At 42.0% G+C, this 144,179-nt stretch overlaps 2 protein-coding genes across 4 annotated transcripts; one reads left to right on the top strand and one right to left on the bottom strand.

Annotated features, from left to right (window-relative positions):
* Positions 1–1,263: 1,263 nt before the first annotated feature.
* On the bottom strand, positions 1,264–65,278 carry otc (ornithine transcarbamylase). The gene is made up of 10 exons (XM_078559762.1): positions 65,072–65,278; positions 60,681–60,819; positions 57,905–57,986; positions 38,133–38,220; positions 24,827–24,980; positions 14,041–14,163; positions 12,255–12,308; positions 11,985–12,134; positions 4,984–5,121; positions 1,264–1,532 (listed from the first exon to the last, which is right to left on the bottom strand). Exons 1-10 carry the CDS (start codon positions 65,146–65,148, stop codon positions 1,473–1,475), a joined length of 1,065 nt encoding a protein of 354 aa, XP_078415888.1. The 5' UTR covers positions 65,149–65,278; the 3' UTR covers positions 1,264–1,472.
* Positions 65,279–78,074: 12,796 nt separating this feature from the next.
* rpgra (retinitis pigmentosa GTPase regulator a) lies at positions 78,075–138,868 on the top strand. 3 transcript variants are annotated; one of them, XM_078559765.1, is made up of 15 exons: positions 78,079–78,138; positions 79,177–79,269; positions 104,974–105,099; positions 107,255–107,347; positions 112,807–112,869; positions 116,280–116,438; positions 121,664–121,813; positions 124,866–125,024; positions 125,754–125,909; positions 128,546–128,670; positions 130,538–130,729; positions 132,216–132,405; positions 133,434–133,540; positions 134,445–134,510; positions 135,308–138,868. In XM_078559765.1, the coding sequence occupies exons 4-15, from the start codon at positions 107,272–107,274 to the stop codon at positions 138,275–138,277; spliced, it is 4,413 nt and encodes a 1,470-aa protein (XP_078415891.1). In that variant the 5' UTR covers positions 78,079–78,138; positions 79,177–79,269; positions 104,974–105,099; positions 107,255–107,271; the 3' UTR covers positions 138,278–138,868. The 3 variants fall into 3 exon arrangements, with proteins under 3 accessions (XP_078415889.1, XP_078415891.1, XP_078415890.1); XM_078559764.1 differs by lacking the exon at positions 79,177–79,269 and adding an exon at positions 78,568–78,652 and having other exon boundaries at positions 78,086–78,138; XM_078559763.1 differs by lacking the exon at positions 79,177–79,269 and having other exon boundaries at positions 78,075–78,138.
* Positions 138,869–144,179: the final 5,311 nt, after the last annotated feature.

A 144,179-nucleotide genomic window follows, 5' to 3' on the forward strand; every position in this document is an offset into this window, starting at 1 on the left:
TTCCCCTGTCACCTCCTTCCAAAAGCATTAACTGCTTTCTGTGAATATATCTTTCCCCCCTCCAGAAAGCTCTTCTCTTTCCCACTCTTCATCCATTAACCAATAAAGCATTGAGATGCTTTTGTGTGTGTAATAACTATGGAAATGCAAGTTGCTTCTATTGTTGTTCATGCTAAAGCTGGCTAGAAATCCCTCCTACTAATATGAATTAGCAATTGGAACCAATAGCTTAGTACGTTCCTAGTAATATTTTTAAATTCTTGTCCAGAGCCATCATATCAAACTTGGGACACTCACTACCATCAGCCCATTGACTAAGGTGGTGAATGCAGTGCTCTATATTATTTTGGTCAATGCCTGAGGATCTAATCTATTAGAAGAAAATCCAAAGCTTATTCTGACTCCTTCATCTAATGCAAAGGAGGTTGCAATAAGTGAAAAAGATAGTGATGAGAAATTGAATCCCTAATTCAACAAAAGTTTCAGAACAGGTACTGCAGCAGCCAACATCCTAGATGCTGCAACCAGGTTGAATGGGTATGGTGTATCAGTGGCTGATTTACTGAAAACTATTTCTTCTTCATGCATTTTTGGTAAATAGAACACAGGTAGATTTTCTGATTCCCAGCCTTTGAAAACTGTATGATATTTCATCCACTAAAATTACTGAATGGAAAATCATGGATTGTGCGTGCAATTTTTGATCTGTGACACTGGTAGGCAAGGCTCTAAGCTTGGACTTTGCAATTGGAAAATTAATCCTCTTAAGTCGATGCGAAAGTAGCTGGAGCTGTGCTTATTAACTGACACTGACTGAGAAGACTTAGCCTGAGTTTAACCTCTCAGGTTCTATGGTTGAGCAATGTCTGTGGCCTTCTAACAATCTGATGGCCAGTAAATATCAGGAATCAGACTTTACTGGGTCAGAATCCAATATCTCCAGTCACATTACGATAGAGAAAGTTCTGCACAAAATGTATGCTTCCAGTCTGCCTCTAATTAGCAATTCTCAAGAATAAATGAGAGCAACAAGATGGAGAGATAGAGAACGTGTACCAGTATTTCAATAAGATGGATGGATGGAACAGTTCAATATGTTGTTCCTTTACTCAGCAAATAATATGCGCCTACAACATATAGCCTAGAAAATCAAAGAATTATACAGTACAATTTTTTAGGTGTTTTTAAATTTATCCTTATGCTTGCATTGTGGGTGTTGGATTGTAGCATGGAATTCAGGATGATTAGATGAGATGTTTGTACATCATATTTACATTGCTTCATTGATCAAAGGATCACTTGTGAACTGCCAGTTTCTTTTTGATTACCATTAATAAGTCATATCAGCATCATTGTGTAGTGATATTTAAATACACTACTTAATTTCAAAGAATTGTACAATTAAAAAGTTTCTTGGATTTTTTCATGTTATCCTTCCACCGCATTGTAGACATTGGGCTGTAGGACAGAATTCAGAATTTTGGTTTGGTGCTTGTTGGAGAATAATCTGTTAGCATGCTCACCATTGCGGCCTGTAAAAAGAAAAGGACACAAATTAGAGGCAGTTCATATTTTAACAATGCTAATTCCTTAGCAGTACAATGCTGGGCTTCTGCTTGGAGGGCTTCTATGTGAATTCTGTTTTTGATATTCAGAGTAAGCTAACTTCTGCAGATAGGACAGCAGATAGAATGCTTCATTGTAGTGGATCCTACCAATGCTTCATTGTAATGGATCCTATTCAGTGTATAAAAAAAGTAGCTAGATCCATTTCACACCTCAAGATATCCCAATTAGTGGTCAATGGTTAAGTTCACATGAAGATGTCAAAAGCTTTAACAAGGACTATCACTGGGGCACATATTAAAAAAATATAAACAGGTTCAGTTTATGACTTTCACTTTACCTCTAATGCTTGATACATAGGGGATAGTATACAAACAAATGATTAAACCCAGAGATTATTCAGCTTGGATATATTTAAACCTCTGTCCTTAACCAAAGCAGTATTGTATTTGGTGGCCTGATGACAGATTAGTTCAACAGCTCCCAGTTAAACTGGTCTGCCTCCTTTAGAAGTCAAACTTATGCTTCCCACTTCAGCACTACTTAAAAGTATAATCCATTTCTTCATCATCATCACTAACAGCTTGCATTTATATGTCACCTGTAACATTGCTACATTTATAGGTTCTATAGCATTACAAAATGTCCCAAGGTGCCTCACAGGAACATTATCCGAAAAAAATGACACCAAGCCACACATGGGGCAGAATTTTGCCCTTGATGGGCGGGTGGGTAGCCAATCACCGCAGTGGAAGCGGGCCCCACTGCCATTTTAAGTGGGCGGGCCAATTAAGGCCCACCCAGCGGGTTGCCTGATGGGAAGCACTATGTGGGGGGTATTCCCCAATTGTCAAAGTGCACTCTTTCGTGCATGCGCGTGAAAGAGCGCACATCTCTCTGAGACTAAGTGCTGTCTCAGGGAGATCAGTGAAAGCTTTATAAACATCAAAAATAGAAAAATAAAAAAAAATGACTAAAACGTTATTAAACTTTTTAAAAACAGACATGAAACCTCATCTCGCCAGTGGATGAGGTTTCATGTTTTTTCAAAAGCCCGCTGGGGATCCTGGCCCACCTGCCAGCCTTAATGTTGGATGGGCAGGGCCTTTAATTGGGTTAACTACCCTGTCAATGGCCTGAATTGGCCATTGACAGGTCAGCAGGCGGACAGCTGATTTCGCTGTCCGCCTGCATTCCTAAATATTTAAATACGTCGGGATGACGTCAGGGGTTTCCCCCGACATCATCCCGTGTCATTTTGGTGTCGGCGAGCGGGCCCCGCCCCCAACTTGCCGATGGAAAAATTCTGGCCAAGGAGATATTAGGACAGATGACCAAAATCTTTGTCAATGAGGTAGGTTCTCAGGGATGTTTGAAAAGAGGAGGGAGGTATTGAAGCCGAGGTTTAGAGAGGAAATTCCACAGCTCAGAGCCAGGCCAGAACTGGAGAAACACAGGAGTTTTCAGAGGGTTGTAGTGCAGAAGGAAGTTACAGAGATAGCATGGAGATGGCATGGAGAAAGAGGGAACAAAATTGAGACAGTTTTTTGCATGACATGGTACCATTATAATACTCCATTAAATGCTAAAAGTCCTGTTTGTGAGCACAACTCGAGTAATCACAAGTTGTTCATAAATAACCTTTCTCAATGAGGTTTTAGTGTTTCTTTCAATTCAATGAAGAAAATTTAAATGAAATTATTTGCACAAAGTGCAAGCACAATAGATTTGGAAAGGACAAACATTAGAATGTTAAAAGGAATTGGCAGACATCATTTGCTCCAGGATCTCCACTTCCATGGAAATTCATTGAACTGTTGTTTGTGGCAAAAGTCACTAAAGGTGCATTAAATGCTGATAATGCTTGTTGGTACAAGATTGGATGATGTGCTCCCTAGATCAATGCAGAAAACAATTGCATGTATCACAAAACATTTCCGTGTACCAACATTCACGCCATCAGGTTTAACTTCAATTTTGTAATTAATTTTCTTTCTGTAATTAACAGGTTTAACCATAAAATCAGAAGGAATATGAAAACTTAAAGCTTAATAGGATTTGAACATATATTTTTCCTTACATAAATAGCTCTTGAAGTTTTCAGCGTCGCAAAAATTGGCTAAATTTTATGTTGAGTCGAGTGAGGAACATGAAACGTGTTGATTTTCTTGACGTTAACTTTAATTGAAATATTTATGTGACCACTATAAATTACACTTGAAGCTGTTGAATCAAATGCGATTTCAGCACTATGATTCTAAAAATGGCATGTCAATAAAGATTGCTAAATTAAAATTCCACTGTGACTTCCGCAAATGTAATTCTCTTAAGCTTCCTTTTTACAGAAAATCATGGTTTGACTCTTGTATCTGCTTTAGTGCTTTGAACCACTAGTGTTGAATAACACAGGCAGCTCTGTTGGCCTGTTCTTGTGATCTTTGTGCATGTGTACTTATTAGCACAATCAAACACCTGCTCGCTAGTTAAAAGCAAAATACTATGGATGTTGGAAATCTGAAATAACAACAGAGAATGCTGGAAGAACTCAGCAGGTCTGACAGCACCCTGCAGAAGGGTCACATGGACTCAAAACGTTAACTCTGTTTCTCTCTCCACAGATGCTGTCAGAGCTGCTGGGTTTTTCCGGCATTTTCTGTTTTTGTTTCAGATTTCCAGCATCCGCAGTATTTTGCTTTTATTTTCTGTTTTTATATCTGCTCTCAAGTGTTGGAATGCTGCTTTAACGTTTAATGTTATTAAACAGCTAACTGTCCCGTTGTGTAATTCCTAACTTTAGAAGTGGAAAAGGAGGTCCAACAAATAACTTGGGCTATTTTAAAACTATAAAATTAAAATTTAACAAGATTGTATTAAGTGGTTGCAGTTCTATTGCAACTGGTGCAAAGCCCATGATCTGCAAGTCTAATTCTTAGATGTGATCTTGCACCACCTGCCAAATATTGAATCACTCCCAAATCAACAACTTCAAAGCAGTTAAGGAATACCTTGTGTAAAGCACATTGAGTTAATCCAGAAACTGCAATATAAATAATCCATTAAATAAAACTTGGATTCTTAATCAAATGGAACACATTTGGCTCATTAAGTATTATGACAATATATCAGCTAGTAATATATGCTATCAACACAGAGACTTATAGGCAGGTAGATGGTAGCAGTTAGTCCCTAATGGTCTCATTTTAAAAAAAAATCACAAATAACATTGTTATAGCTCATTACATGATATTCTATCTCTGAAATTTAATGATGTGCAATTTATCCAGTGACTTAAAGTTCATGTTTTCATGTGGGCTATAAATATTTCAAGAATGTTTACTGTTTGCCCTGCTTCCTTTTGTTCTTATTACAGCTGCAGCTTTCACAAATTATGAAGTCCAATATTCTCAGTTTTCTTACCATTATTGTCCATTTCCTATTTTCAGCTTCTTGGAAGACCAGTGATCTTGGGGAATAAAATACTTCATCATCAACTTCCTCCGGTTTTCGTGGCAAACAATGCAAGAATACCCAGTTGGGTGCAGCTGACTGTCCAGTCTGTGAGACATGTAAAAGGCATCAGTTATTGAATACAACTGTACAATTTTAAGGCAGGGTCTGGTGTTGATTTTTGTCTACTTACCATGGGCAGCCTCGGATACCAGGCAAATGGCACTAACCACTTGTCATCTCCACTGAAGTCAGTTATAAAAGGTACTGCTGAAAGCATATTAAGCTATTTTGGGCAGCAGGTCAGAATTGTCATATTACATAGCATATGAAATAACTAACTGCAAATGCCAGAGGAGGTTTTGGATGACATCCTACTGCTTACAACAGTGATGGGGACTGTACTAAAGTGTTGGTATCCACAGTGCTCCTATCCTCAAGCGCTTAAATAACCAAGTAGAAAAAGAATTGAGTAGACTTGCCACCTCCAGTTTCTCCATATCTTTTTTGAGGTTGATAACTCATAATTACTTATGGTTCTACAGGCACGGCTAGTTTTCCAATACCAAATGGCCATTTTTCATTTGTAAACCTAGACAGTTAGCATAGGTATGCTATTTGGTCATGAGCCTTTTCCGCATTTTAATTACACACTGTTTGAAATACCAGAGCAATATTCATCCTTACGACTGTAAATTGCCATGTGAAAACAAGAAAGATGTATGCAAGATTAATGAAGGAAAATGGCAGCCCTTACTGTAAAACCAACCAGTACATGAGCAAAATGCAGCCAAGGGCATTAACAAAGAAATACAAAAGCACTTAAGAGGCCTGCTAAAGCAGGTAAATTCCCAAATACTTCAGTGCGCCCATTGTTTATTGCTGATGTCGTCAGCATCTTGCCTGACTTGCAATATTTGACATGGGAATCCCCCAATTGTTAATTTAAATTAAGTTAAAATTTATAAAGGATACCAGCACATGCTGGTAACTTAGTGTGCCTGAAATTGTTCACATTGTGTAGTTCAAGGCCCTGCTCACAACATAGGCATCGCAAAACATACCCTTAAATACACTGCAGACAAGCATGGATAGGTAAACAAAATAAAATGCTCAACAGTACTATCATCTGTCTTTCTTTAAAATGTAATTTTTTTAAGACTAGTCTAATTTGGTATAAGAAAAAGATACTCAAAATAGCCAGGCAAACTTACCCTAAAATATATTCAGAACATTCTGAATTTGGTGTTTCTATTTACAAAAAGGGCCATATGCAACCTTCAAGGGAAAAAGCCATAGGTGATTGCCCACAACACCTTAGTGATTTTGGATAGCGGCTTCTGTCTACAAGGGAGAGGGGTCACCTGCCACTCCTTTAACCTCCATTTGTTGCGGTCTGGCTTGTTGCTGCTTCCCACTTGGAAGCATGAGTATACTTTTTTACCAATCACAAAGTTGTGCTGCATTTATGCTTAATTGTTTTGCAAGCTCGATCCAGGCATCTTGGAAGGCATGATCAGAGCAGTCCAAAAATGAAAAATGTTTTTTTAATAGGTCAAATGCCTGCTTTGTTATATTTTGCCTCAAATGTGCATTGCTGTAAACCCTTTCTTGAGAAGTTTAAGAATTCTGCAAAGATGTCACCAGCTATGTTTGGAAACCAACCTTGCATTATATTTTCCCTCAACAATTTGGCATCTTTTGTATCTATCAATATGTTTGTAAAGTGAGCACTCCTTGAAATATTGGTATTCACTTGCGTTGTTCTTTGCCAGTGATCACGTTCTGGAGCAGTAACCCTTTCTATTGATTAATGGCATGATATGTCCAAAGGACAAATGCAGCTTCTATGTAGGTGCTGTATTTTACCATGGAAATGACACATAAATTAATAATAAAATTGTTCTGCCTTACCAGCCAGTGCTGCATGTCAATGTTGAATAATATTTATCCTGAAATGATTTTATTTATGTTGCAGTAGTGAGTTACATATTGGCTGATCCTACTAATGTTTCCTGTTGCTATCTAGTGGTGCAGACATGTAATTTAGTGCACATTTTCATTTGCATGTGCTCTGTGGATGCTGCTCCTTTGACGCTGTCTGGTTTTAGGAGCTGAAACAATAGATTGTGTCCCTGGAGGTGCACTTTTGCTTGCTATGTGATGTAAACGATTCTGAAATTGAATTAATAGACACCCGTAATGGTTGGTTGAAAATTACTGGAGGGATCTGTGGGAGCAAGTTGAATGTGTTTGTAAAATCCAGGGCAGGGAAGGAAGAAGAATAAATGATGGGATAAAGGAAAGAAAACTGAGCTACAAAATTCTGCATTTTCTGTGCTAACAACTGCATGCAGGAAAATACAAACAAGCCACACACCGAATGTGGACTTATGACAGTGAAACAATGCAGATGCATCTTTCTCTTCATTCAGCCATTACCCCCATGCACCCAACCCCCACCACTGACATACGCCTGCAAAGGAGCTTACTTTTTAATGGAGCAGACAGAACAACGTTACATCAATAGATTTCAGATATAACATTATCACCTCAATGTGCTTGCAATCATACAAGAGCTAAAAATCGTTAATGCTTGGGCTCCAAAATGACTTTTTTTTCATCTTTTGTAAGCGCATCTTACTGAACAGTTCAAATCACATGACAATCCATCCATGTCCAACCTTTGTCTCTCGTTCCCACTATTATATTGAAAAATCCCACTATTGTATTGCAAAATGTGAAGCCTCAGGGTCACAATCTGGTGAGCACATCACACTGTCTGATCCGAAGTAAGCGGTGGCAGGGACTTCCCAGGTTTCCGGCACTCGGAGGACTGCTGAAGGCCAGGAACCTGCTGAGTCCGAGTCAGATGAAGAGTCTCTGGACTCGGTCATACCTCAACTTCTGGAGCTGCAAAGGCAAGCTCGGGAACATCAGGAAGGGATGTCCGCTGCACTCCTCAGATTGCGAGGCACGATGGAGCAGTCCGTCAGCTTCAGTCTGAGGTGATAGCGCTGGCATGCCAACGTACCGAGATCAACACTGGTAGGGGAGCCCTTGATCCAGGACATCGCTCCTGCTGCACGGGCTGAACTCCATCACTGACACCATAGTTGGCCTCCAACAGTGTCAACAGGAGAGGGGTGTGGGGCAGCTCGATCTCACTCCAGCTTTCCCTTCTACTTAAGGAGTCAGCCAGGGTCCATCAGACACCCATTGGGAGGAGGATCAGCAGGTGCACACCCCGGGACATCCACCCAGGTGATTTCGGGACCGTCCGCCCCATCAGAATCCCCTCTTCCTGTGACTGAAGCAGCTCCAGTTCCACACGCCAAGGAGGGTGCCACTGCCACACAACAGGGCCCCAAAGCAGGCCGGGACCCTCCAGGTCTCAACCCTCCAGAGGATGCCTGCCGAGGTCATCACAGACAGGGTGTCACAGTCAGCAGGCTGCCTCCTCCTCCACTGTGGATGGTCAGGGAGCACCAAGACATAGCGCAGGGTTAGGATGGCTAAGATGATGTAACTCTTTCGAGTACATTCACAGTTCTTGACTTTTTTTTTTCCGGGAGTGGGACATGAACCCACAACCTTCTTACTCAAAGGTGAGGGTGCTATGAACTGAGCCACAGATGACACCTCGTTAAGATGATGTAGTTGCATAGTCTGGGCATGGGCGTTAATCACTTGTACATAATGTTCACTATTGTAAATAAACTCACAAGAATGTCTCCTTGCCTATGGCTCCTTACTGTGATGTCACTCAGATGTGAAACCTTGGATCCTGCACAAGATAAAGGCAGGTGTCTCAGGCCAAGGCCTCTCTCCTGTGCAGTGTGTAACCTTCAGAGCAAAGTGCTAGTCTGGCTTCACACTCACTGGACATGAGAGATGCCTGCATCTCGATGGTGCTTGTTATTGCTCCCAGAATGTCATGGGCAGCCGTCACAAAATTTCCATCATTCTGTCTGTGTGCTCTCAGCACCTTTGAGGTGGGGCTGGCCCCCATCTCTTCAGCATCTGTGACTGGTGACACTGTGCTCCTGAAGGGGTCAGGTGCTGAAGGCTGACAAAGGATCAGGTGCATTTAAAGTTTCATGGTTGTGTCTCCATGATATGACCCTGATCACAGAGCGCAAACGAGCTGCCTTCGGCCAGACAGGAGTCAGACGTTCACAGAGGCTACGTGAAGATCCAGGGAGTGTCCTCACTGCAAGTTGTCATCATCCTCCTGGAATCTAGCGACAATTAGGGCCTTTGCTGTGTCTCCATGACATAAATCTGAGCACTGAGGGTATGTGTGCTGCCATTAGCCACACAGGAGTGAAACGTTCACAGAGGCAAGGTAAGGATGTCATGACTGTCTTCAAGGTATCTGGTCATCATCATCCTCCATGGATCTTGCAGCTATGAGGGCCTCCCGAGCACACCTGCCTTGTCTGGCCAGTGTGATGGCCTCATCACCGGCATCCTCACCATCGAGGACCTCATCATTGTCATCCCCTTCGATGTTCTCCTCATCAGAGGAGTCATGCAGCTCCTTCACCTCTTCCTCCTCAGCCAGGTCCGTTCACGCACCCCCCCACCCCACCCCCCCACCCCCCTCTCTAGACCTTGGAAGATGTCAGGGATCTGAGACCTGCTGAGGATGTAGGAGCTGTGCACGCTCCCTGGGAATCGTGCACAGACCTGTAGGGTGCATTTGTGGTGGTTGCACACCAGCTGAACATTCAACGAATGGAAGCCCTTGCAGTTGGCATAGCTGATTGCTTGTTGCCATGAAGATCTAAACACCATGTGAGTGCAGTCGATGGCACCCTGCATCTGTGGAAAACCAGAGATCTGCGCAAATCCCAGCGGTCTTGCTTGCTGGCTTTCCTGATCCTGGGCGAAATGCACAAAGTTCTGTGCCTTCACGAAGATAGTGTCCGTGACTTCCTGGATGTACTTGTGCGTGGAGGCTTGCGAGATCCCGCACAGGTCACCTATGGAGCCCTGGAAGGAGCCAATAGCATTAAAAATGAGCGCCATGGTCACTTTCATGGCCACTGACAGTAGATACCCTCCATTGCCCAGTGGTGCCAAATCCTGCAGCGGGTGGTCTATGTGACTGACCAGTTCCCTAGACATGCACAGACTTTGGTGACACCGGTCCTCGGTCATCTGCAGGAATGACAGGCGCTGTCCGAGACCCTGGGTCTATGAATGACAGCTCGCTGTGGATCTTGAGCTGCATGCGCAGCAGGCCCTGCTGCCCCTTCATCTTGAGGGAGGTGCTCCTCGCTTTGTCAAGCCAGGCACCTCCACCGCTCTCCTCCTTCTTCTCTGGTCTCTGTAAGCCATGAAGCAAACAGCTAAATCACCAGGCTCCACGATCCTGATGTTCTCCTCCTGCAGGTTCAAAGAGAGAGATGCATGTGTTAGCATGGTTGTACTAAGAACCTCTCCTGGTGGCCACCACTTTGATCAGTCCACTGGACTGATTGATGGCATTTTTGGCCATTGGACTGTATGCTGTGCTTTCAGCCCAGGCATTCTCCTAACCCACACTGCAAGGCTGCACTGTTAGCTTGAGCCATGATGGATACTGGTCCACACCTTAATAATGACATTGCAAGGGGCTGTGAGCACCTCCATCAGTGACTGCACCATGGCCACCTTTCGCAACTTTCCCAGTCAGCCAATTGTTCTGCTGCCCCCTAAAACGCACATTCATTTGCAATCTGTGCCCGAGGGGTTAAAAAGTTCTGGAGCATATGGTGGCACTTTCATGCTTTTGCATTGCTTGAGTGGGCAGAAAAGCTTCAGAGGCCCAAGTCCACACATGTCAATGGAGCTGCAGCTGAACAGTCTCAGCTGTGGAAGATTGCTCACTTTTGACAAGAGTTTCCAAGTGCCTGGCCGCTTCCCTCACCCCCTTGGCATGTGCTCGAGTACTTCCTTCAGTCTGTGCTGCCTTGCCCCCAACCCCCCCAACCCTGGCCTGACCCGCACAGGAGCCCTTGGCTCCAGCACCAAACTGAAAGCTAGCCAGAAAAAGTTACTTACCTGTGCCCCCTGCGAATGTGCTCTTCCCTGATGTCCTACAGGCGATGCTCACGAGCGCTGCGCAAGGTTGTGTGCACTCACCTCCGAGTTCCCCTCAAAGTTCAGGTTGTCAGGTGCACGCCCTTTAAAGGCAGCCATGAAGCACGCCGATGTGGGTGGTAAATTTGACATGGCGGGGGGGATGATTCCGGCAAGCAGGGCAAATGTATTAGATGCAAATATATTAAAATGATGTTCCTGATGCATGGCGGCAGGAAGCGCGGCCCTCCATTGACGGGTGGAGCGGACGATCGCAAGCTGGTTTCATGGTGGTGTAAAACCAATTTCTGGCCTTCTCATCATATTGTACCCCCGTCCTGCCTGCCATGATGCCTGATGCCAATGGGGCTGGAAAACTCCGGCTTATGTCTGTTACATTACTGGACAAGTGCAATAGTGCATTACATCAAGAGGGGTAACTAATGTTCAAGGCCTTGGTGAAATTAGATAAAATCTAGTTGATTTAGGAATTGGAAAACCATTTAGCGTGGAGGTGAAGAGCTGGGATGCATGTGCCAAGGAAAGAGGTTACTGAGGCAGGATACACCATCAAAAGAATAATTACAATTTCTGGACATTAAATGATCAGATATGAGGACCAAAGCATAAATAAAAACAGAATTACCTGGAAAACCTCAGCAGGTCTGGCAGCATCGGCGGAGAAGAAAAGAGTTGACGTTTCGAGTCCTCACGACCCTTCAACAGAAGGGTCGTGAGGACTCGAAATGTCAACTCTTCTCTTCTCCGCCGATGCTGCCAGACCTGCTGAGTTTTTCCAGGTAATTCTGTTTTTGTTTTGGATTTCCAGCATCTGCAGTAGTTTTTTGTTTTTACCAAAGCATAAATACCTATTTTCAGTGTTGAAATTTCACACGTCCTACCTTCATGGTGATTTGATAACCTTGAAATGCTTTCAGCCTCTCTGCTTTCTCTTCTTCTTGCCCCATGCTGATCCACGTATCTGTTACTAGAACATTGGCTCCACTTGCTGCCTCCAAAGGATCATTTGTGAAAAACATTTTGGTTCCATGCTAATTTCAATAATAATTCAAAAAGGAAAATCTCTTAGGAATATATAACTTCATCAACAATATAAAAAGACCACCAAAACCTGAAATCCTCTCAAGTAAAAATATAACAAAAGAAATTACCTTTTCAGTCAATGACTTAGCAAATGTGGTTATGGTGGCATCAGGTTCAAAGCCCTATGAAGAAAAAATAATTTATACATCTTTTCTGCTGAAGCTGCGGACTGGTTATAGAACAAGTTTACACAAGGTATTAAATAGAGCCCCTCATAGCAATGCTCAAACATTCACAATCCACCATGCAGAAGGGCTGATAGTAAACTTTTATTAATAGAATTATAGAAAACTGGTATCTCAAACTAAATAATCCTAAATTGAAAAATTAGGAGTTTGTCTCTTGGTTGCCGACACTTAAGATTTGTCTGCCTCAGTAAGCTGAATGTTATCAATTCCTATAGGGAGTGAACAGGGTGTTGAATAGACTGCGCATAGGCAGCGTCCAACATCAGTGTTACTGAAGTAGAAATGATCAATCTCTGTCTTTTTGTTAGTGTTCTACACAATTCCATGCGGGAAAGTAAAACAGATGCTTAGACACATAATGACAACAGAGCTTACATCATTGACCGGTAGGTGGGAGCTTTAATCTATTTTTCTATGGTCAGGAGTAGCAGTGGTTCTCCAGGCACCACAAAAAGCTGGGCCATTACTGCACCAGAATCCCTACCTTCTGAAAAAGGATTCCAATACCCTCTGCCACATCCCAATAAATATACTGGTCTGGAATATTGTTTACTTATGTCTAACTTCTTGCTAACTTTATTAAAGAAAATAGGATTCAATAGGTCCCTTAGGGACACCACTGCAATCACCATTTCTTTTTTCTTAACAATTGGCAGCATGATGAGCTGTTTGTCTCACTGTGGGAATTAAGCAGGCTGCCCCAGGGTACTGGATTTCAAACACTGATCTGCCCTTCAAATAATCCTGGCCTTCTGTTTGGACTATGGAGTGGGCTTATTCCATCAATTGGCCACCCTAGCACCAGTTGGAGAGGAACATTTACCCTAATGTGTCTGGTAATGTTTGAACTGCAGAATAACTTTGAAGACTGACTTGCACTGAATGGAAGTTCAAATAAAACGATCGTGTCAAGGTAAATTTCCCATGATAGGATATATAAAATCTGAAGCACATAAATGCACCTGCAAAATGAACATAACATTATTTTATTACAAAATTTGTATATGTAAAATCAGTTTCACCAGCTGAGTCAAGATAAGCATGATGCCTTGTCTATGAAATTAGCAATAGCTATTCTAGGTCAAGAGCACGGTGAGGCAAACAGCTGATCATGCTGCCAAATGTTAAGAAAAAAGAGACGGTGACTGCAGAAGTGTCCCTAAAGGACATATTGAATTTATTTTCTTTGATAAAGTTAGCAAGTTAGACATGAGTAAACAATGGCAGAAAGTTCTAACAGACTGTTTATTATGATATTCCCAGGAAGAACATATTTGTTTTGAAACTTATGCATTAGCGTCATTCTGTTAACTAGTCAATAAATTGTTATGAAAGGTTTGGGCGTGATTATTGACCACTCAGTATTATTGATCTGTTAGCAAGCTTAATAATGTGTGTGCACACACTTCCACGTATCTGTATGTGCACTTCACAGTCGATTGTATTTTTGGTGAACTTTAGGATAATGCTTGGAGTGAGTTTACTCTCCTGGTTATTCTGTAGCAGCCACACTCTTTCAAGGGTTCATATGTTCTCCAAATGTATCTGCAGGAATTAATACAGTACCATACAATACCAAAAATGTACAAATGATCATCTTTTAACCAGTGTAGATTTATAAAAATAAAATCCCATGTGGTTATCAATCATATACCAGAGAGATTACCTTAGGTGTAGCAGCACGAAGATGCATTCCAAGCTTAGGAGCACTCAACATGAAAGAATGTAACATATTGTTTCCATCTCCTATCCAAGACACAGTTAGACCAGACAGTGAGCCAAAATGTTCCTACAAAGGATAAATGTTAAAACAGACAGAAAAATGAGTATTTTCTGAACAGCCTTTTGGACTTGAAGCTTTTAGCACAGAAATAAGGCTAAATTGTCCTTGGGGTTGAGGTTCCCGATAGAAGTACGTTGGAACGGCACTTTGATCTGCTGGGGTGAGCCAACTCTAACCCTGTCACATTTTTCTGAACCAGCTTTACGTTTTAACATTGAGTGAAGGCTTCCAGCACTATATGAATGATCTATTGGAAGTTTGCTCATATGATGTGGGGTGGGGGTGGCAGAGCGGGGGGTGCAGGAAGGAAGAGAGTCTCCTCGGGCTGCAGCTGCTGAAAGGAGCAGGCCAAAAACAACCTAGGAGCAAAGAATGAAACATGATGCTGACAACACTCAGGAGATAAGGCGGCACTTGTAAAGAGAAACATGGGGTTAACATTTTAGGTCCAAGACTTCTCATCATACCTAGAAGCAAAGATTAAATTTAGAGTAAAGAAAGCAGATCTGGGGGGCACTATTCAAACAAAGTTGCAGAGATGTAATTTTGACATGCATATGATTTCCTGACATTTGTGCATGAATTACTCAGATTAATCTACCCATCATTGTAAATAGATGTTTAAGGTCCATAGGGGCTGATCTATATATACAAATTCATTTGAAGAGTCCAATAAAAAGGATCATTGAACAATTTTTCAGACTATTAATCCATTACCTCTTCTGTTGGCACTTGGGTTTTCAGAAGCCCTTTTGGCAATCCTTGAGTTGATGCCTTTTTCCCTTACGAGCTCCCACTAGTGCTACAATAAGTACGGGACTCCTTCTGTATTTGTGCTTTTTGAAGGATGAGAGCTAACAGGGAGATGATCTGCATTCACCCACTGATGCTACCAAGCCATCATCTAGAGTGAGGCACAACATAATGCAGCAGTTGGTGGAGATTGCAATTTACATGGGACATCATGAGATATATACTGTATATATACTGTAAGCCACAGCCAAACTCCTCTGTAGGCACAATGCCATCGGTAGAAGTGAAGACTTTTTATTCTTTCATGTGGTGTGAGCATTGCTGGTAAGGCCAGCAGTTGTTGCCCATCCTTAATTGCCCTTGAGAAGGTGGTGGTGAGCCACCTTACTGAATCACGGCAGTCCATGTGGTGTAGATACACCTACTATGCTGTTAGGAAGGAAGTTCCAGGGTTTTTACCTAGTGAAAATGAAGGTACAGCGATATAGTTCCAGGTCAGGACTGTGTGTGGCTTGGAGCGGAACCTGCAGGCGTTGGTATTTCCATGCCTCTGTTGCCCTTGTCCTTCTAGGTGGTAGAGGTCGTGGGTTTGGAAGATGCTGTCGAAGGAGCGTTTGCTACAATGCATCTTGCAGATGGTACACACTGCTGCCACTATGCGTCAGTGGTGAAGGGAGTGAATGTTTAAGGTGGTGAATGGGGTACCAATTAAGCAGGCTGCTTGTCCTGGATGGTGTTGAGTTTCTTGAGTATTATTGGAGCTGCACTCATCCAGGCAAGTGCAGGGTTTTCCATCACGTTCCTGACTCGTGCCTTGTACGTATGAACATATGGAATATGAGTAGGAGTAGGCCATTTGGCCCCTTGAGCCTGCTCCGCCATTAAGATTATGGCTGATCTGATTGTGACCTCAACTCCATATTCCCACCTACCCCCAATAACCTTTGACTCCCTTGTTAGTCAAGAATCTATTCATCCCTGCCTTAAAAATATTGAATGACCACGCCTCCACTGCTCTCTGGGAAAGAGAGTTCTAAAGATTCTCTTGTAGATGGTAGACAGGCTTTGGGGAGTCAGGAGGTGAGTTGCTCTCTGCAGGATTCCTAGCCTCTGACCTGCTCTTGTAGCCACAGTATTTATATGGTTAGTCCAGTCAGTTTCTGGTCAATGGTAACCCCCAGGATGTTGATAGTGGGGGATTCAGCAATGGTAATGCCATTGAATGTCAAGGGGCTATGATTAGATTCTGTCTTGTTGGAGGTGGCCATTGCCTGGCACTTGTGTGGCATGACTGTTACTTGCCACTTATCAGCCCAAGCCTGAATGTTGTCAAGTCTTGCTGCATATGGACACTGCTTCAGTATCTGAGGAATTGTGAATAGTACTGAACATTAGTGAACTTCCCCACTTCTGACCTTATGATGGAGGGAATGTCATTGATGAAGCAGCTGAAGATGGTTGGGCCTAAGACACTACCCTAGAGGAACTCCTACAGCAAAGTCCTGGATCAGAGCCGGTTGGCCTCCTCTAACCACAACCATCTTCCTCTGTGCTAGCTATGACTCCAACCAGTAGAGAGTTTTCCCCAATTCCCATTGACTTCAATTTTGCTAGGGCTCCTTGATACCACACTCAGTCAAATGCTGCCTTGATGTGAAGAACAGTCACTCTCACTTCACCTTGCATTCAGCTCTTTTGTCCATGTTTGGACCAAGGCTGTAATGAAGTCAGGGGCCAAGTGGCCCTGGCAGAACCCAAATTGAGGATCGGTGAGTAGGTTATTGCTGTGCAAGTGCCACTTGATATTGGACTGTTGATAACACCTTCCATTGCTTTGCTGATGATTGAGATTAGACTGATGGGTGGTAATAAGCTGGATTTGATTTGTCCTGCTTTTTGCGGACAGGATATACCTGAGAAATTTTCCACATTGTTGGGTAGATGCCAGTGTTGTAGCTGTACTGGAACAGCTTCCCTAAGGGCACAGCAAGTTCTGGAGCACAAGTCTTCAGTACTACTGCCGGAGATGTTGTATCCCATGCCTTCTACTGTTTCTTGATTTTGCATGGTGTGAATCAAATTGGCTGAAGACTGGCATTGGTAATGTTGGGTTCTCAGGAAGAGGCCAAGATGGATCATTCACTCTGGCTGAATGGTTGCAAATGCTTCAGCCTTGTCCTTTGCACTGATGTGCTGCGTTCCCCCATCATTGAAGACAGAGATATTTGGGGAGCCTTCTCCTCCAGTTAGTTGTTTAATTGTCCACCACAATTCATGACTGGATGTGACAGGATTGCAGAGCTTTGATTTGATCCCTTTGTTGTGGAATTATTTAGCTCTGTCTATTTCATGCTAGTTCTGTTGTCTGGCATGCAAATAGTCCAGTGTTGTAGCCTCACCAGGTCGACACCTCATTTTTAGATATGTCGGGTTGTACTTCTGTTCCATGATTATACTGTCACCATCTAAATGAATTTTTAAAAAATCCATCTTCCCAAGTTCAATAACAGATTATGAAAGTCAATTCTCACTTTCCAGGCAGTTGTCACAATACATTATTTTAAAACAGGCACTGTCCCATTAATATTTCACCCACAAAAGCCAGTTATGGTGCTTCCTGGTCACCATGGCTCATGACACCAGGAATAGTGGAACAGGGATCAACCATTTAACCTTTTGAGCCTGTTCTGCTGTTTAATGCGATCATGGCTGAGCTGTAGCATACCTCCATAAATGGGCCTTTGCCCCACTCCCTTTAATACCTTTTGGTTAACAGAAATCTCAGTCTCAGAGTCAAAATTAACAATTGTCCCAGTAGCAACTGTTTGCAGAATAGAGTTCCAAACTTCTACCACTTCATGTAGAAGTGCTCCCAACTTCACTCCTGAAAGGCTTTATTCTAATTATTTCACCATGTCCTCTAGTCCTAGAATCCCCAACCAAAAGAAGTAGTTTCTCTCTATCTCTTGAAAACTTTGATCAAATCATTCCTCAAATCTACTAAATTCCAGGGAATACAACCAGAGTTTGTGGAATCTCTCCTGGTAATGTAATCCTTGGAATCCAGGCATCATTCTAATAAATTGTACCCTGCACTCCCTCCAAGACCAATATACCCTTCCTAAATTGTTGTGTCCTGGACTAAATACGGTTCTCCTGGAGTGATCTAACCTGGATTTTGTATCCTGGGACATCAGCCAAGCATGCATATAATAAGGTGCTGAAATCCAGCACAGCAACTGTTGAAAACTTTATTGGCATACTGAGGTCACACTTCAGCAGGTGGATAGTTTAGGGGCATTTGAAATACATCCTAGGCAAGGTTCTGAGGACTATTGCAGTGTAGTTTATGCTGCACAACTTTACCCAGCAATGCAGGATCATCGTGGACAATGAAGATACCCAAGCACAAGGGGCTCATGGTGAAGATAAAGCAGATCCTTTAGAGAACTGATGCCAGCTCAGGTCATTCAATAAGCCTATTGCAGGACACTTATTAATTTACAAATATGGACACCACGTTAACAGTCTTGTCTACATCTTCCTACACATTCCACATATACACCTTCACTTAAATTACTTCAGTTTTGTAGGCACCTCCCAAGCATCACCAGATGAAATGTGTCCACAAATCTTGGCAAGAACATTCCCTGTACACGATTCATTGCAATTATGCTTTTAACATCAAACCACATTGCATGTGCAAATGCTTAATGCTTGCTTCCACAATGTGTCCCTTTAGAGATGTACAATGCATACACACTTAATTCAAGCCCTGTGCTACAGCTAGTCCTACTTTAATTAGAGGGTTACATGAAATAACTGCTTGCTGTGTGTGCATGGAGTCCTTTGGGACTGAACCAGGTCTGGCTTCTTACCAGCTGAGTCCAGAAATGTACCTTCTGCCAGACTTCACTACTACTGGTACATCCTGATCTTCCATGCTTTCTGGCACCAACCTAGGCATTGAAGAAAAGCACCCACTGTCCTAAGAGCCTTTTGCCTCAGGAGAGGTGGGTGGATGGGTGGAAGTGGGAAGCTCCTCTGCAGAAGTACCTGGAATTGGTTCAAGTTTCATTAAAAAAGTCCAAAACTACAAACCTTTATGTACATGTAGTTGGTGGTCTTCACTACCCAAGCCACCATCTACAGAATGCAGCGTGGCATAGTCTCCAATGTTTGCACAAAGATTGCTGCAGGAAACAACTTTTAATAAACAGATTCAATGGAGGTCCAGATCCCCAGGCTCAGTAGTTGAAATGGGAAACATGCTACCTCTGGACAGCATGATGTTCCTCCTCCTATTCTGTTACCACCACCTTCCCTTTCTTACTCAGAAAATGTTTCCCACTCTTTGGATCACCCTCCAAATCCATTGGGATGAGTTTTTCTCTAAAGAGTATGTGATGATGTACAGTGAGAAATGCCAGTATGGTTGAATACAGTGGGACTCTAGTTTGTGTTACGGACAGGAGAGGGGTTAATTTAAACAGCACTAATTTCTCCTCTCACCATCGGTCCATACACAGAAAGGTGTTTTGATTTGCTTCCCCCTTTATATGCAGTGGCGCATCCCCCAACCCCTCCTTTTGGTGTGATCCAATTTATATTAATAACCCCAGAGCAAACTTGAGATAGGATGAACTCAAAGGGCTAGTTTATTTGCACACACTCAAAATGTGGGAGGAGGATCACAATGTTGCCTCCTTTGCATTTATACAGTAAAAGAGGGATAGAGAAAATGAGATTTACAGTGCAGGGACCACAGAGAAAAGAAATATTGTTTCACATGGGTCCAGAACAGAATCAAGTCAAATGAGGTATTCCTTCATAAAGATCAGCGGGTTGAAAATCAATGCTGTATAATTCACTTTTTAAGTGGTGTTGCCTTCACATGATGAGATGGGCACACAGAGATGCATCAGCCTTATAGGTGAGGGTACAGAAGTTCCAGCTGAAGCAGTGTAGATGGAGCCAGAGGTTCAATGTGAGCAGAGCTAATTTTTCTTGAGGCTGCTTGTAGCATGATAAACAGCAGACTGAGTTTGCAGTACAGCAAGGCAATATAACTGGTTCCACAAGCTAGGGGTCTATGTCACATGACTTCCACTTCTCCATATTGTCTTTGACAAGAGATGAATATGCCTTGTCTGGATCCCAACCATTAAGACTTGAAAGGAAGGTTGTGAGACCCTTTGTCCTGGCAGACAAGTAGACTCTAGTTGGCTAACCTGGGTTATGAAATACAGATGGCCTTTGTATCATGATCTTCAGGCATAATGAGGCACAAGTTCCATTGATACTGCCAGATAGCTCCTTTCGTTCTCAAGATTCAGCTGTTTTAGAAGGTCTTTGTCCAGTTTTTAAAGTTTTAGAAATAGCCATGAGGATATCTACGTATATTTTAGATATTTTAGAAAAATATACAGTGTGAGGTCTTAGTCCCCTCACATTAGCTTTTCTGTGGCACAGCTGGAGATGAGAAGATAAAGACAAGTTACAATAGTGTCCTGACGAGTAGCATTCACCTACACTTTTGACAGAATAAATTCAGGTTTTGCTGGCAGTAAATTAAGTAGAAAATAGGACGAGAAGGAGGAGCAGCACATGCTGGTGGCAACCTCTCCTACATCTGCCTCTTGAGCCTCTCTTCTAGGGATTTTGATGGTTTATAATTTTCTTTTAAATGTCATTCATGGGATTTGGGCATCCCTAATTGCCCATGTTCAGAGGGCTTTTAAGAGTCAACCACATTGCTGAGAGTCTGGAGTCACATGTAGGCCAGACCAGGTAAGGACAGCAGATTTCCTTCCTTAAAGGACGTTAGTGAACCAGATGGGTTTTTACAACAACTGACAATGGTTTTATGGTCATCATTAGACTTTTAATTCCATTGAATTCAAATTCCACCATGGCAGGATTTGAACCCAGGTCCCCAGAGCATTACCCTGGGTTTCTGGATTACAAGTCCAGCGACAATACCACTACACCATTGCCTTCCCTTCTCAGGTGAGATTAGATAAGGGATCTTCCTTCTGCAAGTGGATCTCAAATGGTTGTTTTGGACTGTTTTCTCCTGCATGTAAAAAGTGATAAATTCCTATTAGGATAGGATGCTGTAATATCAGGTATTAGCATGCAGCCTGCTCTTTTTTGTACTGAATGCATGTCAAAATAATTAGAGGGAGATTTCTGACTGAAGGCAGGGTGTCTAAAGAGCACCCTATAGCATCACAGCATTTGTGCTTGGGTTGAAAATATAGCGGGGGAGTTGGTGGGGGTGGGGGGTGGGGGGCGGGCGGAGGAGGTGGTTGTAATTGTAACCACCATACATACTTAATATATTCATGAAGATTCATAACGGGTTCTCCTAATTTGGCTAATGTGATAGTGTAGGAGTTAAGAGTTTAGTGTAGTTATGATATATGTGTACTTTTTGTATTAGGTTTAACTTCTGTTAGTGGGTGATTACCTTTGGAACTCTGCAATCCCTTTTGACTTTTATCACTTGCAACTGTAACAACTGAATGTCTAAGAATATTTTAGCTAGCCCCCCTTGTAAATACTGACAATTGCTATCCACTTACGTTACACACACTCGGTGTAGATTTTTAGGATTACTTATGTATTAGTTTGATATTGCTTTGTTTAAAGTCATAAATAACTTTGCAATCTGTTTTTAAAAAGTAAAATAGCCATTCCAAACACAACAGCCACAGTAAAACATACACCCAGCAGGAGGCCTCCAAAAAATAGTCGTCATTTAACAGTACAAAAACAGAATTACCTGGAAAAACTCAGCAGGTCTGGCAGCATCGGCGGAGAAGAAAAAAGTTGACATTTCGAGTCCTCATGACCCTTCAACAGAACTGAGTAATATTAGGAGAGGGGTGAAATATAAGCTGGTTTAAGGTGGGTGGGGGGGAGAGAGAGAAATGGGGTGGGGGGGAGGTGTGGTTGTAGGGACAAACAAGCAGGGATAGGAGCAGATAATCAAAAGATGTCACAGACAAAAGAACAAAGGGGTGTTGAAGGTGGTGGGATTATCTAAATGAATGTGCTAATTAAGAATGGATGGCAGGACACACAAGGTACAGCTCTAGTGGGAGTGGGGTGGAAAGACTAACAGGGCATAAAAGGTATAGATTTAAAAATAATGGAAATAGGTGGGAAAAGGAAAATCTATATAAATTATTGGAAAAAACAAAAGGAAGGGGGAAGAAACGGAAAGGGGGTGGGGATGGAGGAGGGAGTTCAAGATCTAAAGTTGTTGAATTCAATATTCAGTCCGGAAGGCTGTAAAGTGCCTAGTCGGAAGATGAGGTGCTGTTCCTCCAGTTTGCGTTGGGCTTCACTGGAACAATGCAGCAAGCCAAGGACAGATATGTGGGCAAGAGAGCAGGGTGGAGTGTTAAAATGGCAAGCGACAGGGAGGTTTGGGTCTTTCTTACGGACAGACCGCAGGTGTTCTGCAAAGCGGTCGCCTAGTTTACGTTTGGTCTCTCCAATGTAGAGGAGACCGCATTGGGAGCAACGAATGCAGTAGACTAAGTTAGGGGAAATGCAAGTGAAATGCTGCTTCACTTGAAAGCGGTGTTTGGGCCCTTGGACGGTGAGGAGAGGAAGTGAAGGGGCAGGTGTTGCATCTTTTGCGTTTGCATGGGGAGGTGCCGTAGGTGGGGGTTGAGGAGTAGGGGGTGATGGAGGAGTGGACCAGGGTGTCCCGGAGGGAACGATCCCTACGGAATGCCGCCGGGGGGGTGAAGGGAAGATGTGTTTGGTGGTGGCATCATGCTGGAATTGGCGGAAATGGCGGAGGATGGTCCTTTGAATGCGGAGGCTGGTGGGGTGATAAGTGAGGACAAGGGGGACCCTATCATGTTTCTGGGAGGGAGGAGAAGGCATGAGGGCGGATGCGCGGGAGATGGGCCGGACACGGTTGAGGGCCCTGTCAACCACCATGGGTGGAAAACCTCGGTTAAGGAAGAAGGAGGACATGTCAGAGGAGCTGTTTTTGAAGGTAGCATCATCAGAACAGATGCGACGGAAGCGAAGGAACTGAGAGAATGGGATGGAGTCCTTGCAGGAAGTGGGGTGTGAGGAGCTGTAGTCGAGGTAGCTGTGGGAGTCGGTAGGCTTGTAATGGATATTGGTGGACAGTCTATCACCAGAAATTGAGACAGAGAGGTTAAGGAAGGGAAGGGAAGTGTCAGAGATGGACCATGTGAAAATGATGGAGGGGTGGAGATTGGAAGCAAAATTAATAAATATTTCCGGGTCCCGACGAGAGCATGAAGCAGCACCGAAGTAATCATCGATGTACCGGAGAAAGAGTTGTGGGAGGGGGCCGGAGTAGGACTGGAACAAGGAATGTTCCACATACCCCATAAAGAGACAGGCATAGCTGGGGCCCATGTGGGTACCCATAGCCACACCTTTTATTTGGAGGAAGTGAGAGGAGTTAAAGGAGAAATTGTTCAGTGTGAGAACAAGTTCAGCCAGCATCCGCAGTTTTTTGTTTTTGTCAGTCATTTAACAGTGACTGATCTAATCAACACACATAGATGCAGTAAGATAAGTGCCTGATTTAATTAGGAATTCACACTAAATAAACAAAATCTGAGACAATGAGCTAATCATGCTTCCTTTCCTGGAAGAATAGACATCAGGAGGTGACCATGCACTGTACATGCTTCACCTAGCCAATCAGAATCTAATCATGGACTGCCTGGACCAATCAGAGCTCAGGGATACCATTGGTCAGGCTGTGGCCGTGATTTGGAAAGGGTTAATAAGGCCTGTTTTTCAGTGGTACAGTTTGCAAAAAGCAGAAAGAAAACAGAAGAAGAATTTCAGAAGAGGCAGCACCCCAGCCAACTGAGGACCAGTATTCCATGGTGAATCGACTGAGTCTACTGCCTTTGTCACTTCTGTTGTACTTGTTTTGATAACTTCATAAATTTGTGAACCTTGTCTAAACACACTCATACCTGGAGTGGTTTCATTTTTGGTCAGACCCCGAGTCTTACAATTAATGTTAAATTGGATTTCAGAATCGTATAATAAAGCTATTAAACATTTTTTTTGCTTTTGACATGGCTTCCAGTGTATTCATACCAACAACCAGCTTCTTCTGGACTACCCTTCTTGGGGACCTGCAACACTCACTACCAATCAGAGCGTGCCTCCACCACTCTCTACTGTTTCATATCCTCCAGAGAAAATCTCTGTGGACCCATCAGAGAAATATTCAGCTCTCTGGCCTCCTTCCAACTGTTGTATTTGCACAGGAAATTACTAATGTCTAAAGTTCTGAAAATAGCATTTCAAATTGTGCAGCAAATCACAGTTTTCTTCCCACTGAGGAGAGAGTTTCCAGTCATTTTCCTACAATTAGAACCCACTATTATATTATCATCTCGGGATTATGCAGTGGGCAGGTTCCAGCAGATACAAATTGGACACCAGCTCACTTCCAGTCAAGCTTACGCCTAATCTGAAAAATCAGTCCTCGAGTGTCAGCAGGCCTCCCATCTGTAGTGGGCATCACAGCTGAGTTGAGCCCTGTCCTCCAATTTCCATATTTTCCAGCAAGAGTGATCAGGGTTGACTGTTGCCTTTCTCCTCTCTCTTGAGGGCAGAGATAGCATTGAAAAGGGAAATGGATAGCAGTGAAGAGGGATGTAATGGAGGAAGGGTGACGCAGGTCATACCGAACGGGGAGATTTGTGAAAAGCTTCGTGGAAAAAAGCTCCAAAATAACCAAGATCATGAATCTGCACTGCACCAGAACCAGAATGGCATGACCACTCACCATACATGTTAAACTATAATCATGAATTAAATGCTATATTATGAAGCATATTTCTCCTTGGGCGATTGTTAAATTCAACCATCTGAAATGCTTTGTAGATACCTGAAGAGTAAGGTAATCAGCCAGGATCTGGATAGGATGATATAGCTCTGACAACCCATTGATCACAGGGACTGAGCCATCTTCTGCTAACTGCTCGAGATCAGAGTGTTTATAGACCCTGGCCAGGATCAAATCAGTCATCCCAGATAAAACCCTGGAACATGAACAGATCCAAATATCAGCAAAGAATCTCCAATTCAGGAAACCAAAACTAGTAAGAATCAAATGTAAATATAATACATTTTGCAAATGCTTATTTATTCTTTTTATATGCATCAACCACCATCATGTTTGACAATATCTGAACTCACATTCATAGCTACCTTTGCTGAGAACATCTAGTTAATCTCGCTTCACTCGTAACCCTTTCCTAGGTCAAATCGGAGCATTCTAGTTGATCTGTTTGACTCAACTCGAAAGCAAATCACAGACATGAACAGATATTTCAATGCATTGTGACATCCAGCTCACCAATTATATTCAAGGATAGCAGCTTCTGTGCTAAGATATGTAGTCTGAAATATCTTCTTTATGGCACGGGTGACCATGGCAAGTTATAATTTACAAGGGACCTGTGGAAATGCTCAGGAGTTTCTTGATCGATCAACTGCCAGCACAAAATCAATTGCACGAGATGTCAACATGGATTGTTTTCAGGTCAACTTAACCAATTACATAGATTACTGACATTAAAAGAAAAACTTTGCAAAACAAAAAAAATAAAATATCACCAAGGATTCTAAAATATGCACATCTTTATATCTTCTGTGTTTTCTCCCAGTTTTATTCACCTGAAGGTGGTGCTCTTGCTGATGTATGGGGTAGGATGGGGGGAGGGGGGCAGGTGGGGGGGGATGCAGTCAGTTGCTTAAACCTGCCTCTGGGGTTAAGGGTGTTGGATTTTCCCAATGTGGATCTAGCACGGTCCAAGTTTATAAAGGCTCCGCCTAGAGCCTCTAGGGCTAACCCATCCCGACATCACTAAATGGCCAGTTAAGCTATTTAATGAGCTTGTTTTCAGCTTGTAAAGGGCTAGTCTTCAATTTTTGATCAGCGGCACGGGATCCTAGCAATGTCTGAAAAACGTCAGGGAAGAGGCGGTGCAAACAAAGTACACAGCCAGTTAGAACATCGGGACAGCAGCAGGAGACTCCATCAAAGAGGGAAGGCTTGGGAAAGGTCCTCAGCCAGAGGCAAGCAGCTGTACAGATCTGGAGAATTATCTGTCATTTCTCCACACTCTTGATAAACAGTAGGGAAGGTTAGACAGTCCGTCTGCTTATAGGCCTCACATTTCATGAGAGGAGAGCTCAGAAAGACTGCGCACTCCATTGAAAAGAAAGAAGGACATTTTAAAAAATGGGATATTAAACTAGTTTGAGATAGGATCGACTAGCAATGAAGAGCAGCATCTCCAGCAGCAGAGGCAGATCCATGGGAATCAGGGATGTAAGAGTCAGGAACAAGGAGCAGGAAGGCACCAAGGGTGATACCCTCTGCAGTCGGTCTACTGACAATGGAGAGCTACCTGGTTATTTTAGAGTGTCAGTGCTGCAGAAGGCTGCACCTGTCCAGGCAGATGGTTGCTGACCTGTATGCCCTCACTGAGGGTTACCTGGGGGTTGGTAGCAGCCATTGCCATGGTGAAATGAAGAGACAAAAGTCTGCCTTAGTACAACAACATGGTCAATGCTTTATCAAAGTTAGTGGTGTGTCTCTTGTAAATAATATCCCAAGTGACATTACCAACATGGTAGCCTCTGCTTATGGTCACTCCAACAAGTTGCTCCCCCTACGGCTCTCTGCCTGTCTGGGCCTGGGATGCCCGTGGCTCTCACCCTAGTTGTGGAGGTGCTGGAGACGCATCTCCAAAGGTTGCTGCCACCAGTGTCACTATACTGCTGGCAGTCTGTCACAGGGCATGAATCCACAAATGCTTTGCGCATCGGAGGGGCCATGGAGGTGGATAATGATGGAGCCCCGTGAAGTGTGGCTCCCTCATTGCCATTTGTTGCCACCTCAGCTCTTTCATGGAACCCTTGAACACTGGAGGGAACCACTAGCTGGGGCACAACTGCCATCGACTCCATTCCATGTTGCATCATTTGTGCCACTGACCAGTCAATACTACAGACTGTGGCATGCATTCTGTGCTCCCAATGAAGGAGCTCATGCACTCAAAGCACTGAGAAAGTGGAGCACATGAGATGAATGGACTCCTTCATTTTCATCCCATGTCTCCGCAGTACCTCAGGTAAGTGCGACATGTGGGCACACACCCCATGCTAGTTCTCCAGGTAGAGCTGCCTGATTCGTGATTCCCTAGGGTTCTACATCTCCACTTTGCAGAGCAGGGCTGCACTGTTCTCCATCCTCCATGGTGGCTGGCCACAGCTGACTCTGCCTTCTCCATATCCCCCAGTTCTGATGTGATGTGAACTTCACCCCGTGCCACCTTCTCTAATATTGTGGGAGGACCCACTGAGGTGCAAGTATCTGCGCCGATGGAAGGTGCGCAAAGATGTGACGGTGCAGACTCGGAGGTGTCTTTCTCCTCTGAGACTTTGGCAACCTGTCTTTGTGTGGACTCCTGCCCCTCTCAGCTGGCCCTGTGGGAGATATATAAGAGGATGGTGAAGAGAGATTGGAACTGTCAACAGATGCTCACTTTGCTTAAAATAATGAGATGACAGCTCGAGTTTTGACAGTTTGTTGCACAGGGGGCATTGCTATTAACCTGGAGATGTGGAGATGTTTTAATCTTGTCTACAGTGGACCCCCATTTCTCCACCTGCAGCACCCGTGTTTGAACACTGGCCATATCAGCGCCATAAGCTAGGGCAACCCACCGTCCAGGCATGCCCTCTCATTCTCCCAGGCCTCCCTCGTTTGGCCTGCAAGATGAGTAAAGATGCACTTAGGACAATGCTTATCGCCCTCACCACTTGTAGCTTTTCAGTCACGCAAGATGTTGTGATCTGGACTCCAACCTCCTGTCCAGCAGCACCAGGGTTCTGACTTTTGCTTGTGACTCAGTGCTGCTGAGCACACATCTCTCCAATTGTCAGGAGACCTCTATGCCCCCTCAGGATGTTTCTCTCCTTTTTTCCTCTGGTGACTGTTGACCATGAGGCATGCCATCGGGATCTATCTTTGGACTCACGTTTCCTGACCCGAGAAGGTAATTGAAATGTTTCTAACACTGCGCTACTCCTCTGTTGCTGACCTCGGGAAACTCCCCTAGATCTCTTGGTGAGTCTTGCAGGCTTTTTGGCCAGTGACACGAGACAGGATGTTTCTTCCGTCAGTCACCATCTCCAGCACAACCCCCAGTAACATGAGGAGGGAGTGCTGCTGACCTGGGAATTGTGTCGGGGCGGGCGGGGGGGGGGTGCCGTGTCAGGCGTGGGGGAGAATTTCTCTTCTTACTTCCCTTTGCTCAGCTCCTTCTTCTGTTCTTTGGGGGAATGGCAACCACAGCAATGGCTGCTGCCCGGCCTTTAAATCAGACCTTCTGCTGTCCAAGTCCCAACTCATTACTGTGTCTGCCACCATTAATTGGATGGCAAATGCAACTCCAGGCCAATTAGCTATTTTCCATATTGAAATTACAACGCATGGGCAGGTTTTTGACCCTGGGGTTTTGACCCCGGAATGGAAATCCTGCCCACAGTTCCCTTGAGGTCTGAAATCCTTCAGTACCTCTCCCAGACACCATTCTTCATTTTTGAACCAAGATACTGTCAGCAGGATACTTGGCCAGTCAGTAGCATATAGTCAAGTCTACTCTGGCATTATCTACACGGGTGTACTTTTCAGCAGGGTTGGGGGGGCTCACTGGACAGTAACTAGGAGCAGGAATCCTGGCTGATCATTACCCGCCCCAATCTGGTGCTGTTGAGACCAACTGGCACACCACCTCAATTCACCTTAGGTGAGATTATAGTTAACTCAGCACATACCAAGGTTTAAATCTGGTGCCTTCCTGGTCTATATGGTTGAGTACCATTTTGTTTGCAAACCATACCAAGGGAACCTAAGAACTTCTAAAATTTTGGTTAATTTTTCTTTAATCTCCTAAGGGACAAAATAAGTAAATGTTACAATGCATTCTATTAGCATCTTACACAAAATTGCTGCAATGTTTTCTAGGGATCATAGATGTAAACTGCTTTGTTTGTATTTAAGGGCATTAGGGCAGATTTTGCTGGTCTAAGTGCCTAAGTTGCACTTGGAAAACTGGCATTATGCATAACAAAATTGGACATTAATCCTTTAGCTTCTCTCCTTCTTCTATAAATAGGAGTGCCCCTAAATTTCCAGAATGGCTCTTCAGATGGTTGCACTTGTACAGAGCATAGCTATGTAAATTAAATGCAAATAAATGTGTGTTGTAACTACACACAGATTTCCTGCATTAGTGCTGGTGTAGTCTAGGGCAGACTGATCCTAGAGAAACCTGGTGCTACAACTTCTGGAGATGTCCTTTTCATTGTTGGCAGTCTTAAAAAGGGTCAGATTGGTATGATTCATAAAGGTTTTGATTTTTGGTTTTTTAAAAATAATACACAATGATAGCTTAGCTGCGTTGGTACTTGGTGCAGAATGCAGTTGGGTCTTTTACTCCTACTGACAGAAATCATGGTTGTTGGTCATCATTGTGCCCATTTTGTGGATGAAAAATGGGGACAAAAACAATTAATTTTGCAGGGTTAGGTCTTGCACCCAAGAACACCTGAAAAACATATAAATTTGTCATATTGGTCTTAGATGATTTTCAAGCTTCCAGCACAGCTGCCTAAAACAAACTCCTGCCCTACGCCACTGATGGGCCTAATGGTTGTTTCAGAACCCCTCAGGCAAATTAGGTTGTCATAGGTGGGCCTGCACCAGGCTGGTAGTAAGGGGACACCGCCAAAAAAGTATATTTATACTTCTGTTCAAAAAAAAAGTGAAGCAGGAATGCTTCTCAACTCCATTTCACTCCTGGCAGCTGGCGCTGGCCTTTTATCATTTACCCCACCTACCCTCTCCCCCTCCTCTTCTGAGCTATAGGTCGGAATTTTCCAGCCACCCCCTCCCCTCCACCGCGGCCGGTTTCCTGCGGCCGGGCCAGTGAGCTTTGAAATCTCCATTCACATCGGCGGGACCAGAAGATCTCGCCAGTGTGAGGAGCTGGAAAGTTCTCGCCTTAGCCAAAGCCGATGATGGAGAGGCATGTAGTTCAAAATTCACTCCTCCTAAAGGGGAACCTGCCTGTGGAGATGGAGTGCCAGCAGCTTGCCCTGAAAGTACAGGTGAGGACCAGTTTGGGCTGGCTATGACCATTTGGTCAATTGTGTACTATTTGCAAATTGCTCAGTTCATAGCACCCTCGCCTTTGAGTCAGAAGGTTGTGGGTTGATGTCCCACTCCCGGAAAAAAAAAAGTCAAGAACTGTGAATGTACTGAGATGTCAACTGTGGCTCAGTTCATAGCACCCTCGCCTTTGAATCAGAGGGTTGTGGGTTCATGTCCCACTCCCGGAAACCAAGAACTGTGATTGTACTCGAAAGAGTTGCTGAGCAAAAGCTAATTTCTACTCACATTTTCAAGATCACAGATCTCATCTTTTACAATATGGCTGATTTGGAGGCAGAGGAGGAGAAACAACCAAAATTCAGCTACTAAGTTCATTTACTTGGCCTTCATAAGCCAGTAATAACAGTTTCCCTCATTAATGATATGGAATTCCTATTTCTCGCTTCATTGCACCTTGAATAAAGAGTCAAGTCAATACCCTCCTCTTTTTCCGATACCATAATTTCCCATATGCACATTTACTTTCCCTCAGATTATTGCTTACTCACCAGCCCCCTCCAATGCAGACTGCAGGGGATCGCTAATGTAACCCCCCTGTTTAAGAAGGGAGTGAGGCAAAAGACGGGAAATTACAGGCCGATTACCTGACCTCGGTCGTTGGTAAGATTTTAGAGTCCATTATTAAGGATGAGATTTCAGAATACTTGGAAGTGCATGGTAAAATTGGGCAAAGTCAGCATGGTTTCATCAAGGGGAGGTCATGCCTGACAAATCTGTTGGAATTCTTTGAGGAGGTAACGAGTAGGTTAGACAAAGGAGAGCCAATGGATGTTATCTACTTGGACTTCCAGAAGGCCTTTGACAAGGTGCCGCACAGGAGGCTGCTCAGTAAGATAAGAGCCCATGGTGTTAAAGGCAAGGTACTAGCATGGATAGAAGATTGGCTGTCTGGCAGGAGGCAGAGAGTGGGGATAAGGGGGTCCTTCTCAGGATGGCGGCAGGTGACTAGTGGAGTTCCGCAGGGGTCAGTGTTGGGACCACAACTTTTCACTTTATACATTAATGATCTAGATGAAGGAACTGAGGGCATTCTGGCTAAGTTTGCAGATGATACAAGAATAGGTAGAGGACAGGTAGTATTGAGGAGGCGGGGAGGCTGCAGAAGTATTTGGACAGGTTAGGTGAATGGGCAAAGAAGTGGCAGATGGAATACAACATGGGGAAGTGAGGGGTCATGCACTTTGGTAGGAAGAATAGAGGCATAGACTATTTTCTAAATGGGGAGAGAATTCAGAAATCTGGAGTGCAAAGGGACTTGGGAGTCCTAGTCCAGGATTTTCTTAAGGTTAACTTGCAGGTTGAGTCGGTAGTTAGGAAGGCAAATGCAATGTTGGCATTTATTTTGAGAGGACTAGAATATAAAAGCAGGGATGTGCTGCTGAGGCTTTATAAGGCTCTGGTCAGACCACGTTTAGAATATTGTGAGCAATTTTGGGCCCCGTATCTCAGGAAGGATGTGCTGGCCCTGGAGAGGGTCCAGAGGAGGTTCACGAGAATGATCCCAGGCTTAACATATGAGGAACGTTTGAGGACTCTGGGTCTATGGAGTTTAGAAGAATGAGGGGGGATCTGATTGAAACTTACAGAATACTGAAAGGCCTGGATAGAGTGGACGTGGGGAAGATGTTTCCATTAGTAGGAGAGTCTAGGACCCGAGGGCACAACCTCAGAGTAAAGGGAAGACCTTTTAGAACAGAGATGAGGAGAAACTTCTTTAGCCAGAGAGTGGTGAATCTATGGAATTCATTGCCACAGAAGGCTGTGGAGGCCAGGTCATTGAGTGTATTTAAGACTGAGATAAATAGGTTCTTGCTTGGTAAGGGGATCAAAGGTTACGGGGAGAAGGCGGAAGAATGGGGTTGAGAAATTTATCAGCCATGATTGAATGGCGGAGCAGACTCGATGGGCCGAATGGCCTAATTTCTGCTCCTATGTCTTATGGTCTTATGGGACAGTGACTGCTGCTGATATTCCAGCTATGGAACATTTTCACTGGGGATGGATCTTTTAGATCAATGTGAAGGCCAAAACCTGCAAATAAAGGCTTCCGTCATACACAAATTACTTTCCCAGCTGTCCTTATATGTAAAAAAATAATTCTCCTTCATTATGTGCAAAAATCAAAGAGCTTTTGGTACACCAACGGAGCTTCGTTTAACCTGCCCTTTAATATTGCCATTGCCTTTAAGGTTCAGTCATTGCTTAGACTTCTTCACCTAATAAAAGGCACTTCACCAATAGCCTTCAGCTGCTCCTAATGTCTGTCCTTCCCATAGTAATGATGGCCAAATTGTGTACTGTTCTGGCCCACAATGTGTCATACTTCAGAACATTATGCTTCCATAGCCCCAGTACTTGTCCAAGAAAATTGGCCCATTTATGTTTATTGCCACGAAAGCCCAACGTAAAAAAATGTGAAACAGCTACTCAAGGTGCTATTTTCTTTCACTGGGTTATTGCTGTACAGGCATGAAAGATTGGTGGTGCAATTTCAGCAGACAACGATCCAAAGATTAAAATGCCTTAGCTGTTCCATCGATATCAGTGTTGAGTGGTCCAAATTAAATGTGAGAATGTTCTTGCTCAAGCAAGTAAAAAGCACCATTAGGTGGCTCCACAAGATGTAGGAGCAGAGGTAGGCTATTCAGCCCATCGAATCTGCTCCACCATTCAATGAGATCATGGCTGATCTGATAATCCTCAACTCCACTTTCCTGCCTTTTCCCCATAACCCTTGATTCCCTTACTGATTAAAAATCTGTCTATCTTACTGATTAAAAATCTGTCTATCTCTGCCTTGAATGTACTTAACAAGCCAGCTTCTACAGCCCTCTGCAGTAAAGAATTCCACAGATTGACTGCCCTCAGAGAAGAAATTCCTCCTCATCTCTGTTTTAAATGGGTGCCCCCTTACTCTGAGATTATGCCCTCTGGTCCTAGACTCTCCCACAAGAGGAAACAACCTCACAGCATCTATCCTGTCAAGCCCCCTAAGAATCTTATATGTTTCAGTAAGGTCACCTCTCATTCTCCTAAATTCCAATGGGTACAGGCCCAACATACTCAACCTCTCCTCATAATAAAATCCCTCCATACCCGGGATCAACCTAGTGAACCTTCTCTGGACTGCCTCCAATGCCAGTATATCTTTCCTTAGATAAGGTGACCAAAATTGTTCACAGTATTCTAGGTGTGGTCTAACTAGTGCCTCGTATAGTTTTAGCAAGATTTCCCTATTTATACTCCATCCCCTTTGAAATAAAGGCCAACATTCCATTGCCTTCCCTATTACCTGTGGAACATGTATGTTAGCTTTTTAGGATTCATGCACAAGGACTCCCAAATCTCTCTGTGCTGCAGCCTTCTGCAGTCTTTCTCCATTTAAATAGTATTCAGCTCCTCTATTCTTCCTGCCAATGTGCACAACCTCACATTTTCCCACATTATATTCCATCTGCCAAGTTTTTGCTCACTCACTTAACCTGTCTATATCCCTCTGTAGACTCTGTGTCATTCTCACCACTTGCCTTCCCAACCATTTTTGTGTCATCTGCAAATTTGGCGATAGCACATTTACTTCCCTTATCGGAGTCATTATTATATATTGTAAATAATTAAGGCCCCGGCACTGATCCCTGTGGCGCTCCACTAGTTACAGGTTGCCATCCCGCAAATGCCCCACATTTCCCAACTCTGTCTTCTATTAGTTAGCCAATCCTCTATCCATGCTAATATACTACCGCCAACACCATGGGCTCTTAACTTATTAAGTGGCATTATGTGCAGTACCTTATTGAACTCCTTTTGGAAATCCAAATATATTACGTTCACTGGCTCCCCTTTATCTATCCTGCCTGTTATCTCCTCAAAGAATTCTAATAAATTGGTTTGGCATGATTTCCCCTTCGTGAATCCATGCTGACATCTGCTGATGAGATTATGTATTTCTAAGTGCTCTGCTATTGCATCCTTTATAATAGACTCCAACATTTTCCCAATGACAGATATTAAGCTAACTGGCCTATAGTTACCTGATTTTTGTCTCCCTCCCTTTTTGAATCCTCTGGGACTTTTCCAGAATCGAAAGATTTTTGGAAGATTACTACAAGTGCATCCACTATCTTTGTAGGCACTTCCTTTAATATCCTAGAATGCAACCCATCAGGTCCAGGGGACTTATTGGTCTTTAGCCCCATCAGTTCCCTAGTATATTTTCTCTAGTGATAGTTATTGTATTTATTTCCTCCCCCCTTTTGCCCCTTGATTATTTAGTATTCTTGGAATGCTATTAGTGTTTTCTACCATGAAGACTGAAGCAAAGTATTTATTCAACTCCTCTGCCATTTCCTGGTTCCCCATTATTATTTTCCCAGCCTCATTCTAAGGGGCCTATGTTCACTTTTGGCCTCTCGCTTTCTTTTTATATATTTAAAGAAGCTCTTACTATCTGTTTTTATATCACCACTTGCTAGTTTACCCTCAAAGTTTATTTTCTGCCTCTTTATTATTATTTTTGGTCATCTTTTGTTGGTTTTTAAAGCTTTCCCAGTCCTCTGGCTTATCACTAATCTTTGCCACATTGTATGCTTTTCTTTCAATTTGATACTGTCCTTAACTTCCTTGGTGAACTATGGTTGGTTTATCTCCTTCCTTGAATCTTTCTTCCTCACTGGGATATATTTTTGTTGAGAGTCATGAACTATCTTCTTAAACGTCAGTCCTAAATGTTCCCTCAAAAACCTTATTTGAGTTAGGAGACGAAACAACACTTTAATGAGGGCTGCTGAGCATCAACTTGAGTTTGGTACGTTAATACTCTGCTCTGGCTTCAACATTGTTATGGAGAATATTTTAGAGTATTTACATCAATGCAAAACCATTATTTAAACAAATTTTTTCAATTGCCTAGGCCCAAAAATAAAGAAGATTTAAAGGGTGATGGTTTTAGCCTAACTTCCTTTTTTAAATATCGTGTGGTTAATTGCTGGAAATACTTGACGACGTTCTCTATATTTAGGTTACTACACTGAATACAATAATAGCATTCAGGTGAGCAAAACCCAATTTAAGGCAATGTTGGTTAATTTGGCAACCATCCAGTGCCTCAGATTATGACAACACTGATTTAGCTACATGCACTAATTTTAGTTGAAATAATCTTACAGAAAGTACAGGTACTTCATATGTACATTTGCAAGCAAACATCTACCATTGGTGGAGAAGAAAAGAGTTGACGTTTCGAGTCCTCATGACCCTTCAACAGGGTCATGAGGACTCGAAACATCAACTCTTTTCTTCTCCGCCGATGCTCCCAGACCTGCTGAGTTTTTCCAGGTAATTCTGTTTTTGTTTTGGATTTCCAGCGTCCGCAGTTTTTTGTTTTTAACATCTACCATTGTTCAGTGCAAAAGTTTGTAGTCTTTGTCTTTTACCAAAGTTTGAAATTTTGACATGAATTTATGAATTTAACAGGCACAGCACATCTTCATGGAGCTCTTACAGTTTTTGTCCAGCAGTACTTTGACTCAGAGTGATGCTGACACACAACGAGACATGCCAGACCCACCCTTGCTCTCCACCCAGAGCATAGTTGGGTCTGGATTGTCCTTTGCCATGATCCACCATGTTGGAGCTGCTCATTATTGGTTGGGCTCACTTTCTTCTGCTGGCCTGGAGCAGTTATTCTGATTGGTCGAACTGACCATAATGACTGCTCCCCATTCCATACAATGAAGCTGGTGTTCCCATGGTGTGTTTTCACCTGAGTTATATATCATTTTAGCAAGTAACCAATAAAACAGTAACTAAAAAAGTAAAGCAACTATCAAAAAGCACTCACACTCTGCTTTTACTAACAAACGCGCATGAAGGATTGAAGTACACAGGTACGGTCTGTGCAAATATGAGCATTGAGGTCACATGCTCAATAACTGCGACTAGTACTCTTAGCTTTTGTTTACGAATCAATCATACAATGAGCCACATCTGGGCTCCAATTCACAAGTGGCTAAGATAATGGGGAACATCTAGAATTCTATCAATCATGTTGCTGTTTCTTTTCCATATACATTTCCTTTGTACTTTTAGATATAGGAACAAAATTAATTAGCAAAGATGTATATTTTACAGTTTACTTACATCATACATCATGCACTTTTATTCTTTCATCCTCCATGGAGCTCTACAGCTTCTCCTTCCAGCAGCATACATGCCTAATACTTTGATGCATGCTTCTTTGAGTAGGTTTCTTTTGTTTCATAATCATAGGCTATGCTACAACTTCATGAAAAGCTTTGTGCAAGTTACAGCTGTGGTTGTACTAATTGTATAGAGGTCCTATACAGTAAACTGGTTAGTACAATGTTTAATTAAGCTCTGTCGCTCCGGAATCACTGTTGATTGCTTTTTGCTTGTTTCACAGCTCAGACCACCAGATGGCCCAGCCTGATTACCCAGAATGCAGTGCAGAAAGCAGGAGAAACAATAAAAAAACTCATCAATAAAATGAAGAAATGCCAAGAGTCACATGGAGTATCAACCACAGGATCATACTACTGAGTAAAGGGTCTGGTATAAAATGCCGCGTCCCTATTGAAAGACTAGTTACTGGTGAAGCATTGCGTTAGAAATAAGCTGCCTTCAAGTTGCAGTTGATTCTCAATCTGATCTATTCCAATTGAATAGAATATTCCAATCTATTCCAATTCAACAAAATTCCTTAAAAAAAAATGACAGCGAAAAGAGTGCTAATTTTAGAATGTTGGATACAAAGAACAGCATTTATTTTAAAAATACATATTAATTTCTTAATTTTGAGAGTACTATATAAACAGACACTCCAATTAGTAATGTAAAAGCTGTGACTTGTGCAAAGCATTTTATAGTCTGTAACTTATCAAGTAAACAAAATAAGGGTAAAGCAGGCAAACATTAAAAACCATTACTTTAACATGAGGATAGATATTCCTATGCAAATCTGTACTGTTTGGTCAGTGCTGATAATTTGTGCGCTGACACCAGTGCCTTGAAAAGGGGACAAAGATGATTCAAATCTCACTCTACTCAAATATAGCTGCATTAAAAGGGAAGGTCCCTAAGTAGAAGCTGCACCATCTCCTTGCATGGGGGCGGGGGGGAAAATGGCACCATCTGGTGGACAATAACAGGGAACATTGGTAACAGGTTTAAAATAGGCATCAGTCATTACCAGAGGATTCAGGCCAGGCGAATGAAAGTGCAAATATATAACTAGAGGATGGAAAGAGAAACAGGAAACTTTATCCTATAATATCCATAAAAGCAGTAAAAAGTGAACATTTATATTTTTTTCAAAGAACTAGATTGAAAGCTTCTTTACTTTGTGCCTTAAAAAAAACTGCATTTATTGTGATGGATACAAGTTCTTTATTAGAGGGTTTGCACTTGTTCAGTAAATTTTGATAGTTTGATGGGAGCTTAATATGAAGTGTTTTGGCAAAACTTAATTTTTAGAATCTTCCGAGCAACTTGTGGGAAAGTATAACTAAGCTGTTGAATTGGCACAAGATAAGTTGTCTAAGTGATGAGTCATTATTTATAACCTACACTTTATTCTTTCTATACAATTAGCCTGCTTTGATTCATTTTTCATTACTGTTTTGCCACCTGGAAAGGAACTATTGCTTCATATTTAACAGACTTCAAGAGGGCTTCAATGTAGTATGTAGAGGTAAGGTGACACACAGTTCAATCTCTTGATATTTACATTCAATTTCTCACTTGTTGGTAGATCGACTGAATTCTTTTATTAAAGACCATAAATTCTGGAGAACATTACATTCTAGCACGCTGTTGCAAATTCATTTTTGTACTGGAGATGGATTTTTCTTTAGTTTCAATTACTGTAACACATTCGGCATCATTTTGTCTTTACCCCTTCACTATCAATTTTTATGCTGCCACTCACCTTGCTGTGTCTTTACGACTCTCATTTACCCCCAGATGAATATCTTGTGTTGTAAGGAAGCATGGGTGCCCTCCAAGCAATGCAAATCCTTTGGAAGAAAAACAGAAGGAATATTAAAAGTAACAGCGAATGATGAAGAAACTATTCATTTAATGTTTCTGCATAACATCTTTATTGAAATCTCCAAAACGTATACAGCCTTTCGCTGAGCATTAATTGTATAATTTGTGACCAGTTGTCCAAGGATTTTTAGCAGTGCTGCAGGAAGAGTGAACGGACATTAATCCGAGGTAGCTCCAAGGTCAAAATCCCTATTGCCCATTGAATAATGCATGTATTCAATTCCCTCCCATGTCTGTAATAAATAAAGCAATTTTAGGTTTTTCATCTGTATTAAAGCTAACACTAAAAAACATACTACAGAGTGGGTGAAATTTGCTGTAAAGATCTAACAGAAATACAAAGCTAAATAACACTATTGTATAGGGAATGGGGAGGAACAAATTTTGCAGGAAGTGGACAGGGACTGGACACATAGCAAGTTGGAAAGGCTTGTTGAGGATTAAGACAGTGGGGCTAATTTTTAACCCAACCTCTCTCTAGGGGATCAGGTCAAACACCAGTTTCACACACCACGTGACCTTAATATTGATGGACTTCAATGGAGAGTAAAATAAAATGGGGTAGAAATCCTGGGTTTACCCTGATTCCTTAATTTTCCCCCATTGGGTGGGTTAGATCAAAATTACTCCCAATACCTTGAAAATAACTTACAGGAAGAAATGCTGGTCATTTACATCTTTTGCTGTAGTTTTGATAGTGATCAGTGTTTATACACAGGGATTTCGAACTTAAGAGTTGACATTTTCTATTATCGCTGCCCCTTTAATTACATTAAAGCAGAGCTCAAGGTGAAAGTGTTGGATTGTGACACCCATATCATTACCCTTTGTCCTATTTGCTTGAACGAGGAAAGTGAAATCTTTTCCACATGACACTAATTTATTTAACCTGAGATGGCTATGAGATTAGGCCTGTCATAGGATAGGAAGATATCTTGGAAAAAAAACTATCATTTGAACCTATTATCTGAATGAATATTGTTCACAATGGATGTAAACATTTTAAAATACTTAACGTGGAGTTTTTGTATCTTCGTTCAGATGCAGTTCCTCCAGTTGCATTTTTATTAGTTATCTTCTTAGCTTTTTTAAAAACATAGGCAGCCCTTTGATGTCTCAACAGAGTCTTTAAGTTTTGGTTGAAAGAATACAAACTAAGAGCCATTGTTTTAACTACAAACAGGAGCTGTAGCTTAAGGAGGATTTGATTTTGTTGATTCAACAGCGAAATAAAGTTTTCATTAAGAACAGTGAAAATAATTTACAGTTCATTATCAAGGTTGATTCTTCAGTGAAATATAACACAGTGATGCTTGCAAGATATCCACATGTATTCTTCTACCCATGACGTTATCTACAGATTACAGAGCCTAGCTTAATAATGGGGAGTGAGCTTTCCTCCCCATTTCGAGCCGCCAACTTCTGCTTTTTATACAGGGTGATCAAGCTTTAGGTTCATATAAGCCTGTGCATTTCCAAATTGAAAACTTCAGTCTGATCTTTGAAATAGCAGTACATTCACTCAGTGCCTTATGACATGGAGACCTTTTCACCCTTGGAAACTACAGAAAACACAAAACCAAGATGCTGACTTTTGACCTGCTCCTAGTCTTCCCTTATCCAACTTTGGACTTGGTAAAAACATTTGTTTAAATGGCAGATGACTACATGCTTCAGCTACCTTTATGTGCTCACAGGACTACATCCAATGCCATATTATGTAGATGAGATTGGATAGCGGTAATCATTTTGATTTCGTTCAGTCGATTCAAAAGCAGTATTAAAAACAACTTCAAATAGCCATTTGTGTCACTCTGGGCATGTTCAAATGGGTATTTTCAGAAACCACTGTGAACATCAGTCTTGCACCCAATGGGAAAGGATTTCACTGTGCCCTTTCCCCAAAAATGTGAACACAGTTGATTCAAACTATTTGCTCTTGACTGGTTGTCTATGCTCGACTTCATGCTTTTAACTGTAAAGCTGTTTTAGCCATTGGAGGTGCATTAAAAACATATTTTTAAACTAGACAATCATAAAATACACAGAGAGCTCCTGACTCATACTAGGGATAAGCTCTTTTTCCACCCTAGGCTCATGCATAGATGATCAGTATTTCCTTTGCCATTTGAGCCTCATGAGTAGCTTGTTATGCTGACTGAATAACGATAGACTATGAAAATATAAATTACATTGCAAATTTTGTCAGCACAGTATTACATTACACTTCCTCTTGATCTCTAAATCATACCCTACATTCATAACGTTAAATTTTCAACCAATTATGACTCTTTTTCTCCTTTTCATTGAGAGTTGGACGACACGTGCAGGCGCCAGTGAGTGACAATTGAATGGATACTCTTTCAGATGGTAGACTGTCTGTCTTCCTCACCAAAATCAATTGCAAACTCGGATCTCAGAACAATTCTGCCACATGAAGGGATCATGTATGCTCCCTGGTCAGCGTGTCAATGCATTAAAATATTTGCCTCTGGCACTGCAGACCATCTGTGCATGTGAAATAGAAACCCTACTAGGATGAGAGGACAGTCTTTTAACAGATATAATAAGGGAAAGAGGAACATGCCTATAGTCAAATGTACCAGCCACATTTAGCATTCCTAACACAGGGAAGAGGAGGACTATATTACATGGTTTTCTACACTAAAAGAAAACAATGCAGAGGTGTGCATGCCTGACTGAATATGTTGATATCTCCCTCATGTCTGAAAGCTACAACTCACGCAAAACGCACAGAACATCATTTATATGCAACTTCAATGACTAAATATAATGTACCCAATGACTGAATGTAATGTATATGTACATCCAAAGAAACCCTACAAATCCCCTGAATAAAAATGTTAACTTTTGTCATTTCCCATGTTGTGGAGCTGGTGCAGTCATTTTTAAGCAGAAAGCTCATTCCTGGCTTTGCTGTTGCAAATGACAAGGTTTCGATTTGTAACTGGGCAATTCCATGATACTGCGTTTACAAAATATGACGTAAAAACTTTCCTCCTCCATAGGTGGTTAACTGGTTCCCCACTCACCCACATCACCTCCCTGGAGCTACAGAGTCCACTAGGATCAGCTAAATATTTGATATGCAACTACTCCTTCCTCTAGGGTTAAACAGTTCTTATCGAAAGGGGTCACGGTAGGTCACAACATTCCTTGTGGGGCTCAAAGGACCATCCTTTTCCTCCTGGCTCCACAAAGAAAACTTGGATTGGAACACATCTTAGGCCTTTGGTAGCAGCTTTCCCACAGAGGCCAGAAGGAACATGTAAATCAGGGTCCCATCAACAAAACAAGACCTTCATTTGCATAAACTTGAGGCTCCCATCTGCTTCTAGCGGGTGTCTTAGCCACTTCAATGCAGTGAACAGTTAAAATGGTGACCCAGCAGGATTTCTGTGAAAACAGGGCGTTAAGGCCATTCTGAAGAAGTCATACAGACTCGAAACGTTAACTCTTTCTCCACAGATGCTGTCAGACCTGCTGAGTTTTTCCAACCTTTACTGTTTTTATTTCACATTTCCAGCATCCAAGGTATTTTTCTTTCATGTTAAGACCCAATGTTCCCTTTTAAAGCCTCTCTACCCTGTTCCTGTTGAGCAGGGTGGGTTAAATTAAGCCCCCAATCCATGCCCTCACATATTGTTAGAGTTTCTATTTGACAAGTGCACAGATGGCTGGCTGCTGGACAGTAACAATGTTCACCACATGGTTTATTGTAATCTAACACTTCCCAGCAATGACTGGCAGGATTGGGTCAAGTGCCGGTTCAGCGCTCCCAACCAATTTTATTCTCCATTGACTTATAGGGCGAATTTTAAAAACTTAGTCCTGCTGATGGGACCATTAGCAGGTTGGGAACCTGTTGGGCTCTCCAATGGGCATTGCTGTGACTCTTTCCCAGAAGAAATGGAAAATGCTCTGACCACTCGGAGAGGGCGGGTGGGCAGGGTGACGCATCTTTCTAATTAAAAGCTATCCTGGTACGGTTTACAATGGTTTAACAAGGCCTGGATTTTTGAGACTGCAGGAATGGAGAGGAGATCTGCAAAGAGTGCGTCCTGGGTCTATCACTCTTACCTGGAGGACCTGAGGGGCAGGAGGAGAGAACAACTTCTCTAACCAAGCAAGTGTGAATTGAGGTGACCGAGGAAGTCAGTAGCAGGTGTGTTCTCCCTCAAACCTGGAAACGGTGCACCAAGAGGATCCAGTGCCTCAGGAGGCCTCGGCAGGTGAATGATTTTCCCTTCAGGTGCCAAGCCCCACACTGACTTTCTTAGCATTCTCCTGCACAACACGCTGCAGGATACCACACCTAGCAGCTGCATCAACTCCTCTTTCTCCAGGCACCTCACATCCCCATTTGAGCAGCCAACACACACCCTTACCCTCATCTTAGAAAGCCCTCTCATACCTATGCCTCACAGGCACCCTTCACAAATATTGTCCTTCCCTTCTACTCACAAAAGCCATTACTAACTTCATATCTCTCTGCTGTCCTTCGTTGCAGAAGAGGGGGCAACTTTGGGGGGGAGACAGAAACCTGGGAAGGGCTGATTGTCCAATGTTAGGCACCTTGATGCCACTGGCAATGTGTGCCCACCTGCTCCATTGGGATGGAGGTCTTCTGCCAGGAAGCTACAGATGCCAGCAATAACCTGCTGTACTTCCTGATGCCCTGGTTTTCAGGTGTGTCGAGAGAGGTGATCCTCTGCCTGGAGATCCTGCATTGGGGGTCTTGCCTCCTTGGAGCTGGAGTTTCCTTCCACTCTGCCTTTTGGAGGAGCACATGTTGCTACTGCTAGCTTTGTTCCTGATGTTGCTGGAGTTGACGGTGTTGGTGTTGCAGCTTCTGTTTCTCTTCAGAAGAAGTGCAAGGTAGAACTGCACAAGCTGCAGCCATGCCTTGGTGAAGGCTGGCAGCATGGAAGTGGAGCTGAAGGTGAGTGAAAAGTGCCTTCAAAGAAATTGGCAAGCACGATAAAGCACTGAGCGGAGATTCTGAGTAGTGTGAGCAGCAGCCTCTCACTTGGTCTTGCCTGCAGCTCTTTCAGTTTCAGTGATCAAAGGCTTCCCAGCCTCAGTCTCACTGAGAAAAGCTCTCCCTGCCATGCACTCACCTGGGTGACCCTGGCGAGTTCCACACAGCTCGAGAAATAGGTGGGTTACCTGTTAAAGTTGGAATTGGTGGTTAAAACAGAACTTAATTGCTTATTAGAATAATTGAATGCCTAACCAATAAATTCTTGGGTGTTCCCCACTCACCTTCAAACCTGCCCAGGTGAAATCCAGAAGAGGGCAGGATGATAATCGAGATTCCTATCCAATGTCTCATTTATGGGATTTAACTTCCCACATAGATCCAAACCCGTCTACCTGTCAGCAAAATAAATCCCCATGTGTTTTCTCTAGTTTAGGAGTTCTTGTGCTGCTACATTCACCATGCAACATAAATCATTGGAAAAATATGCAATATGGCCAAAATCCACAATGGATAATTTTGAATTTGTGAGTTAAAATGAATGATTTCTAATCGGCAGATCGTTTTACATCTCCCCCAATATTTTTAAAATTTCCATTTTAAAATTTACATTTAAGTCATTAAGTGACAAACATCCCAATTTCCCCCCTCAACACTCCAACAATCCAACTCCAGCAATCTAACACTCTTACATGTACAAAAATAAATAAAGCCCTCATTATTTGCACATTTTTGTTACGCTGAAGACTTCAGCAGGTTTGTAGTATCACTTATTAAAAATGCACAATCTTTTTCAGTAAATTAATCCCAACAAGATCTCCTGCTGTCCTTTCCATTTACACTCATTGCTGATATGTCTCAGTGCCCATTCTAAACAGGTTTCTGCATCTGTGCTAATTGGCACATTGACAGCAGAGTTCACTTCAAAGTCCACCCCTAGATAATGAGCTCACAGATGAAATAGGTTCTGATCTCATGCATCGGAATTTTCTTCTTCATTTGGTTCTTAATTTAAGCATTTTATTTGCTAGACAGTACTCCATCTCCACTAATATTTCCTGATCAAAAGGAGCTTCATTTAGCATTGCTCTGCAAACTCCTCCCCTCCTCTTGCAAACGATGAATGATGCAAGTTCTCTACTACTTCCATCATTTTATTGTACTATACCTTGCAAGCCATGGGCACATTTCTCACCAACTTCTGTAGTAGAGACATTTTTAAACTTAGTTTTTGAAACTAAGAATTTTGTATCATCGAATAATTTAACATTTTTGTTTTCACCTTTTTAAAGCAGGTTAGAATAATACACTGTAATTACTCCTCTCAACAGTAAAGCTGCACTTTGGCTGCAATTTTATTTCAACCAGATAAATTCATCGAGAGTAGGCAAAAATGCCAACTACGCACTGGTAATTAATAGAAGCAGGATTTTAAAAGATATGCAAGGCTCTTATTAGCAGCTATCATAGATAAATATGTCCCATAAAGCTCTCCTTACAGTTCTCCCCAACTTCATAATTTCAAGAATTTTTTTTAAAAAGGTATAATTATTTACTTTCATTGTTAGTTTTCCTATTATGTTGTAATTGAATATAAATCAAAGGGAGTACACTGTTATTGCTGTCAAGTGAAATGGATTTTCTTTCTTGTTTGGTGCTATTGCTGTAGAACAATTCCCCATTTTAAAATTATTTTTGACTGTGCCCATAAGAATATTGTACAGCCCACTATGGTGGCTTGAAGTTTTTTTTTTGGCTAATTATTCATAGACCAAAAAAAAGGAAGTTTAAGGAGGTCACATCACAAAATAGTACAGGAATTCTAAAATTACTATAACACTTAAAAATGCCACAAAATATCAAAGCAACTATTAAAAGGTACATGATCAAAATTTGAGCAATCTATAAACACCGCAATGCAAAGTTCTGGGCATCCCTATCTGCTGAATTCACACGAATAAAGCCATTCCAGCATTTTACACAGGATTTTGGCCAGGATTTTCCATTCTGGGCCTAGGTCCCATGGCAGGGGCAGGGCCCAGGAGTGTTTCCCGCTGGGAAGCCTGGTGGGAATTCACGACAAATCCAGTGATGCTGGGCTCATTAATTACACAGTCAGGGGATTCCTGATGTATTTTGTGGCAGGGCAGGCTGGATGATACGCCCCCTGCGGTCATATCCGAGCACCATATTTAAAGGGCACCTGGACATCAACTTCTTTGTCGTAAACCCACCATGGAAGGATGAGGTGGCCTAGCGATTCCAGGGAGCTCCAGCCCCTAGATCCAGCAACAGTTCCATCGATGTGTTGCCCAATGCAACAGAGGCTGGGAGGGGTGTACCGTACCTCGAGGATGGAAGGAGGAGGAGGCTGAACCATGTGACCAACACTGCGTGGAAGTCGACAAGGTGGTCAGTGCCCACGGCTGCCACCAGAGGACTGCCCTGCAGTGCCAGAAAAGGATGAAGGGAACCCTCAACTGCTCACTCACCTCACTGAATGGCAGAGGGGAACATGGGCCTCAGTGGCAAGGGCACCATCCATGCAACCCATACATAAAAGAACTAGTCAACGTGATAAGGTAATGCCTTATAGCCCCACTGCAATCCACCTGGTCTGCAGGTGGCAAGGCTACTGCAGATCCCTGATCCTTCCACACGCACAGCTCGGATGCAGTCTGGGGGGTGGGGATTGGGGAAAGGAGGTTAGGTGTTGAGGGCACCAGCAAGCACTGCCAATGACATGCCTCTGTGAGCCTTAGCCTTCTATCTGCATGGGCTCACCGCTCTGGAGGGTGCTGCCCCAGAACCCTGGCGGACAACCTGCGGTGTATCAATCACATGGCACACAATCCAGCGGGCTATTTATCAGACTGGGTTTTGGGTATCTTGCTCATGCTTCCAATCACCCTCAACCCAATCTTCTCTCCTTTTGCAGGAAAGTTAATGGCACAACAGGAGAGACAGACAGAGAGAGAGAGAAGACTGGAGGGGGCCCGCCTGAACTGAGGAATCTTACAGAAGTGGAGGAGTGGTCAGCTGAGCTGGCAAGAGAGGAACTGGACTGAGCTTGTGCAGATGGAGAAGTCAGCAGGCAGCCTTCATCCAGTAAGAATCCATGCATAATATAGTCACATAGAAACCTAAGGGTCATGTGTTCCTCCATGTTGAAGGCAGCTCAAGCAGTCACTCGCTCTCTCCTCTCTCACTTACAGGTGCCAGCAGGAAAAGGGGAAGGCCAGAAGAGGCAGCCCTGTTCAGCAGTACCTCCAGCCCAGAAGACAAAGGACATTGGGGAGGAGGATGAAAGTGCACCTATAGAGCCAACACCTGCACCCTCCACCAGGACAGGGACACACACCTTGGTGAGTACTAGATCAAGTTTAGGCAGGGTCTCACATTGTGGTGGTCAGAGAGACACATGTCTGCAGCAGGAGGAGGCAGGGTCAGCCAAGCTCACCGGCACTCAGAGGACTGCTGGGAGAAAGGCATCTGCAATGTCAGAGTTGGATGACGACCCTCCGGGATTGGCCCTTCACAAGATGCTGCAGATGCAGCGAGAGGCAGGGGAACATCAGGCAGAGGCCCTCAACAGAATGGCGTATGAGGTGGAGGAGTCCGTCTGCCCACTCTCTGATGAAGTGCCTCCAACCTGTGTGTGCATGGAGGTCTCCGTGGGAAGGATGGTGAATGCCATGGATAACCTCGTCCAGCAGAATGTCCAGTTTCAGTCGATGTGCACAGACCTGCACTCCATCGCTGTAGCCATGGGTGAGATCTTGCTGTGGCTACGCAAGAGGGTGATGGGGCACCTCGATGTTCCTCCAGATGCCCCTTTTCCTCCAGGAGTCAGGCAGGGGCCCCTCAGGCACCCAAAGGGAGGAGGAGCAGAAGTTGTACATCCCTGGGACCTCCACTCAGGACCCTGAAGGTGTCTGGCCCTTTGGAATCTTGCCTGTTACCCCTTCAGCTTCATCCTCTGTGACCACAGAGGGAGCAGCTGCCCCACAGCAGGACAGCCAAAATAAGCCAGGGCCCTCCAGCCTCAGGTCTCCAGAGGACGCCTGCCAAGGACATCCAAGACAACAGGGCAAACTGGTCAACAGGCTACCTCCACCCCAACTGCATCAGGGAAGAACCTAGAAGAACTGGTAGAGAACAAAAGATTAAGAAATTATGATTTCACATGTGGTTGCATGGGTGCACTATAATTTTTAATGTTCTTACACTTTTGTAAATAGACTACACTTGCACTTTAATGAGGTCTGATGTGGTTAAATTGTGATTCGTAGTCATTAAGCCTGTACGCTCCCCTCCACCCCAACTCCACCAACCACCCTCCACCATCTTCGGAGGGACACCTCAGGCTGGGTCCATGCTCCCCAGAATGATGCATGTGCAGGAAAGGCAAGGATCTTTGCCAGGGCCCTTGTGAGCCATGTGCAAGAAGCCTCCCATGCACGCTGAGTCTTTGCCCTTCACGCGCTCATGTGTTGAAATACCCGAGCACTGTCAGTACCATGTGCTGGGGTGCCCCTTCAGTTATTCAGTTGAGCTGACCTGCTGCTCTGCCCACCCGATGACCCAACTCCCATCCAGCATCTCCATCCAGCATCTCGAGATCTCCACCTCGAGGCTCTGGGTGATTGCAAGCAGCCATGGTGCATGTGACTTTTCAGGCTGAGTCCAATAGCTTCCAATCTCGCCCGTGACACACACACCACTCCCCTTCCATAACCATTGACCCTCCTGGTGTGATCTTTGACCTCCTCACAGTCATCCTAGAACTCTTCCCCCACCCATCACCCTCTGTCCCATGCAGGTGAATGCCCACGTCCTCTATGATCCCGAGGAGCCCACCCCCATGACAATAGACATGAACCAGCCCCCACCCCCCATCCTGCCAACCCCCAGAATCCAGTTTTACTTCTGTGTCTCCTCCAACAACCTTTAGCAACCCTTCATTCGTCATCGCAGGACCTTCACCCTCCCATCCTACCGGCTTCCACAGACCCCTTTAACCGTCATCATGCCTTCCTATCAACAAATCCTTCAGCATACCCCCCAGGACACATTTGACATCACAGACTCCTCCCTCTGAGCCCCTTCCCCATCTACCCCCCACATGCCCATTCACACCACCATGGCCCTTCCCACCCACCCAATCCATAAACCTCCTCACCCATTCCGTGACCCCCGCAGCATGGAACATGTTCTAGACCAGTGATATCCCACTGGCGGCGTGGATAATTGGGCACGGGGCAATTCTGGTCGGGGCTTCATCTGCGTCCCATTAACAGGGATGCAAAAAATGGCTTCATGCTGGCCACTTGCGGGAATGGTGACCTGCCATGATGGGCGGGAGCACACGTTCCCAGCATCATTTCACACTGGCGGGAAATCGATTTTTCAGCTCCTTCTGCATTGTGCACCCCAGCCCCTGCCTGCCGAGACTGGAAAATCCCGGCCAATGTCTTCTCCGAAATGTGCGAACAAAACCTTCTTGTCTCAAACTAAGTCATTATGTCAGAGCTACCACCTTGGATAGATGATTTGTCTGCTTGCAATTCACATTCTCAGGGTGTGCACGTTCTGAGAATTTCATTCACTGTGAGCCAGATTTAATTTAGTAGCCCCAAATTCCTTCCAAGTTAAAAATCCAGAAACATGACATTGCTCAAGTGTCAGCCACTTCCTCAGCATTTGTATAGAATTGGACGCCATGCAAAGGTGATGGTGGGCCAGTATATGTGCTGGTTCCTCCTCTTTGATTGACGCATCCAACTTGTGCCTCCTCCTCACTCTCACTCCACCAGCAGCAACATTTGTTCGCAAGTGCCAGCAATTTCCATGTTGATCAGCAATCTGAACATTAGGATTTCCTAATCAATGGCAATGATGGATTCAGAACTCAGATTTTCTGACAGTCACAACAGAGAAGAGTTTTGTGTGTTCTTCAGGAGGATGCTGTTGGTGTCTGTGGGTTCCTTAACTGTGACAGATGCAGTTGTTTCTTCACAGCTGGGGTGAATTTACAGCACTGAAAACAGTTGGCCACAGGTTTGCAAGTTCCACAGTTTACAACCATCAAGACATATTTCTGCCTTGACGCCATTCTTCATTTAAATTGACCTCAGGAACATGGAATATGCTCGGTGAAGGAGCCTTCAGTATTATAACAATATAAAGCTTCAAGAAATTTATAAAATACTCCGTATTGATGCTTTCTTTCTGTGGGAACTGCATTTGTTTCTTCATGGGCAGAATTTTTAGGTCAGCACGAGATGGATAACTTCACAGTTACCAACGTTATACTGCATCTGCCACATATTTGCCCGTTCACTCAACCTGTCTAAATTGCCTCAAAGCCTCTTAACACCCTCCTTACTGCTCATATTCCCAAGTTTTGTGTCATCAGCAAACTTGAAAATATTACATTTGATTCCCTCATCCAAATCATGGATATATACTGTGAATAGCCAGGGCCCAAGCACTGATCCCTGCAGTATCCCTTAGTCACCGCCTGCCCCTCCGGAAAGACCCATTTATTCCTACTCTGTTTCCTGTCTGCTAATCAATTCACAATCCATGCCAATATATTACCCCCAATCCCATGTACTTTAATCTTACACACTAACCTTTTATGTGGGACTTTATCAAAAGCTTTCTGAAAATCCAAATACACCACATCCACTGGTTCTCCCTTTATCTATTCTGCTAGTTACGTCCTCAAAAAGCTCCAGTAAGTTTGTCAAACATGATTTCCTTTTCATAAATCCACGTTAACTTTGTCTAATATGGTTGATATTTTCTAAGTGTCCTGTTATCACATCCTTTATAATAGACTCTAGCATTTTCCCTACTACTGATGTTAGGCTAACTGGTCTGTAATTCACTGTTTTCTCCATCCCTCCTTTTTTAAATAGTGGGGTTACATTTGCCACCCTCCAATCTGCCAGGACTGTTCCAGAATTTTGGAAGATGACAACCAATGCATCCACTATTTCCATGGCCACCTCCTTTAGTAACCTGGGACGTAGATTATCAGGCCCTGGGGATTTATCAGCTTTCAGTCCCATTAATTTCTCCAGCACTGTTTTTTAGTAATACTAATTTCCTTCAATTCCTCCTTCTCACTACACTGTTAGTTCCCCAGCATTTCTGGGAAGTTATTTGTGTCTTCCTCTGTGAAGACAGAACTAAAGTAGTTGTTTAATTGCTCCACCATTTCCTGGTTCTCTATTATGAATTCTCCTGTTTTGGACTGTACATTTATATTCACTAATCTTTTTCTTTTTACATACTTATAGAAGCTTTTACAGTCCACTTTTATGTTCCTTTCAAGTTTACTCATACTCTATTTTTCCCCTCTTAATCAAGCTCTTTGTCCTCCTTTGCTGAATTCTAAGCTGCTCCCAATCCTCAAGTTTGCTACTTTTCCTAGCAACTTTACATGACTGCTCTTTGGATTTAATGCTATAATTAATTTCTTTTGTTAGCCATGGTTGCGCCTCTTTTTTTGTTGTGTATTTGCACCAAAGGAATGTATAAATGTTGAAACGCATACATTTATTCCTTAAGTATTAGCCATTGCCTCTCCACCATCATGCCTTTTAATGAAGTTCCCCAATCAATCTTAGCCAACTCACACCTCATACCTTCGCAGTTTCCTTTGTTTAGATTTAGGACCATAGTTTCAGATCTGACTACTTCGCTTTCCATGCTAATGAAGAATTCTATCATGTTATGGTCACTGTTCCCTAAAGGACCACACACAACAAGATTATCAATTAACCCCTTCTCATTGCACAATACCAAATGTAGGATAGCCCTACACACTCCAGGAATTCACCCGCCACAGTATTATTGCTAATTTGGTTTGCCCAGTCTATAGATAGATTAAAATTACCCATGATTATTGTAGCACCCTTGTTACATGCATCTCTAATTTTCTGTTTAATGCCATCCATTACCTTATCACTACTGTTACCCTAACCCTAACCCTATAGTCAACTCCCACTAATGTTTTCTGCCCCTGTTGCTTCTTAGCTCCAACCAGACGGATCCTACATTTAGATTTTCTGAGCCAACATCTCTCTCACTATTGCACTGATTTCATCCTTAACTAACAATGCCACACCATCAACTTTTCCTTTTTGCCTGTCCATCCTAAATATCGAGCACCCTTGGATATTCAGTTCCCAGCCTTGGTCACCCTGCAGCCATGTCTCCGTAATCGCTATCATATCGTACCCGTTTACATCTATTTACACTGCTAACTCGTCTACCTTATTGTGAATGCTCCGTGCATTCAGACAGAGTGCCTTTTGACTTACCTTTTTAACATTTTCACACATCTTTTTTGTACTAAGGCCCTTTTTGCTGCTAGCCCTTGTTTCCTCTGCTTTCCACTTTTGCTTTCTCCTTTTCTGTCATTCATTCCTATCTTTGTTTCCCTCTCTTGTGCTCAGGTTCCCAACTCCTGCCAGTCTAGTTTAAATCCACCCCCACAGTACTAGCAAATATCCCTGCAAGGATATTGGGCTCGGTCCTGCTGGGGTGCAACCCATCCAGTTTGTACAGGTCCCATCTTCCTCAGAATCAGTCCCAATGCCTCAGGAATCTAAATCCCTCCCTCCTACCCCATTTCACCAGCCATGCATTCATCTGGGCTAATCTCCGGTTCCTGATCTCAATAGCACATGGCACTGGGAGTAATCCTCAAATTACGACCTTTGAGGTCTTGCTTTTTAATCTATTTCCTAGCTCCCTATATTCTGCTTTCAGGACCTCATCCTTCTTTTTACCTATATCGTTGGTACCAATATGACCACAATCTCTGGCTGTTCACCCTCTTTCTTCAGAATGGCCTGCAGCCACTCAGTGACATCCTTGACCTTGGCACCAGGGAGGCAATATGCCATCCTGGTGCCATGTCTGCAGCCGCAGAAATGTGTCACGTCTGCAGCCGCAGAAATGTCTATCTGTTCCCCTTACGATAGAATCTCCTATCAGGATTGCTCTCCCACTCTTTTCCACACACCCTCCCCCATGCCTCTCTGCAGCTGAGCCACTCGCGGTGACTTGCCTCTTGCTGCATTCCCTTGAGAAAACTAGTTAATTTTAGATAGAAATTAAGAGCCCCTCTTTCACCAAACTCCAACTGAGGCAGTCAAGTGCAGCCCAAAGCACCACTCCAGTGCAGTAAATTGGAGAGCTTACACTACTTGATCCATTTGTCTATGTGAAGCAACACCTCTGGTTATATAATGAAGCTGATCTCCTATGACATTGCTGACTTGTAAAAAAGTTATTTCTGCAAGAATGGATTGTCTCTGATTTTCTCTGTCACTCCCTCTGTCTTTTCCCGTCTCCCATTCTTAATATCTTATTTTACTCTTTATGTGCTCTCATTTCCAGGAACTTATGTTCTGTTTCTCACTCTCTCCATTCTGTAAACCTTTCCTTGTCTTCTTGTTTCTATACTCTGTACACCTCTCACACACTAACTCTCTTTATCCATCTATGTTTTTTCTTCTTACACTGTGTATCCCTCCAGAAGAGTTTTTAACATTGAGCTGGACAGAAGCAAATCGAGGGTTCAAGTTCCACTCCAGGGCTTAGGTGTATCATGTAGACCACCACTTTAGTGTAATTCTGAGGGTATGCTATATTGTCTTAGATGTCATCTTTTGGAAAGGTATTAAATGTACACATCATCTGCTTTTTCAGTTAAGCATAGAAGATCCCTTGTCACTATTTGGAGCACAGCAGGAGTGTTCTGACGTCCTCACCAACATTCATCATTTATCCTTCAATCAACAGCACAAATCAGATTAACTTTCATTATCTTATGGCTGTTTGTGGAACTTTGTTGTGCCACCTTGGGTACATAACAATGAACTTAAGAACCTAAAAAATAAGAGGAGTACGTCATATGGCCCCTTCAGCCTATTCCACTATTTAATAAGATCATGGATGATCCTCAACCTCACTTTCCTGACAATACTCATATCCCTATATTCCCTTAGAGGGCAAAAAATCTATTGATCTGAGCCTTAAATATACTCAATGACTGATCTACACTCCACTCCAATTGAAAAAAATTCTCTTCATTTCAGTCCTTAGTCCGAAATGGCTGTCCCCTTATCCTGAGACTATGCCATCAGTTACAGACTCTCCAATTAAAAGAAACAGCCTCTCAGTATCTACCCTCTAAGCTCTCTCAAAATTTTATGTTTCAATGAGATCTCCTCTTATTCTTCTAAACTCCAGTGGATATAGACCACAGAGGAATGTTTTCAACAGAGGAATGAATCTATTGAACTTTTGTTGCACATCCTCTTAAGGCAAGTATATCCTTCCTTAGGTACAGAGATCAAAACAGTACACAGTACACATGGCGTCATCTCACTAAAGCTTCGTACAATTGCAGCAAGACTTCCTTACATGTGTACTCCAAAGTCCCTTGCAATAACACACCATCTTTCTTCCTAAATAAATGCTGTACCTTCATGTTAACTGTTGAGTTTCCTATACAAGAACAGCCAAATCCTTCTCAAATCCTACATTTAATAGTTTCCCACTATTTAAAACTAATGTTTTTTGATTCTTCCTATCAAGATACGTAGCCTCATATTTCACCACATTATACCTTCTTGCCCACTGACTTAACATGTCTGTATCCCTTTGTAGACTCCTTGGGCTGAATTTTCTGGGGATGGCAGAAGTCTCAGTGCCAGAGCTGAAAGCTGCCTTGGCTGGTGTCAGGACCTGGGGAAGCATATTGCCACCGGCAGCCAATTAAGAGGCTGCTGCTGGGAGCACCAAATTAAGACCTGCCCCCAGGAGCTCCCAGCCCAATTCAGCATCCTTGAAGAAAGGTAAGTTGGGTTGGGCGAACACCTGGGCCAGACAAACAGGCCTCGACAATGGGGGTAGTGCCATTATCACAAGGCTGGCCATTGCCACCCTTGGGTCATAGAGTGCCCATAAAACAGGATGCAACCCCCCCACCCTGCCTCAGAACCTACTGGAAGCTACCTGGCAGTCTCTCCACATGGAGGCCCCACAACCTTCTGTGGGCAAAATGTCAGTAGAGGCGAGAAGTGACCTTTAGTTGGTCACTTAAGTGGCTCAATTGGCTTCCCAGTTTGCAGCTGATCCGCCAACTTTCACACCGGTTACAAAATGGCATGGCAGCGGGAAGAATTGATCACCATACCACCCACCCACCACCCACCCCCCCACCCCGGCCAACCCATTCCCACACCATTTTACCTACCTTTCTGCCTCCCAGCCTGTCCAATTCTCCTCACAACTTTATATCATCAGCAAACCTGGGTGTATTTCACTCAGTTATTTCATCTAAGTCACAAATCTATAGATTGTAAATAACTGAGGTCCCAGCATTAATCCTTGCAGCACTTTACCGGTATCCTGAAAATGACGTATTCCTACACTCTGTTTTCTATCCTTTAGCCAATCCTCTATCCATGCTAATATGTTTCCCCATGAGCCTGTTTCTTGTGCAATAACCTCTCCTTTAGCCAATCCTCTATCCATGCTAATATGTTTCCCCATGAGCCTGTTTCTTGTGCAATAACCTCTCCTTATCGAATGACTTTTAAAATCCAAATATACTATATCCATCTTTAACAATTTTTGAGCATCCTTTGCTCTCCCAACCCTTACTACTCTTACTGGCAATAATATAAGCCTCTTATTTTGATCTAATACCACCTTTAACCTCTTTCGGTCACCATAGATAGACCTCTTTTCCCGTGGAGATTTTAATTCTCAACAAATCTATATTGAGAAATATGAAATATTTCTTTAAATATTTGTAATTCCTCATTTACAGTCATGCCTTTTAAACTAAATTTCCCAAAGCATCTTAACTTACCTATCCTTCATACCTATTATTTTCATTTTGCTCTAGTTTTCAATTTATATACGCCACTCTCAAACTCAATGTGAAATTCTATCATATGATCACACTATGAGATTACTAATTAACCCTGTCACATTGCAGAAAATAGGATGTAATGTAATCATTTCCCTGGTTGGTTCCACAATGTGTTGTACTTGGAAACTGTCGTGAGTGCATTCTAACTTGTCTTCCAGACTACTTTCACCAATTTGATCAGTCTACTGAAGATTAAAATCCTGCATGATTATTGCATTCTCATCTTACGGGCTATTCTCCAAAAATAATTTATGAAATGTAAAAATGTTCAGATATGAAAGGCTCTATGAATGAAATTTCTCTTTTCCTTGGAAGTTTGACTTTTTTCTTTATTTTCTACGGATGCCTGTGGGCAAACTTCCAACTTCAGAGTTATAACACTTTCAGACACACACGAGATGCAAGACTTTTGGATGATGGTTGAGATACATTTCAAAATATTTTTACTTCAGTTAATCTAGAAAAACAATTTTAAGCGTGTACATCAGGAGTTTTACTACAATTTTTGAATTGTTTGGTCTTTTACATTTACTGTGCTGTAAGTGTTTGTCATTCTTTTGCTGACTCATTAATTGATAAGAAAGTAAATGATTTAATTGTTTATCCAGAGAGTCATCCACCTTTGTGAAATAGACAAATAATGTTGCAAGGTTTCTATTAGATGGTTTTAGAGTTGCTTTTTAAAATGTAATTATTTTGTTACTGATTACTAACATGTTGAGGACTGTCTTGATGTGGTGATTAAAGTTCTTTCATTTGGAGACTGCACATGTATTGTAGCTTTTAAAGCTTGCAACAAAAAAATGTCCAGAGTTCACTCAACTAAAAATTCTGCAGATTCTAAATATCTGCAGTTTTATTGTTTCTGTAGAAAAAAAATGGTCAGCTGAGCTATTTCTAGAGCTAAAATGAATAACGAAGTGGCAAAACGATGTGCACTGAGCTTTGCAAGGGATTAAATATGTATAATTATTAAGAGGATTCTAAAAAAAGTTTGATGAGACCAAATTTTATCCTTAGACAGGATTTTTTCTTGACGTACTCATGCCACTCATCCTGCTCTATGTGAAATAAGTTATAAACATTTGTAATTATGTTTGCATCTGGTGTTACAGTTCACTCAGCCAGTCCAAGTTGCTGTGGCACCATGCATTTTTACATACATGTTGTAGTTTGGAGTTATGGATAGTGATGGTAGAGGCTCCAACATTCTTTCCATCACACGGCTGAACAAGAATCTCTCTCACTCTTACAGCCTGCCATTGTGTTGGAAGGATTTGCAGATTGATACTTAACCTGCTTGGCTGCATTATGAAAATTCCTACCTTGGCCATTGAGTCCAGGGGTGGGACTCAAACCTGGAGCTTCTGGCTCAGAGACAGGGACACTACACACAGCGCCACAGGACCACCTTGTAATTATGTTTATGTTATCAATTTGCCCACTTACATATTTTGTCCAACTCATTTTGTAGCCCCCAAGTTGTCTCCTCAGATTCAATTGTCCTATCTGGTTTGATATTATCTAAAAACAGTAGTGGCCCTTCTGTGTGCCCAACTCAGTAGTTGATCCAACTTTGATGCAGCTTCTCTAAACAAGTACTGCCTGCTTCCCATCCTTCAACAAATTTCTTATTTATTGTCAGGTTTTAGCGAGTCCATACTGTTTTAAGCTTAACTAGTAGCCTTTTGCAAGGAATTGCTGATAATGGATCTGCAGTGCCTGGATCAGTTTGTCAACCTCTTTAAAAAGGGCGCCATGTTAGCTTTTTCCAATCTACTTATACCATCTAGTATTCATTGATTCTGTTGTAACAAGTTAAATGGTTCATAATCTCAGACTTTATCTCACTTAGTACTGGGAAGTAATAAGAGTTATAATACTCAATCTTAAATTTCCATTTCTTCTATGTTAAAGCCATTAATTTTACTTGAATGATTGTATTTGGCAAGTTCCTCTTTATACTATTATTGATATCCTGGACCTTCACCTGTGTATTTCATAAGAACATTGAGTAGGCCATTTGGCCCTTCAAACTGCCTTCACCATCCAACAAGATCATGACTGATCTTTTGCCTCAACTCCATCTTCCCACTTAATCCCTATACCCCTTAATACCCAAATATTTATTGAACTCCGTCTTGAATATACTCGATAACTGAATGTCCACAGCTCTCAGGGGTAGAGAATTCCAAAAGTTTCAGAATCTTTTGAGTGAAGAAATTTCTCACCATCCTAAATGCCTGATCCCTTATTCTGAGATTGCAACCACATGTACTAGATTCTCCAGCCAGAGAAACATTTTCTTGGCATCTCAAGCCCCTTAAAATTTTTATAAGGTTTTAATCAGATCACGCCTCATTCTTCAAAAATTGAGGAAATAAAAGCCCACTCTACTCTGTCTCCTCACAGGACAATCCTTTCATCTAGGAAATAAGTCTAGTGAACTTTCGTTACACTGCCTCTAGGTAAGGAGGCCAAACTGCACACAGTATTCCAGTTGTGACCTCACCAATGCCCTGTATAACTGTGGTAAGACTTCTTTATTTTTATATTCTAATCCCTATGTAACAAAAGCCAACATACAATTGCTTTTCTTTAATGAGAAAAACTACCACCTTGTGCAACTAGAGAAGATCTACTGTCATATGTACACAATATTTGGAAAGAAACCTCTCACCTGTTTCTGTAGAAATTCTTGTTCGGGTGCTCCTTTTTTCAAATATCATGGCAATAGATTTGCCTTGAAGTAAAGGGAGTATCTGTTTTAATACACAAAGTAGGGGAGCAAAGGCAAAACAAGATTAGAAACTTTGCTATAACCAAATGATCGCCACACTAGAAACATCAGCAAACATTGCCAATACATTGCATCAATAATTACTGGACTCAAAGGCCCCAAAACTCCTTGAGTGGGAAAGGGTGAAAGTGAGAGAGGAACTCCACTCAAACTTTACAATGGTTCAGGGGTTATGTGTTACATGGTCCAGCAGTGCACTCACCTGGAACAGGTACCAGTGCTGCCCAAAGTTGGAAAAATCCATATGGAGTTAAATCCAAGTTATTTCAGTTTTTTTTCATTCATTCACGGGATGTGGGCTTCGCTGGCTGGGCCAGCATTTATTGCCCATCCCTAATTGCCCTTGAGAAGGTGATGGTGAGCTGCTTTCTTGAACCACTGCAGTCCATGTGGTGTAGGTACACCCACAGGGCTGTTAGGAAAGGAGTTCCAGGATTTTCACCCAGTGACAGTGAAGGAACGGCGATATATTTTCAAGTCAGGATGGTGAGTGACTTGGAGGGGAGCTTCCAGGTGGTGGTGTTCCCATCTATCTGCTGCCCTTGTTCTTCTAGGTGGCAATGGTTGTGGGTTTAGAAAGTGCTGTCTAAGGAGCCTTGGTGAATTCCTGCAGTGCATCTTCTAGATGGTACACACTGCTGCTACTGTGCTTTGGTGGTGGAGGGAGTGAATGTTTGTGGATATGGTGCAAATCAAGCAGACTGCTTTGTCCTGGACGGTGTCCAGCTTCTTCAATGTTGTAGGGGCTGCACTCACCCAGGCTAGTGGGGAATATTCCCTCACATTCTTGACTTGTGCCTTGTAGATGGTGGACAGGCTTTGGGGAGTCAAGAGGCACGTTACTCGTCGCACGTTTCCTAGCCACAGTATTTATATGACAAGTCCAGTTCAGTTCCTGGTCAATGGTAACACCCAGGATGCTGATAGTCGGGGATTCAGTGATGGTAATGCCATTGAACATCAAGGGGTGATGGTTGGATTCTCTCTTGTTGGAGATGGTCATTGCCTGACACTTGTTTGGCGCAAATGTTACTTGCCACTTGTTAGCCCAAGCCTGGATATTTTCCAGGTCTTGCTGCATTTGGACATGGACTGCTTCAGTATCTGAGGAGTCGCGCCTTGGTGCTGAACATATTCAGCGAACATCCCCACTTCTGACCTTATGATGGAAGGAAGGTCATTGATGAAGCAGCTGAAGATAGTTGGGCCTAGGACACTACCCTGAGGAACTCCTGCAGTGATGTCCTGGAACTGAGATGACTAACCTGCAACAACCACATCCATCTTCCTTTGTGCTAGGTAAGACTCCAACCAGTGGAGTGTTTTCCCCCTGATTCCCATTGACTCCAGTTTTGCTAGGGCTCCTTGATGCCACACTTGGTCAAATGCTGCCTCGATATCAAGGGCAGTCACTCTCACCTCATCTTGGGAGTTCAGCTCTTTTTTCCATGTTTGAACCAAGGCTGTAATGAGGTTGGGGGCTGAGTGACTCTGGCGGAACCCAAGCTGGACATCAGTAAGCAGGTTATTGCTAAGCAAATGCCGCTTGATAGCAGTGTTGATGACCCCTTCCATTACTTTACTGATGATCGAAAGTAGACTGTTGGGGCGGTAATTGGCCGGGTTGGATTTGTCCTGCTTTTTGTGTACAGGACATACCTGGATAAGTTTTCACATAGCAGGGTAGACGCCAGTGTTGTAGCTGTACTGGAACAGGTTGGCTAGGGGTGCAGCAAGCTCTGGAGCACAAGTTTTCAGTACTATTGCTAGAATGTTGTCACGGCCCATAGCCTTTGCAGTATCCAGTGCCCTCACCCGTTTCTTCATATCACATGGAGTGAATTGTATTGGCTAAAGACTGGCATCTGTGATGGTGGGGACCTCCGGAGGAGGCCGAGATGGATCATCCACTCGGCATTTCTGGCTGAAGATTGTAGCTTATTCTCCAGCCTTATCTTGTGCACTGCTGTGCTGGGCTCCTCCATCATTGAGGATGGGGATATTTGTGGAGCCACCTCCTCCAGTGAGTTGTTTAATTTTCCACCATCAGTCACAACTGGATGTGGCAGGACTGTAGAGCTTAGATCTGATCCGTTGGTTGTGGGATCGCTTAGCTCTCTCTATCACTTGCTGCTTCTGCTGTTTGGCATGCAAGTAGCCCTGTGTTATAGCTTCACCAGGTTGACACCTCATTTTTATGTATGCCTGGTGCTGCTCCTCGCATGCCCTCCTGCACTCCTCAGTTCAGATTCAGCTAAGATTTCGCAGTTTTGACCTCCGCATTGAAATGTGCTGGAGTGGGCAGCAGGAACTGATTTCATTTATGAGGGCAGCTGTTCCTAAAGCTCAAGATATCATGGGCAATTAGGTCACAAGTCAATTTTTTGGGCTTCCTTTCACTTGAACTTATTTTTCTTGACCAAATCCAGAAGCTGGCTTATTGGAGAGTAGAATAAAACCTGATTCAGACCTGATCAATCACCTACTGCTCTAAATTCTGTTCCACGGCCTGACTGGAGTAGGAAATATGCCTGAACAGCACCATTGGAAGAAAGAGAAAAAGAGAGAAAAATGCTCAAAAAGGACAGAAGGCCTTAGGGAATCTATATATCAAAGAAGTTTCCAGTGTTACTGGTGTTATGATCCTGCCATTTACCTCGCCCTTCTCTTTTATTCTCATTTTCAGATCAGCTGCTGTCCACAACAGTTGCTTTATTTCTTCACCATTAAAATCCTTGAGAGTTAACAGGTGACGACCTTTTAGAACAGTAGCACCTAGCATAACTTGTCCACATCTGCAATCAGAACACAACAAACTATGTTAAATTCAGTTATATTTTAATGTACTAAAACAAATCTGAATTTATCTTTTGCCATAATGTGAGCAGAGAACAGTTTTTGTTTCAAAGTTATACAAAAACAGACCACACTTTATCATAGAAACAGAAAATGCTGTTAATAGACAGTAGGTGACATGGATCTGTAGAGGAGTAAAAGACAGGTTAGCATTAGAAAGATTTATGGCACAGTAGGAGGCTATTCAGCCCATTTCATGCTGGCATGGAGGACAAAGTCTAATCCCACCATCCAGCTCTTGGCCTGTAGTCATGTGGGTTGCAGCACTTCAGGTGTATATCTAAGAATTGTTTAAATGTGATGAGGGTTTCTGCCTCTATTATCCTTTCAGGCAGTGAGTTCCAGTTCCCCACCACCTTCCTGGTGAAAAATAATTCTCAATTCCTCTCTAATCTTTCCACCAATTACTTTAAATCTATGCACCCTTGGTTCTTGACCTCTCATAACAGAAACAAGTCCTTCCTATCCACTCTATTAAGGCCCCTCATAAATTCTAAAGACAGCGTATAAATTTAATGGACCCATGTAATTTAGCATTTTCATTTTTGTCTCCATTTTTTCTCCCCCAATTACATTTCCACAAAGTCATTACAATAGCCGTAAAACAGAACCAGAATAAAGACTTATTGGGCCTCAGTACAATAAGAAACAAAGGCACCAAAACCCCAGCAATTTGACTTATTGAATTGATTGACAATGACAAGTTCAGTTTAAAGATTAAACTCAAGGTTTAAAATGTGAATGCACTATGGACATGACAGATAATTCCTTGGTTACTTGATCTCTTGTTTTAAATAAAACTAAAAATTTTCAAGAGGGGCACAACAATTAGTATCCAGGGTACAATGTGCCTTGGTTCTAATGTGCCTCAAAAATACTAGCCAACTATTTAATTAAAAAACTCAACTGCTAGTGATCATCAGGTAATGCCTAAACTGCAAGAGCACTTTCAAGACTTTTTCTCTATGCTTCAGTCACATGACGCCAGGTATTTTTCCCTCATACATTGATTTTAATTGCCTTTTAAATAAAAACGATTTGGCAACAAGGGTGTCATTTTCAAACAGCAGGAAATCAAACATAACTGGTTAATCTGCTGACCCCCTCCTTCCCCAAAGGAGTTATCGTTCACTGGTGTACCATTTCACATGTGATGGCAGCGCTCCGATCAGATCCACTTTCCATTTACAAGCCCAAATAGATACTAGGGAGAGGGTAGAAAGCTATGTATTTCCTGTAGGAAATTGCTGGATAGCAATCTGGAAAAGGAACACAGGATCATCTTTTTTCTTTAGTTTTCAAGATGGTGGCAGTGGTGGTTAGCTCATTTGGCTAAATGGCTAGTGTGTGGATTGCATGAATGCCAACAATATGGGGGTTTGATCCCCATTCTGGCTAAGGCAGACTAGAGGTCTGCCTCTACTCCTACCCATAGCAAGAAAAATCAAGATACTTGGCACAAGGACCTGCATTCAGGCAGAAAACTCAAGGAGTAGTAGTTTGAAAGATGCTCACGTCATATGTATTTCTTCCTGACTGACAGCATCTTAAATGAAGAATCAAACCCATGATGATTTTCGGAGAGTTTTGAGGCACTTCAACACATTGTACTTGCTTAGGTTGTGTCATGGTAGAGCAAACTGTGTGCCACCTCAAAAAACCACAGTCAGAGGTCAATGAAAATCTGGGATGCTGCTGTCAGTTTTAACAACATAAAGATAGTGTTGGAACATCATCTTTTAAAAGTTTTGCTGTCAAGGTGAGGGATGTTAATGCTGGAAATTTGAATTTGTTCCACTTCAGTGACAATACATTCACAAGATGAGATACAAGGCTACAGGGCAAGTGCTGGAAAATGGGATTAGAGTAGATAGGGGCTTGATGACTGGTGCAGACACGATGGGCCAAAGAGTCTCTTTCCATGCTGTAAAACTCTCATGACGATGAGATTTTGTTTTTGGAAAATATACTTTATTCATAAAACATCTGGAAGAACATTACAAAACATTTCTAAATCGCCATCACAAAAAGTGCAATCAGATTCAACTTTTACACATGGGTCACGAGGTGCTTCAGTACAATCAATGAATATTATAATCATTTCAATATGGTCATTACAGACAGTCAGACCAGTGCAATGGTCTTGGAGTTATCAACATATATCATGTTGCACTCTGAGGTGCTTCAATACAATTATAATACAATTAGTATTCAATGCATACATTCATTGTGAGCTGCACAGCCCAAGGGAGTCTATACAATTCCCAGCCCCTCAGTGCACTATGGCAGAACGGTCTTAGACAGCGACCTTTCCCCATTGCGCCATGACTATGAGATGTTCACTCTACTGTATCCCAACACACACCAGCCCAACCTCCAAACAGCGCCCAACCTACACCGACCCACGCCGCCTGCCTGACAACTTTCTGGTTGCCCTGTAGACTTTTGAGTGCAATTTTAATTAGGAACTAGACCCAGAAAAAAAATCATTTTATAATGGGGAGTTTCTGCTTTGGCCGCAAATTACATTAGAAGTTGCATTGTTTACCAAAAGTGAAATTACAGTTTAAGTTTCCATTTCACTCATTTGCATAATCAAACAAACAAATCTTCCATGAAGCAGCAAATAGAAGACAGTGCAATGGAAGATAATTGTTTTTGCTTTTTCCACCTTGCATTAGTAAATATTCATTAATAGATTTGAGTGGTACCTGTTGAAGTTTTATTAATACAGCTTATAGTGGAGAATCACAAAACAAAGCTAGAAAAACTCAGCCTGTCAGGAATCATCTGTGGAGAGAGAGAGTTAATGCTTCAGGTCGTTGACCTTTCATCCGAACTGAACCACTCCAGCTGTTGCATCATGAAATCTTTTGTTATTCAATCTCCCCTGGTCTCCAGCCGATCACAGAGCTTCTCTTTTGCTCTTCCTGCCCCCTCCCCACTTCCACCGGCTGAAAAACTCTATCATTTCTATCTTTGTTCTGAACAAAACAAACAAACTTTTGCTTCTCTCCAAAGATGCTGTCTGACCTGCTGAGTTTTTTCAACTTTTTTTTGGCCCTTATTTCAGATTTCCAGCAACCGCAGTATTCTGCTTTTGAATCACAAAAGTAATATCTTCACTAAAACTGTCTAGCGGGTAACGCGATTGTAAATAGTTTCAAAAAACTACACTGAACCAGTTAACTGTTTCATTGGTGAACTGTAATCAGTTCCTTAAATTATAAAATGTTTAAAAACTTTTAAAACTGACATATAGGTGTCTTTGAACCCAAATATAGCTTAATTTTAAGAGCCTCGGAATGGTTGCAATTGGCGGAACACTCGCCCTGTTCATTACTTTGACTTCCAGTGTATTGTGATGTTTTATAAACCAGGATTAAAAAACGCAAGAACTTGATTTACTCCCGATGTAACTTGCCCTTAAAGTTTCTCTATTTTTTTGGGCTGGTTATGTGGCAAACCGCACTGGCGAAACCAGTTTCTGCTGGTTTGCGCTGACAAACTTCAATCGATATGTAACCCAATCCCTTGGGGTGTTCTAAAAGATACAAGGATGAAATCGGTTTTCGGCAATATGTCAGCCACAGTGTAAAACAGGCCGTCACATTGTTATCACCCGTTCTGCACTAAACTTCATCCCCAAACCTAACCTGACCCTGGGAAGTAAAAGTTCTAAAATCACTCGTGATTTCTGCCACAGGCAGGATTATAAACATTATTGTAAACAATTCCAAGCTGTGTTTTGGGGGAAAATAAGATTTCTCAATACTTTTAACTAGACTGTGGCCCTTGCATAAACTTTTGCTTGCAATGTAAGTGCATCTTACGGTTTAATTTGAAAGTTATGACTCTCTTAATGAAACAATGACAGAGATTTGTAATTGGATAGTGGCCTGTGGCCTCCTTTAAAAAGCTGGAGTGCTGCTGAAACTCTACAGCCTGTGCCTGCTCCGATCCAATGCCCATGAAAGAGATTTCATTACAATCATCGCGATATAAAAATCTCAAATTTAATATAAGCTGAACACAATTGTATTAAGTGGGCACCGCACGGATAAGAATACCTAACTTGGAGTGGGGTAGTAAGAGAAGAAGGAGCGAGTTCAGACACGACCTCCACCTTCCACACTCCTAATGTGTTCCTGGATTAATTCTCCCTTTACACTCGGATTTAAATAAACTCACCGGAATGAGCGCACAGAGCATTTGTTGCTCAATGAAACCGTGCGTCCCAGAAGGTTCCTTAAAGTGAAGCTCATCATTTCTGATTTGGATCGCGAACTGAGCAGCACCCAACAATACTCCAACTCCCACCTGGCTTTAAGTATTGTGGGTGATCTTTAACCCCCTCCGGCTGAGTTTTATGCTTCATCTGACCCAGTAGCTGATGCAATGAAAACGGCAGCCAGACGTCAGTGACGTACCGAATGGACGAGGGCAGACAGCTGCAGAAGAAGAGGCTAAAGTTACCTGGGCTGAATGTAAAGTCAGTGGAGCACCCGGGGGCGCCTTTCCATGTTTAAGACATAAAGACATGCGTGTTGTTAGAGCTGAGTGGGTATATACAGTCATGTACTATTTGCATAATATCCGACCAAAAACAACAAAAACAGAATTACCTGGAAAAACTCAGCAGGTCTGGCAGCATCGGCGGAGAAGAAGAGTTGACGTTTCGAGTCCTCATGACCCTTCAACAGAACTGAGTAATATTAGAAGAGGGGTGAAATATAAGCTGGTTTAAGGTGGGGGTGGGGGGTGGGGGGAGAGAAGTTGGGAGGGTGGGGTGCTTGTAGGGACAAGCAAGCAGGGATAGGAGCAGATAATCAAAAGATGTCACAGACAAAGGATCAAAGAGGTGTTGAAGGTGGTGATATTATCTAAACAAATGTGCTAATTAAGAATGGATGGCAAGACACTCAAGGTACAGCTCTAGTGGGACTCCATCCCATTCTCTCAGTTCCTTCGCCTCCGTCGCATCTGTTCTGATGATGCTACCTTCAAAAACAGTTTCTCTGACATGTTCTCCTTCTTCCTTAACTGAGGTTTTCCACCCACAGTCGTTGGCAGGGCCCTCAACCGTGTCTGGCCCATCTCCCGCGCATCCGCCCTCACGCCTTCTCCTCCCTCCCAGAAACATGATAGGGTCCCCCATGTCCTCACTTATCACCCCACCAGCCTCCGCATTCAAAGGATCATCCTCCGTCATTTCCGCCAACTCCAACATGATGCCACCACCAAACACATCTTCCTTTACCCCCCCTGGCGGCATTCCATAGGGATCGTTCCCTCTGTGACACCCTGGTCCACTCCTCCATCACCCCCTACTCCTCAACCCCTACCTATGGCACCTCCCCATGCCCACGCAGAAGATGCAACACCTGCCCCTTCACTTCCTCTCTCCTCACCGTCCAAGGGCCCAAACACTCCTTTCAAGTGAAGCAGCATTTCACTTGCATTTCCCCTAACTTAGTCTACTGCATTCGTTGCTCCCAATGCGGTCTCCTCTACATTGGAGAGACCAAACGCAAACTGGGCGACCGCTTTGCAGAACACCTGCGGCCTGTCCGCAAGAAAGACCCAAACCTCCCTGTCACTTGCCATTTTAACACTCCACCCTGTTCTCTTGCCCACATGTCTGTCCTTGGCTTGCTGCATTGTTCCAGTGAAGCCCAACGCAAACTGGAGGAACAGCACCTCATCTTCCGACTAGGCACTTTACAGCCTTCCGGACTGAATATTGAATTCAACAACTTTAGATCTTGAACTCCCTCCTCCATCCCCACCCCCTTTCCGTTTCTTCCCCCTCCCTTTTGTTTTTTCCAATAATTTATACAGATTTTTCTTTTCCTATCTATTTCCATTATTTTTAAATCTATACCTGTAATGCCCTGTCAGTCTTTCCACCCCACCCCCACTAGAGCTGTATCTTGAGTGTGTTGCCATCCATTCTTAATTAGCACATTTGTTTAGATAATATCACCACCTTCAGCACCTCTTTGATCCTTTGTCTGTGACATCATTTGATTATCTGCTCCTATCACTGCTTGCTTGTCCCTACAACCCCCCCCTCCCCAACTTCTCTCCCCCCCCCCCCCCCCACCCCCCACCTTAAAGCAGCTTATATTTCACCCCTCTTCTAATATTACTCAGTTCTGTTGAAGGGTCATGAGGACTCGAAACGTCAATTCTTTTCTTCTCCGCCGATGCTGCCAGACCTGCTGAGTTTTTCCAGGTAATTCTGTTTTTGTTTTGGATTTCCAGCATCCGCAGTAGTTTTTTGTTTTTATCAAAAACAATAAATGCTGGAAACACTCATCAGATCAATTAAGGTCTATGGACAAGTTAACCCTTCATCTGCTGAAGGGTGATATATCTGCAATATTTTCTTATCTGTTCTCTCCACAGATGCTGGCTGGGCTGTTGTGTTTCCAGCCTCTGCAATGTTTTGCTTTTTATTCAAAAAAGTGATGAGAGTATATTTTGGTTTGAATCAATCTATTGTGTTCATTGAGACCTCTTTCAAGCTATAGTGCTGTGTTTAAAAGTAATGGACTTACCATAAAACCTGCACCAAAACCTTAACGTCATATAGTATAAACTGAATTGCCTGTTATCTATGATGGTGGAGTGGAGATTAATGAGGACTACCCACTTGGCAATTACGATTGAAAACATTTTCACCTTGTGTCTTGCAGTCACATGCTAGGTTTCATCACAGTTGTGGATGGAGATATTCACGGAGCACCGTCCTGCAAAGTTAACTAGTTGACTTTCGTCATTTTGACTGGCTATGTATGATAGAGCTACAGAGCTTTTCTCTGATCTGAAATGAATTTAAGGATTGCCTCTGTATTAGCAAAATAACAGACACTACTGATTCAGGGGGAAAATCCTGGTTGATCAACCTGGTTGTTTTTTTTTGAGGAAGGAGTATTCCAAGTGGACTATGAGCAATCCTATAACATGATGCCTTGACACAAATAAAACATTCAACAATTAGTAACTGATGAAAGGCTACTAGTCACATTTAAAATAGTGGGGCACAAAATAGATCTTAGAAGTGGGTAGGAAATTGGCTGGAGAGTAGAAGGCAGGTATTTGTTACAAGAATTATGTCAGGGTTGCGATGGAGTTGTGAGTTACGTGCCCTGGAGTGGTTTTGGAAATCCTAGTATTCCTAATTTAAATTAATAACATTGATTCAGAAAGGAACCAAAATATAAGTTACGCAACAGATGCAAGTGGGAGAAGAAACAATGGCAATTGAAATTTAATATGGACAAGAAATCAAGGGGTTTTAATACATTCAATGACTATTATGTCCAAGCAATTAACACAATCAATTAAATGTTACGTTTTTTAAAAATTTATTCATTCACGGGATGTGGGCATTGCTTATTGCCCATCCTTAGTTGCCCTTGAGAAGATGGTGGTGAGTTGCCTTCTTGAACTGCTGCAGTCCATGTAGTGTAGGTACACCCACAATGCTGCTAGGAAGGGAGTTTCTGGATTTTAACCCAGCAGCAGTGAAGGAACGGCGATATATTTCCAAGTCAGGATGGTGTATGGCTTGGAGGGGAATTTTCAGGTGGTGGTGTTCCCATGCATCTGCTGCCCTTGTCCTTCTAGGGGTAGCGTGTTTGGAAGGTGCTGTCAAAGGAACCTTGGTGAGTTGCTACAATGCATCTTGTAGATGATACACACTGCTGCCACTGTGCGTCTGTGGTGGAGGGGGTGAATTTTTAAGGTGGCGGATAGGGTGCTGATCAACTGGGCTGGTTTGTCCTGGATGGTGCTTCTTGAGTATTGTTGGAGCTGCACTCATCCAGACAAATGGAGAGTATTCTATCACACTCCTGATGTGAGCCTTGTAGATGGTGGACAGGCTTTGGGGAGTCAGGAGGTGAGTTACTCACTGCAGAATTCCCAGACTCTGACTTGCTCTTGTAGCCACAGTATTTATATGGCTAGCCCAGTTCATTTTCTGGTCAATGGTAATCCTCAGGATGTTGATAGTGGGGGATTCAGTGATGGTAATGCCACTGAATGTCAAGGGGCAATGGCTGAATTCTCTGTTGTTGGAGATGGTCATTACCAGGCACTTGTGTGGCACAACAAAACAAAAACAGAATTACCTGGAAAAACTCAGCAAGTCTGGCAGCATCGGCGGAGAAGAAATCAGTCAACGTTTCGAGCCTTCATGGCCCTTCGGCAGAACTGCAGCCGCATGCAGTTCTGGCTGCAGTTCTGCCGAAGGGCCATGAAGGCTCGAAACGTTGACTGATTTCTTCTCCGCCGATGCTGCCAGACTTGCTGAGTTTTTCCAGGTAATTCTGTTTTTGTTTTGTTTTGGATTTCCAGCATCCGCAGTAGCTTTTAGCTTTTTGTTTTTAACTTGTGTGGCACGAATGTTTCTTGCCACTTATCAGCCCAAGCCTGGATATTGTCCAGGTCTTGCTACATATGGGCATGGACTGCTTCAGTATCTGAGGAGTCGTGAATGGTGCTGAACATAATGGAATTATCAGCGAACATCCCCACTTCAGACCTTATGATGGGAGGATAGTCATTGATGAAGCAGCTGAAGATGGTTGGGCCGAGGACACTACCCTGAGGAACTCCTGCAGTGATGTCCTGAGGTTGAGATGATTGACCTCCAACAACCACAACCATCTTTCTTTGTGCTAGGTATGACTCCAACCAGTGGAGAATTTTCTCTTTGACTTCAGTTTTGCTAGGGTTCCTTGATGTTACACTCAGTCAAAAGCTGACTTGATGTCAAGGGGAGTCACTCTCACCTCATCTCTTGGGTTCAGCTCTTTTGTCCATGCTTGGCTCAATGAGGTCAGGAGCTGACTGGCCCTGGTGCAACCCAAACTAAGCATCAGTGAGCAGGTTATTACTGAGTAAGTGCCACTTGATAATACTGTCAATGACCCCTTCCATCACTTTACTGAGAATAAAGAGTAGACTGATGGGGTGGTAATTGGCTGGGTTGGATTTGTCCTGCTTTTTGTGGGCAGAACATACCTGGGCAATTTTCCACATTGTTGGGTAGATGTCAGTGTTGTAGCTGTACCGGAACAGCTTGGCTAGGGGTGCAGCTAGTTTGGAGCACAGTACTCCAGCAAGTCTTTAGTACTATTCCCGTAATGTTGTCACGGCCCATAGCATTTGCAGTATCAAGTGTCTTCAGCCATTTCTTGATATCACGTGGAATGTATTGTATTGGGTGAAGACTGGTATCTGTGATGCTGGGGATCCCCAGATGAGGCTGAAATGGATCATCCACTCGGCACTTCTGGCTGAAGATTATAGCAAATTCTTCAGCCTTATCTTTTGCACTGGTGTTCTGGGCTTCCCTATCATTGAGCTTGGGGATATTTGTGGAGCCTCCTCCACCAGTGAGTTGTTTAACTGTCCACCATCATTCACGGCTGGATGTGGCAAGGCTGCAGAGCTTAGATCTGATCCGTTGGTTGTGGGTTTGCTTAGCTCTGTCCATCACATGCTGCTTCCATTGTTTAGCACGCAAATAGTCCTGTGTTTAGCTTCAGCAGGTTGGTACCTCATTTTTAGGTATATCTGGTGCTTCTCTTTGCATACCCTCCTGCACTTTTCATTGAACCAGGGTTGATCCCCCGGCTTGCTGGTAATGGTAGAGTGAGGGATATGCTGGGCCATGAGGTTACAGTGTTTTTCTATTCATTCATGGGATGTGGGTGTCGCTGGCTAGGCCAGCATTTATTACCCATCCCTAATTGCCCTTGAGGAGGAGGTGGTGAGCTGTCTTCTTGAACCATTGCAGTCCATGTGGTGTAGGGACACCCACAGTGCTGTAAGGGAGGGAGTTCCAGGATTTTGACCCAGCGACAGTGAAGGAACGGCGATAGATTTCCAAGTCAGCATGGTGAGTTGCTTGGAGAAGAACTTCCAGGTGATGGTGTTGCCATGTGTCTGCTAAGATTGCCCTTCTTAATGGTAGTGGTCATGGGTTTGGAAGGTGCTGTCTAAGGAGGCTTGAAGAAGATTTAGTGAGTTCTTGCAGTGCATCTTGTAAATGGTACACACTGCTGCCACTGTACATCGGTGATGGAGGGAGTGAATGTTTGTGGATGGGGTACCAATCAAGCGGGCTGCTTTGTCTTGGATGGTGTCAAGCTTCTTAAGTGTTGTTGGAGCTGCACTCATCCTGGCAAGTGGAGAGTATTCCATTACATTCCTGACTTGTGCCTTGGAGATGGTGGACAGACTTTGGGTGGTCAGAAAGTGAGTTACTCGCAGCAGAAAGCCTAGCCTCTGACCTGTTCTTATAGCTGCAGTATTTATATGGCTAGTCCAATTCAGTTTCTGTTCAATGATAACAATAGGGTGTTAACAGTGGAGGATTCAGCAATGGTAATGCCATTGAATGTCAAGGGGTGATGGTTAGATTCTCTGTTGTTGGAGATGGTCATTGCCTGGCACTTGTGTGGCACGAATATTACTTGCCACTTGTCAGCCCAAACCTAGATATTGTCCAGGTCTTGCTGCATTTGGACATGGACTGCTTCAGTATCTGAGGAGTTGTGAATGGTGCTGAACATTGTGCAATTATCAGCGAACATCCCCACTTCTGACCTTATGATGGAAGGAGGGTCATTGACGAAGCAGCAAGGGCAAAGAGGGAAAGCAACGGTTCGATGTTGAAGACATAAAGGGGAAGTCAATGAGGAGAGAGGGACTGTCAAAAAAGGTGATAACTAGAATGGTGATAGCAGTAAGGGATCATGGAATTGTCCCTATGGTGTTTGGACCAAATAATAACTTATTTAACATATTAATTTGCTGAAATAATAATTCACTAAATGTCACGCAATCCAGAATAAATCCATTCACAGGGAAAGTTTTTTAAAAATAAATGGATTATTTATACCTCCCGTCTTTATTATTTGTCATTTTACAAATTTAAACAGTTGTAGTTTTCATCCCTAATGACTTGATCTCTGCTGTAGCCATTCATTACAAAGTCTGTTAGCAGGTTCATGTGGGTGAGGGGGAAAACTGGAAATACAAATATAACTTTCTTCCTTGTAGATCTAATTAGAGAATTTTAACTGTGATCATTTCCCCCTCTTATCAAAGTACAGCAGGCAAATCCTTTTAGAAACCTTAAGCTGTCTAGCCCTCTGATCTGCGATGTGTACAACCTGTTGGTCTGGATTTCATGGTCAGCAGTGAAGTGACTGTGATCACCATTGACCTCTAAGAAAGCTGCCCACAAAGACCTGGTGATTTCTGTGGCATGTGTTTCCCTTTTCCCGATGTTAGTTTGATTCTGGTGCCAAATCAAGGAGACTTCCAAGCATCCAACAGCAGTGAGGTTATCAAGCAGCCAATCACATTTAAGAATTCTTACAGACAGCCAAACTAGGAAGTAAAACATATTGATTCTTCTTCTTCTTCAGATAGCATCTTCAATTATTTGAGGGTTGCCAAACCACAGCGTATGCCCTGCTTTTACTGTGGGGCAGGATGAGGTGGCAGTCTACCTCATCCAGATTGGGGATTGAACCCTGCACTGTTGGTATTATTCTGAACCGTACTGTTAATAGAATCCAAGCCAGTTGGTGAAGTAAAAATCAAGGCATGTAGTTTTTCTTTAATGAGAGAGTTTATGGGCTTTGTTCAGTCCCATACCTCTCTTCTCTCACACCCAGCAGTCCCCTATTTATATTTGCTCAAAGTACTTAAACGATTCCCTTCACCTGTATATCTAAACAATATAAGCAACATACTATTAACACGTATGCTAGCTACCTAGCCACCTGAGCTAACTGTGCCACCCACCCTCCTCTTCCCCCAAAGCATAGATTATCCTTCACTTTTTTAATATAAATTTTACGGCATTAAATTAAGGTTGGGACATACAGATTAGAAGCTAAAATATCATAAACTGAAAAAAAAAATTTTTATTGTATTAAAAACCATGGAATATTTATCATAATAGAAAGATTTGATACTGCACAAATAGGGAATTAGTTTTCCAGGGCCAGAGATGTTGTTCATTAGTAGTTATGACTTAGCATGCTATTAAAATCTCAGTTATAGCTTATTGACAAGACATAACTTTTTCAGGGTTAGTAACAGTGATATTACAGTGTAAAGGGGAAGTTTTCATCAGTTCAATGATTTCGAAAGATTGCCATTGTGGGGACGAAAACAGCACATCCTGTAGAGCAGCAATGAATCAGTGAGTCAATAAGTTCACCAACTTCTGAATTTCCGTAACATGTTGCTGTCAGTTTCACAGGGTAATGATAAATGGGGACAGTTTCATCATCATTCCAACTGCAAAATCCAGGCTGTTATCTATTCATTCCATACTAAGTGATAGCCATGCCCCCTTAGCCCCATTATTTGTTTTTTGAGAACACAGCAGTACAACACAATCTGCATATTAAAATGTTCCTGCACATGTAGAGGTACCATGGATTATAGAAAATATTATATGGGTCTTTAAAGTATCAGATTCTGGTGTTTGAATCCAATTAAAAGTGCTAATTAATAGTTCTTTCTAATAACTGAGTTACCTCATAACTGAAGCTACAGATAAATAAAGTTTACAAATGTAAAAATAGTTTGCACTTTGCATATGCTTTCATTCAAGCTGATTTTTCACATTTGTTATCAAGAAGGAAATTCATAGTCGCCCCAAACTTCATTTGAGGTCTCATTTGAAATGCATGTTGCATGGTCCCTGGAGAAGAAGCTGGCCTTCCTTCTGTCCACTGCCTGTACCAGGGCCTCCAAGGCAGCATCAGAGAACCTTGGTGCCCTCTCATTAATTCCATCTGTCATTTCTTGCTGTTTTGATTGGTGACATCAGTCACCCTATGGATCAAACAGAATCTAATAAACAATCACACCCCCTTTTTAAAGGGGCACCACCAAAAAATGGCCAATTTGGGTCCATAAACTAAAACTGGGAAAATAAACTTTATTAGTTTGCGGTTATTGTTTGGTTTGCTTTTGCATGTTAGTTCCTCTGGTGAGGAAAGCCTCAAACGTATCCGTGTGCATCACATGACCCCTCTCCAGGGTGAGGACCTAGCTGCGAAGAGAGACAGATACTCTGAATAGATGGTTCCCTTGACTGTATGTTGCTTGGACCTGTCACAGACATAAGATATACGGACCAGAAACAGGCCATTCAGCCCAACCAGTGTATACCGGTGTTTATATCCACTTGAGCCTCCTCCTGTCTTTCCTCATGTATATCTATCATTGTAACCCTCTGTCCCCTTCTCCCTCATATTTTTGTTAATTCTTTCATGGGATGTGCGAGTTGATGGCAAGGCCAGCATTGTTGCTCACCCCTAATTGCCCTTGTGAAGGTGGCGATGAACTTGTGTAGCTTTCTCTTAAATGCATTTAACTATTCAGTTCAACCATTCCTATCAGCCCCAGGAGCCACTCATGAGTAGGTGTGCCAGCTAGCCCACTCCCCACTCCAGGCCAAGTGGCCAAAATTCTGGATCATGGGACTGAAGTACAGCCAGAAATTGAGGAGCAGTCCCTACAAGTAGTGGAAGTGGGGCTGGAACTTTTATACTCCATATAAAAAAATGAAAATGGATTTATCCAAGCTGCAGGTAGCCTTTGAGCCTGTGAATTTATTTAAAAGCCTGTTGCACATGAATGCTCCGTGTAACAGTCTCTGGGCCAGCTCCCTGATGGAACAAGGGAAAACTCCTGCATAAAGAGCATTTGGGACCCCAAATTCCCACCAGATGGCGAGGTGGAACACCACAGCATGTCCGGGTGGGAAACAAGGGGGAAGAGAGTGCACAGGAATAGTCGGTACATGAAAATCCTCCCACAAAGTGGAAAGCACTGAGGAAATTCCCAAAAGATGGTTCAAGTGGCGAGGCAGAGGAGCTGATGAGAATATCCTTCTGAATGATGGTCAGCTAGGATGGGCTCCTTCAGCCATTTTTTTAATCAGAAGGGTTTCCTTGGTTTCTGCAGCAAGAATGCAGCACCCCTTTAAAAGGTGCTGGCTGCCTTCAAACTTCATCGATGCTTGATTTCTGGCCTGCCCTACTGGTGTGCAGATAATGGTTAGTGTGGGTAGAGCAGGCTGCAGGCCTGCATCATTAAAATGATCAGGCCATACAGTTAGCACGAATGGCATGTCACTTCCAACATGCAAATGTAGTGCATGGAGCATCACTGCACCCATTTTGGGGGCCTTCGGAGTTACAGGATATTATCTCCTCTAAAGAGGGCCATAGGTTTAATCATCTTAACTATCTGGATAAGATTCTCTCTAATTCTTTCTCTATCCAGTAAAGTATCAATTATCTTACAATTCATTGATCTTAGAATGGGGATCATCCATGTTGCCCTTATCTGGAGCCTCTGCTTGGTCACTTCCTGAGAAGGGTGGACTGAAACTGAATGCAGTTCTCCAATTGGAGGTTATCTTTACATAACCCGGTTATTGAGATGCTATGTCTGGGAAATACAAATGTAAGGAGGGTTGTTAATTGAATGGACAGAAGAGGTAATTAGGGAAAGGAGTTGACAGTGAGATTCTGACGTAGTGTTAGCACTTGGAAAAGGACACTCTACCAGCTGTAACTTGTTGCAAAACTAGAATACTTACCTTGGAGGTCGGGAACTTGGGTCTCCTGCATGTGCACTGGCCGGGAGATGGTTGCAATGCACAGTTCATTGATTTCACCTTCATTAAGCCGGGTACCAGCCCTGTTCACATGCGCAGTTGGTGTCTTTTACCAGCTTTAGGCCAAGAACTGGCCCTGCGCATGTGCACAGAAGAAAAGGGAGTAAAGAAGTGAAATGGCATAAAAAAGCATGTCAGGTGACCTGAACCAGAGAGCCATTGTGCTGAAGGTGTCCCACGGAGCAGGACAAGGGAAGAGGGACAGAAAAACGTCAAAGAAGAAAGTCACAGGCAGGGACAAAGATCAGAGATAGAGCCCATTGAGTCAAGATAAACTAAAGCAGAAAAAGGCTTCAAGTTAAAGAAAAAGCTGACTTGAATCAAAGTGGTCTTGAGAAAAGCCCAGAAGATCCGAGAGTGCAGCCAAAGGTTGGTGACTCTGTGCTGCAGGCTGCAGGGGCAAAGGTACTCCTTTGGAGCAGTGGTGTTCTGCTTGGCACAGCCAAAGATCTGAAAATGTGTTTGGAAGGTGAAGCGTGAGTGTACTCGAAGATCCAGGGGAAAGGAATCTCAGACAGCAAGATTGAAACTCTAGACGTGGATCCTTGTTGAAGCCGCCTGAGTGGGAGCGACATTTGGAGAGAATTCCAAGGCGAGTTTGTGGAGATTGGAAACCCTCATGAGAAAGACATAGGGCTGAAAATTTGCCCCCGTCAGGGGGGTTGTGCAGCGGTAGGCAGGAGCAAGCGCAAACCTGATCGGTGCCCCCAATCGGGTCCACGCCGTCATTTTATGTGGGCGAGCCAATTAAGGCCCACCCAGCATGACGTACACCAGGAAGCACTGAGTGCTCCCTGTGCCAGTGGTGGGGGGGGCGGATTCCCTGAGTCGGGAGTACGCTCTTTCGTGCATGCGTGCGAAAGAGCACAGAAATCTCCCTGAGGCCCTTCTGTGCCTCAGGGAGATCAGTTTAAGGTTTAAAAATTTAAATAAAGGAATAAAAAACTTTTAAATTTGCCCCCTCATGTGACAGTGTCACACGAGTTGGGACATGTCAATGAATTTTTAAATAATTTTTATTGAATTTTAAAACACTTCTTGAAATCTCATCCTGCCTGTGGATGAAGTTTCATAAAAAATGTGAAAGCTGTCTGGGCTCTTTGCCTGCCCGCCAACCTTAAGGTTGGACAGGCAGCACATTTAACTGTTTTAATTCGTTTTTAACAGGCCTTAATAGGCCTTTGACAGTTCGGCAGGCGTGCAGCCAACTTGGCTGCGTCCCCGCCGAACTGAAAATCTAAATGACGCGCAGTGACGTTGGGACGCCCGCCCCACGTCACCGTGCATCATTTTACGCATCGGCAAGCGGGCCCCACCTCTACTCGCCGACCTGAAAATCCTTCCCATAGCTTCAGTGATAGCGGTTGGCTCACGATGTGACAAGCATGTGGGTGGGTTGTTGAGAAATCTACTTTGGTCACCTCTGCCATTTATTTTGGAGCGAGGTGTGTCTGGCCACAGTTTGCCTGTTAATTCACATGTGCTGCATACCTACCCTCAATATTGGAGTATAAAACAGATGTGGTAAATTGTTTTATCTTTTCTAATTTGTGTGTGTCTGTAACGAGATAGCTGGGGTGAATGAATAGTGAAAATTTGAATCATATTCGTGTCCGTATTGAGAACTTTCCAACCCTTCTGTCTGGTGTAATATAGTTCATTTTTCTTGCTTAATAAATGTTTTATTCTTTGTGTTAAAAGTACATTAGCAGACTCCTATGACTTTGTTCAGTAACTTTCCTCCATGGTTTCAAAAAAATTGTTAGGATCTATCCAGCTAGGTTCCGCTCTGGAATCTGACTTGTCCAGTAGTAAAACAACTGGGATCATAACAAACTGCAGTTTGTCTCATTTATATCTTTGTCCTTTTTTGTCTCTCCTTGGTTGCTCCACAGGGATGTATTCATTGTTATGTTGTGAATTGCAGCTTCTTTTGGTCTTCTACAGAATTAATTTATACCTTCCATTTTTACGTCATTTACATACCACTCCCTCTAGGTCTATATCCAAATCATTGGTATACATAGAAAACAGAAGTGGACCTATAAACCTTGTGAGACATTGCTACCCACTCCCAAAAACTATCCTTAATTTTTGATTTTCTGATTTCTGCCTTTTCAGTTTAGTTTACTGTCCTCCCCAACAAAAACGTGAACCGTCAAAACATATATGAAAAGGCATTATCATTTGTAGGGCGACTGCTTGATGCTGGCGCTTCTCTGTGTGCTGGTGGTTGGGTCCTTATGGGTTTTGCTGGTGCAGTTCCTTAGAGAGCAGAGAGAGAGAGAGAGACAAAGATCAGGTGGGAATTTTCAATTCTGCGATCTGGCCACCGAGCGGCGCTGGCGGTCAGAGCTGCAGTTCAGCAGTGTGGCCACGGGATGCCGCTGCAGAGGCCGATGTTTGTTCGGTTGTCAATGGCAGGCGGGTTTGTTTACTTCCGGGTCGGCACCCCCCCTCCCCTGGGAAGCCGGTGCTGGAGAGATGGCGGCGGAGCCGGAGTCGGAGGGAGAGGAGGTACCCGGTGAGTGTCAGGTAGACAGTGTGTCTGTCTGTCCCGGGGCCGCAGCTAATGAATGCAGTGAAATGGCCGGAGCTGTGAGTGAGGATATTAAACAGGGGGATCAGACCTGGTGAATGTGGGTGAGCTTAGGGCAGGTTTGATGGAATCTTGCTGTGCTTTCCCATTTCTGGTCTTGGTGTTGGCGAGAGACAGGAGAGCAGGTGGGAGGAGGGAGAAGGACTTCGCAAGGGGAAATGGATTTTGAGGAGAATGAGAGTGGTATCTCCAAAGATGAAGACGATTCATTGAATCATAGAATAGTACAGCACAGGAGGCCATTCGGCCCATTGAGTCTGTGCCAGTTCTTTAGAAGAACAGTCTAGTTAGCCCTTCACCTCTGCTCTTTCCCCCATAACTCTGCAATTTTTTTTCTTCAATTCCCTCCTAAAGGCAGCTACTGAATCTATATCCAATATCCCTATGCAGCGATGGCGCCTCTGAGGACATCATTCCAATTCATGGCACACACAAAGGTGTAAGTTTTGGGCAATAGGGAAAATGGTCACCAAGAGGAAGATTTTCACTAGTGAAATTGCTCTTTACACATTTCCTACAAATAACGAACGGTAGAATTCTTCCATCCTTGAAGTCAGTCACAGGGGACATGGTGCTGCAACATGTTAGGTATTTGTGAAAAACAAAGAGCCAGGCAGTTCTTTTTTAGCAAATATGGTATTTCATGCTGAAATGTAGCATTATAATTTCATTCTGTTCATAGTCCAGTAATTAATTAGATTAACCAATGTTATTCGAACTTATAATTTGGAATCTCCTTGTGGCACAAATACTTGCTATTGGATTAACCCACATATTGTACAGAGACTGTTTATACCATCTGTGTAGCCTGAGAAGCAATGGTTTAGTTTTTCGTTCAGCTGTTTTACTGTCTTAGTATCAGCCTCTTTACAGAAGAGTTTCCTAATTAGATGAACTGTATTTTGTGCTGTTGAAGGAGTGTTCTCTCTCTCTCTCTCTCCCTCTTTCTTTCCTTCCTGCTAGTGTTCTGCTTCTCATCCTCTGCTTGTTTGTTGGAAATTTGAACATGGATGCAAATGGTGATAGTACAGGCCTAAAGGCGGAAGAAATTGTAAGGTTTCGTACTAAAGTCACTTAAGCCTAAAGGCTACAAATTTGAACCTATCTGATGCATAATTGGCCATCCATTGTCAGCTCTGACTGGAGTATAATAATGTCAGTCTCTCTGCCAAAGCCACTTGCTACTCCAGGATAAGTGGCGAGAGCAAAAGTAAGCTTTTCTCCCATACCCGATATCTTTTAAAATTTCTCTTCCATGCTACCTCCACCCTCGTCTCTAGCAACAAGTGTGAGTTGTTCAAGGACTTCTTTGTTACCCAGAGAGAGACCCATTCAGCTGCCTCTGCTGCTTCCTCCCTGCCCCTTGCACAGTTTTTTATATTCTTTGATGGGATGTGGGTTGCTGGCAAGACCAGCATTTGTTGCCCATCCCTAATTGCCCTTGAAATGAGTTACTTATTGGGTCATTTCAGAGGGCAGTAACCACATGAAGCCAAACTTTCCTCCAGAGCAACTTGTTTTCCCCACGCCCTCTCTGCTTGGAGTCATAGAATCTTGTAGCACGGAAGGCGGCTATTCAACCCATCGAATCCTTTTTAAAGAGCAATCAAATTATTGGCACTCTTTGCTCTTTCATCATAGTCCAGCAAAGTTTCCTTTTTAAGTATGTATCCGGTTCCGTTATGAAAGTTAATATTGAATCCTCCTCCGTCATCCTTTCAGGCAGTGCATTCCAGATCATAATTCACTGTTTTAAAAAAAACTCCTCATCTGCCTCTGATTCTTTTCCCAATTATCTTAAATTTGGATCTATTTGTTACTGACCTACCACCAGTAGAAACAGAGTAAATAAAGCCAAACCGTCAAAACCCTTCATAATTTTGAATACTGCTATTACATTTACTCTTAACTTTCTCTACTTTGGAGCACTCCCAGTTTCTTTAGTCAGTCTACGTAACTGAAGTACCTCACCATGGTATCATTTTGGTAAATCTTTACTGCATCCACTCCAAGGCCTTGACATAGAGTCATACGGTTTTACAGCATGGAAAGAGGCCCTTCGGCTCATCGTGTCCGCGCGAGTCATCAAGTCCCTAACTATTCTAATCCCATTTCCCCACCTTTTCTAATGCGTGGCATCTGGAATTGAACACTTACTCCATCTGAGGCCAAGCCAATTATTTATAAAGGCATAGCATAATTTCCTTGCTTTTGTATTCTGCTTCTATTTCTAAAGCCTGTGCACTTTATTAGTTTGTCCCATCAGCTGTAAAGATTTGTGCATTTGAACCTCCTGGCCTCTCTCTTCCTGCACCCCTTTAAAATTGTACAGTTTATTTTATGCTGCTTCCCCTTGACCTGCCTTCCAGTTTGTATCAATCACACATCTGCCATTCAATATTATTTGCCATGTGTGTCTACCCGTTTCACTAGTCTGGTTATGTTCTCAAGTTTGTTACTATTGTCCTCTCTATTTACTTTATTAATTTATTTATTAATTTTTTGCTCCCTTGACCCCATTCTAACTTTACAGTTGATCACCCAGCATTCCCATGCTAGCTGACATGCAGCTCTGTGGCTCTACAAAATCTTTTGACCCTTCCATTCCCTCTATGCTGCCAGCCTGCTTTTCCAACATCCATAAGACCATAAGACGTAGGGGCGGAAGTAGGCCATTTGGTCCATCGAGTCTGCTCCACCACTCAATGAGGTCATGGTTGATCTGATAATCCTCAACTCCACTTTCCTGCCTTTTCCCCATAACTCTTGATTCCCTTACTGATTAAAAATCTGTCTATCTCCGCCTTGAATATACTTAACGACCCAGCCTCTACAGCTCTCTGCAGTAAAGAATTTCCACAGATTGACTACCCTCTGAGAGAAGAAATTCCTCCTCATCTCTGCTTTAAATGGGTGCCACCTTACTCTGAAATTATGCCCTCTGGTCCTAGACTTTCACAAGGGGAAACAACCTCTCAGCATCTACCCTGTCAAGCCCCCTAAGAATCTTATATGTTTCAGTAAGGTTGCCTCTCATTCTTCTAAATTCCAATGAGTACAGGTCCAACCTACTCAACCTCTCCTCGTAAGAAAATCCCTCCATACCCAGGATCAACCTAGTGAACCTTCTCTGTACTTCCTTCAATGCCAGTATATCTTTCCTTAGATAAGGGGACCAAAATTGTTCACAGTATTCTAGGTGTGGTCTAACTAGTGCAAGATTTCCCTATTTTTGCACTCCATTCCCTTTGAAATAAACATTCCATTTGCCTTCTCTATTACCTATTGAACTTGTATGTTAGCTTTTTGGGATTCATGCACAAGGACTCCCAAATCCCCTTGTGCCGCAGCCTTCTGCGGTCTTTCTCCAATCAAGTCTTGAATGAGCCACAATTTTTTCAAATTAAACTTCAGAAAGACTTAAGCCAACATCAACAGTCACAAACTCTGCACCCATCACTGATTTTCTTCCCTTTCTCGATCGCTGACAGGTTGAATTATGCACTTCTCATCTTGGTGCCCTTTGGACCTTGAACTGAACTCCCAGCCCCATATCTTCTCACTCAAAAAAGTTGCCTACTTTCACCTCTTCCTCAGTCATTTGTAGCTAAAACTCTCATGCATCATGACTTTGTCTCTTGGCAGACTTGACTATTTCAATGCTTTCCTGCCTACACTCTTATCCTACTCGTATTAATTTCATCCATAAATATGCCCTCACCCCAACAACGAGTCCTAGTCGATCATCAACCATATCCTCACTGACCTGCATTGATTTCCAACTTAAATTGAAATTTCACATCCTTGTGCTTAGATTCTTCCATGACATTGTCCCTTTCTATGCCTGTAGCCTTTTTCAGCCTTACAACCCCTACTCTAAACCCTTCATTTCTCTGACTCTGGTGCCATATGAATCCTTTTCTCTCTTCTGCCCATCAGTTGCATTCTCAGTTGTCTAAGCCCCGGCTTTCAAAATTCTTACCTCTAAACCTCTCTGCCTTTCATGTTCTGAGCCCCTTTTTAAAACCTGCCCTTTATCCAAACTTCTGGTCATCTGTACTCAATCTCTTTCTTTGGTTCAGAATCCATTTTTCAATTTTGATTTCACCAACATTAAAGATGCTTTGTAGGTGCAAGTTGATGATGTTAGGCTGTGGTTTCCTGTCCACACCTGGAGGAAAGATTGAGGGGGGAGGGAGCAAGGTATGGTTATTGCAACACTGGGATTGAAAGTGCTGGTAAAGATACATATTAAATAGTGCAAGACTAATTCATGGTGCTCTCATTACTTCCCATTAACATCTTCTCCCCCCTTCTCTCCTTATTGGCACCTTTCGACATTGGCCACAGCTGGTGATCCTCCCTGGTGACCCATCATTTGTTTCCAAACGTTTTGAATCCCTACTTGCATGAACCTCCAGTGAAGTTCTGTTTGTTTTTTCAGAACCAGGAATTGAGTCTAAGTTCTGGCAGCACACGTGTCCTATAAAATCAGTACTTTGGCCAATAGCTGGAAAGGCAGGGAATCAATCTACTTTTTCATATGTCAGAGAGATCTACAAAACCCAGCTTGAGTTTGACTTGGTATGAGTTTCAGTGGTGTTAGCAGAGTTCCTAGTAAAGCTCAGTTATTTTTTAGTTTTGTGAGGGAAAATATTGAATGGCACATTTGTTAGCATGATAGTAAAATGGTGTGAAGGTTTGTAATGTGTTGACGTGGCTAAGGTATTGAAGGGGTCACGAGTTTATTGTTTGGGCAGGTAAAATAGAAAGGGTCAATAATTGGTTTTCACTAGTTAAGGTATTAAAGGGTACCAATAAAAAAAAAATGGGGAGACGATGGCGCAGTGGTATTGTCACTGGGCTAGTAATCCAGAGACCCAGGGTAATGCTCTGGGGACCTGGGTTCGAATCCCACAATGGCAGTTGGTGAAATTTGAATTCAATAAAAACCATTGTCGATTGTTGTAAAAACCCATCTGGACTAATGTCGCCCTTACCTGGTCTGGCCTACATGTGACTCCAAACTCTCAGCAATGTGGTTGACTCTTAAATGCCCTCTGAAATGGCCTAGCAGGCCAATCAGTTGTAACAAATTGTTACAAAGTCACGAAAAGGAATGAAACTGGATGGACCCAACCGGCATCGACCAAGGCACCGGAAACGACAACGGCAAACTCAGCCCTGTCGATCCTGCAAAGTCCTCCTTACTAACATCTGGGGGCTGGTACCAAAATTGGGAGAGCTGTCTCACAGACTAGTCAAGCAACAGTCATAGTCATCCTCATGGATTAAAACCTACAGATAATGTTCTAGACACCACCATTACCATCCCTGGGTATGTCCTGTCCCACTGACAGGACAGCAGAGTTGGTGGCACAGTGGTATACAGTCGGGAGGGAGTTGCCCTGGGAGTCCTCAACATCGACTCCATGCCCCATGAAGTGTCACGGCATCAGGTCAAACATGGGCAAGGAAACCTCCTGCTGATTGCCACATACCGCCCTCCCTCAGCTGATGAATCAGTGCTCCTCCATGTTGAGCACCGCATGGAGGAAGTACTGAGGGTGGGAAAGGCCCAGAATGTACTCTGGGTAGGGGACTTCAATGTCCATCACCAAGAGTGGCTCAGTAGTGCTACTACCGACTGAGCTGGCCGAGTCCTAAATAACACAGCTGCTAGACTGGGGCTAGCTGAGGGAACCAACAAGAGGGAAAAATATACTTGACTTCATCCTCACAAACCTGCCTGCCACAGGTGCGTCCGTCCCTAATGGTATCGGTAGGAGTGACCACCGTGCAGTCATTGTGGAGACGAAGTCCCACCTTCACATTGAGGATACCCTCCATTGTGTTGTGTGGCACTACCATTGTGCAAAATGGGACAGATTTCGAACAGATCTAGCAACTCAGGATTGGGCATTCATGAGGCGCTGTGGGCCATCAGCAGCAGCAGAATTGTACTCGAGCACAATCTGTAACCTCATGGCCTGGCATATCCCCCACTCTACCATTACCATCAAGCCAGGAGATCAACCCTGGTTCAATGAAGAGTGCAGGAGGGCATTCCAGGAGCAGCAATCGGCATATCTAAAAATGAGGTGTCAACCTGGGAAGTTATAACACAGGACTGTTTGCGTGCCAAACAGCATAAGCAGCAAGTGATAGACAGAGCTAGGCAAATCCACAACCAACGGATCAGATCTAAGCTCTGCAGTCCTGCCACACCCAGTCTTGAATGATGGTGGACAATTAGACAACTCGCTGGAGGAGGAGGCTCTACAAATATCCCCACCCTCAATGACGTAGGAGCCCAGCACAGCAGCGCAAAAGATAAGGCTGAAGTATTTGCTACAATCTTCAGCCAGAAGTGCCAAGTGGATAATCCATCTCGGCCTCCTCCAGAGGTTCCCAGCATCACAGATGCCAGTCTTCAGCCAATTCAATTCATTCCATGTGATATCAAGAAAGGGCTGAAGACACTGGACACTGCAAAGGCTATGGGCCCTGACAATATTCCAGCAGTAGTACTTGTGCTTCAGAACTTGCCACGCCCCTAGCCAAGCTGTTTCAGTACTGCTACAACACTGGCATCTACCTGGCTATGTGGAAAATTGCCCAGGTATGTCCTGTACACAAAAAGCAGGACAAATCCAACCCGGCCAATTATCGCCCCATTAGCCTACTCTCCATCAGTAAAGTAACGGAAGGGGTCATCAACAGTGCAATCAAGCAGCACTTGCTTAGCAATAACCTGCTCACTGACGCACAGTTTGGGTTCCACCAGGGCCACTCGGCTCCTGACCTCATTACAGTCTTCGTTCAAACATGGACAAAAGAGCTAAACTCCCAAGGTGAGGTGAGAGTGACTGCTCATGACAGAATGTGGTATCAAGGAGCCCTAGCAAAACTGGAGTCAATAGAAACAGGGGATAACTCTCCGCTGGTTGGAGTCATACCTAGCACAAAGGAAGATGGTTGTGGTTGTTGGAGGACAATCATCACAGCTCCAGGACATCACTGCAGGAGTTCCTCAGGGTAGTGTCCTCGGCCCAACCATCTTCAGCTGCTTCATCAATGACCTTCCTTCCATCATAAGGTCAGAAGTGGGGATGTTCGCTGATGATTGCACAATGTTCAGCACCATTCGTGACTCCTCAGATACTGAAGCAGCCCATGTCCAAATGCAGTAAGACTTGGACAATATCCAGACTTGGGCTAACAAGTGGTAAGTAACATCTGCACCACATAAGTGTCAGGCAATGCCCATCTTCAACAAGAGAGAATGCAACCATTGCCCTTGATGTTCAATGCCATTATCATCACTGAATCTCCCACTATCAACATCCTAGGGGGTTACCATTGATCAGAAATTGAACTTGACTAGCCATATAAACACTGACTACAAGACCAGGGCAGAGGCTAGGAATCGTGCAATGAGTAATTCACCTCTTGACTCCCAAAGCCTGTCCACCATCTACAAGGCACAAGGCAGGAGTGTGACAGAATACTCCCCACTTGCCTGGATGGAGTGCAGATCCCACAACACTCAAGAAGCTTGACACAGTCCAGGACAAAGAAGCCCGCTTGATTGGCACCACATCTGCAAACATTCACTCCCTCCACCACCGACACACAGTAGTAGCAGTGTGCACCATCTACAAGATGCGTTACAGGAATTCATCAAGGCTTGTTCGACAGCACCTTCCAAACCTGCGACCACTACCGTCTAGAAGGACAAGGGGAGCAGATAGATGGGAACGCCATCACCTGCAAGTTCCCCTCCAAGTCACTCACCATCCTGACTTGGAAATATATCGCCGTTCCTTCACTGTCGCCAGGTCAAAATCCTGGAACTCCCTTCCTAACAGCATTGTGGGTGTACCTACACCACATGGACTTCAACGGTTCAAGAAGGCAGCTCACCACCACCTTCTCAAGGGCAATTAGGGATGGGCGATAAATGCTGGCCCAGCCAGCAAAATCCACATCCCATGAATGAATGAAAAAAAACAACTGCAAGTGCTGGAAATCCGAAATGTTGGAAATTTCCATTAGATTCTGCTTAAAGAAAAAGATGGTTTTGGATGTAGATCCTTCATCAGAACTCATTGTCCAACATGTCTGCCTGAGCTACCTCTAGCATTTGTCTTCTCTGTGCAAACTTAATAAAAGATTAAATAGTATTTGGCTGTTTAGGAATGGTTAAATGTTTTCCAGGACATGGGGAACTCCCTGTTTCCTTCAAATTGTGTTATGGGGTCTTTCTCACCCACCTGAGAAGGTGGACCTCAGTTTAACCTATCATCCAAAAGACAGCACCCTTGCAGTGCAGCATTTCCTCTGTACTGCACTTGTGTTGAGCTAGATTACTTGCTCAAAATTGGAGTAAAAAACACAACCATCTGCCTCAGGCAAGAGTACTACTACTGCACCAAAGCTGTCACCACTGTGTATGATCTTGTGTGTTCCAAGTCCAACGCCAGTGTTCTAATATAAAATAAAAACAGAAAATGCCGGAAAAACTCAGCAGGTCTGGCAGCATCTGTGGAGAGAGAAGCAGAGTTAATGTTTCGAGTCCGTATGACTCTTCTTCAGTGCTGCTGAAAAAGAGTCATACAGACTCCATGTTAACTCTGCTTCTCTGTCCACAGATGCTGCCAGACCTGCTGAGTTTTTCCAGCATTTTCTGTTTTTATTTCAGATTTCGAGCATCCAGAGTATTTTGCTTTTATGCCAGTATTCTAATATTCACTGATTTGTAGCTTGTTACAAATCTTATGAACTGTCATGAATTGTACACAAGAGTTCAACCACTGAGACAAGGCAGACATCTAGAAAAATAATTTACGAAAGAGTTTTCTGAACTGTGTAGCATGGCCTGATTCTGGTAAAAATAAATCAACAGCAGAAGATGCTTGAGGGATAAATATTGGCCAAGATATCAGGGATAAATCTCTTAAAAGCAAAAAACTGCGGATGCTGGAAATCCAGTGTTCCTCTCTGCAGATGCTGCCAGACCTGCTGAGTTTTTCCAGGTATTTTTATTTTTGCTATAAATCTCTTCTTCGAAACACTGTCATAGGATTTTTTTACGTCCATATCTCAATTGAAAGATGGCCCCTCTGGTAGTGCAGCACTCCCTTAATGGTATGTCAGCCTTGATGTTTATGCTCAAGTGGTTGAGTGTGACTTGAACCTGGAACCTTGTATCGTAGAGGCGAGAGTGCCACCAACTGAGCCACAGCTGGCACACTTGTTTCTGACTTGGTGTCTGTTTTACTTTTACCTGTCTATAAAGTGCCATGGGATGTTTTATATGTTAAAAGTACAAAAGAGATATAAGTTGTTGGATCCAAATTTGTGTTGAATTAGCTGATTTTAGACAACGTAGCAATGAGATTGCTAGAAGTGAACTCCGGTCACCAGTGAGGAAGGGGATAGGGCAGCTTGGATTCATATTTCTGGTTGTTCTCTAGTGACCTTTCCGAAGAGAAGATCAGTCTTGGCTGCCCTGTCCTTCATAATTGTTGCAATTTAGGCTTGCGCATGACTAATGGTTGATTAAGAAAGGCACCTTTGCAATTATATCCTGGCATAAGTAGGAACCTTTCGTGTATATAGTTTAATGTGTTAGAGCTGTGGCAATTTGAGGCAAATCATATTTTCGTTGTTTTTGTTGCACTTGGTCTGAGAAATGACCTATCTGGGAAGAATAATATTTTCTTCTAATTCCAGTAAATGCTCCAAAGTGATGCATTGAATAAGCCAGATGGAATAACTTCTCCAAGATTAACTGGACAAAGTATTTTTCCAATCACGGAAGGGCACCTCACTGCACATCATTACATTGGCTATCAGTTAAATGGACACTTAAGAGTTTACTGTTCCAATGTACTAATTTAACCTCACTCCTATTGCATTCCTGATTCAAATGTTTATGTTCCTGTATCTTGAGATATGCATAATATAATTGGCTTATCAACTGCAACCCATTACTGTAACATATCACAGAAGTTCAATGAATGTTGCATAAAATATGTCTTCAGTGTTTTCGTATAGAGTTCTCTGGTTTTATCTCTAGTTTCACAATATCCAGGTCCAAGATATGCCCTTTTCATTGCCAACTTCTTGGTAAATTAGTATTTGGTTCAGCAGATTTAGTTTGTCCGTGTTCTCTCTGATTGAGGTTGACAAATTACTTGCATTAATTTTGTACTTAAGGTTCGCTGAATGGTGTTAATGAGCTTGTGAAACTTCTCAAAGCCATTAAACAATGGTCTCTTGAAGCATTCTTTTATCAAGCCGATGCAGGATAAACTAGATTTAATATCGATCTTTTCAGGTCAAAGTGCCAAATGACACAGGTACTCTCTTGTCAGTGGCAGCTGCCCCTTGATTTGAGGATGACGTCTACTCAGAGTCGCAATTTATTGTCATGGGTCTTAATGTGACTGAACAGGCCAATTCTCAACCCACAGATCTTTGATCACATGGGGCAGGATGTCCCACAAGGGATTGGATTCCGGAGTGCAGGATTTGCTTCCTTTTCTGCCACTGCTCTGCCTCATCATTAAAACTTTGTGACACAAAATGTAATACAGCTTGGTGGACAAGTTGTTGCCATTTTGAATGATTGGATATGTAATTTTTATATCGTGATTAAATACAGTTTCAGCGCAGACTGCCTATTGTCTCAGTCAAAATAATATGGATATTAGTTGTTTTGTTAGGCTTAAAAATACTTTGGATGATTGTTCTTGCTTTTAAATGCTTTTTTGTGTAGTTTTTAAGGACACTAATATTGTGATATATTGCTGTGCATATCAGTGATTGATATGCATCATCCTTCTTGGGTTTATTCCTTATGCTTTGTTGACCTTATTTGACAGTTGGTTATATAAAGTGGGAACAAATGCCAAACAAAATTAATGTTTTCCAAGGGTCAAGATTGCCTTTTTTAAAACAATTATAAATATTTTGCCTGTTAATGTTTTCTGTAAAATACCAGTTTTAAAATTATTCATTATGGAAAGATCCTGAATGCCCCTCCCCCCTGCTCTCCACACCCACAAAATTTAATTTGTTCCTGGGAATTCCTGCTCCTCAAACTTTGGAAAGACCATATCAGTGATCCATAAGGTATATGGAAACAAGTGTTTCCTCAGCTTTGAGGGCATTGTTAGCAAGGGTTGTGAATTGAGGTAACACATTGTGTTCTTTTAGTGGCAGCAACTCCTGTATTTACCTGTCTGTGCACTTCCCAGTCTCTCTGCATGGTTTAACTAACATTGTACCTCACTAATGTTATCAAAAATCTCCTTTATTGAGCTGACACTAAGTAAGAATGAAGCAACATGCCATGATGCGATGCGACCAGTCATTTGATGTCCCCCAATTATTCAAAATGATGAATAGACAGTCATGTTTACATGGTTGCTGTGTAGTTCCACCAAGTGACCATCTGAAACTAGATGGGAATTGCTTGTCCATTGACAGAAATCTAGATTCAAGTCATGACTTTATGGATGTTAGTTGGAAAATCACTGCTTTGATATCTTGAGTATATTCAATTAGCAGATGTGTACATTATCTGAATTGTTTTATTACCTACTAAGTATAATCTTTTCCAGGGAATGTGGAGCAGCTGCTTTCTTTTCTGGGGCAAATGAAGTGCATACAGTTCTAAAGGTTACATCAACACTACAAATAAATATTTGAAATGAGCACTCATTGTGACTAACCCGGCTGTTTGTTTCTAATTTGTAATGTGAGCATCTTGTATTATCATGTTACCAGGTAATACTTGATGCCACTGAAAATACCGTGTACATACAAGTTAGTAGTCATACAATGTTCTAGCTATTTAATGGCTGTTGAGAAATCTGGGTCATTAGATGCTATCATGTAATATTGCCTGTTAATACATTAGTTGATGGTTATCTTAACTTGTTGGTAGAAAAGAAAGGAAAACTCCTGCAGTCTTTTGATGTGCCCATTTATATAATGTAACAAATGTTAATTCATGTTGTGGTTGAGGGTAACATAAGCTCCTCAGTGTACCAGGAATATTTCTACAACATATTGCCTTATTTGCTTTTTAAAAAAAATACAGGTTGGTTGGTAATTCATCTGTTTTGCTGTATGTAAAATCTAGCTGTATGCAAAATGGTGGCTGTGTTTGCCTAACAACAGTGACTATACTTCAAAGCAACTAATTGCATATAAAGCATATTGGAACATTTGAGATATGATGAGCCTGTATGCAAATGCAGCACTTTTAGGGATATAATTTTATAGAAACGTAGAAACTAGGAGCAGGAGTAGGCCATTCGGCCCTTTGAGTCTGCTCGCCATTCATTATGATCATGGCTGATCATCCAACTCAATAGCCTGCTCCCGCTTTCTCCCCATACACTTTGATCCCTTTTGCCCCAAGAGCTATATCTAACTCCTTCTTGAAAGCATACAATGTTTTGGTCTCAACTACTTCTGTGGTAACGAATTCCACAGGTTCACCACTCTCTGGGTGAAGACATTTCTCCTCATCTCAGTTCTAAATGGTCTACCCCATATCCTCAGACTGTGACCCCTGGTTCTGGACTCCCCCACCATCGGGAACATCCTTCCTGCATCTACCCTGTCTAGTCCTGTTAGAAATTTATAGGTTTCTATGAGATTCCCCCTAATTCTTCTGAACTCCAGCGAATATAATCCTAATCGACTCAATCTCTCTTCATATGTCAGTCCCGTCATCCCAGGAATCAGTCGGGTAAACCTTCGCTGTACTCCCTCTATAGCAAGTACATCCTTCCTCAGATAAGGAGACCAAAACTGCACACAATATTCCAGGTGTGGCCTCACCAAGGCCCTGTACAATTGCAGCAAGTCATCCCTGTACCTGTACTCAAATCCTCTGGCTATGAAGGCCAACATACTATTTGCTTTCTTTACCACCTGCTGCACCTGCATGCTTACCTTCAGCGACTGGTGTACAAGGATACCCAGGTCTCGTTGCACATTCCCCTCTCTCAATTTATAGCCATTCAGATAATAATCTGCCTTCCTGTTTTTGCTATCAAAATGGATAACTTCACATTTATCTACTTTATACTGCATCTGCCATGCATTTGCCCACTCAGTCAGCTTGTCCAAAACACACTGAAGCATCTCTGCATCCACCTCACAGCTCACCCTCCCACCCAGCTTTGTGTCATCTGCAAATTTGGAGATATTACATTTAATTCCCTCATCTAAGTCATTAATATATATTGTGAATAATCGGGGTCCAAGCACCGGTCCCTGCGGTACCTCACTAGTCATTGCCTGCCATTCGGAAAAAGATCCGTTTATTCCTACTCTTTGTTTCTGTCTGCCAACCAGTTTTCTATCCATCTCAATACACTACCCCCAATCTCATGTGCTTTAATCTTACATGCCAATCTCTTATGTGGGACTTTGTCGAAAGCCTTCTGAAAGTCCAAATAAACCACATCCACTGGCTCCCCCTCATCAACTCTACCAGTTACCTCCTCGAAAAATTCCAGTGGATTTATCCAGTTTACTTTATTAACATGTTAGCATTCTGAGCAGGAGAAACCAAAGTCCCTTGTATGCATTTCCTCCTGATTTTTGGCCGTTATGTAAAGATGAGCAACTGAAAAATCTTTCTTCTGTAGTTGGCAAATTTGTAGTCCAGACCATTTTATTGGAGCTTTTATCTGACCAAGTGGGAAAGAATCCTACTCCTCAAACTACCTTTTTTTTTAAATCTAAGAGGTATCAAATCCGATGCATCTATTATGGATAGAGGGGAGTTCTAGTACAGGAGAGAAAATCAGAAGGCAGGGCACATGATAGGTCAGATTTCAGTCAGGAGCTGCAGTTTGAAAGTTACAGAATAATTTACTATAAAAGCATCTTTCATGTCCTGATCCTGGAACAATCTGCATCTGAAAGCACAGCGTTAGTTTTCACACTTATGTTGCCAACAAGTCGAGAGAGAGAGAGGGCACCAACAAGCAATGAGAGAGTGGGAAAGGAGTTGGTGGAGAGGTTGGCGAGGGTGAGACAGGAGGTGAGTGCATGGAGCACTAGCTTCTCAGCACTGGGAAACAAATGAAGGAAAAAGAAGAGTCTGCACAGGCCTCTGTCATGTGGCTTCAAGCTGCCTATTGGCTTACCTCTCCTTGGGTTCTGGCTCAGACAGAAGGAAGGAGAAAAAGAAAGAGAGCTAGAGCACAACATTAGCACAATGAAAACAGTCCAGTAGGCAGAGGGTGATGGATGCATGGCAGCTAGAGAGTTACACAAACAGTGGTTGATATTTGATCAGAAATGGCAGTACTCCTTCACAACCTGACTGGCATTCCTTGGGAAGAGTGTATTTGAATGTATTCTTGAGTTCTTTTTGTTTGGCCATTATTTTGCTTTGGCCCCAAGATCTCTAAATTTTCTGACTGTTTGTCCAACATCCAGTACTGGATCAGCAGAAGTTTCCCCTGCACCCCTCCCCCCACTCCAGGCGTACCCCTGTCTCCCCACCCCCCCCCGACTGTACTGCCCGCCCGCCCAGCCTTAACTCTCCAGCCCTCGACACAAGGCCCCAGGAACCTGCTGCACTGCAGTGTTCTCGCCTGGCCTGAGTCAGAAGGTTGGGTGAGAAAGGGGCAGCCTCATTTCCAGCTAGATAGGAGTGACATGGCAATCCAACTCTGCCACGCCACGAAAGTTACGTGCATTGATTCCTTAAACTGTGTTTTTGAATTTTTTTTCTCTGTTTTCTTTGTTTGGCCATTGTTTTGCCTTGGCCTAAAGGTCTCTAAATTTTCTGATGGCTTGTCCAGCATCTAGTCAGTACTGGATGAGCAGAAATTTGTTCCAGCACTACCTTGCCACCATCTCTCTGGACTCCTCCACTGTTGCCAAATTATCACACTGTTTATCTGACACCCAGTACTTGGTGAGCAGAAATTATTGGGATGCCATTGTCTTCTGTCCTCACTGCAAACTTCATTCCCTCGCTACTGAATCCATCCCTCTCCCTTGCAACTGTCTGAGACTAAACCAGACTGTTCACACAACCTTGGTGTTACATATAATCTCTCGGTGAGCTTCTGAGCACACATCCCTGTAATCACTAAGATCACCTTCATCTAAAGACATTCTCACAAAAGGTAACTGACCAGTTACAGACTTCCACATTGTATCCGTACATGCACATTCTGTGATAAAATATATAAATAAAATCTACTTCTCACTGCCTGTCTATAAATATGTCCTGTGACATGAGTTTGAGTAACATGTTTTATGTTGATTATTTAACATGGAGCTGCCTTTCTAAATGTTTATTATAGAAATCCATTAAGTAAACAGTTGTCTTTGTCAATGTTGCAGGCACCAGCTGCTCAATGCAGATGTGGCCACTCATCCAGCTTTACCTTTTAATTGTATCTCAAGCTCTGTCCACTATCTTGTTTTTCCTCAATTGCAGTTTAAGCTTTTCAGTTTGAATTTGTAAATTTAAGTAGCCCATTACCTATCTCTCATTTTTTGGCAAAGATATACTTTATAAAATATCTGAAAGAACTTACAAAACATTTCAAAATGGCCATCACAGTGCAATAATATTCAAGTTATCTACATAGATCATGTTGTAATCTGAGATGCTTGAATATAATTGTGATGCATATAATCACTGCACATGTTCAATGTGAGTCATACAGCTCTCGGGGGTCAATACAATTCCCAGCCCCTCGGTGCACTATGGCTGAAAGGAAAGGTCTAAGACAGCAACCTTTCCCCATTGCACCTCTGTGGTGGCTGCCTTAAGCTTTAGTGCATCCATCCACACATAGTCCTGGACCTTGGAATGTGCCCGTCTGCAACACTTGGCCGGGGACAATTCTTTGCACCGGAAGACCAGCAAGTTTTGGGCAGACCAAAGAGTGCCTTTCACCAAGTTAATGACCCTCCAGCTGCAGTTGATGTTTGTCTCGGTGTGTCCCCCTGGGAACAGCCCATAGAGCACAGAGTCCTGTGTTAAAGAACCTTGACAAAAACCACTGCATCTCTCTCCAGACCACCTTTGCAAAGGCATATTCCACAAGGAGGTGGACGACGGTCTCTTCCCCACCACAGCCACCTTGAGGACAATGTGGAGACAGGGTGAGATTCCGAGTGTACAGGAAGGGTCTGATAGGGAGGGCCTTTCTCACCACCAACCAAGCTATGTCTTGGTGCTTGTTTGAAAGTTCTGGCAATGAGACCTTCTGCCAAATGACTTTGACAGACCACTCAGAGAGCTATGATCCACCATCTCCTTTTCCCCAGGGCCTCTAGGACGTTGCGTGCAGACCACTGCCTGATGGACTTGTGGTCAAAGGTGTTTCTCTGCATAAATTTTTCCACAAGGGACAGGTATTACGGCACGGTCCAACTACTTGGAGCGTTTTGCGACAGCATGGCCAGACCCATCTTTTGCAGCACCAGGGGGACAGGTAGAACCTCAGCACATAGTGATACTTGGTGTTTGTGCACTGAGGGTCTACACACAGTTTGATGCAGCCACACACAAAGGTGGCCATCAAGATGAGGGTGAAGTTGGGCACGTTTTTTTCCCACTTTACCTAGAGGTTTGTACCTCGTGTCCGTGTGAACGTGGTCTGTTTTTCGACCTCCAGATGAAACGGAAGATGGCTCAGGTGATCACCACAGCGCAGAAGTGAGGAATGGGCCAGACCTGTGCCATGTACAGCAACACTGAGAGTGCCTCACACCTGATGACCAGGCTCTCACCTGCAATGGAGAGGGAATGTTGATCCCACATGCCCAGCTTATTTTTTAACCATAGCTGCTCGCTCCTTCCAGTTTCTAATGCATGTCCTGGGTCTCTCAGAACCATATACCCAGCACCGTCGGGCAGTCTGACCTGACGGTGAAGGGACAAAGGATTGGTCAGCCCAGTTCCCAAAAGAACATGGCCTGGCTCTTGCCACGATTTACCTTGGCATCTGAGGCCAGTTCGAACTGGTCACAGATGTTGATCAGTCTGCACATCAACAGCAGATCTGAACAGAAGACAATGACATCATCCATTTACGGGGAGGCTTTGAACTGAATGCCTCCACTGCCTGGGATCATCACTCCTCTTATGCCTGAATCGTTCCTGATGGGTTCTATGCAACACCCAAACAGGACAGGGGAGAGGGCAGCCCTGCCTGACTCCATATTTAATTGGAAAGCTTTTTGGTTCCCACCTATTGATTAAAACTGTGCTGCTGATGTTTGTGTAGAGCATTTGGATCCAATTGCAGATTCCCTCCCCAAACCCCAATTTTGGAGAGCACATCCACTATGTAGGTGTGCGATATCTGTCAAAGGCCTTCTCCTGGTCCAGGCTGATCAGGTAAGGGTCCACACCCCTGTCCCATACATAGGCAATCGTATCCCTGAGTAGCGCTAGGCTGTCAGAGATCCTCCTGCTGGGTACAGCGCAGGTCTGGGCACTAACCATTCGCTCCCTTTCCAAGTAAGGCTGTATTATTGTGCTGTGACCTGCTGGCTCCTATTTATTGGCTTCGGGCTATCCCCTCTTTACTCCGTGCTTCCACTTGACTCCCTGCTTCTTCACCCATTTGTTGGGTTGCCTGTTGTCTTTCAAATGCATCATAGGGCACTTCTTTTATCTTTGTCAATTAAATGCAACCTGTGCTTTTAGCATCCAAGTGTAAAGGTGAAAGAGGATGTCTGGGGAAGCAAGAACCAGAAGGCAAATAGGAAAACTAACAATTAGGACAGGGGAATACCATAAAATTGGCCTGAAGGTGTTTTTTTAGCCAGGAGCCAAGTGGGAGGTTGGTGCTGGTGAATGGCCCCACTATGAGGTGAGGAACAAGGTAAATTTATTATTGTTTGAGAGAGAGTGCACCAACAAGTAAGGAGAGAGTGGGAAAGGCGTTGATGGGGAGGGTGAGACAGGAAGCGAGTGCATGGAGTACTAGTTTCTCAGTACAGGGAAATCAATGAAGAAAGCAAAAGAGTCTGTACAGGCCTCTGTCATCTGGCTTCAAGCTGTCTATTTCCTCACTTCTCCTTGGGTTCTGGCTCTGGCAGAAGGAAGGAGAAAAAGAGAGCTAGAGCCCAACATTAGCCCAACGAAGACAGTCCAGTTGGTAGAGACCCGCCAGAAACTGAGAGTCCGTTCTAGCGATTTTAATTGACGCATTTTGCAAGTTCATTTTCCAACTGTGGCCACATGCTAGGCTTTCTTCGGTTTACGCATTTTATTCCTAGGAATCTGCCTCATCTGTATAGAGAGCTTCCTCCAGTCTCTAACGTTCTTTTCTGATACCTTGAATTCTCCAACTGTTGCACAATTATTTATCTGCTCTACAATCTCAACAACTTTAAGTTTGATAAAAACAAAAAGCTAAAAGCTACTGCGGATGCTGGAAATCCAAAACAAAAACAGAATTACCTGGAAAAACTCAGCAGGTCTGGCAGCATCAGTGGAGAAGAAATCAGTTAACGTTTCGAGTCCTCATGACCCTTCGGCAGAATTTTTCCAGGTAATTCTGTTTTTAACTTTAAGTTTGAACTAGGCTGTGTATCTGCTGTAGCTTCTCGATACCATGTTGACATATTAGAGGGTGGGACTGGTGGGAATGCAGCATGCACCAGTGAGGTGGTAACCTTGACATCACGTGTTGATGTGAGCAGACGCTTGTTGAACAGCTGCCTTTGATGGTGTGCTATTCTATGATTCTATCAATGACTAGGTTTGCATCACAATGAGTTTGACTTCAGCAATGAGCGGATGGTAAGTACAAAGGGTTTGGATTTTTTGGTCAAAAGTTGGGGGTCAATTTATATACGGGATCAACCATTACTTGAGTATATATGGTAAATCTGTTTTCTCCCTCCATACTTCCATGTTGCAACAAAATAGATTTAGTGTATGATTTGGCCATCTTGTCCACTTTTCATCCACTCATTACATATGATTATCAATAGTTATTGGATAACAAACGCCTTTTAAAAAAAAAAGCAGGAAGGTACTACAAATTTATCTAGAAAGAGCTATCTCATTTTCTGACCGCTTTGATGTGTTCCCATATCTTCCAATGCAAAATCAGTGGTATTGATCCTGTTCCAACCTCCCTTCCAGCAGAAAGCACCACATCTACCTACTACCCTATACTTCAGGACCCAGCCCAGCTCAGGCTCGACATTCTGAGGTCTGGTATGAAGAAGGCACACAGTGCTGCCAGATCAGTTTCTATCGGCCCTCCAATGGCTTTGAGCAATCTGTGTTCGAATGGCTCTCTCCTCATCATTAGCTTTGTTGCCTTCCTGCCCTCCTTTTTTCCTGCCATTCTGGACCTGGTTCCTTTAGGTCACATCCCATTGTGAAAGATCACTGGAGGAAAAGACAACAGTTGGAATGGACCTGCGAGGGACACCTCTACTCAGGCAGTGGATAAATAGAGGGCAAGGCTTGGGGCCTTCGCTCCCTTTCCAGGAGCGGAGACAGCTGGACCTGTGAGGGACACCTCTACTCGGGCAGCGGGCTGAGTTTGAAAAAGAAATCCAGAAGTGACATCACCAGAAAACTGTAAGTTCATTGGTTGGTGAGAAGCTACTGTTAGGGATTGTGTTTAAATAGCTTAAAACTTGAAATACATATCATTTATAAAGAAGTAGCTACTTGGATTTCAATAAGGAACACTAGCAATAGGGAAGTAAAGTGAAATAAAGTAAGATAAAGTTAGCTTAAATGTAATAAAGTTAAGTTACTAGTAATTTATTCTACTTCGTCTACTTACTCTAAGTGTAATAGTTTTTAGAGTTACAGGATGGCGGGTCAGCTCGGCCAAATGGAGTGTACATCCTGCGGTATGTGTGAAGTCGTGGACACACCATGTGTCCCAGCCAAACACATCTGTAGGAAGTGTCACCAGCTGCACAAGCTTGAGCTCCGGATTTTGGAACTTGAGTGGCAGCTGGAGTCACTGTTGTGTATCCAGGAGGCAGAGGACTACGTGGATAGCATGTTTAGGGAGGTGGTCACGCCGCAGATCAGAAGCGTACAGCCAGAGAAGGGGAGGGGGCGAGGAGACGAAGAATGGAAGGGCAATAGTGATAGGGGATTCCATAGTCAGGGGGTCAGACAGGCGTTTCTGTGATAGTAAACATGACTCCAGGATGGTGTGTTGCCTCCCTGGTGCCAGGGTCAAGAATGTCATGGAGCGGCTGCAGGGCATCCTTCAGAGAAAGGAGGATCAGCCAGAAAACGTTGGTACCAATGGCATAGGTAGAAAGAGGGATGAGGCCCTGAAAGCAGATTTCAGGGAGTTAGGAAGGAAATTAAAAAGCAGGACCTCAAGAGCAGTAATCTCAGGATTAGCCCCAGTACCACATGTTAGTGAGCATAGGAATCGGAAGATTGATCGACTAAATGCGTGGCTGCAGAATTTATATAGGAGGGATGGCATCAGATTTCTGAGGCATTGGGACCAGTTCTGGGGCAGGTGGAACCATGGGGTTACATCTTAACAGGACTGGGACTGACCTACTTGCAGGGAGATTTGCGAGTGCCGTTGGGGTGGGCTTAAACTAGTTTGTCAGGGGGGTGGGAACCTGAGGGGTGGCCCAAATTGGAAGGAAGTAAAGTTGGTAACAGGAAATAGTAGTGAGACTAGAAGGCAGGAGAAACAAAGCAGAGCATGGAGTATGCTTAGAATGCGTAATGATGTCAAAAAAGACAAAGTTAAGGGCACTCTACCTGAATGCGTGCAGCATTCGCAATAAGGTAGATGATCTAAAGGCACAAATAGAGGTAAATGGGTATGATATAAATGCCATTATGGAAACATGGCTGCATGGTGACCAAGACTGGGAACTGAATATTCAAGGCTATTTAACATTTAGGAAGGACAGACAAGAAGGGAAAGGAGTTGGGGTTGTGTTAACAATAAGGGATAGATAGGATCAGTGCATTAGTAAGGGAGGATCTTAGATCGGAAGAACAATGTATGGAATCTGTTTGGGTGGATCTAAGAAACAGCAAAGGGCAGCAGGCATTGGTTGGAGTTGTTTATAGGCCACCAAACAGTAGTGGTAATGTGGGGCTTGGTATTAATCAGGTGACGAGAGAAGCATGTAGCATGGGCAATGCAGTAATCATGGGTGGCTTCAATCTGCATATAGACTGGGTAAGCCAATTGAGCACTAATGCTGTGGAAGACGAGTTTTTGGAGTGTGTTAAGGATGGTTTTCTCGAGCAGTATGTTGAGCCAACTAGAGGACAGGCTACTTTAGATCTAGCATTATGTAATGAAAAAGGGTTAATTAATAATCGTGTTGTAAAAGAACTTTTAGGGATGAGTGACCACAATATGTTAGAATTTTACATTAGGTTTGAAAATGAGGTAGTTCATTCTGAAGCAAGGGTGTTAAAGTTGAATAAAGGAAATTATGAAGGCATAAGGGACAAATTGGCTGAGGTGGATTGGGAAAATACATTAAAAGGCATGACTGTACATAGTTCTTTGAAGACTATCCATTGCCTATTTTAGCCTACAGCACCTATACATTCCTTCAAGGTGCAAAAACCCAAAAAAGTCAGTTAACCGTGGCTGACAAAGGAAGTTAAGGATTGTATAAGATTATAAGAAAAGACTTATAAAGTTGCCAGAAGTAGCAGTAAACCTGAGGATTGGGAGTTTTTTAGAATACAACAAACTGATGAAGAAAGGAAGAATCGAATATGAATGCAACCTAGCAAACAACATAAAAACGGACTGTAAAAGCTTCTATAAGTATGTAAAAAAGACCTATTAGCTTTACATCAGCAGTAGGAAAAATGCTACAATCTATTATAAAGGATGTGATAAATGGATGCTTGGATAATCATGATTTGTTTGGGCAGCGTGGATTTGTGAATGGGAAATCATGTTTGACGAGCTTGTTGGAGTTTTTTGAGGATGTTGCTAACAAAATTGATAAAGGAGAGTCGATGGATGTAGTACACTTGGATTTTCAGAAGGCTTTTGATAAAGCCCCCCCACAGAAGGTTGATTAGCAAAATAAAAGCACATGGGATAGGAGGCAATGTACTGGCACGGATTAAGGATTGGCTAACAGAAATTAGGAATAAACGGGTCATTCTCGCTTTGGCAGGCTGTGACTAGTGGGGTATCAAAAGGATCAGTACTTGGGCCCCAGCTGTTCACAATATATAGCAATGATTTGGATGTGGGGACCAAATGTAATATTTCCAAGTTTGTGGATGATACAAAGCTAAACGGGATTGTGTGTTGTGAGGAAGATGTAAAGCGGCTACAGGTGGATTTGGACAGACTTAGTGAGTGGGCAAGAATGTGGCAGATGGAATATAATGTGGAAAAATTTGAGGTTACCACTTTGGTAGAAGGAACAGATGTGCAGATTATGTCCTAAATGGCAAGAGATTAGTAGGGGTAAATGTACAAAGGGACCTGGGTGTCCTTGTCCATAAGTCACTGAAAGCTAACATGCAGGTGCAGCAGGCAATTAGGAAGGCTAATGGAATGTTAGCCCTTATCATAAGAGGATTTGAACTGAGGAGTAGTGAAGCCTTGCTTCAATTGTATAGAAGCTTGGTTGACCGCACCTGGAGTACTATGTGCAGTTTTGGCCCCCTCACCTCAAAGGATGTTATTGCCATAGAGGAGGGAGTGCAACAAAGGTTCACCAGACTTGTTCTGGGGCTGGCGGGACTGTCTTATGAAGAGAGATTGGGGAAACGGCCTGTATTGTCTAGAGTTTCAAAGAATGAGAGTTGATCTCATTGAAACCTACAAAACACTTAAAGGAATATAAAGGGTAGATGTTTCTCCTGGTTGTGGAGTCTAGAACAAGGGACACAATTTCTGAATAAGGGGGGATCCACTTAGGACCGAGATGAGGAGAAATTTCTTTACTCAGATGGTTGAGTGTCTTTGTAATTCTTTACCCCAGAGCGTTGTGGAAGCTCAGTCATCTAGTATGTTTATGGAAGATATTGATAGATTTCTGATTAACAATAACTTAAAGGGTAAAAGGCATTGAAGTGCTCGATCAGCCATGGCCGTATTGAATGGTGGAACAGGCTTGATGGGCTGAATGACCTTCTGTTCCCACGTTTCTAAAATATCTGTAGCAGATAAACAGGGTTGAAGGGTTACAGAAATAGAGCATGGTAACAAAGGGAGATGTATCAACAAAAGAGAGTACCATAATAAAAGAAATGAATAGATATAGGGACTTATCAGAAGCAAAAAGAAACAATAAGAAAGAGAAAACCAAAAGTAATGAGAAAAACTGAGAAAAAAAGGCAGACATATATTTGTGTGGCAAATTCAACAAAGCAGCTTTTCCAGAACTTGATGTGTATGCCAAGTGCTTCCAAGCTGGGCATATGAATTGCAGCAGCATTGACATTTTCCTTGTGCTTTTACGATGGTTTTTAAAGGCAAAAGATTCTGCAAGCAGCATTACTGCAGTCTTTCTGACCTCAACCTTGCTGTCAAAGCCTGTCTCAAGCAGACCTGATCCCTCTACCCACTTTGTAAAATAAACAAAGCCCTCAAGAAATAGCTGCCAGACCTTGTTAAGACATAGCATCTGCTCAACACAATAACACATGAGAGAGACCTTGTTCTAGGTCTAAATCTGTACTGGAATCATATGAGTTTGGATCCAAGTTTCTGTTGAGATGAATAACTACTAGACAAGATTCAGCAGCACAGTTCAGCTAATGCTAATTGCTATGTCTTGTGTGACAGTTGTGAGGCAACAAAATTATGCAATTATTTTCTGTATTTCATTTTCAGGTTTGAAACAGCACAGACTGGTGATTCAGAACTTTATTGCAGCCACATTTGCAACAAGGCTGAGAGTATTAATGTAGAGGAGCACCTTAAATTCAATTCAGCTAGACTGTGAATATTTACAAAATAGATCACAAAATCTACTAAGAATAGTTTCCTTTGAATTACATAGCCTTTAGCATATCTTAATTGAAATTTTTTGTAAAAATCCTTTATATAATCCTGTGCCATATTCAAGAGACAAAGCTGACCCTATTAAAAGGAAATATTTTCTGGCAATGTATCAGAGTCTGCATGCCCCATATTTGAAAGCATGCTGAGCTGTTAGTGGAGTAGCATGAATAGTAGCTGTGCGGGTGCCCAGCTCAGATTCCTTTCACTTTGGAGAAAGGTGTTAGGGTGATGAAGGAAATAATGATATGGTGAACTAAGCTACTGCACCTCTATATTTCAAAATGAGCTCTATAAATGTGAAAAAAAGCGTTCCCTCAGAGGTATCAAAATTCAACACTGGCCACAAAGAAACCTTCGGGCTGCTGGTTGAGATGCATTAAGGACACCTAGCAATGCCATACAGGACTGAACAGTTTTTGTTTGATTGAGTTTGTGTAAATCCTCACATAGTCATCCAATTCAAAATTCAGCCAAAATAAAAACTTGACCGTTAACTGTTTGAGAACTGGCATAGAATTTCAGCACTAAAATTATTGTTTTTTTAAAGCAACAGTTTAACCATATCTGATTTCTGTCTGACAAAATATCATGGTAACATTTGTTTTGTTAGGCCCTTTGTGATTTATTTTTAACTTTAGTTACTTGCCATTCATTCTTTGCATTTTTCTTTTGAATAATTTTAAGCCAAGAGCCCTTGTAAAGAACAAACTCCAATATACAATTGAGCAGTACTGCCAGATCATTATTTAATACAATGATACAGTTATGAAAGGAGTGAAATTTGATTTACACAAGTGGATTAAGATGATAAATTAGCAGGTAGTTGTTTGTGATTAGTATTTGGAATTGTTTATTTATACATTCTATTTATCTCATGTTGAAAGTAAATATTGTTCATTTGTTGCCAAATGATGAGGTATCCTGAGCAGAATTATGCCATGATGACAGTGTCCATCCTTGTTTTAAAATCTATTCTACAACCCCTTTTTGCTGCTAATTTAGCTGGATTATATAGGACCTGATTGAAAGCCAAGGGTAACCGCTAGAAAAGAATGTCAGCGGTTATCGAGGTGAGGACGTGAAGGGTTGCTATTAATTAATAGATAAAGAGAGAAATTTGTTTGTATTATGCCTTTGCAAAATCCTTCACGCCCAATGAAGTGCGATTGAAGTGTAGTCATTGTTGTCATATAGGAAAATGTCAGCCAATTTGCGCATAACGAGATTCCACAAACAGCAATATGGAAAATCACCAGATAATCTGTTTTAGGAATGTTGCTTGAAGAGTAAATGTTGGCCACAACACCAGGAAAATTTCCTCCTTTTCCCTGAATAGTACCGTAGGATTTTTTATGTCAATCTAATGGGGTTATAGCTCAAAGGTGAGACCTTCAACAGCATAGCACTCCTTTAGTAATCCATTTATGAGCCAACCTGGATTATGTGCTCAAGTCTCTGAAGTGGGACTTAAAAATATGATCTTCCGACTCAGAGGCAAGAACGCTACCGCTGGATACTGGATGGTGTAGATTTGCTGAGGGAACAGTTCTGGGTGCATTCTCTTCCCTCATGTTAGACATATACATACAAAATAATAACCCTGTAAGAATGTGTTATAGGGCAGTATGACTTGGAGCACAGAACAAGTGAATTTAAAAAGGTTGGTTTTTCTTTTTATATTTATTGGATGATGGTTTTGATATTTCATACTCAAACTTCTGCTGGTGTGTGAGCACTTTACCGCACACATTGTTAAAACTAGTGAATTAAATATTCAATTGTTGTGACTTCTCAAATAATTGTTGAATAAAGTAAAATGTTGCAGAGGTAAGTGCTATTTATTATAATCATAATATAGGCTGGAATTTTATGCCTTCCCTTTCATCACGGGATTGAGCTGGCAGGCAGGAAGGGTGGCATAAAATCGGGTGGGATGGCAGGGACACCATGCCTGTCGCTTACATGTCACAGGTATTTTACCAGTAGTGGGGTAGGTTTCAAGTTGCCTACCCTGGGCCAATTGAGGCCCTTAGGTGGCCAATTAATGGCCACTTACGGGCTGCCTCCTGCGGCTGCTGGTAAAATAACCAGTGGTGGGGGGTGTCCATGCAATGTGGTGAGGCAGCCAAGTATACCTTGGCTGATTGGCCGTGGCCTGAGGTTGGGGGCAGGGGTCCCTCCTGTTTGGGAACGCTGTGTTTTCTTACCCCCATCTAGCATCCTAATCACCCTCTGCCACCCTGGGCCTGTCTGACTACCCCCAGCAAGGCTCCACTTACCTTGTATTTTGGTCTCCAGCAAACATCTGGGTTGAGGATTGCTGTGGGTCTCAGCAGTGGCCACTACTCCCAGTGGTGCTGCTGGGACAGCAGAGTTGTTGGAGGCCTCCTATAGGAGGATAGAGTGAGCCACACAAAATTGGGTTGTAGTTTCCTGAGTTGACCTCGCCCAACTTTCCAGCCAGTGAGTGGGGCCACCACCGCCGTGTGAAATCCTGGCCATGGATATTTATTTAAATACAGACATATGTTATTTAGTAGCCCACCTAGATCAACATAACAAAATTTAAGTGAGATAATAAAGTGTAGGAGCACCTTTAGGCATTAGTGGAAATGCCTAGCTTGTAGTTCCGACTAGAAAATGGCAGATTTTGGAAAATAATTTATACTTTTCCAGTATTAGAACATGTTATTGGTTAAATATGAATAATTTGTATAATTTATTTTGCTTTCAGATTCTGGAGCTGTTTTTACATTTGGCAAAAGCAAATTCTCAGACAATGTTCCCAGCAAGTTCTGGCTGAAAAATGACAAAGCTATCTCTATCAGCTGTGGGGATGAACACACTGCATTCATAACTGGTGAGTTGTTGGCTCCAACTTGGAATTGATTTATTTATTTCTCTGTATGCAAAGATGAGACAGAATTTTTTTTTGTTTTGACTGTTTAACTAGAGCAACAGATAAGGATCACGGAAATAAAGCTACAGTTTTTATTGCTTCAACATCCTTTGCAAGAAGAAAAATCCATTGACAATATTTTGAAGGCAAGCATGTCAGGATGTTATTTCCAGGTGCACACAACTTATTGAACCATGATTGTCCTCCTAAAATATAATTGTTTGGGAGAGAGAAAAATGCACACATGGTACTTTTTGCATTCATCCTGGAGCCTGACTTCATTCGTTTTGGTTAATCTATGCACGGGAGAGTGACACTCTTCCTAGAGAAATGGCCAAAGCTCTGTGTTGTAAGTTCTGTGAGAATTGTAATCTTTGAGTTAATACTGTTGAGTTAAACTTCGAAATTTACTTGAGAATTTTCATCATCCAATCAATCAACCAATCAGGATTCAAATGCCAGCAATACGGTGGGATGTTGAGTTTTTAATAAGAGTTTAAGATGGGATATAACATTACTAGTTATACTGCAAAAACATGACCTTGACAACTAGTGGGCACCAGCCCAGATCAGGCAGGATGGCTGGCATGTATCAACAGCTCTTTTGTCTCTTCACTTTTTCTCTTCGCAGTACTCAAGTCGTCTTGACTTCTGGAACCCCTCCCAAAGGTTTGACTGGAGTCTTCCTTAGTGTTTTTGTCCACCACCTACTGCAATGAACCCTCCCAAAGTGCCTTACTTTATGCTCTTTTTCAGAGGTGGATGCCTGGATGGATTATTGGCAAAGCCTTTTAGCCACGTAAAGATTTACTTTTTTTAAAAATACCTTATAGAGCGTTGAGTTCTTTATCCAAACTTTGGGTTGAACATCCCGCCGTTTGATGTCACTCACCTGCCTACTTTTTTGGCCAAGCTTTTGGTCACCTGACCTAATCTTTCCTCGTGTGACTCAGGGTCATACTTTGTTTTATGATGCTTTTGTGAAGTGCCTTGAAATGTCTCATTATGTTAAAAGTGCTATATAAATAGAAATCGTCATTGTTCCACTGAAAGCAAAAGGTGGGCAATAATGCCAGAAGCGAAGCCTTAACTGCTGTGTTTCCCAAGTCTATGATGAATATGAAATACAAAATACTGCAGATGCTAGAAATCTGAAATAAAAATAGAAAATGCTGGAAATGCTCAGCAGGTCAGGAAGAATCTTTGGACAGTGAAATGGAGTTAACTTTTCAGGACGATGACATAGTAGCAGAAATGCAGCAAAAATGACAATCAAGACTTGCATCATTCTGAACTAGGAGGAAATCTACCATGCAATATGATTTTTTCTAATTTAGCAATTCTTTTACTTTCTTTCCTCTATTAAGATGCCCTTTTCTGATCATTTGCCCTAATATCTCCTATGTGCCTCAGTACCAAATTTTGTTCATTAATCCTCCTGTGATTCTGCCTGAGGCATTTTATGATGTTAAAGGGATGATGTTATAAGTGGAAGTTTTTGTTGTTGTGGATTGGGTGTGGGGTGGAATACTTTCCTTGAATTTTTGGGCCTAAGGCTTTTTCTTTATATGTATTTTTAAATTGTCAGCCCTTTCTTTACCTTCACCAATTATTTTAACCTGAAAAGATATTAAGATTATTTCAAGAGAAAAAAATACTCATGCAATTGGAGGTTTGGTTATGAACATTTGTTGAATATTTTACTCCCAGGCTGCCACCACTGACGCTTTATATTAGATAGCAGGAGATTGCTGGCCTGAATGTTTTCCTATTCCACCCTCACACAAAAGGATCCTGTTGTATTGATGCATTTGAACCCTGCATCTCTTTGTAAGATGATCTGAAGGGGTTAGTGGCTCCAATATTCTGTTATTTTGCTAGCTTCACACTGGGGATGTCAAATCATGAAACAAATTTGAGACTGTAAGATCTAAGCAGAAAATTAGATGAGGTGACTTTGGGGAACGTCATGCCAGTTGATGGATACCTGCCTCCTTTCATCAATCAATTCAGACATGAGACACAGACAGATCAGATGTTCAAAGATTTGTATACTGAGGAAAAATGTGAAGTATGGAATCAAGAGTCACATAAGACATACTTGTTTTTTTGACAGAAAACGGCAAGTTATATATGTTTGGGAGCAACAACTGGGGTCAGCTAGGTTTGGGAACAAAGAATACCATCAACAAACCCACTTGTGTAAAAGGTAAGTTATTTTGCCCAAACTCTCCTTTATGAACTTATGACACCCAGTGTTTCTGATTCCATAATTTTTAGTTTATATGACAGAAACAATGACATAAAAAGCTCAGAGTTCCTTTGTGCAATTTGTTTTCTTAAAATAATATGGCAGAAGTATTGTATCAAATTCATTCTGACTTTACTTTGTGCTGAAAGTTGTCCAATATTATATTTGTTTACTGTATTTAGTAATATCAAAATATGAGAAATCCAGTTTGTCAATGTCTTAACATTGTTAAGATCTGGTTAGGGACTAGTAACTTATTTTAATAGTAGACAAAATTTGACATCCCAGATAGTTACCAAGTGAATAAAGCCACAAGATTCCACTGTTTAAAAACAAACAAACAGAAGAACTTTTATTATACATGAGTCAACAAACCAACCAGTCAATACTATCAATCCTATACTCTAACACCCAGAGTTATCATGAGTTAAACATGAATTAACCAGCAAACTGTGGTCAAGTATATACAATAAATTGCACACTAAAAGGCAGACACAACCGAGACAGATCCCACAAATTTTTCTAGCAGCCCACCCAGATGTCAGTGATCACTGTGAGTCACAAAGTCCTTCCAACTCTACCTTTCTCATGAGGGATTTCAGCTCCTCTCCACTGAGGATTTGGCCTCTGATTTCCCTCCAACAGCAGCTTCAACTCTCCCTGGAAGCCCTCTTGCTTCTTCTGCCTCCAATGAGTTGTCAGGCAATAGGACTCAAACTCAGAATGCCCCAATGGCTTCTCACCTCCCAGCCTCTCAATCTCCTCTCGAGACTGCATCTCACTGGGTTATTATTTCCCAGCCCCATCAGTCTACACTTGGTCAGCAGTAGAGGGATGGAAGGGGTCATCAACACTGCTATCAAGCGGCACTTGCTTGCCTACAAGAGCAAGTCAGAGGCTAGGAATGCTGTGCTGAGTAACTCATCTCCTGACTCCCTGAAGCCTGCCCACCATCTGCAAGGCACAAGTCAGGAGTGTGATGAAATACTCGCCACTTGCCTGGATGAGTACAGCTCCAAAAATACTCAAGAACCTGACACCATCGAGGACAAAGCATCTCACTTAATTGGCAACTCTTCCACAAACATTCACTCCTTCTACCACCGATGATCAGTGGCAGCAGTGTGTACCCTTTACAAGATGCACTATAGAAACTCACCAAGGGCAGCAGCAGCATGGAAACATCAGCGCCTGGAAGTTCCCCTCTGCTCACCATCCTGACTTGAAAATATATTGCCATTCCTTCACTGTCGCAATATCAAAATCCTGGAGCTCCCTCCCTAACAGCACTGTGGGTGTACCTATACCACATGGACTGCAGCGGTTCAAGAAGGCAGCTCACCACCACTGCCTTAAGGGCAATTAGGGATGGGCAATAAATGCTGGCCCAGCCAGCGAAGCCCACATTCTACGAACGAATAAAAAAAAAGCTTCACGTAGCTGGCCCCTCCTCCCCTCAGCTCCACCCAGGTGACGCTTTTCCTGTGCTCCAGATCCCCAGCTGCACTGCTGAGAACTTCCTTCTGCCAAGTCTTGTCATGTGGGCTCTCTCTTCATTCTGCACACCAGGTCATGTGAGCAAGCTTTTCGGGCCACCTCCCCTTGCAGGTGCACTGCTGCCTCTGGCCAAGCCCTTCAGCTTCTGTTCTGAGGCAGGATCTGGAGGCTGATGGTCTCCGCCTGCAGCTGGAACCGAATGAAATGTGAACAAGGCTCTCAGCTTGAATTAAGCAGCAAAAAAAATCTCCAATCCATCCCTGAGTGGCTGTCTAAAGGAGACCTGGAAACGGAACATGTGTGGCCTGTGTGTCCACCCCCCCCCCCCCCCCCCCCCCCCACCCCGCTCTGCACTTGCATTGGAGCCGGAGGCTTGCTGGGAGGTGTAGCCCTTCGCTTCCACCCCGAAAACACACACAAGCAATTTAAAGAGATGGATTCCCTCACAATATGCCAATACATTTGCCAAACCTTTCTCAATTCATCACTTTAAGTTATTCCTACCACTGCTATCAGCTGTGATAAAATGCAAGGATCAGTATTTGATCATTTTGTTGATACCTTTTAATGCTTTCTCCAGAGACAATCTACATTTGGAAAGATCTATTATTGTAAATCTGGGTATTTCCCCAGTTCAGGTGAGCATAGTATGAAAGTTCACAAAATAGGTAATGCTTAAAATTTGCACAAAAAACCTTTGCAGAATTAATGTACGATATTAATGATTCAGAACATTACCTGATTGCATAGGGTTTAATGTGATAGTAGTAGTACAGTGATCATGCATTATTAAACTTAATATGAGCTAAGATAAACCACCACCACAGGAAAAGAAAAGTGGACGAGTTAGGACTCTATATTGTAGTGCCTTTTATAAGGAAAGGATTATTTGAGGTGTAGCTATATTAGCAAATGTGGCAGCCATTTGTATATCCCTTGGTTTCACTAACAGCACACGAGAGGAATGCCCAGTTTTGGTAGTATTGGCTGAGGAATAAATGTTGATCTGGACATTGGGAAACTCTCCTACTTTTTTCCTCAAATAATGGCACAGGATCTTTTATGTCCACCTAAATGGACAAGCAGAGCTTGGTGTAACATTTCAGCTGAAAGATGTTTTCTAACTTCAAAGCCCTAGCCTCCAAACTGCACTAAAAAGCCAGGTCAGAATATTTGCCCATGCCCATAGTGGGACTTGAATTTGCAACCTTTTGACTCAGATAAAAATGCCACCACTGATCCAGGCAGATACTGGTATGCAACATTAAAAGGCAAGGAAAGAGCTTAAACAGGCCAATGGTGAGATGGTGGAAATCCAGCAAATTTAAGTTCAAGGTAACTACATTCCAACAAAATAAACACAGATTAAAGAACTGTGACCCTAAATTATCTACTAAAGCAGAACAAAAAGAAGTTCGGTAGAAAAACAAATTCTAGAGGAAGGTCAAGAACACCACTATGCAGAATTTGGGACAGTGCAAGAAATGTTTAAAAAGAAGCTGACAGCTAGAGCCAATGAGGGAGATATAAAGTAGCATAACTGTAGAAGGCAAACATAAGAATTTGCATTCATTTAAATGGCTTTAGTAAATTGCCCCAGGGTGCTTCATAGGAGTGTTAATTAAACTTTGACACCAAGCCACTTGAGCTTAGCACAGAAAACCAAAAACTTGATTAAAGTGGTGGGTTTTAAGGAGTGACTTAAAGTAGGAGTAAGAGGTTGAGAGGTGGGGAGGTTTAAGAAGGGCATTCCAGAGCTGGGGCCTAGACAGCTGTAGACATTTCCTCCAGTGATGGAGCAATTAAAATTGGGGATGCACAGGAGACCAGAATTGGAAGATTTCTGAGGGTTGCAGGGATAGGGAGGGCTGAGGTCTCTGAGGGATTTGGAAACAAGAATAGAACTTTTAAATTGAGGCGTTGCAGGACCAGTAGTGAATCTAGGTCAGTGAGCACAGGGGTGATGGCTTTGATATCATTTACATGAATGCCACAGATGGGCTTAAAGTGCTCAAAACCAGTAAATTCCTAGGGTCGGATGCTGTAATAGCGAGGGTGTTAAGTGGGACTAGGAACAGCATTTGTAAACTACTAGCAATCATTAGAAAGGAGTTATTTAATACTAAAGTGGAAACAAGCCAATGTGATACCTCTTTTTAAGAAGAGCAGTAAAAAACGCTAGGCTTGCATTGGTTTCAAGCAAAATAATGGAATTGATATGAATAATAATCTACTATATAGCAGACGGCATAGTTTCAGAAAGGATAGATCATCCTCGACTTTTTTGAGGACGTGACAACTCAGGTTAGTGTTGGAAAGCCCTCTGGTATTGTGACCCTAGACTTCCAGATAGTATTTGAAAATGTAATTGGAGAGGAAGAGGAAACGACAGATGGGTTGACAGTTTTCTTTTGTGAGAACAAAGATGGCAATTTGAAGGATGTAGAGGCCATGCCAGAGGATAAAGAAGGTTAAATATGCCAACAAACATCTGAGTGAGGAAATTTGTAGGGTCATTAGGAGGGTTTGAGTGGTGGACTCATGGATGTGAAAACTTTAATAGTAGCAGGGGAAATGGTGGAGAAACTATGGAATGAAGACAGTGGAGACCACAGCATATCTTGTAGAAGACAAATATGAAGTTGTAGTCGACAGAAATAAAAATTAAAACAATTAACCTGGATGTTCACTATCATCAGCTGCTTCATCAATGACCCTCTCTCCATCATAAGATCAGAAGTGGGAATGTTCATTGTCAGTTGCACAATGTTTAGCGCCATTCTCGACTCCTCAGATACTGAAACAGTCTGTGCCCATATGCAATAAGACCTGGACAACTTTTAGGCTTGGACTGATAAGTGGCAAGTAACATTCATGCCGCACAAGTGCCAGGCAATGACCATCTCCAACAACAGAGAATCCAACCATCGTCCTTTGACATTCAGCAGCATTACCATCACTGAATCCCCCACTATCGACATCCTGGGGGTTACCTCTGACTAGAAACTGAATTGGACCAGCCATATAAATACTGTGACTACTAAAGCAGGTCAGAGGCAGGGAATTCTGTAGAGACTAACTCACCTCCTGACTCTCCAGAGCCTGCCCACTATCTACAAAGCACAAGTCAGGAGTGTGATGGAATACGCCCCACTTGCTTGGATGAGTGCTGCTCCAACAACACTCAAGAAGCTCAACGTCATCCAGGACAAAGCAGCCTGCTTGATTGGTACCCCATCAACCCTTCCGACATTCAGTCCTTCCACCCCCAATGCACAGTGACAGCAGTGTGTACCATCTACAAGATGCACTGCAGCAACTCACCAAGGCTCCTTTGACAGCACTTTCCAAACCTGCGACCTCTACCACCTAGAAGGACAAGGGCAGCAGATGCTTGGGAACACTACCACCTGCACGTTTCCCTCCGAACCATATACCATCCTGACTCAGAGCTATATCACTGCTCCTTCACTGCCGCTGGGTCAATACCCTGGAATTCCCTCTCTAGAAGCACTGTGGGTGTACCTATACCGCATGGACTGCAGCCGTTCAAGAAGGCACTCACCACCTTGAGGGCAATTGGGGATGGGCAATAAAAATGCTGCTCTAGCCCCATGAAAGAATTTAAAAATAAGATTTACTAGGATGCTGCGTTTCATTGTAAATAATACCATAGATATCTTGAATCATGCCTATGCAAGAAGTGTGATAGTCATGCTATTAAATTGTTGGAAGTGGAGCAATAATAGTTTGAGTGCTATTCATTTCTCATTTGCAAAATTGTAATGTTTGTGTAAAAAAGCAGCCTTTTGCAAAGAAAATATACTGCCCCATTGGAGCAAAATTATTTATTTTTGAACAATATATATTGCAGTTTTAAGATGAGAACAGAATTTTGTGATAAATGTGTTCTATTTCAGCACTGAAATCAGAGAAAGTGAAACTCGTTGCCTGTGGGAGAAATCACACATTAGTTTGCACAGGTATGATGGACCAGGTGATGCTGGTTTTTCAAATAGATTATTATGAATATAGATGTTTAAAACTGTAAATATTTGATCCAGATTGCAAACAAACATGAAATATGTCTTTGATCTAGTAATATTAAAATAATCATGTTTGTAGTTACTTCCTGCCTACTTTGTTCATACACTTTTTTTCTATTATAAATTTAAATGGACATTTATAATAGAAACTGCCTATGTAAACTTGTCATACTGTGATTGCAACCTCCCAATAGCACTGGTGCTGCAGCACCTTAGTTTTGTACCGCCAAGGTCTTCAGCCTAAACTGAAAGGAAGCATTATATTTCCTAACCAACTCTGCTCCCCAATATCTATAACATTTAAGTTTATCAAATCTGCATGTATATCCTATCTACATTGCTTGATTTCATTTTGCTAAGTTTTCCTCGCACTTTGTCAGTTTTTACCATTATCGGTTCTTAATATCTACATTCATAATGGGATTTGCCTTTGTTGGGCTGTAATTACACAATATAGACACTGCATATGTTGTATGGGGATAATTCGTAACCTCCTTTCACAGATCTTCCACCACTTTGTTCTTTGGTAGGATAGCACAAAGATGTGAACCAGGAAACACATCCTTGGTGATCACGGCAACCCCACAGCCATTTTGCGCTGCAAGGAGCGTTAATTGGCTGGAGACAGGGTTTCCGCCCCTCAATCGAGCACAAGTCCCACCTCAGAGCTGCTGGCCAATCTGATTGGCTGACAGCTCTGCAGATTGAGCAGCGCCAGTGGCAGCAGTGGCCAGACTGGGACTATAAGCAGCCCCCAGATTCTAAGCCCTGGATTCCAGGACCAGGTAAGTGTGGGGGTCTCGCAGCGAGGAGAGGAGGTAAAGTCCGGAGGGAATGGGGGAAGGGGGTGGGTGTCTTGATGGAAAGGCCAAGGGAGAAGGGAACACCTATGGTGGGGTGGGGGGATGGAGCTGTGTTGGTGGGAGAGGGCGCCGGATGTGGAAAGGGGGTCTTGAGAGAGGCACATTCAATTTCCTGCCCAAGGCGTGAGCAGGTTGACCTGCCGGGCTTCCCCCTGAACTACTCCTGCCAGCCCATGTAAAATTGTGGACAGATTGCAGGTGGCTGGGAGGGTGGCAGGAAGGCCACCCAAGGAATTTTATGGACCACCCGTCCCTTGCCCCATCTGCAAACCCGCTGGCAAGGACTGTAAAACTCTGCCCTAGGAGACTTCAAGGCCTAACTTTTTTTTCATTTAATATATTTGCTTTTAAGTTTTGGTTTGTTTATGTATATATAATATTTGTGCCCAAAAGTGACCCTTTTTGACATATTTACTGCCTTCAGGGTTTGTGCTGTCTTTCATCATGGGCTTCTCCTGATGCTCACCATTGACATTCCCCCTGCTTTCCCCTCTGCCATTTCATAGGTAACAAACATGTCCCTGGATTCTCTCTCAGTCCATTAAGGACTGACAGGCGGATGTCGGGTAGGGTTAAGGAAAAACTCCAGGAAAACAAGGGATTAGAATTGGCAGGTTGATACACCTGCTGGGAATATTGTAAGACACCCATATGGCATTAAGCAGTTACTTGGTTGGTTTTAATGTTAAAAATGACTCTAATATTACTCCAAGCCAATCATCAATAAGATGAGAGGAATCGGAGAAAAAATGTTATTTATTTTCAACCATCCACTTGTTGGCATGGCAGTAAATTTTTTTAAAGCATTACATTTTTTTGTATTTTTCAACTTCTGGTTCCTGTGAGCCTCCCTACTGTGCTTTCCTTCAAATTGCCCATCATGCTATTTTAGCATGCTAAAGTCTACATGTGCTGCTTTCTACTTCTGTTGGCTGTCTCCTTTTATGTCCCAGTTGCTCTTTCTTGAAACAACGAATACATTATTTACAAATAACCTAATTTTATTTCTTGGTTCACATTCAACCTGTCCACCGTGGCACATTTTTCTATGTTAATGATGCTATTTAATTCAAGTTATGGTTTGTTTCCCTTTCAAGTATATACATATGATTTTACTAACTGTTGACTGTCTGCACCCCATTTAAAGAATATTCTCACTGTGCTTTGAAAAGTGTTTTTCTTTACACATTACTCTGTTCCTCAAAGTAAACATTTTCATCAGGGCTGCCTTTTACTGATGTTGCCGTCTCTTTCAATGAATTCTGTTTTCATCCCAAGCTTTCATGTCAAAATCTTTTTGTTCTGTAATTTCCCACTTGAACTAACCTGTGTCTGGTGCTCTGGGAGATCAATCAACGTGTTATTATTAAAAATCTGTCTGTCTATACTTTCTGTTTACACTTTCTGTTTACATTACTTGACTTCCTTTTGTCATGTTTTTATTTCATTTTGTTTTTTTTCCATATGAAGTTCCTATGCCCACATTTCTAATGTATTTTGCCTATTCTAGTATGTTTTTCCTGTGCAATGCATTAAAATCTTGCGCCTACATGTATTTACTGTCAGCATCATTCTGTTTAAATTTCTATATCCTCATTTATAATTGGAACTACCTGTATAAATATGTCATCCTGTAATTACACCCAGCTGCGTTTAAAATGGAGACTGAATTACATCTGTCCATCCCGGTTCACTTAGGCACCTTGAGCTTACCTCCTCTGTACTGCAGAATAGACAGGGCCTTGACTGCAATGCTATGGGAGATTGACCAGTATAAAAATGAATTCTTACTGCTTCAGCTGGCCCTATCATTTCTAAAAATCAGAAACATGCATGGATTTCTGGTATGGCATCAACCTGTCTGTTTGTGATTGAAGTATCTCCCTCAATTTGTTTTTGTATATCTGTTTTGTACTGTACAACACATGAAGTCTAACTTAGAGTTGACAGTCTTGTCTGGGCCAGGCTAAAATATTCATTTTATGTTGTGCATTAACAAAGATTGGCTTTAAGTGGGTGGAACAGCTATTGCTTTTTAAAGATGAGCTTGACAATACTTGGACAAGGGAATATAAGTCCAGTTATGTATTTTTTTTTCAGAACCTTGTTTTGGCTGTTGTTTCCTCAATTCCACCCCTTTGTGGGTCGGATCTTTTCTTCCCATGTTTCAGCCAATACCAACCATTGTTTATCTTAAAGACCTAAAAAATAAATAAATAAAGATGAAATTACAAGGATCGTGTATTCTCTGCCTCTGAAGGCAGTGGAGGTGGGGGTCATTGAATATTTTTAAGGCAGAGGTAGGTTCTTGTTAGGCGAGGGAATCAAAGGTTATCGGGCTAGATGAGAATGTGGAATTCAAAACAAAAACAGATCAGCCATGATCTTATTGAATGGCGGAGCAAACTTGTGGGCCGAATGGCCTACTTCTGCTATTTCATATGTTTATATGTTCTTAAGAAATGACCAATCTATCTGTTACAGAACAAGGAAATGTTTATGCTACTGGTGACAACAGTGAAGGACAGTTGGGCCTGGGAGATACTGAAGGAAAAACAACATTTCAACGTGTAGAGTCCTTCACAAATAAGCGAAAAATAAAACATCTGGCAGCTGGATCAAACATTTCAGCAGCTTTAACTGGTGAGAGATTTTGAAACAGTATTGAGGCTCATTGTGAATTATTAACTATTTGAATTATGGACAGGATTGACTTCATGGTGTTTACCTGTGTCTCTTCAGAATATTTCCTTTCATTATGCCTTTTGCTATTTAATCCTCATCATGTCCTTTATGTCTGAAAGTGTCCTGCTACATTCATGTTTTAATTTACAAATCTGAAATGAACATCAAAATCAAGTGCATTGTTTCCCTGACCCTCAAAGAAGGAATACTGTGCTGTCATAAGACCATCCATAAAATCATGCACTTCACACAACACATGTATGTAAATTGAACCATCATTTCTGTGCTGGCTCTTTGCTAGAGCTAGACAAAACTACATCAAGCTCTGATGAAGTTGACCTGAAACTACTGTTTCTCTTGCCACAGATGCTGCCAAACCTGGCTTAAGTTTTTTCCAGTATTTTCTGTTTAGATTTCCAAAACTACTCCCAATGGCTTGCTTTGTTGCATAGCCCCATGTCTTTCCCCCTTTAATTGATGTAATTGTCTCTGCTTTAAACATTCCTTGTGGCAAAGCAATTCATGCTCTAACAACATTTATGCTCTAACAATATTTATGCAAGCCCCTCAAGCTCCTTGTGACTATTTTAAATTGGTAGTTACTTGTTGCTGATGAGTGAACTAGGTGAAAAATATTTACTTATTCACCCGATCAAAAACCTACATGATTAAAGCAAAAAAGCTTTACTAAATCTCTTGGCTTCCCTGCTGGTCCCAGTATCACAGGTCTCCTCTATAATAACTGTAATTCCTCATCCCGGCATCACCTTTATGCTGTCTGTGATCTATGGTCTTAATTCCCTTTTTACAATGGGGTGGGGGGGGAAGGCAGAATTGTACACTGTACTCTAACTGTGGTCTAACCATGGCATGTACATGTAAGCACAGCCTCTTTACTCTGTGTGTATTGTCTTAATTTTAAAAAATGCATTTGGTCATGTTTTTAAAGAAGTATGTATTTTTACCCATAAATCTCTTTGCTCCATCAACTGTTTTAGCATCTTTCCGCTGAACCTTTACTCCCATTCTTCAATTTTCTTTTTAAAATGCATTAGCTCACACTTCCTATTTCAGTGTAATCAATAAATGTCAAGATTGTGCTCCATATGTCCAAGTTCAAATCTTCCATATGGACCCAGTACTGATCTCCAGGGTACAATACGTACAACTCTTTGTCCAGTCCAAACAAAACTGATCATAACCATTTGTTTCCTGTCTTGTCAACCAAATGTTCATACTGCTACATTTCTCTTATTTAGTTACTGGTACTTCAATAAAAGGATACAACTTGCCCAGTTTCAACAATATTTGAAAAACTGTGAAATCGATTTGACTGTTTGCTTGCTGACGGCTCATTCATTTAATTATAAAACCCTCTGAAGAGGAAGTTTGGTGAAATGAATCACCACAATTGTTTCACCTTGGAAACCTGGGTTTGAATTCATTTTGGATTGATGAGACAAAAGTTTCCTCTTTCAGTGTTGGCTGAAAGATTTATATTGAAATAAACCTGGCAGTCTTGAACCAACTCCTAATGGACACAGATGCCCAGCATAATCTGGTATTTTCATTCAGATGGGCCATAGTAATACATGTTAAAGAGTGCATTCACAGTTCAATTATAGTATTGATCTGAGGCACTTTGTTGCCGGATATGATACCGGAATGACATTGAGTGATATTCTGTGGAGGAGATGGTCTCATTCTGCTTCCCTTCAACGTCAGCTTTGGCCTTGATGCCTAGATTACAAGTCAAGTTTATTGTCAGTGCAAAGTGATTTTGACATTGCACCATGCTAAACATGTTGGGTGTGAACAGAGTGTTAAATAATCTGTGGAAAGAGACCTTCTGTCATTTGAAACCAGCAAATGTTCATCACAGCTGTAACTGGCGGATTTTGACATTACAGATAATGGTTATTGAGACCACATGACGTCAGACCACTACTGGACCTTGGAGACAGGTTTCTGGTACATTGTTTTGAGAGTTGTAGCTCCTTAGAATATGTTTTAGTACGAATCACTTCAGAAAATTTTAATAATTATTGAAGGTGATTTCTACTACTTAACAGTAATGTTTATTTAAAATGTTACCTTTTTAAATGAAGGTTGCTGCCATTCTTGTGGTTTTGATTCTACAGTTGCATTTGTTTAAAAACTAAAGAGAAAAGCGCCAAGAGGTTGTGAAAGAATAGAGCTCATGTGCATTTCATGTTTAAAATTAAATTCATGAAATAAAATAGTCCAGGAGAGTGCTACACATCCTGTATAATTTAGAGATTTAGATCTGTACCACAGGAATGAGACCAGAGCATTTGGCCATCAAGCCTTCTAGATCATGCTCTTCAGCAACTTACTGGCCTTTCACTGCATCTGTTAATACCCTTGGATACCCCAGCACTTAACACCTGTCAAACATTTCAATTTACTTTGCATCTATGGCCTTTTGGAGTTGTCCATTTTAGATTCTCAAGATTTGCTAATAACAAGTTTAGTTTAAATTTTAAGATGCTGTCTTGTTCTAGATTCCCTTTCTAGTTTGATGAGTTGTTCTCTATCTGGTCAATTTAATTTACTACTTTAAACACCTCAGGTCAACTTCCTCAACACCGAGGATAAAACTCAAGTTTATCTAGTCCCATAGCCTCATCCCTTCACCCAGCTACCATCCTGGTGTACTATTGGTCAACTTTCTTCAAAGTCCACTATATCCTTCCTTAGTGAGATGCTTAATACAATTGAACATAATACCCCAATTGGCTCTGACCGGTGTTCTGTGAATACTTCATGTGATGAAGCTCATAGCACCCTTTTAGCCTTTTTGTTGCTTTTTGTAATTTAAACCCAGTTTGTAATGGCTTAAGTACATGGACCCCTGAATCTCTTTGTTCGTCAACACCACCCACCCACCCATCCAGCAATTTCTGATGCATAATATATCCTTAGTGCTATATTGATCCCCAACCTGGAACTGCCATTGTTTTGTCCACTTGCTTAATTTATATCCTTCTGCAACTTTCTGCTCTTGTTTCTTCACTGTTTATTATACCTCCAGGCTAAGAATCATCTGCAAACTTTGACATATTCCCCTCTATTTCCAAGTCTAGGGGCTGGATTTTCATTACTGGGGCAGGTAGCTTGAGTCGGGAAATTTTCCGACTCGCTGACGCGCCTTGATATAAAAGGCCCTGTCTCGTGCAATTTTCACCCTGGGGAGGCAGGAGCAGGATTAAATCGAACCTGCCAACCCTGGAAGCAAATTAGAGGCAGCCACAGGGGAAGTGTTTGGCCCTCCAGCCCTCATTTCACCTCCCCAACTACTTCTCATGCCCCCTCCATGTCAACTTCTGCCTCCCAACCAGCCCCCATGCCACCTCATACCCTCAATGCCATCTCATATTCCCATTCCCATAGGCATTTATCTAGCATTCACTATGGGCAGACCTCAGGAGCCATGTGGAAATGAAAAAAGTACATTTCAAACAATCTAATGGAGTTTTCTATATCATGCTTGATATAGAAAAAAAAACTCTCATTCATGAAACCCATTCAGAGATTTTAAATCCTCTCAAGTGGTCAATTCTGTTCAGTAACCACATCAAAGACAGCTAATCTTTTAATAACCTCTTTAAGCAGTCAATCAAAATGTGAATTCGGCACCTCAACCCCCTTGCAGGGATAACTGCTTTTGGGGCTTTTGAAACTCTGCTGTAATAACAGCCCTTGGGAAATGTCAATAATGAATTCAATTAAAATAGCAGATGGGAATTTTTATAAGCTACACCAGATGGCCTGTCAATTAAAGCATTCCAGCAGCCTGGTATTTTCCATGTTTAAAGGGCTGGGGATTTAATTAACTTCAGATCATGACACTTAAACAGACCTTATCTGCCCTTCAAGAGCATTTGTATCTAGTCCATAAATTCTTGGCTCCCACACTGTGGATAAGGCCCTTAAAACAGCAAAAATGTGTCTGTTTGAACTCAGCACTAATTTCAAATGGCCCTGCTGGGATCAAGCTTCTAGCCTCTGTGATTCACCCCACAGCCAGCAAAAAATGGGATCTGTCAGAAAAGGGGTGAGACTTCCACATCTGGGTCCTGCCCACCATTTTTAAAGTTCTCTGGAGCCGGCCCGACTCTGCGAAAATCTGATCCATGGGCATTTATACATGGTGTGAAAAGTAACAGTCCTCACATTAAACCCTAGGAGGCACTACTTATCACTGCCAATTTAGAAAAGTCCCCCTTTTCCCCATTCCCCAGCTTCTAACTTCAAACTAATTTCCTATCCATGCCTTAAAGGTTGACTCAAATATAATGTTTGCTGGAAATGTTCTGCGCCGAGCCTTATCAAATAACTTCTGAAAATCCTAGTAGATAATATCCATTGATTCTGTTTAAGTCACCCCTCAGTGACCATCTAAAAGAACCCGATTGGGTTTGTTACCCACCTTTCTCGAAACCATGTTGGCTTTCTCTGAGTAGCCCATATTTTGCCCCTGTGAATTCTAATACTCACTGCCATGCATTAGCTTTTGCTGACTTCCAGTCTCTGGTACTGCTCCTGAATCCAGCAAGCTTTGAAAATGTATAACTAATGCATTCTCAATTTAAATATAACGAATGATGCAATGTTTATTATTTTTGTTAATTTTAAGTAAATGCTGGAAGACGGGTAATTTCTTTTAATATCCTTGGGTGGAAATCAGCTAGACCTTATGATTTGTCTGGCTTCAACCCTATTAAATATATTTTCCAAAAAAAAATTCTGTTTAATAGATTATTAAACTTCTATTAACTTATACTAATGTATATACTAGGTTCATCTTACTCAATAATTTCCAGCCTTTGCTGTATGTTTGATATTGTATCCTCTTTTTCCACTGCGAAGACCAAGGAAAATATTAATTCAACAGTTTTGATATGTCCTTAGTCCTTATCTGTTATACTTAAATGTATTTTAATGTGCTCACAGTTTACTGCAATAATTGTTTCCTTACTTATTGTTTTTGCTTTCTGAATACAGTGCAAGTGTGGAATTATGTTTAATGTGTTATTATAAAAAGTGTGCATGTTTTTGATTTGAATACTATTTTTAAATTTAAGGAATAACTTCCACATGTTATAGTTTTCTTTTTATTTCTAATTTGTCTACTTGTTTTATTGAACATCTTTTTTTAGAGAATGGGAACCTCTTTATGTGGGGTGACAATTCTGAAGGACAAATCGGCCTTGACAGCAAAAACAATGCCAGTGTGCCACACCAAGTAGATGTCGGAAAACCAATTTGCTGGGTTTCCTGTGGATATTACCATTCTGCCTTTGTAACAGGTATTAATAACAGCAAATTCAGGGCTTTAAGCTTATTATTTTGTTTACTAGCCATATCATACAAGAACCTAGGAGCAGGAGTAGGCCATTCAGCCTCTCAGGCCTGTTCCACCATTTGGTTAGATTATGGCTGAACTGTATCTGAGCTCCATTTATCCATCTTGATTCCATTTAAGAGTCTTGCTTAATAAAAGTTATCAAACTGTTTTGAAATTTTCAATTGACCAAGCCTCAACAATTTTTCTGGGGCGTGAGCTCCAAATTTCCACAACCCTTTGTGTAAGTAACATCACCCCTGAACTGGTGAGCTGTAATTTAGGTTATGCTGCCTTTTTCTGGGCTCCTGCACTAGAGGAAGTATATATCCTATCTACTCTATCAAACCCTTTAATCATCTTAAATACCTCAATTAGATCACCCCTTAATCTTCTACATTCCAGAGAGTACAAGCCTGGACTATACAATCTGTCCTCATAATTTAACCCTTTTAGCCCCATGCAGTAAAATGCATTTATTGTTGTCATTGACTTAAAGCACTGCCATTGTTAAATATTTTCATTTCAAACTGTATTGCTGTTTCTATGTACTGAATGCGTGCAATTATCTGAAAAACGTGGTCCAATTTGCTGTTTGTATTTTGCTGTAAAATACAGCTTCATTTTATTACCATCTCAACAAAGTGTTTTTAGAGCAGTGCAGAATGAAATGCAACTGAAAATGCCTTTCTCTAGTTAGCCTGGTGATCTGTAATGAGTCAGGAAAAACAGGTCAGATGTGATCTTGCTGAAATGACAAAACAAACTGGTAATTTCAGTGGTATCATCTATGAGTCACTGAGTAGATAATCTTCCCCAGATGAAGGCATGGAAACCACAGGTGCAATGAGCTCCAGAGTGGTATCTGCAGAAATTTGAGAATAGATTCATTGTCCAGTCTTTGACAGAGAATGATGCATTTCCTAAAGTGGGATGGAGAATATATTTCAGATGGGGCAAGAAGGAATTCCTAGCTGTTGGGGGACAACAATGCTTCAAATTTCACAAGGTTTATAATCTTTAGTATCAAATGTTTTAAATACCAGTAGACTTCCTATTGCATTGCTTGCAGGATGCCTGGCTTCTCCAGTGATTTTCATGCCCCACTGTGACCAAAATTTATTTCAAATTACAGTGACACAACAAATTTACTGAACGAAACTATCACATGATGGGAATCAAAAATATTGGTATAGGTTATGAATACTTAAAGATGTGAACCTCACAGTTACACTTTTTAATACTGCTTAGCAACCATTTTTAAATACTTGCTGAAGATGGAAGTAACGTTATTCTTTCCTCTATTAATCCTTTCATTCTCAGTTATTTACATTATAAAATATTCGCAGTAGTTTCTTAATATACTTTTACCCTCCTTCCTCCTCAAAATCCTTACCTTGTTAGCTCAATTATCACTGCAATTATAAATGACAATTTCTGCCCTTTGTGTTCTGTAGTAGATTTGTTTTCAAGCGAAACTGTCATCAGGGTTGTAGTACCCACAAAGATTTTCCCCATGATCAAGGATCCAGTGGCTGCCAACCTGAACAACCTGTCATTTGTCATGCTCTGGGCCAAGTTTATTGGCTCCTTTGCCTACAGTTTTCGAAGGCAGTATCAAAATATCTCAAAACATCTTTGTTGATCTTGGTACAAATATCAACCTGGTTAGCCACACGAAAGAATTATCAAACTAAACAACCCAGTTACTTCAGACATTTAATTAGTGGCTTAAACTGCATAAAATGCTGAAAAAACATTATTCATTTTGCACAATTGTTATCAATTATCTATCTGGTTATCTCGGTAGAATTTGGGTATTGTAGTTCAATAGGGGCCGGGTGAACAAAAAACCCTTTAAAGCAGCTCTGTTGTATATACAAAATTTGTCTGCAACAGCTGGAAATTTCCACATTGAAGTAAAATTCCAGACAAAGGGCTAAGACTATGTGGGGGAAACATTGATGATTAGGTAATTGAGTGGTTATTTGAGCTAATGGATGGATGGATGCTGCTTTGAAGATGTGTTGCCCTAAGGTGTGACATCTCTGAGGCCACACATTTTTTGAGTGACCACTTTGAAAGGCATCACATGACACACTACCTGAAAGACTTCAAGACATTGCCAACCTCAAGGTCTTAGAATCTGGTTGACAATAGCTCATTATTGCAAAGAAGTACATCAAAACACACTGTGACAAGTCTGTTTTAAAGCTTTTCCATTGTCACTTGTGATGTCTGACCTTTTTGGATTTCACCAATGCATGCAAGGTTTCATCGAATTCAGATTGGAGACACAAGTTTTCCAGTCCTTGTCTGCCTCACTCAAATCATATGTGATGATAAATGGGGTGAATGTTTGTGCAAATCAATCATTTATTGATTTACTGAAAATTCAAATGTTTATATTTGCCACAGTAGCAAAACTTCATAATAATGAATGGCATGATAATTAGACAATTGCTTTTTCTCATTATTCTTTTACCTTCTGTTCTAAGTTCAATTCACTTTGACCCTGATTCATTTGTAATTTAAATCTGCTGAATTCTTATATAGCGACATTCACACGATCAATTCATTACAAATGTTCCCTAAAACTCCTTGCAAGGATATCCTTTAAAATTTCAGAATAAATTTAGCTTTTCCTTTCACCTGTAGGCCTGGAAGCAATAAGTTTCTAGTGCTGCAAACCAAAAGTAGAGAAATGTAAAAGACCATGACATTTTTCTGAATGGGTGACATTTTTCTGAATGGGTAACATTTTTGCACCAAACTTTTAAAAAAAATTACAGTTACAGATTTGATCTTGTTACAGAAATGCAACTGCAATGCTGTCCTTGCAAGCCTGCTTTATGCAATTTTAAAGTATTTGTTCCATTTCCCATCACCTGCTTATTTTTGGTTCTAAAAGTTTTGTGAATTTTGAATCAGCTACCCAATGATTGCAGTTTCAAGTTAGCATAGTAGAGGCATCAGTAACTGGATTACCACAACACAGTTTTATCTGATTCCCACAGAAGGTGGACAGCTCTACACTTTTGGAGAATCTGATAATGGAAAGCTGGGATTACTACTTGATCACCCAATAAATCATCGGATCCCTCAGCCTGTCACTGGTATTTCAGGAAAAGTCAACCAAGTTTCCTGTGGGGGAGATCATACCATTGTCCTTGCAGGTACATTTGCTGTTTGTCAAAGTGGATTTCAAAGATTAATGTGAAAAATCACACTCCGATATATATCAAATTAAATTGCACTGGTATAAAAGTTGCTTCCCTATATTTAGGCTTAAAATTGACCTGTGTAGATTTATCTAAAATTGCCACTAAAGGGGAAAAAAATAAAGAAGCATTGAAACTTTTGGAAAAACAGGTGTACTTTCAAACCCTTTGTTCTATGTGCGTCTGTTATAGTATAGGAATTGATGATAATTGGTTCTTCATATTGAGTTTACGGAATATAAATCATTGTATTTATCCTGTTATTTCCAATGATCCAAATTTTCTTCTACCTGCACACCTTATTTTTCAGTAAACTTCTTTACGTTTTGGTGTAGTAATGAGTGGGTATCAGAATTTTAAAAATAACATCCAATGGAATTCTACATTTGTTTTACATCATTTTTATGCAAGCACTTTATCTCATTTCATGGTAACAAATGTTTCAAATTCTGGTCTGTAAGATAGCAAATTCTTAAGACTATTTTAAATGACCTGCCAAAAATATTTCCATTTGCAAAATGGCACTAAAATTGTCTATATCTAATGCAAGTGAACACGTTGATTCCTGACCACAAGATTTGGTTGACAATCAAGGGAACCATTTTCAACTTTTACATTTTGTTGGTAACTTTTGTACTCTTATGCGCAGCTTCACCCCGTATTTTGTGTTTGGTCTGTCTACAGAGGAGGATGTGTATGCATTTGGCTTTGGCCAATTTGGCCAGTTAGGACATGGCACATTCATTTTTGAATCTTCACTGCCAAAGGTGGTAGAACAGTTGAAGAAGAAGAATGTAAGGTTTATTTCGTGTGGGGAGAATCATACTGCTGTAGTGACAGGTATGTAATATTTTTGTGTTGATGCTCAGAAGCATATAACTGAAAACAAGAAATTATATTTTATATTGGTTTAGTGTTTTGTCAAAAACCTTGTATATAGATGTAATATTGAAAGTTATTATAATGGAGATAAGTGCAGAATGTGAACCTACAGCTATCTGACTCAGAGGGAAGTGCTACCAACTGAGTCAAGCTAATGCTAAAGGAGGTTCCTTTCAAGGTTGCATCTATTGTCACTGCAACACCAGGGGGAGCAGTTTCTGCAGAGGTTGACCCTGGAAACCACAATGGAGGTAAAGAATATTCCTTTTGAGCATGCCTTCCCCACTGAGTGTACAAGATCCTAAAATCACCCCTTAAGACATTCAACAGGCCTGCTATTCGTATTTTGGATATACTTTCCAACAAGTAAATCACAAACATCTGCAAGCTTTTGTGCATAACTTGGGTTCACTGCACACCCCTCAATCTCCAAATTCGATTTGAGTTCAAAAGAATAAGAAGTCAATTTTTACATATCTTCCATTCTTAAACTATTTTAGTCACTTGTGCTTTAGCGTTTGTTGCAAGACAAATATTGGGGCAAACTTCTAGATGAAGTATTTTCATCCTACTTCTAACTCCTGACACTGTTTTGATGACATCACTGCCCTCATTGTGCATGTGTAAATAAGGCTTGTGCAAATAAGTGTCCTTTTAAATATAACTATACAGAATATTTCAGAAGTCAGCAATACTTTCTAATGCAGTACTGGAAAACACAAAATATTAAACGTGTATATATTTAAAATGTGTCTCTGCACTCCATTTGTTCCACTAAGCTCTGAGAGAGAGAGAGACAGAGAGAGAATGAGTATATTTGTCTGGAGCAGAGAGAAAGTGTGTACCAGATACGGAGTGGAACAATATTCAACTTTACCCCTTTTCCTTGCTACCATCTTAATTTTCTGTTGTGTGCAGAAAGTATACCTCAGTGTTAACATATAAAAGGAAAACATCTTGTGTTTCAAGTAATCAATTTAAATTAAGTAATAAGTGCTGCCTTGTTCTCGCTCATCACTGATTGTTCACTCTGCAAACTATTCTAAGTTGCACCTGGTGTCTTTCCCCCTTTCTTATCCTCATCACTGTGCACCTTGTCCTCCTGGTTTTATTTGCTGTTGGCTGTGTCTGGCAAATTTTTGCTCCTTTTTATTATTGGCTTCCTGGCTAAATCTGTACTACTATGTTCTACTGTTGCTCATTCCTCAGGTGATTTCTCTCATTCCTCACTGCTTTTGTTTGCTATTCTTAGCCACGTTGGATGGCTTTCCATTTTGAATATATTTTGAGAATAATCCATTGTTAATGTATACTTCGTAAAATGTCATGGTCCAAACCTGAATTATGAAGTGAATGAAGACAGCAAACTGAAGAATCGAGGATTTGACCCTGCTTCTTGGATATGTATGACTGGATGGGTTTTACCTTAGCACGCTTTCTGGTATTTAAAACTATGTATTTTATAGTGACATTTTCTCACCCAGGTCACCTTCCATTAGCCTGAGATATGTATCATTATTGTAACATATATTTCACCATGGGCTTAACTTTACAGCAACAGTCTTTTCACCACGCTTTTAACATGTCTTTTAATAAAGAGGGACTTGGTGAAGTACTCTGTGATTAGGCTGCAATGGTGCACAGAATCCACATCTAACCATGTTTGAAATGTAGCCACAGTAACTCCTTCAAGAAATGAGACTTGTTACTGGAGACCGTGCTGTAAGTTTTGTGGAGAAAGGCTGTTTGTTTTGTGCTGAATTTAATCAGTTAGGTAAAGCTCCTTGGAATCAGGAATTAATGAATTTGTGTCCAGCATTTATTAAGAGACTGTCAAACCAAAAACAGCCTATTTTGACAGATGAATGACACATGACTACAAAACCTGAATTTAAGAAACTGTTTGCTGCACTGGGCATGCTCTCCTGGGTATCCCATTAAGAGGAGTTGAAGGAGATCTTTTTCCCCCAGCAGAAAAATGTATTTGCAGCTTTGTGTCGGTTCTTGAGTTTGTCATGTTTCTTTAATACAGAATTCAAAACTTGAAGGCCCTTTTGAGGTAAATTTGTAACATTGCATGCAAGTTTTGTATTATGTACCGTGATCTAGGTTCAGCATTATTATGAAGTGTAGCAAGGGGTATCGTATTTGAGAGCCAAGGAGCTGTAAGTTAAATGCCCTATGTTCATATCTGCTATGTTAAAGATTAACAGTTTAGGATTGACTTTGATAAACCTGATGTGTGAACCTAACTTAATCTGTATGGCGTGATGATCATTATTTTTTGAATGTCCAAAGACTGGGGAAATTCCAGAGGGTTCATGTTTTTTTCTGTGCATTGGTTTAATTTACAGTAATAATTAATCCTGGGCTGTACTATATTATCAGGTTTAGTATGCAGAAGGACACAATTGGACTCGTAGCGAGTGAGGGAGCACTTACACCAGTGGCCATCAGCACTGAGCGCAAGTGAAAAATCTGGCATACCCTAAAAGCTTAGCAGGGCTGTGTCAGTTCATACAATTTACTAAGAGAGAGTGCAGCAGACTTCTCCAACTGTCAATCTTTTATCATTGGTTATATCTTATTGGTAGGTAATGGCCTTTTGTATACCTTTGGAGATGGACGTCATGGCAAGTTGGGACTTGGGGAAGAGAATTTTACCAATCAATTCAAACCTACTCTTTGCTCTAAATTTTTGAAGTTAGCAGTTCAATCAGTAAGTATTTAATATAATATTCTATACTGTCATTAAAATCCAGTTAAATGTAATTTTGAATGTGTAAAATGCCATTATATGTCTACATGAACTGGAAGGATTTTGAACTTTCAAGCTTTAGCTATATATAGGGAGAGCAGTTTGTTCTGTGTAACAGGGTGAAGTTTTGTCAACAGAGCTATTGTTAAGGTTGAGATCAATTTGAGGTGACAAAATCAGCATATTGCACAACTATGTATTGACTGAAGTTTTTTTTATATTTTCCTACAGTGTATTGTTACTAATGCAGTTAATAAAACTGTTAGCATTGTTACTCCTTTTTACAGCTTTATAGGCTGTACAGTGTTGCCTCCTGCTGTAATATTTCCTGCTTCTGACAGAGGTTGAGTAGGGCTAATTGTAGGAGGCCAATTTAAGTTTTATTATCCCTAAAAAGGTGCATTGTAGTTATAACAGAGCATGCCACTGAATGTAAATAAGTCCTGATTGATCTCTGCCCATATGATGCACCTTTCCATTTTTTTGGAGGGGCCTGGATTGGGCAGTGGACATTCCTATCCAAAATAGAGTGGAGCTTCAAAGTATATTGAAATTAGCAGGAAGTAAAATCAATTAGATGTCAATACAATTTTGCAATGTTACTGAGTGAATTACATCAGTTTTTCGTTGTTCCAAGCTATTTTACTATCCACATTATTGGCCCAGATTTTGCAGTTGCAGTGACGACAAAACTGTCAGCATTTTCATCATTTCTCTGTGAAACTGAGAACAACTTCTGATTTTCATACATGTGCAGTTGAATGCGGAAATCCAGATGTTTGCTGTCAGTGATTCCCTGTTCCTCCACATGGTACTGTGGTGATGACCTTGCAAGTGGAAATCTTGGAAATCAACTTGAATTGATGTGAACTACCTCTCTCTGCTTTATTAGCTTCACTGTAAGAGCCCTTGAGAAAGTAACACATTGTTGAATGGGGTATAACTGGGTTTTTAAGGACAAGACCCTGAAATCTAATTTTACGCTTGTGGAATATCAAATTTCTCCATTATGATAAAAACTCCTAAATTTTGAAAATTAATTTTTTTGTTTAATATTTCAGCTTTTACTTTAATTCATGTATATAGTCCAATTTTATTTTTCTGTCTGTAAAATGATTAAAAAATGAATTATAATCAGAACGTTTTGCTTCCCAATTTGTTATCTGAGAATTCTTCTAATTGGTTGGCTGCTTAGCCTGTTTAATTACATCACTGTTGCTGGATGCCAGAGATCCCCTATAACTGAAATTAACTTGGGAAATGTGAAATTCCACCACAGAAATTGCTGGATATTTGTGGGCAGCTTTATTTAGGGTTAGCAGCAAATGCTGCCATTTCACTGCTGACCGTAAAATCTGAACAATTGTTAAGGTTAAGCACTGCAGAATCATTTAATGGGCCATGTTGCTATGAATAGGGTATTTGGAATTTTGTTTTGCTTGCTTTTCAGAATAGGTTTTAGTCACTGTTTGGAGATTTTTGGAATGTTTCCTCTTTATTTGGCTTATATAAAAGAAGAATCAAAGGAGTTTCATGAAGTAACACCAAGCAGAAGAAGGATTATTCCTACCTGCTTATACCCTTCCAATCAAATATAGGTCAAGGCACACTTTCCTGGAATTGTCAGAGGAGCAATGCACGCAGAAGCTATGCTACACCAGGAGATCAATGACAAAAGTTATTTTTCATGTTGCGAGGTGATCTCCAAGGCAAGATCACGACACTGCCAGTTGCTGTAAATTCCATTGCTGCCCTTAACTTTCATAGAATTGTTTTCTATATCCACTGACTTAAGTACTAGTGCTACCTTCCTTGATATCTTTTGTAGGTTGCTTGTGGAGGATGTCACATGCTTGTACTTGCCACACCCAGACCAAAAGATTCAGCAAATGTTGTGATTGAGGACGATGACATAAATGAGAATTATTTGACTGATACTTATTCTACGACACTGGGCAATTCAAGTACACCTAGCACATTACGTCGAGCATTATCAGCACGTATTAGGCGTCGAGAACGAGTAAGTGCAAAAAAAAATTCCAATTATTATCAAAATATAATATCTCCAGTTTTTTCTGAGAGGCCTAGAACAAAATGTTGTTGATACAAGGATACGTGTAAAGGATTTAGGATATTTATTACAGAGTTGTAAGGCTTACAGGATTAGAGTTTAAGGCAGAAACTATGTTAACATTTGTGATTGTATTGGATAGATGAATGAATGGTTGAAGGGATATGGGAACAGTAGGTAAATGTGCTTAGCACTATTTGCAGACAGGATAAATGGTGACACAGGCTGGTTAGGGACAATGACCTGTTTCAGTGTTAGCGGTTCTATGTTTTGACTGTTTTATTGTTTTTTAAAATTTATTCATGGGATTTAGGCATTGCTGGCTAGGCCAGCATTTTTTGCCCTTGAGAAGGTGATAGTGAGCTGCCTTCTTGAACCACCACAGTCCGTGGTGTAGGTATGCCCACAGTGCTGTTAGGGAGGTAGTTCCAGGATTTTGACCCAGCGACAGTGAAAGAATGGTGATTATATTTCCAAATCAGGATGGTAAGCGGCTTGGAGATGAACTTCTAGCTGGTGGTGTTTTTTGTGTCTGCTGCCCTTGTCCTTCTAGATGGTAGCGGTCATGGGTTTGGAAGGTGCTACCTAAGGAGCCTTGGTAAGTTCCTGCAGTGAAACTCGTAAATGGTACACACTGCTGCCACTGCACTGGTGGTGGAGGGAGTGAATGTTTATGGATGGGGTGCCAATCAAGCAGGCTGCTTTGTCCTGGATGGTGTCAAGCTTCTTGGGTGTTGTGGGAGCTGTACTCATCCAGGCAAGTGGGAAGTATTCCATCACACTCCTTACTTGTGCCTTGTAGATGGTGGACAGGCTTTGGGGAATTGGGAAATGAGCTAGTCACCACAAGAATCCTAGCCTCTGACCTGCTCTTGTAGCCACTGTTTTTATGTGGCTAGTCCAGTTCAGTTTTTGGTCAATGGTAACCCCCCCAGGATGTTGATAGTGGGGGATTCAGCAGTGGTAATGCCATTGAATGCCAAGTGTCATACCAGTTACAGGTCTGTACTACCTCGAGGGATGCCAAAATCTACACCTAGATTCCATACATTTGTTTCGAATATGAGTTTATATTGGCCACTTGGGGGAATGCATTATGGTAGAGGATATCTCCTTGCTGCGCCTTGTCCCACACTGCCTTCTGTGCCAGGAATTAATATTCACTATTGTGAAATGGTGAAACTTTGTCCGCTGAGGATTGTTTAAATGTTAAGACTGCAAGTTGAACTTGATAATAGGAGTTTCGTACTTTACAACTAAAGGATATGATAGTTATATCATGGCAGCTTACCCAAATTTTGATTTTGTAGAGGGAAAAATTAGCTGATGACATGGTAATTATTTGTTCATTAGCTGGCAAGAACAGTACCAAAATGTAACTCCTGATTTTGTTTATAGTATATAAGATTTTGTTTACTTGTAGTTTTATTTTCAGGAAATGTCTCCAGATAAGTTTGGTCAGCTGGCACGCACATTACCTCCAATTGGAGCTAGTCTCCTTAATTCCTCCCTGCCCATCAGTAGTCAGACAATTCCTGGGATGAAAGTTGCTGAAGAAAACCTCGTTGCCTCAAAGCCAATTAGTGATGTTCAAATCTTTGAAGAATCACCATCTCCCAACATAGGTAATGTACTCATAGCCAGCGCCACTAAATAATAGTGACTAAATAAGTTGTTTTCATTACATGAAATTACAGGATTTTTGAAGATGTTTTGGGACTTGCATTCCATAGTTCCATTTGCTTAGATTAGTGGTGTGTAATGCCTTAGCAGTAACAATCAAAACAGATTTTATTTATGTGTCTGTACTTAAAGTTTAAGCAGAAACATTGTATATCTTACTCTAACTGGATGCATAAATGTTTATTTCTTAAGTCTTAAAGTGCAATTGCAAAGCAGTTATATTCTCTTCCAGGTGTAAGTGGTGATCTGATCCATTAACAGCATTCAGTAATCAATGTATTATAAGATGCTTTCATGTAAAAGCAATTTGAAATTTTTGAAAATTAATTACAGTAATACAAAGGCATTAAAAGATTGAGGTGAATTAAATATGCCTTGAATTGGTTTTGGGCCAGTATTTTAACATGTGGCTCAGTAAACCTCAAACTAACCTGGAATATTTTGCAGTCCTTGTCTCTGATCCACCCAGAACTGTTATTTTGTGTCATGTATGTGAGCATTCACTAAAAAAAATGTCTGATGTTTTGGCAAGTTAAATTAAGTACTCGTGTGGAGATTGAGGTCACTTAGAACAGTAGGTTACAGTTCACATGTGCATTATAATGTTAACATTCAAAATTGAAGGAAAATTATTTGACAGGTCCCAGAACATACAGTTTAAGAGACTTAATTTTAAGGAAATAGAGGCAGAGTATAAGCAAAATTAAATCACTTCAAGTTAGTGAAGTGAAATGATTTGAATCTGTACTGTACCATCAAGTTATAGTACGTTGGCAGATACCAGTCCTTTTCACTGCTGCAGGTTTGGTATGGTATGTGAAGGAAATTATCTCCATTGTACTTTGAAATGCTTCCATCTTGAAATTTAGTCCTACATTAGTGCACACATGGAGTATAGAGATGTATTAGTTTTGATTTATTGACATCATTTTTGATATTAAATATTAATCAAATATATGTATTTTTTCAGTTCCAAGGATCAAAGAGATAAAAAATTCTCAGAGAAACTCTGCTGAAGAAGAATCTGAAGAGGAAAATGATAAAGGCCTTGGCGACACCACTGATTTGTTGAACATGGTAAGGTGACCTCAGGATACAGAATGCAAGGGTGGGGATGCATAATGGATGGTTAATGAATGATATTCTGGAAATCTGATGGATGATTAGAAAATAAAATTCAATATAGCAAGGTATGAGGTGGTTCATTTTGGTATGAGGAATAAGGAAGCTTCTTGAAAGTGTAAAACAAAGCTGGGTTACAAATAGTCGTTTGGTAGTACAGAACTTGAGTATTGCTGAAAAAAGAGACATGTCGAAGCTTTTCACCTTGCACTCATCAGGACACTTCACAAGAATACCAATATGAGAGAAAAAACAATTTATACTGTGTATGCAGAGAGTGCTGATTGGTTGGCAAGTGGACTCTGATTGGTAGAGATGTTGCCTTGGAGAATACACCAGTGATGTTGTTTGAAATTTAAATCAGGCAGCTGGTTGGTCAAGGCATTGCTCTGAGGAATGAATCAGCAAATGGCTGTCATTTATTTTGTTTAGCTGAAACAGGTGCAATGTATGTACATATTCTTTCTGCCTGCAAAGAGCAGGGCCCTGTGTATTAATGTATGTAGCTTCCAGTACACGCAAATGTGCCACAGTGCGAGTCCGTCTGACAATCTTAAATTGGTTGCGGCGTAATTCTTGGCACACTGAGGATTACTTAGCGAATTCACATCTAATGTTGGATACTGTGTTTTGAGTTTTGCAAGCACGGGCTGGTTGGGTATGGCCTGTACCTTGTCTGTTGCGTTGACAGGAATTTCAGAATGTTCCAGATTGCTATGTAGAACTAATCTTTAGGCACTTAACAATTTTAAAGTGGTTGTACATAAGTTGCGAATATCTATTTTATTGATATTCATAATTCTGTATTTATCATCTGATTATTTTGAAATATATTTCTTGTACATTTTTTGCCCTTCAGACACATACAGTGATTGTGAATCCTCACGACAAGACTTTGACCTTATCACCAGTTCACAAGGAACAGGTAAGAGTAATGTTAATTTTCCTGATCTAAACTTTGAAAACAGTTAGTATTAAATAATTTTGGTGATATGCTTATTTAAAAAAAATTTTAATAAAGCAATTATTGAATATAAAATTGAAAATCCACTTTTACAACGATAGAACTTGCATGTGGGGTTTAGTCTCCCACAGTGTAGAATGTAGCAATTAAGAACACAGTTATTTTCGAGATTTACCTCCATCGGTTCTAAATAATGCAAAACTGGAAATATCATCTTTAATCAATCAATGTTCAAATAATATTCAATTGTGGTGAACACAGCGTACTATTTTTGTTATAGCTCTCTGTAAAGGAGTGTAGAGCTCTCTGCTTCATCAGAGGATGCATTTTTAAAATGGTCTTTTTTCTTTGCTACCTTTTTTCAGCATGCTGAGAAAAATATGCTGACATTGCCTCAAATTACTGCAGAGTAGTATTTATTTGTGCTGAAAGACCATTAGTTTTGATGCCATAATGAAAGCCATTGGATAGCCATATTGTTGATTATCATATTTTTAGCACAATTTGTGATGATTAGCGCAGTTAAATTGACAAATACATTTTTAATCACAATTGTCACCTTCCTGTTTTTAATTTAGCCCATTGCAAATGTATTTCTGTGTGCTTTGCCTGTTTTCTTGCTCATTCTTCTGCTTCATAATTTAATATTCAGAACACAAAGCTGTGTGGGAATAAAATTCACCTTTCATTTATTTTATAATGTACTAGTTATTAATTTTCTTTTCTCCTTTCCATTCATTGCTTTTCATCTGGAGTAGAAGAGAGGTGAAAGTTCTGGTAAGGGTGGACAAAGAAAGATTAATTACAATGTTAAGCTCCAGGCTAAAAAGTCTACCAAAGTTCCACTGCAAACTCCGTCTCCAAGATTAAATTTGCACACAAGTATGCTTGGAGCAGTAGGAGATGACAAACATAAAAGGCATAGTCATAGTAAAGCCATTAGCAAGGAGGAAAAAACAGCAGGTAAAGAGAATTTTGTAGCCAAATTGAACCAGTCAGCCACACCAAAACACACCTGTTTATATGACAGTGGGACAATGAATGAGGGACAAAATACTGTGGCCATCAAAGAAGCACAAGCACATGGTAAATTTGGCAAACAGAAGCCCATAAATTATTCTAGCAAGGCTGGGATTGGTCAAATCTTTGACTTGTCTCACGATGATACAAGTTCTAAAATTGAAATACCTCTTAAAGCAGTTAATAGAAAAGCCAAGCCAACTTCATTGTTGTCCGCAGAGCAATATGAACAAAACATTCCAAAACAAAGTGAAGAAGCAGCAGCAAAAGGTGAAAAGAAAGCATTTATATTCAACAGGAGAACCAAAGAAGGAAATAATAATAGTGTCAACAAACATAGAAATAGTGGTGTAGACAAAAGCATTAAAAAAGCAAATAGAAATAAGAGTCTAAAAGGCCATAAATCAGTGAAACATTTTCTCCAAAAAGAGCACATGGATAAAGAGATTGGAAAGGAACAAATAGAAACAAAGCTTATGCATTGTGAGAAACAGGTACAGGGCAATTTAGAGGAAAATTTAAATGCAGAAATGGGAAAAGAAATTACATTACAAATAAATGTTCTGAAACTGGGCAATAAAGTAATTGAAAAGACCATTGTAGATGATGAATTATTAGAGGATAGCACATATGCAGAAAAAGGAGGAAAAAAAATTGAGGAGGATGAAGACAAAGGAGCTGTTGGAGATGAAGATGATGTAACCTTGGGTAAAGGAAATACGATAGCAGATGACATGAGTGCAAAAGGCAATTCGGACCAAACCGAGGAGAGTACAACTGCTGATAAAAATATAAGTAAGGAAGAAGTTCAAGAATCAGGAGAAGATGGAGATGAAATTGATAAAGGAAGAAGTGAAACTGAGCAAGACCAGAGTGAAGACAGGGAGTGTGCAGTAGAAGAAAAGGAAGTAATAGAAGGTAGCAATGATGAGGAAGGTGACAATAGTGATGGTGGAGATGAAAGCAACAGTAAAGAAGCTAGAGGAAATATGAAAGGTGGGACTAAAAGAAACAAAATTAATGCAGAAGTTGAAAGTGGGACAGCTAGAACTGATGAGGATGAGGGTAATGAAGATGTATTTGAAGGTGAAAGAAACACTGCAGAAGAAAATGAACCAAATGATAGTGAGGAAGGTAAGAGTGCAGAAGATGATTCTGAAGAAGATGAGGGTGGGAAACATGGAAATGATGAAAGTGAGAGGAGGGATGAAGAAGATGAGAGCAATGAAGAGGAAGATGGGAGCGATAAAGATAAAGGCCAGAGCAGGGAAGATGAAGAGGAAGAAGGTGAGAGCAGCGAAGAGAAATGTGAGAGAACGAAAGATGAAGATGAGGAACAGGAAGGAGAGGGTGATGAAGCAAAAGCTGAGGGTGGTGGTGAAGAGGAAGCTGAGGGGGGTGAAGGGGAAGCTGAGGGCGGTGAAGCGGAAGCTGAGGGCGAGGAAGAGGAAGGGGAAGCTGAGGGCCAGGAAGAGGAAGGGGAAGCTGAGGGCCAGGAAGAGGAAGGGGAAGCTGAGGGCCAGGAAGAGGAAGGGGAAGCTGAGGGCCAGGAAGAGGAAGGGGAAGCTGAGGGCGAGGAAGAGGAAGGGGAAGCTGAGGGCGAGGAAGAGGAAGGGGAAGCTGAGGGCGAGGAAGAGGAAGGGGAAGCTGAGGGCGAGGAAGAGGAAGGGGAAGCTGAGGGCGAGGAAGAGAAAGGGGAAGCTGAGGGCGAGGAAGAGGAAGGGGAAGCTGAGGGCCAGGAAGAGGAAGGGGAAGCTGAGGGCGAGGAAGAGGAAGGGGAAGCTGAGGGCGAGGAAGAGGAAGGGGAAGCTGAGGGCGAGGAAGAGGAAGGGGAAGCTGAGGGCGAGGAAGAGGAAGGGGAAGCTGAGGAAGAGGAAGCTGAGGGCGAGGAAGGGGAAGCTGAGGGCGAGGAAGGGGAAGCTGAGGGCGAGGAAGGGGAAGCTGAGGGCGAGGAAGGGGAAGGGGAAGCTGAGGAGGAAGGGGAAGCTGGTGAGGAAGAGGAAGGGGAAGCTGAGGGCGAGGAAGAGGAAGGGGAAGCTGAGGGCGAGGAAGAGGAAGGGGAAGCTGAGGGCGAGGAAGAGGAAGAGGAAGCTGAGGGCGAGGAAGGGGAAGGGGAAGCTGAGGGCGAGGAAGAGGAAGGGGAAGCTGAGGGCGAGGAAGAGGAAGGGGAAGCTGAGGAAGAGGAAGAGGAAGCTGAGGAAGAGGAAGAGGAAGGGGAAGCTGAGGGCGAGGAAGAGGAAGAGGGAGCTGAGGGCGAGGAAAAGGAAGGGGAAGCTGAGGGCGAGGAAGAGGAAGGGGAAGCTGAGGAAGAAGAAGGCGAGGGCAGGGAGGATGAAAAGGAAAGCAAGAGCTATAACAGTGAAACCAAGAGTGTAAAAGACAGATATGAGGAAGAAGAGAGTTGGGAAGATGATGAAGAAGAGGAGAGTAATGAGGAAGGTGATGGCGCTGGGAATGCACAGGATGAAGAACATGAAAGCAATACAGCTGAGGATAAAGGAAGAAATCTAAACAAAACTACAAATGAAAAAGAGAGCAACGATGCGATCAAAGATAAAAGGAAAATGAAAGCTAAAACCAAACATATTGTTTGGAAGGAACTCACAGGTGCAAAGCAAAAAGTGAATGAAAAGCATCACTCAAAGGAAAATCCTAACTCTCAACAGTTTTGGAATAATGTGCTACCTCATTATTTAACACTGAAATAGTACTGGTACCAATAATGAGGAGGTCTTCTGGCACAATGGGTAGCGTCCCTGCCTCTAAGCCAGAAGCTCCAGGTTTGGGTCCCACCCAAGACTTGATGTCCAAGGAAGGTTCACAATGCGGCCAAACAGGGCAAACAAATGAGGCCAAACAAATCTTTCTAACAGGTGTCAAAAGCAGGCAGTAAGACTGGGAGAAATCCCTGGTCAGCCATGTAATGGAAAGAACATTGGAGCTTCTACCATCACTATCCATTGCTTCAGATTACAACATGCATATAAAAGTGCATGGTGCTACAACTCTGACTCCCTGAGTGAACTGTAACATATCATCACCACCACCACCAAAAGCAAGAAATAAAAGTTTAGCTAGTCGGTTGCTCTCCCATGAGATTGCTTGCAGAAAATGAAAGTAAATGTTTTTGTCTTTCTGCTTCTGTCCACTCACAATTCATATCCTATTTTCTGTTCTTCCGTTAGCCAAAGAAAGAGAATGAAAGGCATTCATACACTTTGTTCTGTGATGTGTGCCCCTCTGACTTTTTTTGTTAATTTCTGTATATCTGTCCTTTTTTCTAATTTCCAGTGTATCTCTTTGCCTCTCACACATGTTCCTTTACTAATTTATTACATTTGTACATTTTAAAGTATTTTTTTAGAAGTGAAGTGCATTCGGTAAAGTGAATGACATAGGGAGTAATTTTAATTTAACTCAACCAGCAGGAAAATGAGGGGATTAGATTGGCCACCTATATTGCCTGATTTTATTTGTAAAGTAAAATCAGACTGGGCCTTCTATTTCATGTCAATTTGCTGTGGGGCTAAAATTATCCAAAAATACACCAGAACCTGCAGATCAGGTAATTTCCATAACGCTGCCTCTATTGCTGCTTAGTTTTAATTTTGGTAATTGCAGCACAGTGCTTGGAAAATTACCTATTGAATCTGAACATGAGTGAGACAATTCAGCTACTTAAAATCTATGGTCCTGGCCTGCAATGTTGCCCTGATGTCAGGGAGATGGGAAATGGAGGCACCTGCGAGGGATGGTGCAGAGTTGCAGCATTGAGTTAAAGGGAAGATGTGTAGCCGGAGTGCTAACGGAACATGAGCCTGTTCGTCATTCATTTAGATCATGGCTGATATGTGCCTCAACTCCATTTACCTGCCTTTGTTCGATATTCCTTGACACCATTGCCCAACAAAAATATATTGATTTCAGTGTTGAAATTATTTTTTAAAATCATTTTTTGGGATGTGAGCATCACTGGCCAGGCCAACATTTATTGCCCATTCTTAATTGCTCTTGAGAAGGTGGTTGTGAGCTGCCTTCTTAAACTGCTACAAATCCATGTGGTGCACACCCACAGTGCTGTTAGGAAGGGAGTTTTAGGATTTTGATCCAGTGACAATAAAGGAATGGTGATATAGTTCCGAGTCAGGATGGTGTGTGACTTAGAGGAGAACTTGCAGGTGAATGTCTTCCTATGTGTCTGTTGTCCTTCTTATTCTAGGTGATAGAGATCACAGGTTTTGGAAGGTGCTGTTGAAGGTGCCATGGCAAATTGCTGCAGTGCATTTTGTATATGATACACAGTACTGCCTATGTGTGTCAGAAGTAGAGGGAATAAATGTTTAAGGTGGTGCATGGGATGATCAGATGGGCTTTTTTTTTTTGAATGGTGTTGAGCTTGAGTGTTGTTGGAGCTGCACTCATTCTAGGCAATTGGAGAGTATTCCTTCACACTCCTGACTTGGGTCCAGAAAATGTGGATGGGCTTTGGGGAGTCAGGAGGTGATTAACTTGCCACAGAATTCCCAACCTCTTCACCTGCCCTTGTAGCCACAGTATTTATATGGATGGTCTTGTTAAATTCCTGGTCAATGACAACCCCCAGGATGTAGATAGCGTGGGATTCAGTGATGGTAATGCAGTTGAATCTCAAGGGGAGACGATTAGATTCACTCTTGTTGGAGATGATCATTGCCTGGCACTTGTATGGTGTGAATATTACTTGCCACTTATCATCCCAATCCTGAATATTATCCAATTCTTGATGTATGTGGGCTCAAACTGCTTCATTATCTGAGGAGCTGGGAATGGTACTAAACACCTCAATCATTAGTAAACATCCCCACCTCTGACTCTCTGATGGAGGAGAGACCATATGAAGCAGCTGAAGATGGTTGGGCCTAGGATACCACCTTGAGAACCACTAGCAGCGTTGTCCTAGGACTGAAATGATAGGCCTCCAACAATCATAATCATCCTTTGTGCTAGGTATGACTCCAGCGAGTGGAGTGTTCTCCCCCAAATCCCTCAACTTCATAGGGCTTCTTGATGTACACTGAGCCAAATGCTGCCTTCTCGTCATGGACAGTTACTTTCTCTTCAGCTTTTTGGTCCATTTTGCAGTTAAAATTCCAGTTGACCCCCAGCATCCACAGCCTTTAAGAGGAAAAAGTTCCAGATTTTCACGTTGCATGAACAAATGCTTCCTAATGTCACTCCTGAATGACATGGCTCTAACTTTATTACGCCCCTTTATTCTGGAGCTCCAACTAGAGCCAATTGTTACCCTGTATCTACCATATTAAATATCTTTATCACTTTAAACATCTCATTGAATCACCCCCTCAACCTTAAACTCAAAGGAATACCAGTCACCTTTATATAATCTGTTATCATAAGTTAACTTCTTAAACTCTGGTGTTAAGACCTAATATTATGAAGGAGTTTTGATAGGGTAAAGGTATAGACATTTCCATTTGAAGGGAACTCAAATCTAGGGCCTGTAAATATTAGATATAATATTTCCAATAAAGAATTCAGGAGTAACTTACTTACCCAGAGAGTTGTTAGAATGCGGAATTTTCTGACATATTCAGAGGTTGAGGCGAATAACATAGATACACAGGTAAATGCATGAGGAAGAAAGGAATAGAAGAGTATGCAGATAAGGTTAGATGAAGTAAAGTGAGAGGAGGAATGTGTGGAGCAGAGAATAGTTGGCTGAATGGGTGTTTCTGTGCCAAACATTCTATGTAATGTAATCATTCTGGGTGAATCTACACTGTATTCCTCTAAGGCCAATATGCTTTTCTTGAGATTTGGTGCCCAAAATGGAACACAAATGGGGTTTGAATAATAGTGACTTGAAGTCTCAATTTCTTATTTTTCTGTTCCAGCCTTTTTGAGGTAAAAGTCAACTTTCCATTCGCCTTTTTGATTCCTTTTGTACCTGTGAACTAGCTTTAAGTGATTTGTTTTCATGAGTACCTAAATCCCATTGTTCCTTCACAGCTCATAGTCCATAGTCTTCCCCTATTAAGAAAATATTCTGATTCGTCTTTCTCAGATCCAAAATGGATAACCTCTCACCTACCCATACCTTCAATCTGTCAATTTTGACCACTTATTCAGCCTGTCTAAACCACTTTGTAGCTTTTTGCCCTCATCCACTGAACTTATCGTGCCTCCTAAATTGGTGGTACCTTCAAGTTATTAACATATAACGTGAAAAGTTGAGGACCCAGGACAGATCCCTGGGGAACACAACTTGTTTCAGCGAATGTTCCCCTTATCCCTACTGTGTCTCCTACCTCCCAACCAATTAATGACCCATGTCACAAGATTGTTTCCAATTTCATATGCTGTCAGTATTGCTGATAGTCTCTTGTGTGGAACCTTCTTAAATGCCTCCTGGAAATTCATTTAGACACTCCCCCATCCTCATGCTAATCAAAAAATTCAGTTGGATTAGTCAGACATGACCTATCCTTCACAAATCCATCTCTGATCAGCTAAACTGGTGAGAGTAAGATTAAGGCTGTACATACAACCCTAGGCTGATTAAAGCATTTTTAACATAGATAAAAAGAATTTGATTGTTTTTCTTTCAAATGCTTGAAAGCCAGCATTTTCTGTAGTGCTCACAAAAAACCAGAGCATAGTTTCTTTCTTAACTGTCTCTGTGTTATTGCTTTCTCTCTTGCCTCATCTGGTGTGTATTCCTGTCTTCTCTGCTTCTCTTTCACTCTTTCTATCCTCTTTTTTACTCTTTTTAATTCTTTCATTTTTGGTGGTGTGTGGTTGATATGACACAAAAAGGAGGCAGTGAGTGTCATGGGCCAAATTTCCAGGCGATGGGTGCAGGACATTGGTTGGTGGAGAAAGGAGCTGAGATGGCCACAGGGTGCATTTTCAGGTAGCAGATGTGGAGCATCCTTTAAAGGATGGGATCTTGTCAGCTGTAGATTTGCTCCAGGTGGCAGGGTCACAGAGAATTCTTAGGTCACAGGTGGCATGTATGAAGAAAGCTCTCGTTGGGGCAGCAAGCAGGTGAGATTGGCAATCTGGCCAGAGCACTGGCCCTGCCCTTCCTATACCTACCTGTCCTCCATGCCTTTACTCATCTCAGGTGAATGGATATTTTTCTCTATTCAGGCTATTTCTGTTTGTTGGGGAGTCTAGGATTAGGGGACATAGCTGAAAAGTTAGAGCCAGATCTTTCAAGAGTGGTAGAAGTTGCAAATTCTTTTCTGCAAATGGCAGTTGATACTAGGTAATTTGCTAATTTTAAATCTGAGATTGATAGCACCTTTGATTAACAAAATCTAAGGGATAGGGGGCAAAAGCAGGTAAAATGGAGTTAGGCTAGTGATCAGCCATGATCTCTTTGAAGGGCGGGCCAGGTTCAAGGAGCTAAATTGTCTACTTCTGTTCCTAGGTTCTTCCCATTTCCTTTTCTATTCCTTCTCATCACCCTCCTGCTTCCCCTTACAACTGACTCCTCAATTGCTATATCTTCTCACCGACTGTTCCTGCATCCTCCTTCCCCTCACTATTATCTTCTCCTCTGCTTCAACTCCTTTCCCCTTTTAACCTTAACTGAATGCTTATTTCCAAGCAGTAAACTTGGGAGATGGTAGTTTCCTGTTGAAGCACATTGTACTGCGTACCTCTTGCATTCATGCAACCTCTCCTCCTTCCTTCCCTAGTTTCTTTTCTTTTATCTCTCCTCTAGCTATCCCACTCTCATCTATCACTTCCATATCCTCTTCTTCCACCAGCCCTTATTCCCCATATTTCTCTTCTCCTTTCCCCAACCTCCAGACTGACCTCAAAGCTTATTTCCCAGAACTAAACTGGGTATCCCACAACTCCCCTGTTTTCTTAAATCACTTATAGCACATAACCAGACTATGCTGCTATAATTGCTTTAAACATAAATTATTAGTTTCCCAGACAGGGACAGATATGACGGTCAGTTGGTGTATAGGAACTGAAGCAGCCAGGCCCAAGCCCCAAAGGCTGCAGGACAGCAAAGACAGGAGCTGATGCTGAGGCTCTGTGGTAGCAAGGAGCAACTGAGGATAGGTATGAGGATACTGATAACCAGCAGCAGGATAGTTGGGCCACATTAAAGAAGTGTGACCAAGAATTGCAGTGGAAGCAAGAACAGTAAAGCAGCCATAAATAAAAATTAAGCATTGACGGTGGAATTAAAATGCATTTTTAAAGTATGTATCTGGAATGTTTAACTGGTCTGAAGCAACACTGTCCAGGCTGCAAACGTGGAGGTATTCAAGAGTGCCATCTACCTGGAATGCCAAGTAATGCACACCTTAAGAAAAATATGATGAGCTTGCATAATGAACATAGTATGACACAACCAATTTTCCATTTAAATTTAATTGTATTTGGCCAGATTTTTCAGTGTGCAGCCCCTTTGAATTTTTTTGCATGACCTTACAAGCATGGTATTTGTTACGGGGCAAGGCTTGTGCTGTTTCCTCCAGGTTGTGTGCAGCTGCACGACTTAGTGGAAGCATTGAATGCCAGTATGACTGTGACACCTGTCGTCCTCCCACCCCAGGCAGTGACCAGCATTCACGCCAGTTG

Source organism: Cetorhinus maximus, chromosome 16 (assembly GCF_964194155.1).
Source record: "Cetorhinus maximus chromosome 16, sCetMax3.hap1.1, whole genome shotgun sequence".
Taxonomy (NCBI): domain Eukaryota; kingdom Metazoa; phylum Chordata; class Chondrichthyes; order Lamniformes; family Cetorhinidae; genus Cetorhinus; species Cetorhinus maximus.

Excerpts from the sequence above, each read along its gene's own strand:
- otc (XM_078559762.1), bottom strand. The coding sequence starts at position 65,148 with ATGATGAGCTTCACTTTAAGGAACCTTCTGGGACGCACGGTTTCATTG. Across the intron at positions 60,820-65,071 it reads TGCTCTGTGCGCTCATTCCG|ATGTGGACAAGTTATGCTAG; the intron begins GTGAGTTTATTT and ends TTCTGATTGCAG. Across the intron at positions 5,122-11,984 it reads GTTATCAAATCACCATGAAG|ACTGGACAGTCAGCTGCACC; the intron begins GTAGGACGTGTG and ends CATGTCTCACAG.
- rpgra (XM_078559763.1), top strand. The coding sequence starts at position 78,099 with ATGGCGGCGGAGCCGGAGTCGGAGGGAGAGGAGGTACCCG. Across the intron at positions 128,671-130,537 it reads TGAAGTTAGCAGTTCAATCA|GTTGCTTGTGGAGGATGTCA; the intron begins GTAAGTATTTAA and ends TATCTTTTGTAG. Across the intron at positions 133,541-134,444 it reads CCACTGATTTGTTGAACATG|ACACATACAGTGATTGTGAA; the intron begins GTAAGGTGACCT and ends TTTGCCCTTCAG.